General features: G+C 42.4%; 1 protein-coding gene and 1 long non-coding RNA gene across 2 annotated transcripts; one reads left to right on the top strand and one right to left on the bottom strand.

Moving 5' to 3' along the window:
- Positions 1–2821: 2821 nt before the first annotated feature.
- LOC121066304 lies at positions 2822–4112 on the bottom strand. Its single transcript, XR_005817656.1, has 2 exons — positions 4000–4112; positions 2822–3423 (listed from the first exon to the last, which is right to left on the bottom strand). It is a non-coding gene; the product is annotated as an uncharacterized LOC121066304 (long non-coding RNA).
- An 18470-nt stretch (positions 4113–22582) lies between these two features.
- Positions 22583–88322, top strand: FER1L6 (fer-1 like family member 6). The gene is given in 41 exon segments (XM_040547780.1): positions 22583–22587; positions 22694–22836; positions 26906–27032; positions 28069–28123; positions 28219–28350; positions 29045–29107; positions 32623–32701; positions 33779–33935; positions 35084–35270; positions 36849–37041; positions 38069–38418; positions 41662–41770; positions 43547–43727; positions 47097–47217; positions 47777–47877; positions 48541–48631; positions 49873–49989; positions 51091–51243; positions 52576–52762; positions 53271–53395; positions 55294–55428; positions 55903–56052; positions 59795–59905; positions 60419–60580; positions 61744–61927; positions 62147–62331; positions 63853–63975; positions 64118–64157; positions 65995–66110; positions 67543–67674; positions 68888–69013; positions 70447–70574; positions 72422–72592; positions 73584–73744; positions 76552–76694; positions 77270–77358; positions 79379–79477; positions 81205–81446; positions 81790–81953; positions 83170–83270; positions 87327–88322. Coding segments are annotated over 41 exon segments (5619 nt in total). The 3' UTR covers positions 87508–88322.
- The last annotated feature ends 55857 nt before the right edge of the window (positions 88323–144179 follow it).

Consider the following 144179-nt stretch of genomic DNA (forward strand, 5'->3'; position numbering starts at 1 on the left):
GACTCAGAATTTTAACATTCAGCTGCTTGTGTGAGGGTTTTGTTTATGTCAGCAAGTTTTGTATTGGTACAGGTTTATCCTTTAAAAGTCTTTAAAGAAATAACATTAATTCCACTGAACTGCAAATGGGAGGAGATGAATGTCTCTGGCAAGCATATTTTATTGTGCCTTTGTTTTTTAAAATTATTGTTTAGTTTAGTTTAGTTTTGTTTCCTGTCCACTGTTTTTCAGAAGTGCAATATCTTTGGGATTGCCCTGGCTCACATTTGGTGTGTATCAGCCCAGCAGTGCCAGTTAGAGAACAGAAATCAGTTAGACTGCTCTGGTTTGGGACTTATTCGATAGGATAATTATATTTCTGTTGAATAAAGGCAAAATTTCAACAGGATATTTTCAAAAATTTTCAATAAGATAATATATCCTATTGAATAAGGGCAAAATTTGACACTTTAATCTTTTAGTGCTTAGGTCAGCTGCTAGAAATAGCCTTGGATTCCTGAAATTAATACAATTTATGAGCTGAGGATTTGCCCTAAATTGTGAAGTGCTTGTTTGTCATAAGCAAAGGATAATGGCTTTTTTGCTGAAAGAAAAGAGAGAAATATATCAGTGTCTGTGCCTATGAGCGTATAAGTGTGCATATATATGCAAGTTTATTTGCATTTTTCTGTATTTCTGTTCACAGTTAGCTGATTTACATAGGATGTCCTGTTTATGGAGTATTTTCTTGTTTCTACCTTCTTTTGCAGTATGTCTGAATAGGACACTAGCAATCAAATTCTGCCCTGGCTGTAGCAGGCCAAACCCAGAACTTCTTCATGGATTTTGTAGTCACTAGGGACTCAGAGATGTGGAACTGAGATCAAAGCTTGGCCAATGTGCTTAGATGATTTGCTTGAGAACTTACCATAAATTAAATTATATAAATAGCAAATGAAAGTTAGAGATTAAATTAATTTAGCCTAGTGACAAAATCTATTTTGTGCCTGCCCTAAACTTTGGGACAACTGTACAAGGTTTTGTGTGTGAAGAGAAATTTATGTTTTATTTCCCTATTTTGCTTCCTTCCTTGAAACAGCCAAAAAAATTACTGAAATAGCTCAGATTACATTTAGATCAACTTTCCTATTCCTACTGTTGAAAAAGATTTTTTTTTTCTGCTGAGGGAGTTACATAGTCCTAGAGCCTGAGTCATTTACTGCTCTGTGGGTCTGATCCTGCAGACAACAGAAGTCTTTTCCACAAGTAGCTTGGGGTTTTGGATTAGGCTCTGCACCAGAGTTCCCAGGTTCAGGGATTTAATAATTGACTCTAAACAGCTTATTAACTTTTTTTTTCTTTTTTCTTTTCATGGATACAGTATATAATTTCAGTGTTGTAGCTATTTTTTTTTTTTAAAAAAACCACAGTTGCAACAGTGAAAAGAATTGTAAACAAGCAATGCTAATGCACTTGGACATTTGAATTGTTCACAGGAAAATGTGAAATTGCATAGTGACGTGAATCCAATCCAAAAATATCAATACCAATTTCTTGCTTGCTGCAAGACAGTGGGCCCTGTGCTTAGGTTGCTCTGTCTGACATCAAGAGATGTTTACTTTGAGGATGCTGAAGTATCTGGTATTTTACTCTGCTCATGGTCTTGCTTTCTTATGCACTGCTATTGTAACTACTGAAGTGAAAGCAGTTTCTATGGGAAGTAGGTAAAGTGGATAATAGCTGGCTTTCTACATAGTGATATCGCAGATGCAGTTCTGGTATCGCTCTAGAGAAATAAATAATTGTTTCAGGGTTTGCACTGGCATACCAGACAGCAGAATGTGATCCAGTAAGAATAAAAAAAACCCACAACTTCAGCTACCTGTGATGGCGTAAATGACTGATTTTAATTTGTTTATTTTTTTAATTGAACAATTATTACAAAGAAGACTCCAAATCCTTTTACAATGGAAAACAAAGCAGTCATTCCCGGTTGGGTGTATCTCTTTGCCACGCCATAGTCAGACTGCTGTGAGGCTGCTGGCATGCAGCTGCGTTGTGTACAGCACTGGAAATGAAATTAAGAGGGCAGTTTTGGATTGAGGCAGGCATCGGGAGTTTTTCAGAGAAACCACACCAAACAGAGCAAGCAAGAAGCCGCACCTCCCTTGGCAAGTTCTGCATGGCTGCAAGAAGCATCTGACTATGCTGACACCCACCAGGCTGGGTTTCTCTGTAAGCACTCAGGGAATTGCCATCCCTCTGAGCTATGGATTGTCATTTGCACTGCTGCTGAGGCAAAGGGAGGGGAGAGTCCCCTAGAAATGCAGTCATGCTGTGCACACGTAAGGGAAGTTTTGCTGAATCTGTTCTCATGCAGTTTTTCCCATTGTTCCTTTCTGTTATATTTTGTGCTATTTCCGTGGATGTTTACTCCTGCCTGAAACTCCCTATTAAGAGCCCATCAAATTAATATGTTCAATAGATAGCAGGACTACAGACATCTCCATTCCTGCAAAAACTTTCCTACTTAAAGGGCACAACACGGCCCTTTTTACCCTCCAAGGCCGCCCGTAATGACCCATCAGGATTTCGAAGAAGGGCCACCAGGTGGCATTTGAGGACCAAAGCACTGGTGGCACAGGCAGGCTTTGTAATGTCACTTTCTCCTCTGTCAGGACAGAGTGATGGATAATCTCACGCTGGGTGTGGAGATTTGTCCTCTGTCTCTAACAAAGTTTGATGTAGTTTGTTGTTGCCGTTATACACTGTTGCTTAGGCTGTGCTTGCCACACAGGGGTGGTATTCATAGGGACAAATGTAGATGTCTCAAGTGTCTAGACTCCCTTTCCAGTTAATGAGGAGAAATGGATTCTTCTGGTGCCTGATGCATTTGGAAACATTTCTGACATCTGCTTGATGCTGATTGGGGTGACTTCTTCTGGCTTGACTCGCTGGGATGTAGCAGCCTACCTGTAGAAGTCAGGTGAGATGAATCTGTCATTGGTGTCTAGATACGTGGCAACAGATCACACTCAAATAAACCCCATACTATGACTTTATGGGGCCTTTACAACTTTGTCTTCTCTGCTTTGTGATGAAATTGCTGGCCATGTGGCTGAGCTGCGTCTGCCTGGTGTAAGTGGGCAGGCTGTCAGAGGGATTGTGCTGGCTGACACCAGCTGAACATCTGGCCTAATTTTTTTCTCAGTATTAATCCGTATTTCCTAAGTTATTTTCATATGAAAGTCACCTGGAAGTCTTGTTTCCTGGGGTGAATTGGATATTTGTTTGTTTGCTCGATTTTTTTTGTTTGTTTTGTTTTCTAAGCTGCACCTTTGCAAATGTCAACACGAAAGCCAGGTGTAGTTTTCTTCTAAGGTCTTGACTCTTGCTGCTTTCAGAGAAGATGAGGTGGGTTTTCTGGGCATCTTGCTAGAATTTCTGAAACATATAATACCCAGTTACAATGAGTATCTTTAACATTTGGTGTTTCTGGTTGTTCAGGCTGGAGCCATGCAAAAAGCCTGCAAATAAGCTATCCTTTTATCCAATCTGCACTTGCAGCCTGAGGCTGATGCACACGCTCTGCCTGATCGGCTCTAACTCCGGGCTTGCACGCTCTTAGAAAATAGGAGGTAATTTGATTGCATTTAGCCTGCAATGACAGACATTTATGTTAAGTGAAATTACTTGGTGTTTCCTGCAGGTAATGGTCTGTTCTCATACAAAGCAACTCAGTTGTGTCTGATCCCTGTCCTCATGGACTGTATCTCTTCCAAGCCGTAGCTCAAGGCTTTGGCTAGCATTAAAATGATGGCTTTCTAATTTTAGCCAACACCATCAGAAATGCTGCCCTCATAGAAGTGAGTTGAAAAAGGCACAGCTCTTACAATGGACTCCAAATATGAAAAACCATGAGGCTTTCTTTGGTGTATCCCTGAGGAAAATAAAGGGGTCAAAAATTCTGCTGTGCACTTTGGTTTCCTCGAGGACAGAGATGTTGGAGGATGGTCTCACCACCAAGATCAAATGGCTATGATGTCTCTCTGCATCTCACATTGATCCAGCTGACGTTCATTCAGACTGGGGATTTGTTGGTGGCACAGAATTCGAGGAGATAAAAAAGAGACTTGCTATAATGAACTGATTGTGACAAAAATCATAGAATCACAGAATCACTAAGGTTGGGAAGGACCTTCAAGATCATCAGGCCCAACCATCCCCCTACCACCAATGTCACCCACTAAACCATGTCCCTAAGCACCACGTCCAACCTCTCCTTGAACACCCCCAGGGACGGTGACTCCACCACCTCCCTGGGCAACCCGTCCCAATGCCTGACTGCTCTATCTGAGAAGAAATGTCTCCTCATTTCCAACCTGAAGCTCCCCTGGCTCAACTTGAGGCCATTCCCTCTAGTCCTGTCGCTAGTTCCCTGTGAGAAAAGGCCGACCCCCAGCTCCCCACACCTTCCTTTCAGGGAGTTGTAGGGAGCAATAAGGTCTCCCCTGAGCCTTCTCTTCTCCAGACTAAACAACCCCAGTGCCCTCAGCCGCTCCTCACAGGACTTGTGCTCCAGACGCCAGCATGGGTTCATGAAAAGCAAGTCCTGCCTGACCAACCTCATCTCCTTCTGTGATCGGGTGACCTGCCTGGTGGATGAGGTGAAGTCTGTTGATTTAGTTTACTGAGACTTCAGCAAGGCCTTTGACATGGTCTCCCTCAGTATTCTCCTGGAGAAGCTGGCAGCCCATGGCTTGGACACGTACACTCTCTGCTGAGTTAAAAACTGGCTGGATGGCTGGGCCCAGAGAGTGGTGGTGAATGGAGTGAAATCCAGCTGGTGACCGGTCACCAGTGGCATTCCCCAGCCGTTGGTGTTGGGGCCCATCTTCTTTGATATCTTTATTGATAACTTGGATGAGGGAATTGAGTGCATCCTCACTAAGTTTGCAGATGACACCAGGCTGGGGGGAAGTGTCGATCTGCTGGAGGGTAGGGAGGCCTTGCAGAGGGGCCTGGACAGGTTGGGTTGATGGGCAGAGGCCAATGGGATGAGGTTCAACATGGCTAAGTGCCGGGACCTGCACTTTGGCCACAACAACCCCATGCAATGCTGCAGGCTTGGGGGAGAGTGGCTGGAAAGCTGTGCAGAGGAAAAGGATTTGTGGGTGTTGGTTGACGCTTGCCTTGTGAGTGGTCAACCAGTGATGTATTGTTTCCTTCCATGAGTAACATCAATAGGAGATTACTTATTTCTCTGTGTGCTTATACAGAAGGGAGTGTATTAGTCATTCCTCCAACAATCTTTCTTCATATAATCCATACCTTATATCATGTTTGTTTGCTTTTCTTCTTTATTAAATAATCCCAGTAGAATATTAGTGTAATCTGAAGCACAGGGGCTACAGACCCAATCCTTTGCAAAGGGCTTCATTTCAAATCTTTTCAAGACAGGCACCTCGCCGGACTACACGGACAGCTATTTGTGACCAGCCATTTCCACCTCGGATACTGCCAATGCTAGCGGCAACTGCTGGAGCTTGGCTGCTTCCAAACACCTAGAGAAATACCGCAGGAACCCAAAGGGCTCCATTCAACCAAATGTGCTCCTTGTTGGCAAAGGGCGACTCACATCCCAGAACAGCAAGCTCCTTTGAGTTGCACCTTGTGAAGGCATGGTGCTTTCAGGGATGTTGATGGGAAGCAAATACTGAGATATAAAGTGTTTATTTGAGGCACTAGTCCTCTAGAGATTTTATACAGCCTTTCTTTGAACAGCTTCCCTCCAACTCCAGTGAAATAAAAGAGCAATACTGATGAATGATGTTATGTTGTTGGCTATGGTAAAAGTGGAGAGAGGAGATATTTGTCTGAGAAACCTTCAGGTTCTCTTATCTGCAAGATACAGTTGGCTTTGGATGAAAGGGTATTTTTTTTGAAAGTCCGGTTTCTTCTTGAACACTTTCTGTTTATAAGCTTGGATTTTCTGGCAGCAAATGGAAACTGAATTGCTGCAATACAAATGGAGACTGACTTTCTGGATTAAAGGGGTTTGAGAGCATCAGCATGAAGGACACGTACTTGTGGCTGACCATTGCCATCTCCCAGAAGGCCACCTGGGGCTGGGTGGCAGCTGTCCCGTGGCAGCTGTCCCATGTCCCCTTTGGAATTTCCCACGGATTTGGGTTTGGCAGTGCTCTACAAATAACTGCTCAAGGTGATGTTAGTTTTCTTTCTCTCTTGATTAGTTCAGGACTAGATGAATAAGGAGTTTTTTTCAGCCTGTCATGGTACAAAGCTATCTAGAATGGAACTCAAATCACCCTGTGATGATTGTTGTCTGAACCTGGACAGAATTACTGTACCAGCCATTTCATAAAGTGCTCAGTTTAAACTTGGTGTCTGTAGCATGGCTGAAGGCAGCAGCTGCTCTCTGACTTTCAAAAGATATAAATCTGTTAGGAAGATAACCCCCTAAAATCATACTGATTATTAAAGCAGTGCAAAACAAGAGGTTATTCTGGCATAACTGTTAAGCTCTAGCATTTCACAGCCCCACTGAACCAGAAATAAATGAATTCTTAGTGCTTTAAGAGAAGTGGGATATTTGTTCCACTTCAAGAAATGTCAGAAACACCTGCTACTAGCCTCTTATCTAGGAGCATCTATTTTGTTATTATTCAGACTAGGACTGAAGTAGGCACCATAAATAGGTTTATGATGGAAAAATAGATTTAAAAAGGAAAGAGATTCGATGTCGGTGATGTAGGATTGCAGGGACATAGGAAATCAGGGAGTGTTGTGAGCATATTGGCAGTGCAAAAATTACAATGTCATACACATGCAGCTGCAATTGCAGAATTATGTGCTCCAGAATTGGCAGTTGCTTTTGGTAAAACTCTGGGAGGGTAACCTGCATCCCTAATCCTCCTTGCATGTGCCCAACACAGGGTCCTTCCGTGTGCCCAACAGGATCTTTTTGATTTTGGATGATTTTTGATTTTTGATTTGATGTTGGACCTTTATACGTGTTGTGGACTTGGTAAGGTGAACTACAACTTTTCTGCAGCTGAGAAAAGATGAAAACAAAAACAAAAACCCAACCTAACACAAAAAAACAGGCTGTCTGCCAGACAGGCTGACTTCTGAGCTGCTTTGTGCTCAGACATGTTTTTGTTTGAAACCAGCCTTCTCAGCCTCCTGAACGGTGTTTAAATTTCATGCCTACTTGGTAGAGAATCTCTTCATGTATGTAGTGAGTTCAGATGCTGAGCACTTCCCGCAGCAAACATTCTGGTTTTGTCCCTATGCCAGAAAGGATTTGTTTGGGATTAAGTCTTTGCTGCTGAACAGCCAATGATTGTGTTCCAGTGCTAACAATGTGCTGATGAAACAGAAGCATTTTTGCAAATGTCATTGCTTAACTGGCATTCCCAGGATATTTTGCAACATCACTGGAGAGGGACGAACCAGCCAGCAGTTTGTGGGTTGCAGTTTTGGGCAATGAGTCCTAACAGCTGGATGCAGGGCCCTGTGCTGAGCAGAAGGCAGAGCTCACAGCTCTGCCTTTGGGTCCGACAGCATTTGGTACAAAACAGGCCAGCCCTAAGGATGTTTTGTATCCATGTCCCAGGCAGCCTTCAACAACTGGGACCATGTGTGTGGGGAAAGGAGGGAGAGGAGTTAAATAGCCATGGCTTAGTCCTCACCTTGTCAAGAGTCTGATTTCTACCATGGGGCAGACTCTACAGCCATGCCCAAAGCTTACATCTTACTGTGCACTAAGTCCTCCCAGATGGGACTTATTATTCCTTTTCCCTTCTAGCTCCACAGTAATTTGCTGACAAATCTTGCCAACAGTCTTTGGAAAGTTGAAGATTAAATACATTTGGAGTACTGTAAAATAACAAGTCCCTAGGGGAGAGGTAGGATGTGCAGCTGAGCTGCAGAACACAAGCTTGAACGCTGAGACCCAGCACTGTCTGTGAGAAACAGCTTGATAAGGGATGTTTGTATTGCCTGGCCTCACGTGAGCAAAGGCTTGATTAGTTCCTGCCCAGGACTGAGACCCAGGCTAGGTTTTACATCCACAGGGTGCTAAGTGAGGTACCAGCGCTAATTATAGGCTGCTTGTAGACCCCTCCAGGCTGACCTGGCATAAAACTGCTCTGCGCTTTGCCAGCTGAAGGAGTTTCTTGCAGCGCAGCCCCAAGCCTGTCACCGATGCTTCCTTACTTTTATAGATACAGGAAATTTTTATGGCATGACAAGAGTGGAACGAAAGGCATTAGCAGGGGTCTGAGCTGTGCAGTTAGACCAAAACGTAGGAGCAGCTTTTGTACAAACAGGTAGGTGGGAGGGGAAAAAGGGTTGCAGGGACATGGAATCACGTGCCAGCAGCTGCTCACCTGCTCACTTTAACAAGGCTTTTGTTTTATTGTTCAAACCTGAAATCTTTTCCTTTACATGAGTTCAATATTCAGTAAGAAATGCACTCACTGAGGGTAACCCAACAACATTGCCCCACACCAGCCAGGACTTGCGGTGGTCAGCAGGCTCTCCAAACCTGGCCACCTGCACTGCAACACCAAAGCTGCCCCAAAGCTCCTGCTCTGGTCCCGTATAGATGCTTCTGTATCTGTACTTCTCTTGGCCAGTGATCAGCTCTGCAGCATCACTTACAAAAGTCAAATTCTGCTTTTTATACTAGGCACCATCAAACCACTTTACTTACTTTCAGCTGGACCATGAGCTAGATGCTTCTGCCTAGATTTCAGCATATGGATTCCTCCATCGAAAATTGTAGTAATCTCAGCTTTGGGGCCACACAGTCACTGAGATAACACGCCTGATTAATACCTGCTGAGGAGATGGCCTATTTAAGCTTCTCAGTTTTTCTAACAAAGTATCACTTTCTCTCAAATAATGTTGTTCCAATACTTAGAGGACTCCCCAGAAGCAGATGATTTATGATTCAGGCACAACAGGAGTCAAATCCTGTTCTTAGCTCCTTGCATCTGGCAGCTATGTGCCCAGTTTGGGACCGCTTGGCTCAGTCCAGGTCCCACAGAGCAAGAGGCACCGAGTCCCTCAGAGTTTCAAAGACAACTGAGAACAATGTTCCGTACCCATTAGAGCAACCCAAACCAAAACATATTAATGGCTAAGTGCCTCCAGCAGTTGTGAGGAACCACTTTGTTCAGTGGGGTCTTTCTTTGGATGCACCAGCCCTTGCTATAAACGCTGTGGTTCAGATCACCCCGCTTCTCAAGCGACATGGAAGCCTCCTGGTGCTCTTCCCATGGGACAAGTAAGTTTTTTACATCCATTAGCTGAACGGAGCACCCAAAGCTGCATAACTTAATGCATGTAGCAGGAGTGAGGCTGGAAATAGTCTGCACATCTTGACTTTCTTCACTTCCGCTTCACTTCCACTGGAGGCCTGGCTTAGCCCAGGACTGCACTGCTTGTTTATGAGAAGAGAGGTTGAGATGCTTTTAAAAACATATTGACTATTGAAAACCTGCCCTTACGTAAGCTTTCTGTTTACACTTCTAAATTTCCTGTGGCCTGGTGCTGGGCACAGCTCCCACCTTGATTTGTCAGGCAGCTCAGATAAACACCTCCTTTGTAAGTAAAAGCGAGTTTTCTGTTCAGCCTTAGATTCAGAAAATAATAAAAAAACCCAGCATTTTCTACAGCTTGCTGTGGTGGCAATCACGACGTGGAACAGATCAGGGTTTTGGGGTAGGAGTGTTTGGTGAAGGCAAGGTGCCTTTGGGGCTGTTTTCTACCACTTCCCTGTGCTAACACCAGGGCTAGATCCAGGCCCCTTTATTTGGTACCAGTTCCAGCGTGACGATGCCAACCTCTGCTGAAGAAAACTCCAGGTTTGGCTGTCATCTGCCTGAAGGCTGTTATCCCTTCACTGGACGCAGTGCTTCTCAGGGAACATTTACTCTGTGACACAGCAATAGCTAGATTTATTCTGGTGACATTTTTCACTGCTCTTGATAGGATGGCAGGTAGGGGCTAGGAACCTACTGAGCTGGAAGAAAGGCAAATGGTGAAGGGAGAGGAATTATCAGTACAGTGGTCATGCAGGAAGGAAACATCATGTAGAGTGATTTAAATAATTCAGCATTTACCTTCTGGATAGCAGCTATCACTCTTTTAATCATCAATAATAAAAGAAAAGGATAGTTCCTAGGGTAGGCCTCCCAGTTGCACTATGTGCTCTGCAAATATAGGTTGATTTCAACATGTGTGCATGTATGGAGTCTGCTTCTGCCCTACTTGTTGCACGGTAGCTCTGGAAATGTAAATTTTGGGAAACATGAGCAGGAGTTGCAGCTGGAAGCATAACGATGTGGTCATTCCTGGCAGGGAGAACAGGAGATAACACCCTCGCAGCCTTTCCTTGATATTGCTGTGCTTAGATATCAAGCAGCCAGTGGTCCTCCTGCCCTGTGCCAGCTTGTGCTTGATGTGCAGGTTGGGCCTCACAGCCCAAAAGGGGGGCTGCTGCGGTCAAGGTTGGACGGGGCTCTGGGTAACATGGTCTAGTGGAAGGTGTCCCTGCCCAGGGCGGGGGGGTTGGAAGTAGATGATCTTTAAGGTCCCTTCCAACTCAAAAAAATAAATAATGATAATAATAATAATAAAAAAGGGCAGGTTAGTGAAACCATCCTATTGATAATAGATCATTTCTAAATTCATCCCTCCAAGGGAAATGCAGTTGGAAGCTATGCAATGAAAAGTCTGTCTGGACTAGAGGAGCTACCAAACATTGTTGTACCCTTCATTAGTGCAGCTGATGGTTTATTTACCTATTTATTTATTTGTTTGTTTGGTTGGTTATTTTCAGAAAAAAGTTATTAATTCTCTAGATTTAGAATTAGGGACAGCTAAAGCAACAGTGGCCACCCAGGACATAGACATGCCATCACCCAAACTTAAGACATATGCTGCTGGTGATCTTTGTTATCATGCTTATTCTTGATGGTGGCTTGTTTGTGGTATAAACAGAAAGAATATGGGAGAAAGTGAGAAAATGAACTGATGTAAAATAACCTGATAAAAAGACAGAATAAGAACTTTAGCCTAAATGTAAACTTCAGAAGGAAGAATGAAAAAAAAAAATCATTTTCTGCTCCACTGAGGAAAAAGGGATTTTGTGTGTGCTTTTTAGAGATACATGATTGTATGAGATATCTGATTTAATTAGCATTTCTCCTCCTAGCAGAGCTTTGCCCATCTGCTCAAGTCAAATGAGTGTGACTGGGGCACTGTAGGGCAGGGCAGCTTCCTGGCTGCAACCTTGTGCCCCATTGAAGCAAACACAGCAAGTAGCAGGCCTGCAGAGGCAGCCATCTCCCAGAAGTCATCCAAGAGAAACAAAAGAATACAGAAATCTGAATCTGGCCAATCACTTGGGTTAAACTGCACAAAGCTCTGTCATTTCTCTGCTGCACTTCTCACTCCAGTAAAACTGCTGGTGCTTGACATGCTACGGGTACTTCATCATAGCAGGAAACTTAAGTATGTATCTTGGGAAGAACGAATTTGCCCCAAAATTCAAATACATAGTTTCAAAGATGTCCTTGGAGAGAATTTCAGCCTCATGCCTGTAGTCCTTCACCTCTATGGGTCAGCTCCCTCTTATTTGCATCAGGAAAGGTTAAGAACAGTGTGAAAAAGGTCTTATGGGAAGTGCAGAACAAAAGAGGTCCTGTGCATCCATAACCTGTTCTCAGCGAGGACTGGAGTATGTCCAAGAGGAAATGTCAAGAAGTAGCTGTATATACAAGACAGGAGGCACGAGTTGTGAATAATTTGCAAGCTTAGTGGCTAAAAATGGCATGCTGTATTAACTGGGATGATGGAAGGAGAAGAAGGGGGAGACACAACCCAGAGCCCTGGGCTGCAATAAAGAGTCAGACAATCTATGGGTGGAAATAGAAAGAAAGTAGAGAAAATGAAACAAAATTCTAACTTAATAATAACTGAGCACAAGTACACAAATACTTAAAATAGGTGAAATGTCCCAGAGAGGGGTTGCTCACTCTGGAAGCCAACCCCCTCTAAGACGTCTTGGTGGCGTGAAGATCTCGGTGTCCTTCTGGCTTGGTGCTGTTGGAGGAGAGCAGCGTGTGGCTCCTGCAGATCTCCCCAGAGCAAGAGGAGTTAATGTTGGCACAGGGAGAAGTCTGTTCCGGTTCAGTGTTTACCAGCTGGACTAACCAGGCACCAGGTTTGCTACCTCCTACCTGCATATGGAAATATGAGCTTGGAGAGCCTGCTCGCAATGTAAAAGGCAGCGACTGGAAGGAAAACAGCAGGATGGAGCCATCAGCAGTGGCACCTCAGGCCCACAGGTATGGCTGATGCCCTCAGGGAACTCTTCCAAGGGTTGATTTAAATTCAGCTGGTCATATTTGAAGACTTCTTCCTGAAGGAAAATACACAAATCCTCTACTGCATGTTTACTTGCTCATGGCAGGAGTGATTATTACCGCTTCTGTTTATCTCTTCCGTGCTGCCTTGTGCTTTCTGCAGTCACTTCTACCTGCATGAAGTCAAGGTAAGATATTCTTAGGCTGGATGGTGATGGCTCAAGCTCCCTGTGAAAGGGGAAATGACTCTAAGTGGTGCAGGAACAAGAGAAATAACCCCCCTGGGTGTATTACCTGCATTCTTTATTTTGTGGGTGTGTGATTGTGTTTAGTAGGTCTGTTAGCCAGTTTTTGCGCATTGACATAAGAACAGCTACTGAGTGTGACTCTTAATTTGCATACGTTCAAGATGTGGTTTCATTGCCGTTGTGACTCACCATGTACAAGAATGCTGAACGTGTCAGTCGCAAGTCATTGCTCTCCTGCAGAAGGGGAAGGGTTGGGAAGAACAAGGGCTTTGTGTGCCTGGCAAATGGCCGGCATTTGCAGAGGGCCTGTGCTGCGGTGCTGCCATCTCTGAAGCCTCCTCAGAGCTCTGGAGTTTAAATTGTGGTGACATTGTGTTCACAGTTCAAAAGTTTGAATTATACTTGTCCAGAGTGTGCTTGAATATACCTGGTATTTCCCCTGCTGGAACATCTTTCAGTCATTCTGTGTATAACAGCATCTAGGTAACTACTTTTTAATTAAAGCACCAAGAACATGGGAGCAATTGGATCAGATTGTAAGGTCTCCTTCGCTCCAGTCTTTGTCTCCCAAGAAGGGCTGAGGGTGAATACTTGGGAAATGAGTCTGGGAAACAGGTATGAGCCAGTGACCAGCCCTCAGCAGTTCATGCAGTTTGAGCTGGATGGTCATTAGACCCCCCACCAGCAAACTCCATAAATGTGTGAAACCTCTTAAATTCTTTGGTCTCAACAGTGTTCCTTGCAACGAGTTGTATGATTTACGTGTCTTGCCGAGGAACACTTTTGCTCATTTGTTTTTAAACTTGTCACCTGATTGAGTGGTTTGAGGACTGAGAAACTCCTTTGCTCACTTCCTCCATGTCATTCCCTATTTTACAGCTCTCTTTGAAACACCCCTTCATCCGCAGTACAGTAGGTCCACGTACCTGATCAAGAGCACAGTAGTCACAGGAGGCAGCACTAATTGGGGATAAACTCACGTTGCTGTTCAAATGTGCTCCAAGAATGGATTAGTTTTTCACTATCAGGCTTTCTGCCCGATTAGGCATAATTCTGGCAAAAGCTCGTATGGCATGCTTTGATCATTTTGACAGAAGTGCTATAATGAACCTATTCATGATTCAAATCCAGCGTGACTTCTGGTGTTTATGATTCCGTGTGGGTCCACCAGTGCTTTAGAGGCAAAATGACACCTGACGGCTTGTTCCTAATGCCTGTCCTGATGACACCCAGTGTGGTGTTGGCTTTTCTGCCTGACGCTGAGCTGCTGCTTCCAGAGACTCCAGGACCACCTCCGTGAAGTCAACTGCCAGTTCTGTGTTCAGTGCCATACAGGATTATTTTTTACCTTGGTGCACTACCTTAAAAACACAGCCTACCATCTCTTTTCCCAGCTGAACAGACTCTTCCAGGAGTCGTTGCCACCCTCTGATCACACTTAGCAGTGTTTTCTGCCCACTGCTGAGTTTTGTATCCCTTTTGAGAGGAGACATTTGGAGCAGCAAGCAGTAGCCAAAATACAATTATTTAGTGGTATATGTTGTTTTATCATATTTTTTATCTAATTTCCTACAGTTCCTAATGACCAATTTCACTTTTTGACTGCTGCAGTGCACTAAACCAAAGTTTTATATGGATTTATGGACATATAAAACAGCAGAACATAAACGACACATAAAGACAGCAGAATTTCCTTCCTGAATAGTAACAGCTAATGTAGAGCCTATTATTGTTTAGTTAAGAGTTAGTGTATAAATAACACAGACCGTGGTATTGTCGCCTTGCAATTTTGTTTCTGAATTGCTAATGATATATCATTAGTTCAGACAAGACATATAATGCCATAGTGTCACATCAATGTGAATCAGACTTTTCAGAACTGATACCAGTATGTGTGCCACAGCTGATTCTTAAATAGCAGCTGGTCATGCAGGATTGTGTATCCACCTTCATGAAGCTGAAGTTTTTCATTTGCAAATCCTTGGACCTGTCAAGTGGGAAATCAGGACGAATGGAAACAAGTTAAGACAGCTAGGGCGCTGGGCTGTGAAAGAGCAACAGCAGAAATAATGGATTTTGGTATAAAGGGAGTCTCATTACTGAATCAGGATAAAGTATCTGACAATATATTGTATGAAGCAATCCTGCACTGGCAAAAGAGATAAGGGAAGATATTTCCTGTTTGTTCATTTAATTTAACTTCTCTGTAATCCTGAGAAAAGAAGGCATGAAATGAATACACCATTAACTGTTCATTAAGGTGTTTCTTTCTGTTTGACCAAGTATATAAACGTTATTTTATTCATCCCTTTGTGACAATTAAATGCAATGCAATTAATTTCTTCCCATAAACTTAATTTATTATCAGAAATCAGATACTACCTTAATAGAAGTTGTTGTTGATTTAACTAATTATGCTTGCATTATAGTTTTAGATTGATTAGCATTCTTATTCTGAGGCCCCATCCTTGTGTTGTAATTATGTTTTATTCTTTGAAATGAATGGTTTAAATGATGAGATAATGTACTTTTCCTATCAATTTCCTTGACTAGTACATATTGTGGAAGTGATAAAATGGGCTAAGAGCCTCTTATATTTTGGCATTTATGAAGGAAAAAGAAAATATATGACCTAGACAATTATTTGAGGAAAATAGAAACTACTTGTGTGGAGATGAATATTCCCCTAATGTGATACTGTTTGTATCTACTGCAAAATTCTTTGGAAAACTAAGTTTTGTTGAAAGAGACAGAGTTTTAAGGAGATACAAAAAAAATAAACAAAAAAACCAACAACAACAAAAAAAGGAAACTACCTAACAATATGCAACATGCAAATAACAAAATGCAAAGATGCAGACCTACCTAAGAAGCTTTATATTCATATGTGAGAAGACTAGAGGTGTTTTTTTCCTCTTTCTTCAGTTTCTAACACTTTCCCAGTCCAGGCAGTTACTGTATCCACAGCTCTGAAGTCCTTAGGCACTGTAGCTGGCTCAGATCTGAGCTGCATGAACCTTTGATCATTTCTAACTAAATAATTTTGATGATGCCAAAAAATTGTGCTGAGGCTGCTGCTTCCAAAGGGGAAAAGGCTCTGGGGAAGAAGCAAGGCAGCTGCCCCACTCAGGATTTTCTGCTGCCAGAAGTGTGCTGGCAGCTCATTCACCCTGTCCCTGTGGGAACTTCTGGATGGTCTCTGGGGACGTAACAGATAAAATTGGGTTTGTTTCTGTGCCTGCCCTCTGTGTCTCCAAGGATCCCCCACTGTCATCTCCTTGGTTCTGTTCCTCTGTGTCCACCAGGAGCACAGTTCATGTGTCAGCATGACAGAAAGCCATCCCAGGGCTCAGGGCTATGTATATTGGTCTTGACAAGCATCTCTGTCTGATGCAGTTTAAGTCCAGGACTGGGTTTTGCCTGGACAGCAGGTAGAAACCTGCACAGAGAGGGAGGCCTTTTGGAAGGGACAGAAGGTTCCTCCTCAAGCTATGCACCCCTGCATTTAGACAGCTCACGTTGGTTGTTCTCCTGACTGTAATGGAGGAAAAAAGTGATTTCTTCAATCCTATACCAAGTGTCTTGAGTGAGTTAGGTAACCTGCACCCTAGAAGTGCCCATTTGTTTCTGCTTATGACAAAACCACCTAAGATGTCGGAGGCCAACACCAGATTTTGGTGAGATGAGTGCCTCCCCTGCTGCCGGGGATGGAGTCTGTTGCCCATATCCTGACGTGAAGATTGAATGCATGATATGTGACCATTCATGCAGAAAGAAGGTATTCTCCCCAAATGTTAACTCTCTAAGAGTATGGACTTCTGGAAGTCTTTTGACTGAGAGGAAACTAAGTTTAAACTTAATGTTGAAAAACCCCAAGGAGATTCAGCATGTACTAAGGTCACTTGTACTCTCATGCTGACAAGTCTGAAGTGCTTTCTTGTCAGCTTGCCCTTAAATTAGCCTGCAAATTGCAATTATTGGATATCTGAGAGAACATTATGCAGTGTAAGATGTCATCACGAAGCCTCTGTGATGACAGGACAGCTTAAACGAAAAAGAAAGGGCATCAAAGGATGTTTTGGAGAATTGACAAGTTGGAAATCTGGAAGCTGTCCGGGATAAATCTTGATGAGAGGAGAGTACAGTTAGTAAGTCTTTTTCAGGAAGGATGGTAATGAATTCAGAGACCTGTGGTACTGATAACTGGAAATGAAGCCTTGTGCTTATAGATTTCTGGCGCAATTCCAACACAGTCCAAGTATAACCAAATGTTGCTGCGTGGTTGGTATCCCGCTCTTATTCACTACTTCTGGGAAACCTCAATGGATCGCAGTCAAATTAGGATTCACATCGTCACTGTACACATGCAGAAGAAAAAAGGTTGTCCTTACTCCAGACTTTTTACAATTCTCATGCAGACAGAGCTGACAGATTTGGTCCTGTTTGTGTTTGGCAATTCTCATGATAAACTGAGATGGCCGATTGCTATTTCCTTCTAATCAAAGCAATTGCAATGGGAAACCTCTAAGGTAAGGATGTCCATGGTCTGTAGGGGATTTTTTCTCTACCTCCTCTTTGGATGTGAATTTGTTTCAGTGTCTCTTAAATGACCTTGTTGGCTCCAGGAAGGAACAAAATCCTCGTCTGTCTTAGTGAATCATCACAGAATCATTAAGGTTGGAAAAGACCTCGAAGATTATCTGGTCCAACCATCCCACATGTAGTATATGGGGACTGAATCTCCACCGAAGTTCATGAATACTACTACCAGCCTCACCACAGGTCAAAGATAGATGAAAGACTTTTCCTGCACCTCAATCTGCATTCCAAATACCTCCTGATCTGCCAGATTCTTGCAGTTCCATACCTGTTCAACATACCTGGCAACATAATGGTGAAACTGCATGGAAGCCTGGAACTTTCCCTTCTTGGCAATATTTTCCTGTGAACGTTTCCACAATCTTGGGGAGAGGGGAAGGAGTAATTTTCCATTTTTCAGCAGCAGATTAGATTTGTGGCTTGAAGTTGAGTTAAACAGCATTACTTTTTGTGGAAATTTGAGGAGAGCTAACTTTTTCTTCTTTCCAGAAGAACAAATCATCTAAAGAGAGTAATCACAGAATATATTTAAGGAGCCTAAATGATTTTGTTAAACAGCATGAATGCAACCCATGTGCACAAGCTTTGGAGCTTGTACACTGTCACTGGATGATGAACAATTTGTATATTAAAGTGATGGAGTCTCTTTATTTTGAGGGATTTATACCTTCAATTTCTTTACAGTTTCATTTATTTGGCTTAGACCTTTACAGAGGGGATTCTCTGGCAAATGCCATGCATAATGAATGCTACCCTGCCATCTTGGGAAATGGCCCTGTGCTCTCCTCCTTCCCCATAGCTGAGCCCTGCAAAGGCCTTGTGCTGGCTGCCTCTCTGATATTTTTGAAGGATGTTTCTTTTGGACATGCTTTTGGAGAAGGTAACCAGTGGGGCCACACTGGGACTGAAATCTTGTTTGCTTCAAAGGCAAATCTTTCCATTTTCCAATTTCCATCTTTTCTCAAGCTTGGCTCTTTCTGTTGCTCTTTGAGACTAAGGGATATGGTGTAGCAGTAGGTGAGGTTAGCAGTTGGACTTGATGATCTTGAAGGTCTTTTCCAACCTAAATGATTCTATGATTCCATAATCATACTGTCTTTAATCTGTCTTCGTGTTACACAAAAATAAAAATCATAGAAGATGTCCCAGTTTCCACATCAGGCCTTATTAATGGACATTGCCTACAGTTGCCCTCTAACTCCTGCTTTCCTTGGGTCATTAAAAAAAAACAAAACAAAACAACTTTCTAAATGTATTCCTGTGGTGTTTTTACTCGGGTGGGCGGCCAAGCTCCACCACAACCGCTCTCTCACTCCCCCTCCTGAAAGAGGTACGGGGAGAAAATACGATGAAAAGGGCTCAAGGGTTGAGATAAGGACGAGGAGATCGCGCAGTAATTATTGTGACAGGCAAAACAGACTCAGCATAGGGAGATAGTAAGATTTATTGCCTATTACTAACAAGCTAGAGAAACGAGAAACAAAGGAAAAAAATCAAAAGCACCTTCCCCCCCATCCACCCTTTTCCACCTCCTTCCCCCAAGCGGCGCAGGGGAACGGGGGAACGGGGGTTATGGTCAGTCTATAGCGCTGCTTCTCCGCCGCTCCTTCTCGGTCACTCTCATCCCCTGTGCTGTGGGGTCCCTCCCACGGGATGCAGTCCTTGCTGAACTGATCCGGTGTGGGCTGCTCACAGGCAGCAGCTCTTCAAGAACTGCTCCAGATATGGGTCTGTACCACGGGGTCCGTCCCTCAGGAGCAAACTGCTCCAACCTGGATCCCCCACGGGCAGCAGCTCCTGCCAGGTCACCTGCTCCTGCGTGGGCTCCTCTCCATGGGCTGCAGCTCCGGCCCGGAATCTGCTCCGGCAGGGGTCTTCCACAGGCCGCAGCCTCCGTCGGTGCAGGTCCACCTGCTCCACCATGGTCTCCTCCATGGGCTGCAGGGTGGAACCGTGCTCCACTGTGGTACTCCATGGGCTGCAGGGGGACAGCCTGCTTCACCATGGTCCTCACCACAGGCCGCAGGGGACTTCTGCTCCGGCGTCTGGAGCACCTCTCCCCCTCCTTCTTCACTGACCTTGGTGCCTGCAAGGCTGTTCCTCACTTCTCTCGCTCTCCCAGCTGCTGTGTGTGGCGCAGCATTTTTTTTTCTCCTGTCTTAAATATGCTCTCACACAGAGGCGCAAAACAACATCACTTATTGGCTCGGCTCTGGTCAGCAGTGGGGCCCTTACCTAACATGGGGCAGCTTCTAGATCCTTCTCACAGAAGCCACCCCTATGGCCCCCTGCTACCAAAACTTTGCCATGTAAACCCACTACAATTACACCAATACTGGTTGGATTTTGGCATTGTTTGGGACATGGAAGTTGTGAATTTTCTGTGATTGCGCTCAGAATTGCTGATGTTCCTCTTGGGCCCGGCCAGTAAGCTTAACGTGCTTGCTCTGAATATGAATTTTAAATATCAGCTTCCCTTTCTGGTTTGCAGTAACTTTTCCTTCACAAGTAAATGTACCTTGAGTTTGCAGTTGATTTCAGGTGTTTGAGCATTGATTGCTATCAGGTTTACTCAGTGGATGCATGCTTGATTGGCTAGCTGGACCGTGCACTTTCCCAGAAAACTTATTTTCATTGCTACACCAATACAGGCGAACAATTTCTCTGATGACAAAGGGGAAAAATGTGCTGACTATTTACCACTGCATGCTTGTGGCCAACGGAAATCCTGAAAAAATATTGTCATTATCCTAAATGTTTTGTGTTTTCACTTTCCCCACCTGTATTTTTTGTCACTGGAGTTACTAGCACAACATTCTCAAGCACTACAGATTGTTTCCCCCTCTGAAATGCGAGGTATATTTGTTTCCTTGGAAAAAACATAGTATTAAATCCTGCCCACAGAGACCTCCTCTTGAATTAATGCTACCAACAATTGGGAAAATGATAGAGAGCAGTACCCTAATACAAGGGAAGTTCTAGGTGGGTTGAAATCCACCACTACTCACAAATTTGTGTGGGTTTCAGTGAATGTCTCAGCTTTAAAAATAAGTTGTAAAGAAGTCTGTTTTCAAAATATAAAAGTATGTAATTTCAACATTTCAAAATGAAATGTTTCAGCTATGCTGATGTACGTTTTTGTGACATTTCAAATTGAAGAGGATGAAATTGCCTGCAAACAGAACCATTTATTTCACTGCTGTGTATACAGAATGTGAAATTTGAACTATGCTGACAACAATCAGGCAATATCTGCAACAATGTGAATTTTTCACATGAAGTAAAGCAAAATGAATCCTTTGCAATGACTTTGGATTTCTGAGTATAAGTCAGGGTGATCTGGTTAATTCAAAATAAGTTCACGAGTTTTTATCTAATGAAAATATTTTCCAAAATAGTTTCTCTACTATTTTTTTCTCAATTTTTTTTCTTTTTTTTTGGTCTTAGCTCAGGCATTCAAGGCCAAGAGACCATTAATGCCCACCCCTGTTCCAAGTACTGCCCGGTTTATCATTAAGGAGAAACTTCTGCGTGTCTCCTATGTTATTGTAATTGTTTTGCCAAACCTACTTTGGCAGCAAGAAATGACACATGCAGACTTTAAGGATCATTATTAACCACTGGTTCAATCCTTCAGAAACCTGGAAAAATTAAACTACACGCTCCAGTGCTCAGTGATTCGATTTCCACTCCCCAGTCTCCTCTCAAATGATGAATCATGCAGCTTAAATCACACTTTGTTAAAGGAAGAAGAGATAAGAAAACTATGAAGATAAACAAAAACCAGCCAGTCCTTCCCCAAAGTACAGCTGTGCTAAATTTCCTCACTTTAATCTCTCAGGGATGCAATTGCAGGACAGCAGCTGCTCCCCAACCTCTGTTCAAAATCTTGAGTTGAAAGGGGAAATCTGGGCGCAGCCTTAATGCAAAAATGGTGTTTCTCTTCCTTGTTGCTGAGAAGAGATGCTATGCTGAGCCCTCCTCAAGGACAGCGGGGAGAAGTCCCATCTTCCCCCCCATGGCTTTTCCTTGCAGGGCATCAACTCCTGCCTTGGTTCTGGGACATGGAGGAGCAGAGTTTGGAGCAGCAGGTCATATCTGAACTGAAGACTGATAAATTTATTACTCTTGTAGTCATACTTTTGTTCTGCTCTTGTGAAATGTCAGAACAGCATCAGTGTCCTATTCCAGGACTGCTGCTGCTGGACCCCATCAGAAGGCAAAGAAAGAGGGTTTGGTGGGATGATGCTGGCTGGTAGCCAAGGAGGAGGGACTCATGGCCCTTCTTTTGCCTTCTTTGGATGGGCTATGGAAAGAAAAAGAAGACTCTCCGTTGAGGGCAAAATACTGTATGACGTTTATAGAGATGTTTCCTTTTCCCCCTCTCTGTAAAACCAGCTCTACAAAATACAACTGCTCTTTCTCTCTACTCACAAAAGAGCTGAAGGACCAATGGGAGAGTAAAATAGGAAAAGGCAAAACGGCACAAAGCTCTGAATAGCCAGTCTGGCTCTGTGCTGTCGCTGGGAGAGATGCTTTAGCTTATCTCAGCATTGAACTGCCTGCTGCTGCAGGGAGTTTTGCCATTGGTTTCTCAGGAAGCAGGACTGTGTAGGTCCTTGATGAGTGTCTTGTCATGTTTTATATGTGATGGCAGCCAGCCCAGGGCCATGCCGGACCTCACCCCATGAACACCTGCTGCTCCTGAATGACGGTGGTAGGCTCCTGGCAAGGGGCTGTGGCTAAAACAGAATGAATGCAAGAAGTAAGAAAGCCTTACTGGGGCCATAGAGTGACTTTAACCGGGCATGATCTGAGAAATGATGTGCCTAAAACCCCACTGAGCTCTAGTAGGCTTAGTTTTAAACCAGATTAATCCCCTAGTTCAGAATAGGAAGGAGTGGGAGCAGAAAAGCCACATGCAGTGGTAGCTGGGGTTGATGCTGGTCTGAAGCATCCCTGCGACACAGCTTGAGGAGAAACTCTTGTCCAGCTCTGCTTGTGGCTTTGCTGCTGGAAGGGAGTGAGAACTAAATAAATAAATGGCAAAAGCTGTTGTGGTGGATGTGCCACCAGCACAGTGCACATCCTTACCGATAAAGCTTAAACAAATGCTTTTATGTTTACCTTATTCACTGCAAAACTGCTTTTGACCTGGAACCTATAATTTGTCAGAACTTTTTATCTCTGGTCTCATCACAGGCATAAGAATTATGTGTGGAGAAATTAGTAGAACTGGAAACTTGGATTTCCTTTTTTATCTCTTCCTGCTGTCTTGGTTTGAAATGAAGCTCTGGCTCTTCTCTCGTCATGTTTGTCTGTACACTGCCAAATTTTAAAAATAAACAAAATTAGATGAAGTAAGAATCCAGAGCATTCCCTTGTATTCTTTCAATAGAAGGGAAATCGTAATATAATGATCTCACATGGAAATCAGATCTCTCTCTCAACAGGTCCTTAAATCAGAGTCCAGCACAGAGAAGGGCTGGAAGCTATTACAATGATTGCTTTTCCTTAATTTTTCAGAAAGGGGCTGTTTGCTGGCATGAAGCTGAAGAAGAAGAAAAAAGGCGAGAAAGGGTTGACTATTGCAAACAAAGACGCACTAGGTAAGGCCCTGTAAATAAATACTGCAACAGACGAGAGCAAGTTGGGGATTATACTATACCTAATTTCATGTGAACTCATTTGAATTGTGTCTTAATATTGATAAAATGGGCAGTAAACTCTTTATAGCTCTTAAGTAAACAGAGAGATTATTCTTTTTATATTAACTGTTTTGTTAAATCCACCTTCAGATCCTGCAAGTTCAGACTGTTGTATCTGATAGAGTAAAACAAAAATGTTAGCCTGATTCTTTCCATAGACAGATGGCATGTTTTTAAAAGTTTTTTTTTTTAATTTATTATTATTTCTTTATTTAGAGATAGATACATCATCGTATAATTCTTTCAGAAGCTATGCTTGTTATAAAAACTGCAGAACATAACTTTAGTAGTCTGTTATGGCTGGATAGGCTGGCTAAATAAAGCTGGGAGCTTTATATAGTAACAGTTCTCCTCTTAAATGTATGGCAGAGTGGTTTTTTTAATTTTGACAGATGTAGGTACATCTGTAAGACATGCAGAGTCTTTTATTTCTTACCCCCTAACACTCTGTTGGTTCTCAAGCTAAGGAAACATTCTCTAGAACACCCTACCACTGCCATTTTCCTCCTACCCCAAAGACCTCCCATTCACCTTCACCAAAACTCATATTTCAGCCACAACAAATTGTTTGCTTTTTTGTGCTTTTTTGCAATCTCATGCTTGAAATTTAATGGGATCTTTAAAACATGGACTCCTAAGGGTTTAATGCAGCCTGTGAATTACAGTGCTGCAATAAACCAGCCATGTGTATCTTGACTCACCGTTGGGTAGAAACAGGAATACTTATTTTGTGTCATAAACACTACTTAGCTAAAGGGCACTACCTTAAGCAAAAAGATTTTCCTCTGGTCCTTACAGCAAGGGATCTTGGCTTTTAGAGAAAGAGAAAACCAAACTCTATTGAGCTTCTTAGTAATTACAGTTATGTTTGAGTTTATTTATCTTATTTATCTTTATTTATCTTATGCTTTATAAATATACCATGCTCTACAAGAAATACCACGCTATAATTTGCTTCTGTTTTCCATGTAAGCATTCAGTTCTCTGTAACTGATTTTTCAAATACTGCCTTTGAGTCTTTGCATGGATTGGAGTCCTTATGCTGCATCTTATGCTTGCGGCTGTTGACTCCGTCGAGGGTGGTGAGGCCTTGCAGAGAGATCTGGACAAATCAGAGAGCAGGGCAATCACCAACAATATGAAGTTTAACAAGAGCGAGTGTTGGATTCTGCACCTGGGAAGGGGCAAACCTGGCTGTACGTACAGACTGGGGGATGCGATGCTGGAGAGCAGCCCCACAGAGAGGGATCTGGGGGTTTTGGTCAACAGCAAGTTGAATATGAGCCAGCAGTGTGCCCTGGCAGCCAGGAGGGCCAACCGTACCCTGGGGTGCATCAAGCACGGCATTGCTAGTTGGTCGAGGGAAGTGACTGTCCTGCACTGCTCTGCGCTGTGCGGCCTTACCTCGAGCACTATGTGCAGTTTGGGGCACTACAGTATAAGAAAGTCATAAAGCTGTTAGAGAAAGTCCAAAGCGGGGATACAAGGATGGTGAAAGGCCGAGAGAGAAAGACTTAAAAGGAGAAGTTGAGGTCCTTTGGTTTGCTCAGCCCAGAGCAGAGCAGGCTGAGGGGAGGCCTCATGGCGGCCTGCGGCTCCCTCACGAGGGGAGCGGAGGGGCAGGCACTGAGCTCTGCTCTCTGGGGACAGCGACAGGACCCGAGGGAACGGCATGGGGCTGGGACAGGGGAGGGTCAGGCTGGGGGTTAGGGGAAGGTTCTGCACCCAGAGGCGGTCAGGCACTGGGACAGGCTCCCCAGGGCAGTGGTCACGGCACTGAGCCTGCCGGAGTTCACGAAGTGTTTGGACACCACTCTCAGACATGTGGTCCGTTTTATTTATTTACTTATTTATTGGGTGGTCCTTTGGGGACCCAGGAGTTGGACTCAATGATCCTTGTGGGTCCCTTCCAACTTGGATATTCTATGATTCTATGATCTTCACACATTTCATCAGTGCCATCTTGCTGAGGGATCTGAACTCGTAAAGATACAGAAATTACCTGCTCTCTCTCAGTTGACTGGGGATTTGGGTTTAGGAGACTTATCAAGGAAGTGTGCAGTGAGGGGGTGTGGTCACTCTTTGAACCATTTGATGGATCCCCATAATGGAATAATTCCTGATGATCGGTTATGTGCAGCATACACATGGTTATCGAGTAAAAAAAGGATATTGATTCAGATATTAAAATGTCAGGAGAATGGATCTGTAAAACAAAAGAAGCATTGCAAAGAGTTTACATCACAACAGAAACAACACGTAAAAACCTTGTAAAGAGTGGTCCAGGCAGGACGTCACACTAGCACATGCCTGTTCCCAGCTGAGGAGAGGGAAGTTTTATCTGTTTTAGCTCACATGGCAAACAGTACAGAGTACTACAAGCCCATAATCAAACAGCATGCTCTAGAGTAAATAGGATATGGGGGTTGTCATGGGAGCTTAGTGCTACAGGTGCAAAACTGTTAACAGGCGCCTTTTCCTCAAGGGGTGCAAATCAAGCCATGTCTACACAGAGATAATTCCCCCTCCCTGTGTTCTGGGGACATCAGACAAGAGCCAGAGGAGCAGACAGAGAGCATATATGGTATATGAGACTTATAGTGGAGGAACCTTCATTAAGAGGTATGTCAGCTTGAACACAGAGCTGCCCTAACAGGGCAGTAGGGCACCCAGGCTGGAGCTGGCTCATGCCTGGCTGCTTTGCAGCAATAGCAAAAGTCCCATCTGTATGTACTTGTCTGGTGGTTTGCTTGGAGTAGGGGCTTGTGGAATCCAGCTGCCAATGGCGCAGATGCATTCAAACCTGATGAGTGCTAAAATTAGAAATGCAAGTAAGATTTACTAGATGGTGAATGGTCCTTTGCTACCATCAGTATTCTGTAAGTACTCCTCAAGGAACCATACCATTGCAAAGTGACAGGGAAGCACTATTAAAACCCTTTGTCTAGTTTTGTAGTTGGAATACAGTGCCATAGAGCACTTGCAAAAAATACACTTGAATGTATTTTCTTTCATTTGATGTAGAGCTGTCTCCATAAAGTCATGTAAGCCACTGAGTGTTGCTGAGCAACTCATCAATAGTTTTGTGGGTGCCACTTGGCAGCTTCTAGACCAGAAATAGCTCAAGTCCAGAGTCAATGAACATTTTGTGCTTATATGTATGTATCAGAATTAATTACAGGCAACCAATTTCTAAACTTTCACTCCAAACACACAAGTCCCTTCCCAAGGCAGGCGTTGAACATAAACACACTCAACAAGGGGCAGGGATGCTGGCAGGGCTTCCTTTGGACTAGGAAGACTAAGCAGAGCAGTGTGGGAAGGGCTTCTCTGTTCAAATGTAGATGTGTACCTCTGAGCTACTGGCTGAGACTCTCTTTGGTGAGGAACTAAAATAGGCACTGCTGGAAGCAATTTGTCTCATCTGAGCATAGCTGTCTACAAGAGATCCCATGAATCGTGTTCTTCAACTCTCTTTTTCTGTTCTTGATCTCCAGTTCATCATCTCTGCATTGTGGAACTGATTTGAAATTTTGAGAAATGATTTCAAATTTAGGCTCCACTTCGGTCACTTGGAAGGAACCGGAGGGTGCCACACTATTAAAACAAACCATGAATGGCAGACTCGCTGCTGCAAATACATGCAAAAAACTCACAATCTGTCCCACCATCTTTCTAGCAGATGAGAGATAAGGCAATCAGATGCCACTGGTGCGTATGTGCCTGTTGCAAATGCACATGGGGTGAAGAGAGGGGCATTTACATGCAGCATATGGTTTTGCACAGAAGGGGAGCTGCTGCTCATCTGTGCTGCTCCATACAAGTCCTAATTGTGATCTTTAAGTGTGATACATAAATAAACAAAATAGTCAGCTCATGTTGATGAAATAATTGCTGCTAACTGCTCCAAGTTATCTTTTCCTCGCAAATATCAGAGGCATAAAGATTTCTTATTTGTTTTACTCACCAGGTGATCATGACGGAAGTGAGAATCTTCACCATGACACTTTTGGAAGACAAGAAGAGGAAGAGGAAGACCTGATGAACAGCAGTGCATTGTCCAGTGTTTTTGCATCCTTAAGCCCAAAGAGGAAAAGGTTGTCCTTGGCATATCTTACCTAACATCCCCCAAAATACTTTTTCCATCCTTCTGGGGAATGGCATTGCCATACGGCAGTACGCCTGCTGACAGAAAATCCATTTGCTGACAGCAGTGATCCCTTCACTCCTTCCACATGACAGAGTGGGATGTACTTCCTGGCAAAATATTATCAGCTCAAGACAGATTGTCACCAGGTGCTATCCAGTGCAGGGAGAGACTGAAATTGGTGCCGAGAGGGCCTGAACTCTGCTGCTAATGAAAATGAGCCAAAGGGGACAGCAACATCTATAACCAAGTGTTTGTGTAGTTGTTTTTTCATGTGGGGGAGGAACGGAGTCAGGTTTGACAGGATCAATGGGTGAAATCATTCCCATACATGGCAGGTAGCTGCTCTGGGTTGTGCAGATGCAAAGCATTTCCCTATTGGCAAATACATGACAGCCAGAGACATGCCATACATATCCAGGTATGAAATTCTATAGTACCCAAGGAATGATTACACTGAATTCTGCCATGTATGAAAACCTGTCATCCTCTTCACGTTTCATGAGAAGCAATAGGAAAGGGTAGAAGAATAACTGGGCACCGTTCTGCATGGGAGGTGGAATTGCTCAGGTACAAACTGTGGCACTTACCAAATTGCCAGTTACAAAGCTGAGCAACTGTCCTTGAGTGTGCTCTGAGCTCCTGAGAGATACAAGCAGACCAGTGCTTGTAGCCAAATTCCAACAGAAGAGGAGGGAGATATTTTGCTTTCTGTGTGCATGGGCTTTGCCCAAGGAGAGCTACTGTGGTTCACCTCGCTACGCAGTCCTCATCTGATCACAGGTCTGAGCCCTTGAGCTACTCCTGTCTACCACACATGTCCCTCTGATGGTGTTTGAGTGACTGCTGGGGAAAGCAAGCCTAACAGCTCGTGACAAAGCCACCTGCCACAAACAATGCCAGCTTAGTGACAGTCTTTCCAAATCATGTCCAAGTAGTAGTGCTTGCCTAGAGATGCCTAATGAACTATTTTGTGATTGACACAGGGCAAAGCTGGTGCCCAGGATTCATGAAGAGGAGATGAAATCCCAGAACTACCAGGTGAGCAGGGGGTGAGAGCCCTTACGTGCCTGTGAAATCCCATGGTGGGCTGGAGGTGAGCCTGGGAGAGTACATGGTGTCCTTGCACCCTGCAGATTGCCATCACCATCATCGAGGCCAGGCAGCTGGTGGGTGAGAACATTGACCCGGTGGTGATCATCGAGATTGGTGATGAGAAGAAGCAAACAACAGTGAAGGAAGGCACGAATGCCCCCTTCTACAATGAGGTTGGTGCTTTCTCCTGGGGAAGGCACTTTCTTCAGTTGTTCTGGGTGTTCTCCACTGGCTGGTAGCTTGAACAGGGACGGGCAAAGTTGGTAGCATCTGCCTGTTTGTGTAGGGATGTCTGCCCAGGAGCTGTTTGAGTTTCAAGCTTGGAAAAGCAATGGCAATGGCCCTCTTGAGTTTGGCTCTCTTTGCTCTTTTTCTTCTGAAGCTCTGTCCATCCTGATCTCCCTATCACATCCTGCCTCACCCCACTACTGCTGCCTCATCATTTTTCCATATGATCCATTTGGGAGATTTGTCTAAACTACCCCATCCACCCTTGTCTACCATTTCCCTGCTTTAACCCTTCCTTGATGTATGTTTTTCCCAGCTGGTGACAAATCACATGAAAACAACTCCCAGAACAAATGCTCCTTTGGGTTTCCTCATGCCTGTTGTCCCTTTTGACAATAACCTCTGATGCAGAGTGAGTGCCATGGTCCGTGCTATGCAGCCATGCAAGGAGAGAGGGCCAACTGGAGAGAGGGCAAATGGGTCTGGGTTACAGAAATGGTGATCCAGGGAGCAGAGGAAGGGCTTTGCTGTGCCCACCACCATCTCCCCACACCCCCAGTTTCTCACCAGGACACGTTGCTGACAGTGCTGCTACCATCACAAGGTTGATTCTGATCTGCTGTCCTTTTTTTTCCACAGTACTTTGTGTTTGATTTCGTTGGACCACAGGTGTTTCTGTTCGACAAAATAATCAACATCTCTGTAAGTACCTAGGAAAGCCCAGTACAGTAAGTAAAGGTCATTGTTGTTTATGTCATTTTGGCTCTAAATGTTTCTTTCTTCTTAGTGCAATTAAAAGGAGAAATAATTTTAGGTACCAAGAGTGCTATGAAGGCAGCGTGAAGAGTAGGAAGGAGGAAGGAGAGGGAGAGGAAAAGGAAGAAAGGCAGCTGACAATGATTTGAAGGAATGTAAAGCTCAATGTAACGGAAGATTAGGTGTGTATTTTCAGGGACACGTGTTGCTGTCTTGGCAGTCTGTGAGGTAGAAGGAGAAACTTCACCTTAGTTACCAGTTGTCAGCATTGTCTTTGTCGTTTTAGTTTTCAAGCTTCACCTTGTATCAAATGGCTAATGAAACTTCTGGCTTATCTCAGTTCCTCAGATACAGCTGTTTTTAACTAAGATATCCAGGTACCTTATCCACAGCAGCAGCTCTTGGGCTGTCCACAGCTCAAATACCTGAAATTTGTACTTCTGCAGGGTATCTGCACACCTGACCGTCATGTATCCATGAGTACAGAGTTTACTACAGGCTGACACTGGCTCATTTTCTGAATGGGAATAGATACTGTCTCACTGTTATGACTTACATCACAATGTATGGCCCCCATACGTTCCTCTGACATGGTTAGTATCAGGATAATACTGACAGATCAACTTCTGTGAACTATTGCTGCTTAGGGATGTATAGTTATTTTTCTCCAAGGTATGACCAGTCTTTTGGATCTGGCATTCTTTAGATAATGCTTCCGTACATCCAGTGGAGCAGGGGAAATTGCCAGCTTTCTGAGGGTGTTGGGGTGTGTGGGAGAATGTGCCAGCATTTACTGGTATCAATCTGCATAGTTTTGTCAGCCTCAGAGAACATTTTGATTTACACCTGCTGAAGGTGCAAGACCAAGAAATTAAAGAAGGCCTTTTAGATAAAAATGACATTTTAAAAGAAAATACTAACCTAGTGCAATGCTCATGTATGCTGCTGAAAACAGAAAATCACTGCCTTGCAATACAGTTTTGGAGAAGGCAACGTATCAGAGGAATAGAAATAAATAAGAGAGGAAACACACTTTGGGAGAGGAGGAAACCCTGGGGTATGGAAATCTTCCCAGCACTTGCTTAGCATGAAACTCACCTGAGGAAAAGCAAAGATTGGCAGCCTCCATTATTAGCAATCACTCATGCACTGAATTCATTTAATCTGTGAAAATGAACTCATCTGCATCTGGAAGCTCAAGGAAATCAAAAAAGATTAGTGCTATTGCGCATCAGTTCAGCAGTTATTCTAGCTGCATTAAAACTCTACATTTGAGGAGAAAATGAGATTAGCTGGTTCTTAGCACCTGCTAAGGAATAGATATTTTTCTTAGTTAATATCTCCCAGTGCATTCCAGCAACCTTGTAGTAGATGCCCCTTCCATGCTAAGCCTATATCTTCAGTAGTGAAATGCTCCCGACGTGAACACTGCTCATACTTGTCCGCACTCAGAAAATCCAAAGAAAAACATTCAGTCATCTATAGAGTCAATCAAGTTTGGAAAGCCACAAACCCTTAATGAGGTACAATGTAGATTAGGTACAATGCTCCCTCTCAGAGAATATGAAGGCATTCACTATAAACTTCACGTTCACCTTATTTGCTGCTTTAGAAAAAATATGCTTGAAAAAGTACTGGGAAAGATGCAGAGCACTTAATAGAAGCAGTGAGGTATTTCCTCAGCAGTTATAAGTGCCATGTGTTCTACAAGGAGTGGAAACCCTCATTGTTTCAGTAGGAATAGAAGGCATTTCCAAGGACATCACAGTTCACACAGCAAATCTCCTAAAGCTTAGAGTAGTGAGGGTTACACATCTAACAGTCTGAACATCTTATCATTCCCTGGAGAGAAAATAAAAGAGCATTGAGACAAGACCATATGAATTTACCACATCCCCTCCTCTTGTTTCTGCATCATAAAAGAACTCCTTTTTTTTTTTTTGGCCACAGAAAGCCTACAGCCAGCTTCCCCCTTCCATCCATCCTGTGGTGAAAACAGTCAATTTGGACAAGCTCTTGTTTCCATGTAGTTCCTCCAAAAGTGTAATTTTGAAACTCTTCAGCTTTCATGGCTTCTTCCCCCATTGGTGCCCCAGTCCAGCTTCATCAGAGTAAGGCTCCAGTGCTATGATGGGACCTGGTGTCAGCAGGGACTGAGAGAAAGCAGCACTAGTGCATGAAGCCATGGCTTCACTCTGGCTTCTCTTCCACACAAAGGTCACTTAATTTTTAAGCTTTAATCACAATGTTGAATTAGAAGTGCTTCTTTGTCCACACTACTTCAACACCTTCCATGTTGAAGTGAGGTTTTTCCAAGGATAAGTGAGTATGATCCCTCAATCACAGTGGCACAGTGGAGAATAATGCACAAAATGAAGTCACATGAAATATCCAATGAAAAATTACAACAGACATGTATCTCTACCAAGGATGTACAGGTCGAAATCCAGGGTAGGAAGTCTTCTACATCCCTAAAATGCTCTCAGATGCGTGGATATTTAGCCCCAACATTTAGATTTAGCTTCTGTGGACCCAGGGTTTTAGTTTCTTTTTGGAGTTCGGCCAAGGTTTCCCAGATAAATCAGGCTGCCTTCAGAAACTTTTTCCCAAGCAAGGAATGGGTTTCATTCAAACTTTTAAACTATTCAGAACCAAGGTGAGAGTCTTATTGTTTCACAAATGCAGTTCCAGAGCCAATCTTCCTTTGGAATATGTTGCTAGCATCTGCCTTGTCTAAAAGATGGAGCACACACACATTTGAAAACCAGACACACAAGTACATAGATTCAGAAATTATCTGACAAAGGAATATTATTAATTAAATTTGAATTAAATTGAATTAAATTAAGTTCATTACTTGGCAGGAAGGATAAGGAGACAGACTCACTGGGGCCTGCCTGCCATCCCATTTACATCTATATCACTTCTCTGACTTCATTAATATTGTGGGGGGTGAAGCAGAATTGAGTCTCTTGGTTTTGTTCACATTGACATGTTGCAAAGAAACACTTTAATTCTTTCTCCTGTGGGTGTACTCAGTTCATATGGCAAATCGTCTCTTTCACAGAAAGTGATAAAATTTCTGCAGCCTAATGTGGAACCAGCTGTGCCCCATGTGTTTATATTTATTATGATTTATTTTAAACTGACCGGATAAGTAACATAAATGCATCTGCTGTGAAGACGCATCCATCTGATTCCTGACCTATTTAATCCTGGGAGCTGGGATGAACCTCTGTGATTCCACCTGGATGTGACTGCATTGGTTTCTAAATTGGCACAAGGCACAGGGGAAGAAGAGATTTCAAATGCTCACTGTATCTGCAGCTATGTGCAGCCATCTTCGGGTGGTGCTGAACATCACTTCTTATTACCTCTGAACCAAATGTGATCTTTGGATTGCTCTTTCTTATGCTGAGAAGAGAGATAATGACATTCTTTAATCTGTCTTTTTCTAACAGGTTATGCACCATAAACTGATTGGGAGTGTGCTGATAGGCTCCTTTAAAGTAGATCTGGGGACAGTGTATGGTCAGCCAGGTAAGTGGTACATTTTCGGTCCTTTTTTGTCTGTTAAATAAGATGAGAAGAGGGAAGAGGGAGGTGCACTGCTTTTCTACTTAGGTGTTTGAGGTATATGCCAAGGGATAAATTTAGCATTTTTTTTTCATTGTTTTCCTATATGGGTACCAGAGAACCAGCTGAAGTTTTGGGAAAAAAAGTTCAACCTTGAAAACATCTTGACAATCTGCTCATTGGTGGATGCACTTATTGGAGCCAGCTTTTCTTTAGTGAGTCAGAGTGGGCACCTGAATGCTTACAAAACCTGAATCCACCTGCTTGTTGCAGAGCAGCTGAAGGTCCACCACATGTGTTGGGGTAGAATGGGTGGAGGTAGGGAGAGAGAAGGGAGCATAGAAGAAATTGTGAGGAGAGCTCAAGGTGAGAATAGAGGCTCACCAGAAAGGGGGAGAGAATGAAGGAAGTGATGAAGAGGTCACCATGGCTCCACCTGACCTGCCGTCTTCAGAGATGTCCAGTTTTTTCTGAAATTTGAAGCTAAGAGAAGATTACCTATCTCCCCCCCCACCCCCTTTTTTTTTTTTTGTTGGTCTGTTTTTACAACCATCCACAGAACACATCTTTTTTTCCTCCACAATTACTCAAGGACCAGGTCTTGTCTCAGTCTTTAGGAATGGATATGTTTATGGCATCTATGGCATCAGCTATGGCATCTAAAGACAAAACAGCAGAATCATTCAGGCCATCCTCTCTTCAGGGCTCCTGAATTAATGAATGAAGAAAAATAGCCTGACTGAATAGTCACACAGGCTGCTCTAGTGCCTGAATTTCTTACTCAGCTTTATGGGACAGCTGTGTCTGAGGGTTGATCATAGCCCTGCGATCCCAGAGCATCCTAGCAGACTCTGGTCTCCCCCTCTCACTCCTTTACATACCCAAGGTGATGGTCAATGACTTAATGTAAAGTTTTAGGACCTTGCATGAAGAGGGTTGATCAAGCAGGGCTGAAACAAGGGCTGTTGTGGGTGAATTTGCATGAACATTTGCATGTTTCACACCCACCTCTAGCTGCGTGTTTGCTTGTCTATCTTACAGGTCATCATTTTTGTGACAAGTGGGCTCTTCTCACAGACCCTGCTGACATTAGGACGGGAGCCAAGGGATACCTGAAGTGTGACATCAGTGTGACTGGCAAAGGCGACACAATACAAGCCACACAGAAAACAGCTGATACTGAGGAGCAGATTGAAAAGTATTGCTATAGATTTTTTGTTTTGTTTTGTTTTGTTTTACCGCATTCTTCTTTACTAAGTACCTCAAAAGCCCTCTGCTCTATTTTCAGTCCTGGCCTTGCTAACACAGGGTTAATAGCAGAAGTCACCATATACCTGGCTGTTCTGATGTACTCAAAGAGAGTTTTTTTTATAATCCTCTCATCTAAATTGAAAGGCACATTAGGGTCACTTCTCTGTAGCTGATAGAGTTGACCATGCCCTGTGGCTAAGTGCCAGATTATCCCTGACAGAAGGTTCATTGATCTGAAACCAGTTGAAATATTTCTGAAAAGCAGTGAAGTAAGAAGAAAAAGCACGAGGAGATGCTATTCCTTCTCATCTATCAGATGTGTGTACATAGATGTTTTCTATATTCTTAGGTAAACTCAAGTGCATTCTCCATATAAAATACAGAAATTCAAGTTGGTAATGAGCTGCCAGCATACTTCACATTTTACAAGAGCAATGTTTCTGGTCAGTACTGACATGCGGGACAAAGTCCAAGGAGGGCCACCAAGATGACGGGGCTGGAACCCATGGCCTACAAGAGGGGGAGTGGGTTGGTTACTTGAGCCTTAAGAAATGCAGGTTAAGGAGTGTCTTACTGTTGTCTTCAACTGTCTAATGAAGAGGACAGAGCTGGACTCTTTTCAAAGTAGAAGGATGAGAGGCTTTGGATGCACATTAAAATATGGGAATTTCAGAGAATATATAAGGAAAAATGTTGTACCATAAAGGTGATCAAACGTAGCAGGGACAAAGAGAGAGCAGGAAATCTCCATCCTTGGAGATATTCAGAATTTACTGGACAAGGTCTTGAACAACCTGATCCAGCTGAACCTGTATTGAGCAGGGGGTTGGACCAGATGACATCCAGAGGTCACCTCCAAACTATGTTTTCCGTACTTTTGTAGTTAGTTCTCTATCACATAGACGTGTTTCCTGAATAATGCTGTACCACTTTCTCATGGTAACCAGAAAACATTTTGGTTTAGATGCAGAAACAAATTCATACCCGTTTTTGTGCCTACTCAGAACACAAGCTAACTTGAGATGACAATTTTGGAGAAAAACATCACTTCATTGAGTTTTCTGTTTTAAGGATTTGGCTTCTTTCTGCTTTCAGGAACCTCTTGATCCCCAAAGGATTTCCATCTGAAAGACCATGGGCCAGATTTTATGTGAGAATTTACAAAGCAGAAGGGCTTCCGAAGATGAACTCTAGCATCATGGCCAATGTCACCAAAGCATTCATAGGTGACAGTAAGGACCTTGTGGATCCCTATGTGGTGGTCATGTTTGCAGGTCAAATGGTAATTGGGATCCTCTTGATCACAAATGTAGGCCTTCTTTCCTGCTAGCTATGTTATAGGCGGGCAATAGAGATGATGTCCTTCATATTGTTGTTATGTAAATCAGGGAAGGCATATTTCTTTCATCAGAAGGAAAATTTTAAATTCTTAAATTGTGCAGGAACAAAGTGAAGGAAATACTTAATGCCAGTGGAAGAACTGGTATCAGCCTCACAGCTGTAGGTTAGAGTTGTGCAGCAGGAGGGGAAAGTGAATTCTGCAGAAGTTATTGAAACATCCAGTTACAAGACAGTGAATCACCCAGTGTAGTATTACGTCAGTCCTATATTCTGGTCTCCTTAAAGTGAAGAAAGAAAACAGGATTGAAATCAGTAAGGTAGGTGCAATCTGGATTTTAGGGATGTGTATTCACTGGGGAATTATTCTGCTGTAATTCAGCAGAAAACCTTGCAAGTTTTCTGGGGGTAGCAAGAGAAGAAGCATTCAAGTAGACTGTCAGTGATGCCTGGCTTCATTACTTCTGCAGCTCCTGCAATATTTAACACAGTGCTACAGAGAGCTGCCTTCTGACTTGATGGTGGAAGAGGACCCAGGGATCTGGTTCCTCTGTTAAGTCCATGAAGCACTGTGTCAGGGAGCTTGTCTTGATTATTGACCTATCAAGGAAAGAATCTGACTGGAAAAGGTTTTAAACCAGTAATGCTTTCTGTGTGCATGGAAGCCCTGGGGTGAACTCTAGTTCATCCTTTACAGGTGTTTTGGGCATAAGAATGATGCCTGTGGTGCTGATTTCATCTTTTATTGTGAACCCAAATTGCAAAGTGTTACATCTGAAACTAGTATGGTTTAAAATGATTCGTCAAATGTGTGCAGCTTCTTCAGGCTTAATAGAGATCTGAAGAAGACACAAGAATGGGTGACCGATGTGAGTTTGCAGGCTGGCATGGAAAATATGGGTTTAGAGGTATTGTTGGTGGGCTTTTTTACTTGTTTGTCTTCACCAAATGTGAAAGTAGAAGGCCCGCAGCTGCACTGACTGTGTTGTGGTCCTGCCCTCTCCCCCAGGCTAGGAGGAGCTCCAGTCAACCTCCCTAGCACACAGGCGTATGCCCAGAACACGAGCCACAGTAATCATATTTTATACTAGATAAATTGCCTCGATTAAGGTAATTCCATTGGTACCTACAGCCTGGCAGCTATAATGAATTTCATCTTACGAGACAAATTGCACTGCATTACTACTACCAAGGTATTTCAAAAGCCATTTAAAGATGTGCAGTTTGTAGCAGAAACACCAAAGTCTGGCTTCCTAGACATGTTTTGTGCATAAAGGCCCTGAAGAATTAAATTTTATTCCAAGCTCCACTATATGCAGGTGAGAATTCTTAAGTCATAATGTGTTCTTTTATTAGATACAGAGGGGAAAATAAACAATCTAATAGATAAACTTTCAGGATAGGATATTTGTGCTTAAAAATTGACTGGAGAGATGTTGCTGAGTGCAATTTCTGCTATACTCACTGCTGTTCTCCAGAGTCTGATCCCTCTAGGGTTAAATATGCTGGACTTTTATTTCAGGGTCGGACAACAGTGCAAAAGAACTGTGCAGATCCTGTATGGCACGAACAGATTATCTTCAAGGAAATGTTCCCTCCACTCTGCCGAAGAGTCAAAATCCAGGTCTGGGATGAAGGCAGCATGAATGACGTGGCCTTAGCCACCCATTTCATCGATTTGAAGAAAATATCAAATGAACAAGATGGTGACAAAGGTAAAAGGAAAAATGCAGTTTCCAAAATATGTCCCTACAGTAAAATCTACTTGCTTGAGATCTGGGCATTGACTAATCCCATTTCAGGGATTCCCAGAGCTCAAGTAAATCCAAGTTTTTTGTTGGTTCTGAAAGCTATTCTCTTGCTTAATCTGAAGTTGTATCTCGTTGTGCTTGTTGTATAGTGGTGTGCCACTGATTTTCTTGTTACGGGGCTGCTACGTAATTTGGTGCCTTCTTTGTGACTGTGGCAATAACTTGCTCTAGCTCATTAGGAATGACTGATGTAAGTTTGTAGTTTGTGCTAGTTTCTGTCTGCCAATGAAAGCACAAAGTGCAAATTACAGGCATCCTGGGCTTGTGTTTCTGATCTATCCAGGAAGAGCAAAGTGCTATCACGGCTCAAGGAGGTAACACAGAATAGTGTGTAAACCCTCATGTATGTGAAGTTCACTACCTGGAATCTTTTCACTGATGTTTGAGCATACATCTATAGCCTTATTTATGCTGTGTTATCCTAGTGTGGAACATGGTCAGTTATCACAGCTCAGCAAAGCCCTGGTACCTCCTTAAACTTGGCAATTTAAATCTGTAGCTGAGGCCTTAAACAACAACAACAACAACAACAACAACAAAAAGATAAATCATATAAGGCGGACAGTGGCATGGGCTTGTGAACAGTCTTGACAAGGCAAGAAAGCCTCTCCCACTGTGTCCCAGTCCTCAGTCTGTAGTAGCAAGCTCTGTTTTTTTCCAAGAGGTGCAATAGGATCCACGCACCCAGCACATGTAGTATGAATAGCTTCTGAGAAAGAGCTTCAGGTTGGCAGAGTCCCTGGCTGGGTATTGACAGAGGCTCCTTGGTGCCTAAGAATTGCCCTGAAAAATAGTGAATTGGTCTCCACTGGTATAAAAATGGGTCCAGGTTTGGCTTTTGGTGCACAAGAGGCAAGCTTTCTTTGAGCAGACTGTCAGGAGAGCGCGCTAATGCCAAACGGAAATGCCGTTAAATGTGCTTTATCTCCAGGGTTCTTGCCTACCTTTGGGCCTGCCTGGATCAATCTCTATGGCTCAGCCAGGAATCACAGCCTCATGGATGACCACCAGGAGCTTAATGAAGGTTTTGGAGAAGGGGCCTCCTTCAGGGGACGTCTCTTCATAGAGATTGCTGTGGAGATCCTTTCAGGAGGAGCCCGTGAGTCGAAGTTTTCAAGGGTTATCAAGGATATCAAATTGCCATCTAAAGACAAAGACTCCAAAGCAGCCAAAGGAAAAGACAAAACTGACAAAGCAGGAGAGGATGGAAAGTCAGCTTCTCCTTCAGATAAGACAAACTCAACTGAAGTGGAAGTCGAGCCATTTGATGTGCCTTCAGAGGTCAGTATGATATTAAGAGACTGATTAACATGTGTCCCTGTACCTCTGAGGACGGCTCTGACTTGTGTATTTGGCTTCTGGTCATGCAATACTGCTTTTACGTCTTGGTTCCATAGTCTTGGTATCTTCCCATAATCAAGCAACACATTAATATTAGCATTTAAAAAAAAACATTAATATAAAATAAAGCATTAATATGTATCTGTAACTGACAGGAAGTATCGCTTAGGACTCAGTTTCCATAAAACTTATTCTTCTGCCCTATTGCCCTTTCTGCACTAGCTGCATCCATGTGTTCCTACTACAACCTTACAGGATGTAATACCTGCTAAATGGTAGAGAGCTAAGGGAATAAATTGTAATAATTAAGTCTGATTTCCTGCACTCATTTGAGAAAATTGGTAGTTGTTGATTGAAGTCAGTAGGGAAACACTGATGTAAAATTTCTGCAAGTGCAGAGAAATTCAAGTGCAGCCTAGATGGCTGCGTCTAACTTTCTTCCTTTAGTCCTGCATTTTCAGTGCAGATTTAGATTGGCTTAGCCTCAGCTGAAGTTAACCGATGTAAATTTACTACCTTCACCTGCTGTAAGGATTTGCAACCTTGGAGGATCTGTGCTATGATGCTTTAACGAGGTTGTGTAGTTGTGGCAAACGTGGGCTCAGATGCTGAACCACTCTCTGATTCCTTGCTCCATCACATCACAGTCTGGGAGCAACAGCACATGGGTACATATAAAAGCTCTATTTTTTTTAATTGGGAAGAAAAAATATTTTTTAACCAGTTTTCTTCCCCCTTCAGTACAGCATGCCACTGATCAAAATTTTGGCTTTTGTATTGGGAGTCTCACCTTAGTGCCTAAGGTAATTGTGTCCCTTAGTAGATCTGATTCTTGGTCTTCTGACTCCATCTCTACAAGTAAATAAAACACGAGAAATGGTTCTCTGATCTTGAGGTCTAGTCTTGTCAAGTGCTTTTTCTTAGACTGTGCCCCATCATTGCCTGCATGAGTGCTAGCTGGAACAGGTCAAGGAGTGTGTTAGCAGAGAAATGGTATGGGTAATTGTAAGCCAGTGTGCAAGCCTGTGCCCTGGTCTTGCTTTATATGCTTAAATAGCTGTAAATTGCCTTCGTCCCTCAGGTCTTCTCTGAAGATCGTAATAGACGTGACATGAAAAGAAATTTATTTTCATATAGATTTTCCTTTATATAGAGGAGATCCATTTTTATGAGGCCTTCAGACAATATGGTTTTAGATACTAGCTAAATACTCTGGGCAGGGGAACAAACCCTGCTGAAACACCAATAAATATTAATAATAGTAATAAGGATTCATTTTTGATAACTTCGCCTCAGTTTCAAATACAGAATGAGAAAAAGGCAACAACATAATGCAATGCTGCTTGATATTCTTTTGTTTTTGACATTCAGCAATATTTCTTGCTACAGTAGACACAGTAATTGTATTACGACTCTCTGAAAAGAAAAGCAGGAACGGGAGCCATTACAAATAAGGCAAAAAAAGTTGCATAGTGCCTCTGAGACTGCAGAGGTAAATTACCTGGCCCCAAAGCTCAACTTTATTGACTGAGTCATTAAACATTTGTAATTTGCTTTCTTTATAATGTGTGGTGGATGTGTTGGTCATAAGCTCTGAGCCTCAGCTTTACTAGGCACACCACGCTCTAGGTTCGTGCTGAAAATAATTAAGGTGCAGAGAAGCTAACGCTACTCTGGAGCTGCAGTCTGCTTGTGGTGTTAACTTTGATTTGAGATGCTGCTAATCCTTTCAGTGAAGACCTATGCTCCTTTGCTGTGTATAGCAAAGGGTTTTGTTTTTTTATTTAAAATGAAGAGGTCATGGGCTATGTCAAAAGCGGTTTCTGCTTTGCAAAAGGCAGGGAAACAAATATTCATGTACAGCTGATGTTTTATTCATTGCCTCACTGTTGCAAAAGACACTAGTTCTGATCTTGCCTAATGGGCTTCAGGAGATGAGTATTCGTGCTGTGAAATCAGTAGTATTTGCATCAGGTAGATTGTGGCAGTCAGGATGTGAATTTGAGGAGAACTCAAATGAAAAAATTCAGCTCGCTTGAGCTTAGTCTTGTCTTGGGACTAATAGCTTGTTTTGTTAATAACCCGAGAGCACTGGAGGTCTCAGCTAGCTTTCCTTGGATGGGTCTCCAATAGGTTTATAAAGAGCCAAACTGAGTCTCAAAACTCCACAGAAGGTCGTTACCCTTTTCAGGGTGTGCTTCTGTGTTGAGACTGTTTAGTTCCTGTGCTTCCACGTTCTGTGAAAAGCTGCAAACAGGGTTACCGGTTTCTGTGCTGTGATGCCAGGGAAGGTAAACAGCAAAGGACTGCTCCCCACACACGGAGAGCCCGCCTTTGTGCCTGTGGTTTAAAGCACAGAAGAATAAAACAAAATCAATGGCTGCTTGGTTTCAGTAGGATTTTGCACAGGGCTGGCATCTAATAAAATGTGAATGCCAGAAATCTTAGTGTCTTACTGGTCTCACTGAGCATCCCTGAGGAAGGCCAATGTCTTGACAGTACAAACACAAGGGCAGTAGGTTACAGTCGTCCCTGGGGAAGTAGAGCTGGACAAGCACTCCCTTGCCTGGATGCATTAGCATGGTAGCATTTACTATCACAATGCAAATGCTACACTTACTGCAAAATAACTTATCTCAGGATAGTGACATGTTGTTGCTGTTGCACTCAAAGAGAGCCCTTGAACTGCCGTAGGTTGAATGATGGTATAAGAATATGGGGATATACTGAAACCATTTAATATAGACTACTGGTGAGGTGGAGTATGAAGCGAGAGGTAATGACTTTTATGTGACCATCTGACAGAGCTGGACACTATTGATAAGACCAAAGTCATACAGCTATTTTTTTCTTTTTCTTTTTCTTTTTCTTTTTCTTTTTCTTTTTCTTTTTCTTTTTCTTTTTCTTTTTCTTTTTCTTTTTCTTTTTCTTTTTCTTTTTCTTTTTCTTTTTCTTTTTCTTTCTTTTTCTTTTTCTTTTTCTTTTTCTTTTTCTTTTTCCAATCAGAGCAGATTGTTAGAGTGATATTACTTCTCCCTACATATTGTGTCACTGAGCACCTCAGACTGATAGATATACAACAGTAACACAGCTGCTAGAGACTTGTAAAGGCTCTGTGCTATAAAAAAGAGGAGAAGATAAAATAAATGTCTTTTTTTTTCCTGCCTCCTTCTTCTCCAATAGATCTATGAAGAGAAAATGGAGGATTTCCTGCTCTTTGGGACATTTTTTGAAGCCACAATGATTGATAGGAAGGTTGGGGACAAGCCAATAACCTTTGAGGTTTCCATTGGTAAGTGTGTTAAGCTCATCCCCAAAGCAGAGAGGAGGTCTTGACTGCAAGTGGACACTATGTGCTATTGACAGCTCTGTCTCAGGGTTCAGGCATCACCTTCAGAGCAGGGATTATAGGTTTGTATTAAACTCTGATCATCATTTCCCTGGGTAGCATCATGCTTACTCTAGTCACTTAGCTGTCTCTACTCCCAGGTGCTCTGTATTAATACAAATTCTCCCACTCAATACACAGCGACTCACCCAGTATTTAGCCTCCAAATCTCCTGGGAGATCCAACTGAAAAGGTTTATCTCAGGATGGCACTCATTCTGCAGTGCTCGTTGCAACTTGTCCCTGGCTGTGATGGAGCCTCTTTGCAGGGAGGGTCTGTGTGGACCCTCTTGGCCAACCCTGCTGACCTACATGTGGGTTTGTGAGTGTGGCACAGGTGTTATTGTATAGCCAAGCCTTAAAATGAATGCACCAGCTCGCCCTGTGAGATCCTCCTGATAAGTCCTGTTCGCTTTCTGGGTAAAGCAGGGCAGTACTGCATGAGCAGCATCCTCATGTTGGAGCTGAATTGTCCCCAGGAGCAGAGTAAAGAAAAAAATAAGACGTTTTCATGAATGTTGACTGGATATTTTCAAACCAGAAGAAATTTCCCCTGAGAGAGAAGCCAGAAATGGTCTTATTTCCCTTGCAGGGGTACGCTTATCTCTGTGTTAGAGTCCAAAAGCAGAGTAACACCCTGACACTTGCCATCTTAGTGCTTACATAAGTTGGTACACTCAATTGTAAGGGTATGTGTGCAGGGAGTTACTCTGACAAACAGAGAAATCAATGAGTGATATTGATTCATGCTGAAACTCAGCAGGAAGCAGAGCTAGGAATAACAAGAAACTCATGTACATAGTTGGGCAAGAAATGATACTGAGTCTTGTTGGAGTTAATACTAAAGATGAGTCTGGCTCTGAACTCCGGACCTGAACATCTGTCAGTTATCTGTGCAGTTGAAATTCAGATCCACATTTGGCAAATATCCATTATTTACGTGATGAGATGAACCTAAAATCCAGATTGTGATGTTGTATGGGGTGACTCAGCACACCCCTTTCCTGCAGTGAATGTTTTCTGCCTGTCTCTTATAAAATCTGTAATTACCACTCTGATGGATGCACCTCTTCTCCAGTGTTGATAACTGCCCTTTAAGGCAAAATCGTATCAGAGAAGATGGCTGTATTGTTAGCAGAGTTGTGTGGATTCAGGCATGAAGTTGGGGCCTCCAAGTATTGTTATTGCTGAAGGTCCCTCTGCAACCCTACTTTGCAAAATTTTCTTGGCTGAAAATGAGCTTTAGCACTTCTGAGATCAGACTTTGTGATGATCATACACATGTTGTAAAGAAGAAATACAGTTGCTATTTAAATCAAACACACATAGAGGCTCCAGGATATAGAAATATCAACAACAGTATTGGTTTTGCTTCTGAATTTCTTTATCAAAAGCAGAAGTTCCTTTTGTTTTCCTAGGGTCCAGCAAACAGAAAATCACACCACTCTGTGATACCCTAGGTACCTATTAGGTAGGGCTGGCAAAAAAGCCCTGTCCTGGAGTCTGAAAAGACATTGTGATAGACTTAAATTATTAGGACCTTTATATGCTGGGGAATGGCCAGAACAACTAATGAACATGGAGGGACAAAGATTTTTCACTTTGAATATTCTTCCTCTTTTAAAACCTCATTACCAACTCCAAGGCAGCCATCTCTTCACTTGTAATCCTGTGTCTCTAGGTAACTTTGGTAGAGTTACTGATGGAGTATCAGTGGGAGCTGGAGGGAAAAAGAAGGCACGTGGTGGAGAAGTGGAAGAAAGTCTGCTGCATGAGAAGGAGGATGAAATTTCTCATGACCTCGGAGTACCCTTGATATCCACCACACACCCTGAGAAGCCACTAATCACAGGTGGGAACAGGTGAGGATCTATGTTTTAAAGCCTCATCATGCACAACTCTGGTTACTATTTTATAATCCTGTGGGACTCATTAATTAACCCTGGCAGCATTAAACCAATTGTGTGGATTTAAGGCTTTCAAAAGTGGATGTTGTGCATCTTCAATCACATCTTTCATAACAGTAAATTTTCCAGCCTCCACTGAAGTGGACGGGCTACATGCCATTTTTCACTATATTCTGATTTTGGCGTTATGGGCTCTTGAACTTCTTGTTCTGATGTTTTTAAAAGGGCTGTGTTATGCTGTTTATCATTTGGAAAGCTGTAAGAAAGAGTAAAACTCCTTCAGTGCTGTCCCTGGTTGAGGGTCCTATACCCTGATCACAAGTAGCATCCGTCCAGTGATCAGCTCCAGAAGCAGAATAACACATCAAAAAAATTGACATCTGGCCAAGACAGAGACGGTTTCCCTGAACACTTTCCAGAGCTAATAATTATAGATGTAGACTTGAAAAGCAAGTAGTAACAAAAGTAGGAGGAAATAGTCCTCTTAAAATAAAGGATGGAGCAATGAATGAATACATGCAGAAGGCTTCTAAATGGCCTTGCTTATAAACAAAGTGTAAAGGTTTATTTCATTTCAAAGATACCAATAAAAATAAATATTTTCTTTGTTGCTTTGTTAGGTAGAACAATCCCTAATATAGCCAAGTGCCAAGACTAGATGGTATCTCTTTTTGTAGAAGGCCAGGCACTGCCAAGCATTTTACAGATATAAGGGCCAGGTGGGAAATTTGAACCTGTATCTGTTTGGTTTCTGGGCCTCCCTAAAGTTAAGAAGTACTTTCATCCTTTCCTGCAATTGGAGGTTCAGCCAGATTAAATAGGAGGCAGTGGAAAAAAAAATGAAAATACCATAGTAGATTTCTTTTTTCTATAGCTAATAAATAAGTAAAAGGGGAAAAACAATGTTTATCAGAAAGATAGTTGCCTCTCCTCATTACCAGGATTGCATATTTGGGTACATGCTAGGTTATTATCCTCCATGAGAGATTTTGAGATTTTTAGTTTTTCCCTTAACAGAAATTCAGATTTAAAGAACTGTTGTAAAAGAATGAATCATTCTTCAAATCTACTATTTGCTTCTTGACTCTCTCCAATATTAGCCAAGTTTGCTCTCATTATGTGTCCCTGTTCCTCAAATTTATGTAAAATGCTGCATCTTTTTTTTTCCCTCCTGTGCTATCTAAAACAGTTTGGCCAGCCACAGATACCAAATAGAGTAGACTTTATGACTGTCACCTCATATTGGAATCTTACCGGTCTCATTGCTGGTTATTTTCAGTATTAATCAGTACTTAATGGCATACCAATATTTTAAATAAACTAGCTAATTAAAAGAGCGTGCAGACCAATGAGACCTCTAATGTGGACACCATGAAATTGCCAGGAATTCTCCACATTTATATCAAAATGTATGGCATGGATACGCTAACATGGAAAAAGTGGTTCCCCAAAATTCTCATAGAAGGAGTAATAAACTTCAGAGCTCAGTCTTCCATTTGAGTTATTTCGTGGCCATATAATTTTCTTAGTAAATCCCATGAAAGAACTCATGAGCTCTGTGAATTTCAGGTCAAGAAGTTCTGGCATTGAGAGATAGTTGAATTGTTCCTCCCTCTTATGAAAGCACCAAATTTTTGACTGTCCAAGACCTGTACAGCTCTACTGCTCACCAAATTTGATGTGTAATGCTCAACTTGCTGTAGGTTATTGAGGAGCAAGTATATTGGAAATTCTGTATGTCTTTTGATATTCCATAGGACAATCAAATGATCTTAATCTATTTTTGAACAGAAAAACTCTTATAAAAACCTATTAGGGTGTACTGAGTTTATGTGACAAGGACTTGGTAGTGGGTGGCTGCAGGAGGAGCCCAGCAGCTGCCCCATGTCATATCAGAGACAGCTCCAGCTGCTCCAAAAGGGATCTGCTGCTGGCTAGTGCTGAGCCAGTAAGTGATGCCGTTTGCATCTCTGTGAGAGCAGATTCAAAAAACTGAAAAAACAAAACAATAACAACAACAACAAAAAACTGCTGCACAACAGCAGCTGGGAGAATGAGGAGTGAGAAGCAGCCCTGCAGCCCCCAAGGTGAGTGCAGAAGGAGGGCAGGAGGTGCTCCAGGTGCTGGAGCTTAAGTACCACAGCCTCTCCCAGAGGAGAGGAAATGGAAAATGCAACCATTTTTTCTTCCAGTTGTGGGACACTGCGAAGAGTAGGAGGCTCAAGAGCTTTTATTCTTTATTATCTGGAGAATCAGTTTCAGTGGAGAAGTACTGAACAGTCACAAGATGAGTACACACCAGAAAAGAGCTCTGAGCTGCAGAGCATGTATTTGTGGCATTGGGTTGGAGCCATTCCCAGAAGAATGTAAAGCAGTTTATAGAGCTTGGTTTCCATTAAAAAGCTCTCCACTGTCCTGCTGTTACTAGCTGAAATGATGCAGCTTCTAGTGTTAAATCCAGTATGGCTAAGTGCGGTGTATCATAGCACTGTAGTATCATATAAAGGGAGGACATCAGGTGCTCATCAGATACATGCTTTTGATGTCGTGGCTGCCACAACTCTAATGAAAACACCAGGCTCTGTGCCAAGTGTGCATTAAAGTTTGCAGAGCCTCTGGTTGTGCTGGTGTCTTGCTCATTTTTTCGGTACAAGACCCTCTTTAAGTAAACACCAGAAGAAAGTAGCTCTGCAAAAAAAGTCAATATGACAACTTGGCCCTGAGATAGAAATTGGGAAATGAGAGAGCAGCAGACGCATTTTATTGCTGAGTTGTTATGAGTTAGGTGTCACTTTTACTAAGCAGGGTCCTGTAGATCAGCTTCTGCCAAGACATGTCAATGTCTACTAGCCACTGTTTTCGAAAAAATGTCCCATGAAATGAAAGTGTCAGTGAGACTCTGTCCTGCCAGGCAGTGCAGTGCACAAAGCCCTTGCTCTTAAAGAGGTGGTCAGGTTTTAATCTTTGCTCATTTTTCTGCTATACGTTGTACTCCTATTGCTTCCCATCATTAACACGATATTTCAGAGCTTCTCTGCGTGCCTCTTTGTGTAGCTTTTCTTCTACCCTGAAAAACACTGGAATTAGATCCACTGGCTTTAAGACTTTTCTTTTCAGGGTTCTCATAGAAAGCATGTGATCTTGTAAGTAAGTGATGCTTCTGTTTTTTCTTCCCATGTATTCACTGGATAGCACATATGAACACATCCTGTGGTGTCCTTGGTTTCTGTACTGTGAGAGAGCACCAAACATCTTTTCTTTCCATTGCCTCCCCCTGAACTCCTTTCTTACTTTTACAATCTGCTCTGCACTTTGTTTTCCTAGGAACTATCAGTACCTGCCGTACGATGAGAGAAAGCCCTGCATCTGTGTCAAGAGCTACTGGGGCAACCAGACCTTTCGTTTGTACTCCTCCAACACTCTTGAGAAGATGGCAGACCACCTGGTAAGTGGCAACCATACTCCCAGGCTCCGGCATTCAGCAGATCATGGCAGTGAGAGGTAAGGTTCCCCAAAACAGGTCCCCACAGTTTCACCCAGATTTATTTCTTACCATTCAGCCCTTTATCTTAGCTTGTGAGGACAGACTCCAGTTCTCAATGGTGACTGTAGGTGTTGGGCTAGGCCTCCTGTGCCCGCTGAAGTTTGAGAAGTTAACTCCAGCAGCTTGCTAAATGTAAGCAGTGGGGCTGCAAACAGAACCAAGGAGAATTATATAGCTTTTCCTCCCAGCTAGTGGAGAACGTTTCCTCTGACTGGTCTTCACCAAATTGAGGAAACAAAGCAGCTCCAAGCAATAGAAACGTGTTGGAAAGACGTTCATGCTGCCGGGGTCTTCTCTGCACACATAAAGCTTAGTGGTGTATCAAAGGTCCTGTTTTGTCACGTTGCAAACTCACCTGCCTCATTCTTGCTAGTCATATGGTGAATAATGGCATTACAGCACCAGCAGTATGACAAAGAACCCTTCTTTGCATAATAGCTTTTTCATGTGTTTTTCTTAGGAGGAATCATTAGAGCAAGTAAAGGATTTGATCAAGGTTTCAGAAATTGAATCTGAGGAGAAAATGAGGACGACCCTAAGTGATTTTATCAATCAGAGCAGGTAACTACGTTTACTAAAGGAATACAGAAAATCAACTTTATATGTTGGCCACAAATTCAAGACTAGACAAGGAAACTGGTGATAAAAAAAATAATAAAATGTACAGTAAGCTTACTGGGATGTATTTATTTTGCTATAAAAACAAAGGGCTTCCCAAATTGCAGTTTCTATTTACACAAAGAAAATATTTTATTGCTACTTTCAACATTCAATATTGACAGGAGACTACTGCCAATCATTTCCATATTGTTTTGGCTTTCTGGACTCTAAGAATAGAACATGTAATAAATAGGGTTTAATACAGTGTGTGATAGGCATACTGTAAAAATATGCAAGGTTAACATAAAGCAAAGGATTCCACATACTGGGATAAGTGCTCCAATGGGCTCCATGTCAGACACATGATTTGGCTCAGAATAGATATAAACCCTAACTTATTAATCCTGTTTTTATGAAGTACGGTCCAGAGATTCTGGACTCTATTCTTTGACTCCTATGGGTGCTCAGTATTTATTTTAGACAGAGAATTTCAGCCTGTCTTCTGGTTCATGTACTATAGCAGGCAGGGAGCATTTCATTTCAATGTATTTTAGCAACTCGCATAAAAACCAAACCATACCAAACAAACACACATTCAAAAAAACTGTTATTGTTGTGTCCTAGGGCCTTCATTACCGTTGCTGAAAAGAAGCCCAAAGGGTTGAACTACACTACTTTGGACAAAAAAAGACTCCTGCTGTTCAGGCAAGAACTGGTATGCGTATTTTTTCTTTAAGCATTGATGCAATGATCTTAACTGAAAGCAAACGGGTTGTATACATGTTAATTTATATTTGATTTCAACCGCAGTGGAATGCTTTATAATTAATATGAATATATTATCCATGAGCACTTTTTTTTGATAAAGCCTGCTGTGCTTAATAAAGAGTTGTAAAATATCCTGAAATCATTCAGAACATACTGTTTTTAAATAAAAATAAGACATAATAATAATGAGCATAATAATAATTTTTCTTTTCCATGCGTCTTAAAATGGGATGATGCTGAGTACTGTAGAATAATACCCAGTTAACATTGCTGTTCAGTAGAATAATACACAATTAACATTGCAATTTAATTATTGTGGTGGGGCTGAACTTCGACACTAGTAGGGTCTGGCGTTTGATATTCCTGGACACTTAGAAGCAGACACCAGAATCAGTGTGGTCTCATGTATTCTAGTTTGTGTTTATTCTTCATTTCTGCATTTTAAAGTTTCCTTTGCATTTACCCTCCCTCAAGTGCTAGAGGGCTGTTAGTATAAGAGAGCATCTGGATTAGGCTGAACAGAGCACAAGAATCACTTGCACTTTTTTTTTTTTTTAAAGATTGTCTGTCTATTATCTATGAGGAGGTGTTTATGACCATCTTTTGGCAAAGTAGATATATAAAATAGGCCAGATGAGTCACTCCTTAAAAACATTTTTTTCTTCCTATTGTATATAAAGCAAGCTTTGAAATCCTACATTGCTGGGGTTTAAAAGTAGACAGGAGACCTGTTCCCAGTGAGGAAAGCCAGGATAGAGGATGCACCGTAGGATTCAGTGGGGTTTAAGCACCTAACTCCTCAGTGGGCAGTGAGGCCTTATTCACCTCCTAACGGGAAGCAGTGAGAAAAAATAAAAAAAGGGTGCAGCTCATCGAAATGTTCGTTAGCTTTATTTATGGTTTGTAGCACAGAATTAGGTGGTACCTTCTTTCAGGATCAAAGCATTATATTTCCAGGTGGCAATCATGTGTTTCCTGAGACTTCCATAAATACAGTACACATACAGATAAGAGAGAAGGTGGGGTACATTCACAATTCTGTTTTTCAGCTCAAAAGAGTTAATCTCTTTCTGTTGTTTCTCTCTTTTTTTTTTTTTTTTAACTTGCATGTAAGACTCTTACTGTCTTCTGTGTCCAGTTCAAGCTACTTGATAATGCATACGAAATATACGTCTTTCCTGATTGCAGGAAGCATTGTCCAATGATGCCAAGGGAATTGTTCAGCAGCAGAAAAAGATGTCACTGGATGAAATGATACGTGAGACTCAGACATTTATAGATAAAATTCGATTCTTGGTTGATGAGGTAATCCATACAGAAATTCAGATAAATTCGCAATTTGATTTTCATAATGCAGTGTGAATAATAAGTCCTGACTTGGTTATCCAGAGTTCTCCTTTGGATATCTGGCCCCAATTGTTTTGCAATTCATGGAGCTGTTAACACACTAGGGTAGGAAACAGTGGGCTTAGTGGTATGGAGTGGATGTGGTACAGAGTGTTGGTAGTTGTTTAAAAAAAAAGTCATGCCCTGGTGGTTTGGAGACAGCCTGCTTTCTGATCTGAATTCATGTCCTTGCTTGTATGGGCATAGTGATTTGGACTAGTATGAACTCAGGGATCTCTTTATTATACTTGACTGTGCAGACACTGTTTAGACATACTATTAAGCCTGATAATAACAGAAGAACAACTGTATTTGGTCAGGCCAAAATCCAGCCAGTCAAGTGTTCTCTTTCTGCAAACTGTCTGTGCTAGCAAACCAAACAGGGCTATGGATTTTCCTGGGCTCAGGGAGTGAGTGCCACAGACTGGCATGGTTTGCATCTTACAGCCAAATTGTCTTCCTTCCCAAAACCTAGTGCCTTCTGGACTCCTAGTGCCACCTGAGAACAGTCTCTGGGCTGTTCTTTGCTTTGAACCATACTTAGGCTTTGCTTGGGGAAATGCTCTTCAGGGCAGGGCAAGGCTCCATGGAGCATCATCACAAGCAGAATAGATGATGGGATACCAGCGCTTGAGTTTGGCCCTGGTCCTTTTTGTTTTTCTTGTAAAGGTGAAGTTGGTAACATTTCCATGGTGGATACTTTCAGCTTACACAGTTCGTGGGTAAGTGGCTTCCTGAGACGGTCATACCTGGATTTTTAGCTGTAATTTCCCCTGAAATGATCTGCAGAGTGGGTGCTCCTTAATCACAGCACGAAGCTCTTTACTTTCAGCTGTGCTTGGGAATGGAAGTTTGGATTGCAAAGCACGAAGTGACAGCCTCTTTTATTCAGGATATATATCTGCCATTTCACAAGAGAGGTGGGGAATCAGCTCTTGGTAGGCTGTTTTAACAAAAAAGATATGGTGGTGGCTTACAGAAAGAATGCAGTTTTAGTTCAGAATTCCTTGTTGTTTAAAGCCGCAGAATACAGTGCCCGATGTGTTCATCTGGATGCTCAGCAACAACAAGAGAGTTGCATATGCAAGAGTCCCGGCAAAACACATACTCTATTCCCCAGAGGAAGAGCAGAGAGGCAAGGACTGTGGGAAGATTAAAACCCATTTCCTGAAAGTAAGTTTGGGGCATTCTGTGAACACAGGTAATGACTGAGGAGCCCTTGGTATTCAAGTTTCACACAGGGATTGTATTTTACAAATTTATCTTTGTAATGTACTAAAAATGTGTACATGTTTATATATGCCATCTGGTAATACTTACTTCTCCTATTTATGCTTGTCCTTATTGAAGTACTGTATTATTGCCCTGCTTTTGGTGCCTGAGTGATTCATTCCTCTATGACTTGTTAGAGCAAGTTTATAGCATTGTTTATCTATAGCTATATAACTAAACAGATAGCAGAGGTGCAGCCTCTTTGCTGGCAAAGACGTCAGAGTGCAGCACATGGAAGACTGGGAGGAGACTGGTAAGAGCTCAGCATGCATGCAACTCAGATAGCAAAGGAACATAGATATTCAGAGCTAACATAGCAACTGACTATGTTTGCTATTTAAAATGTGCCTAGGTTTGTGAAATATTTATCTAAAATATTGTTCTGGGGTTATTCATCTTGAAGGAACATCTTAGTGAATATTATATGCCTACGAAGGCAGAGTGACCAGCGGTGGAATATTATGCAGTGGAATTATTACTATGGCCAGAAAGAAAAGTCTGAACACACCAGGCAATAGCAATGTCATTTAATGACTTTTTAGTGGTTTTTCACCTGGAGCAGCTGGGAGCACTCCCATAAAGCATAGCTAAAGAGAGGACAGAAATATCTAAGCCTCTGATAATTGCCATAGGTATCTGTTAAGCACGGTGCTATCTGCCTGCATAAACAAACAAATCAACTAAACAAACATAATTCATCCTGCAGGCCCTACAATATCAAGAATTACCTTGTGAACAGGTAACTAAACACTGAGCTAAGTGGAACTAGATGTAGTGGGAGAGGAGAGTAAGGAAATATTTGTATTGTTTGTCAAGACCAGTAACGTTTTATACTGGAATATGTTTTCTGACCTACCTGATGAGGTAATATTTTTAGGAGTACATGGGACTAGCTATTGGAGACCAGCAAAACTGCATGAAATGTGAAGTGGGTTGAAGTCTAGGAAAAGTAGGATATCAGCTAGCACTGGCATGCTTACAGCTATCAGTTAGTCTGCACAAACACTATGCCATTTATGCAGACTTTCAACCAACTACTTGTCTCCTCCCTAAGAATCACAGAATTTTCTTGTGCTGAATGAGTCTCAGGGCCACTCACTGTGGAGATATTGGTGTATCAGTTCAGTGAATGCTCCTTTATTTTTGTAGTTTACTCTGCTTTCACAGGACTCAGCATCCAGCCAGCCCTCTTTCTAGAGCTTGTTGGTAATGGGTGGATTTTTTTTTCTTCAGCTACCAGGCAAGCGCCCATTGGGCTGGACTGTGCAGGCAAAGGTGGACATTTACCTATGGCTTGGACCTGCCAGCTATGCCCGCAGCATCATGGAGAATTTGCCTGTAGGGTATGAAACTGAAATACCATCCAACACCAGCTCAGAGCACAGCATGGTGCCCTCACCTGCCTGCCTGCGGTATAAAAGTAAGGCACTGTTTCTTCTCCATAGTAGCAATGTAAGAGGGCTTGTAAGAGCCAGGTAGCCCCAAAAGCTCTAATTCAGAGGGTTGCAAGACCTCTGTTTAAAGTAGTTGCTATAAGAGAATCACAACTCAGCAAATTTTAATTAGCAAAAGTTCATTTTGTTGTCAAGTCCTCAATCCTGCTGCTGCCACTTTGCAGGTGCCAGGGACAGGAAGCACCTGTTTTCTTACACTTTCACTTCCCTGTGCCATGGGTCTGTCTCCTTGTGATGAGGAGAGAGAAAAACTGCCAGTTAACAACCTTACAGTAAGGACATCGATTTTAAGTGAATCCAGAAATCTTACACAAACTTCTGAGTGTTTCAGGTGTTTCGTTAGTGAGACAGCACTAGCAACAGTTCCCTTTGTCAGATCTCAGTTGGATGGCAGGTGGTGGATCTTCCCCTCCTGTCCATGTGCTGCTTCATTTCTGTGAGTCTGACATTACTGTTTTCTTTGCAATGATGTAGCCACGCACCTCTTCCAGCTGAGAGCCCACATGTATCAGGCAAGGGGGCTCATTGCAGCTGACAGCACTGGACTTTCCGATCCTTTTGCAAAAGTTACTTTCACATCATACTGCCAGACCACAAAGGTAAGTTGCAAAATCCCTTGCAGTAAATGGAAACACAGTTTGGTTGGTTGTTTTTTGTTGAATTAAGCTATGAAAAGGAAAAATATTGTTTTTGCAAGGAGGTGCCTAGCACAAAAAGTTGGCCACCTGCTGTTAAAAGGCAACCCCTGACAGTCCACTGCAAGCAAAGCAAAAGTGTTGGTGTAGCCTACTACTCAACATGAGGTGCAGTAATACTTGTTTATTCTAGCTCTTTCAGACATTATATTCTCTGGGGCTTCTGGGCCTTTGCAGCAAGTGAATTACCTTTCTCTACTTATTTTTCTATATATTTTCAGTTTGGGCCATTTTCATCGCTTGTTGTGAGGGTGAACCCTACGGTTCTCTTTCCTTATAGGCTGAGTGCAATGACTGAGCAAAGAGTGAAGACCACCTTTATATAACTTCTGTAGCTGTGCAAGTCAGCATGGCTCTTTGCAGCGGAATTCAGTTCTCAAGGATCACTTTAGAATGGCAAAGCTGAAATAAGCAGAAAGCAGAGGTGTGAGACCTTCTGCACCCCTTCGCACACTGCAAAAATGTGCCCATAGCAAGTGGTCCCACATCTTGTGGTGGTTTTACCCAGCTGGGCAGCTGAGCTCCACCACAACCGCTCTCTCACTCCCCCTCCTGAAAGGGAAAGGGGGAGAAAATATGATGGAAAGGGCTCAAGCGTTGATGTAAGGACAAGGAGATCACTCAACAATTATCGTCACAGGCAAAACAGACTCAACATAGGGAGATTAATAAAATTTGTTACCTATTACTAACAGACTAGAACAGCGAGAAACCAAAAAAACTCAAAACACCTTCCCCCCAACTCACCCTCTTCCACCTCCTCCCCCCCCGAGCGGCGCAGGGGAACGGGGAATGGGGGCTGCAGTCAGTTTATAGCACTTTGTCTCTGCCACTCCTTCATGGTCACTCTGCCCCTGCCAAACTGATTCTGCGGGGGCTGCCCACAGGCAGCAGCTCTTCAACAACTGCTCCCACATGGCTCCGTACCACGGGGTCCATCCCCCAGGAGCAAACTGCTCCAGCACGGGTCCCCCACGGGCGGCAGCTCCCCCCAGACCCCCTGCTCCTGCGTGGACTCCTCTCCACGGGCTGCAGCTCCGGCCCGGGGCCTGCTCCTGCGGGGGCTCTCCATGGGCCGCAGCCTCCTCCAGGCCACATCCCCCTGCTCCACCGGGGGCTCCTCCACGGGCTGCAGCGTGGAGATCTGCTCCGTGTGGGACCCATGGGCTGCAGGGGGACAGCCTGCTCCACCAGGGGCCTCTCCACAGGCCGCAGGGGAACTGCTGCTGCATGCCTGGAGCACCTCCTGCCCTCCTGCTGCACTCACCTTGGGGGCTGCAGGGCTGGTTCTCACTCTTCTCTCTCTCAGATGCTGTTGTGCAGCAGTTTTTTTTTTTTTTTTTTTTTTTTGCATTTCTTAAGTCTGCTCTCCCAGAGGCACAAACATCACTTATTGGCTCAGCTCTGGCCAGCAGCGGGTCCCTTTTGGAGCTGGCCAGAGCTGGCTCTTATCTAACATGGGGCAGCTGCTGGGCTCTGCTCACAGAGGCCACCCCTGCAGCCCACTGGTACCAAAACCTTGCCACGTAAACCCAATACACATCTCCCTCAGATATTTTTGGAGGCAAATGGTTGTCTGTGGGCATTGATGGGGCCTATAAAGAGAAAGGGGAACTTTTACCCATAACATGAAAACTGATTTTCGGAGGTTTTGAGCCTTCTAAAACTATCTTAGTGGGGCTTAGAGTTCTAAAACCTTGGACACAAGCAAACCATCATTTGGGATGTCACCAGCACATCCTGATGAAGCACTCCCAATCAAGCAATTTATAGTATATTAAACATTTCCTTTCTTTCATTAGATCATTTCTCAGACGTTGTCCCCCACCTGGAACCAGATGCTGCTCTTCAACGGCATTGTGCTTCATGGGGATGGACAGGAAATCGCTCAGTTTCCCCCAGAGATTGTCATCGAGCTGTATGATGATGATGCAGTGGTAAATTTGAAATCCTTCTTAGTAAAGGCTGTTGCATCTTTCTGTCAGTGTAAAGGCAAAGCTGTGTCACTGAGTAGGCATTAAAAGGAAAATGGTCAAGCAACATGGATAACCTTGATGAATGGAGCTCAGTGCTACAACGATTTGCAGTTTAATGTCTGAAATCAGCCCTGAGACTTAACCTTTTGTCCTTGCAAAGCTGTGGCCCTGTTTTTCCCAAGTGAATACTGTCCCCAAAGACTGACTTAGAAGCATCTTCTCCCCCACTTTCCTTGCACACGACTGTCAATATTGTATCTCTGTGGAGACATGGATTTATCTCTGGCCTTGCATTTTTCTTTGCTGTTTACTTCAGGAAAAGGGTGGGCTTTTTGTTTATTTGTTTGTTTGTTTGTTTGTTTTTCCACAAATATTCTAGGCTTTGCATCATCTTGGCTTCATATGCATTCCACACCTGTGTTCTCCTTTATTTAGGGTAAAGCAGAATATATTGGGTCTACAGTGGCTGCCCCTGTGGTGAGGCTTGCTGACCAAAAATATGAACCACCTAAACTCTCTTACCACCCAGTGTATTGTGGAAATCTTTCTGGAGGAGATCTTCTTGCTGCATTTGAGCTTTTGGAGGTAAACTAGACCTTCTGGACCATTAGTCTTTTACACCATGGGAATTAGTGTGAACTGCAACTGGAGCAGGATCATTCTGCTGTTGTACCTCTTAGTCCCCATGCAGTCTGCGTCATTCCTAGTTGCCATCGTGCCAGGGGAAGAGGGGACACTGCTGATGTGCAAACAACAGCAAACCTCTCACATGCTGTGTGTGTCATTTACCCTTTACTTACCCTGCTCTAAATTGGGCTCCGGTTTAAGAAACAGTGATGAAACTACCATTGCCGTTGCAATGCCCTACTCTTTGGACTTAAACAACTTCAAAAATCTCTATTTCTCTGTCCCTTAGAAGAAGAGAGCTGTGAATAACATTAATTGGATAAGGAAAACCCAGTTTTTAGATACCCGTAACGTATTAGGAGAAATATTACACTGGTTTCCCACTGTGAGACAAAAGGCAAATTTGGCATACCTCTGGGGCTAGCCGAGCAGATGCACGAGTAGAATGTAAGGTGTCTGGGCTTTCAGGCCCCAGCAGTATTTGCAGAGCCACCACTTCTCTGCACTAAAAAACTGACAATTTATTCTGAAATCAGAACTGGTAAAAATGTTGCACTCTGTGACACATTTTACAGTTATTCCCAGGATAAAATGGGCTTTTAAGCATGATAGGCTAATTATGTTCTTGATGAAACCCTGCAATATGACACCATGGGGACACATAGGGGACCTCATTAGGGTGGATACCTAGGGGTACAGTCTACTACCTTAACCATAATTTTCCCTCTTTTTTATTGAAATCTTTGTGAACAAAGGGAGCAGTGTATTTTGTTTTGCTGTCTTACGGGACTAGGGAAGCAGCACTACTTTTGGGATATATCCAAATATACCCCTAAGACTTCTCCAGAGAGTTGAAAAGAATTGTAAGTAAAGACCCTGTAGTCCTCCTGTTCATCCTGTTCATACTGTATGTTATTCTTTACAGTGACAACACTCTAGAGCATCTCACATGGCAGATATTAGCAATGTGGACATGAAAGAAATTTTCAGAAAAAATGCATATAAACATCTGCAAGGTTTCAAAGCACTTCTGGAGCTGTTGTGCCAGTGGTTCCTTCCAATAATAGGGAATTTCTGAGGGTGGAAATGAATACCTCTAACGACTAATTCATTCTCTTCTTCCAAGCCCATAACCCTTCCTGTGACAAACCGTGCTCAATAACTCTGAGCTGCAGGTACCATTTGGTTCAGTTGAAGAAGCAGGGTGTGAAAAGTCAGCACTCGTTTCTCAAAATGAATGCTGTTATGCTGGGTCAGTGCTAGAGATCTAACCCAGTTCTTATAATGCAGTATCCTGGAATTTAGAAAAATATTAGACTAAAATAGTATAGATTAATGGATACTAGAAGTCTTGATTTTGCTCAAGGTGGGCTCAAGATTTACTTTTTTTTTTTTTTTTTTAAATCAAAAGAAAAAAGTCCCTTTGAAAATATACCTTGTAGGTATTCTCCTGTGCTTTCGTTTTAATTGTGTTAGATCATTCTTCACCTCTTTTTCTGTGTAGTTTCACTGTGGCCACGAAGCAAAATCCTTGCTGAGTTACACCAGGCTGAATACCACCACTGAAATGAGTGGAATTTCATGGTGTAATACAGAAACACTCAATTTCACTAGAAGTTGTTAAATCTTGGAAAACTCCAGTACATTGCAAGATACCTGTAACGTTTCCTGTGTAACATGTTCCAGGTGACCCTACTTGAGCAGGGGGGTTGGACTAGATGATCTCTGGTGTCTTCCTCTCCTGAGTTGTGTCTTTGGGCAACAAAGTTTTTCTCATAGCTAGTGGAGCAGTTTAGAAATTATTTTCAAAAGTCACTGTAGCCTGCAGATGAACATACTTTTCTTGGTCATCTGTCATCAGTCCCCAAGTCAGATAGCACAATAAAATTGGGTACCATGAGAGTCAAATTATACGTGGGGATGTGATATCTTGTATGTGATCTGGTTCAGATGGTCTTTGCCTCTTATCCATTTACTCTTTTATATTACTAGTTAAAGTTCTTTCATAGTACTAGTTAATCTATTATGGGGGTACATTTTTGGAGTGTCTAATGTCAATTAATACAGAGGGAGAAAATGTGAAGTGAATATAATTAAATCCAAACAGCTGGCTTTTTAGACAGGCTGGTATCTTTCACAAAGTTATGTGTTTCTGTTTGGCTTTTTAAACAGCATCACAGAGGTGGCTGATAGAAACCAGATACACTGAGGAACAACAAAACTAGACCTAAATTTCTGGCCTTAAGTTCCACGAAGTCTATTCAAAGAATTGCTTCAGATTCTTACTTATATGGGGCCATAAACATGTTCCTGTGATTTATTGCTGTTAATTATGTTATTACTAGCATATGCTGCAGGTGCTATGCTGGAAGACACGTTTTCCACCCATCTCCTCATACACCTACAAAATCCTCGGAACAAATCCCTTCTCCCTAATGCTAATGAAACTCCCACACAACAGTACACAGCTGTATAGGCAGATGGCCTAGCTAAAAGAAGTGGAAGAGTTCAAGTTTACAGGTCCGTTGAGAGCTGTCTCTCAATGCTTCACCTTTCAGCAGTGACAAGTTAGCTCAGGAACGATGAAGCTCTCCAGAAGGTGTGTTTCTTTTTCCCAGAACTGTATGTGCAGTGCACTTTAGGTGCTGTGTTTTGTGAGAAAGCCAAGGGGAGCTTTGCCTGCAGGTTGTTAGTTTACCTGTGAAGCCAATGTTCCTACTGCTGTCTGCTAGCACAGCCCGAGCTTCTGGTAGGAGTGGTCATCAGGCCCCGACTTTAACTGCTGTATGTAGGAATGTACTAAATCAGGTCAGGCTTCAGATCTGCCCTGCATGGGATGAGAAGGTCATAAATGTACTGCAGAGAATTAGGAAGGGGTTGGGAAATATAAGCAGGGAGCTTTCCAACAGAAGGTGAACCAAACCAGCAGCAGAGCCTGGAGTGCGACAAGAGGTGAAGAGCAGTGAGATGGTGAAGCCTCAGAGCTGTGGTGGAGCATGTTCTGCTCCCACCCACCTGGCACGGGGAGCTTGTGTATACCCGAGTAAGCTCCTGAACGTGGGGCAGACTTATATGCCATCACACGTGAAGAGCATAAGTGCCGCCTGCAGCAAGATTTTAGTAGCTGCACTGAGAAGATCTATCCCTGATGCTGGAGATATGATTCACAAGTTCTCAAATGCTGACAGCATCCAGTGGTGCAGGACTGCTATTCCCAAATATAATGCAGCTGAAGAGCTCTGGCATGTCTGGCTGGCAACTGTACTATTTAACTCGTGTACTGTCTGTTCACCAGTCTTATTTAACTAGGATCAGATCTAGAATTTGTCTGTGAAAGTCTTCTAAGCAGTTTTGTTCAGGATTTTTATTAAATAGAATTACCGTGCTTTCTGTTCTTCGTAAATTAAATTACCATGCTTCAATACGTGCCTGTCTGTAGGGCAGACTACATCCTGCTGGGGCAACAGGGACTATTTTTTCAGCAAGGTACATAACCCCAATCTATTGAACACACTTCCTGCCAAGTGTATTAACATCACAGCAGGACAGGCCACGGTCCAAGTCACATTACACCTGTCTGCTCCGTAATGTGTCTTGCGAAACTGCATTAAATTGGTGTTCAATACACCGTTCACAGATACTTCTGATAGTTTTTATTCTTCCAAAAACTGTCCTGATCCTTGACTGCTAAATTTTTCAGATTCCTGATTCTGATCCAGACAGACTTCCCCCAGTGGATCCACCAGATGTTTCCCAGATTTACCCGGTCCCAGCCAACATCCGACCTGTTTTAAGCAAGTACAGAGTGGAGGTGAGCTACATAGAGTATTTCCATTTCCAAATCTCTGCTTCTTTTACTCTGTTACTGGACTATAAAGTTTTAATTATGTGTGATGATAATCTTAAAATTCTAATCCATAGGAATGATGTAAAAATAACATTTGGATCCCAAAATATACTGATAAGCTCAGATCAAAGTGATTCTCTAAGGCTGGGCAAGTGAGGCAGTGCTTCCACCTGAGACCAGCAGAGGCTGCTTGTCAGTCCTGGCCTGCTAGGAAGGGACTGCTCCCATGGCAGAGTGAGGCTGAGGGACCTGCTTCCCCTCACTTGTTCTCAGTGCAGTCCAGGAAGATGGCTGCAGGAGATGGAGGCCTTCCCCTTGTAACTGACCTCACTGGAGGTGATGTTCAGCATTGGCCATCTCCCAGGCTTTTTTTGGGGGGGTCCCAAATTTCATCCAACCAATGTCTCCTGCCTGTTTGCAAACGATCGCACTTTCTCTGCCCACTTTGTGCAACTGGTGTTTCTCTGCCCACCACAGGTCCTGTTCTGGGGTGTTCGAGAGCTGAAGAAAGTCCAGCTTCTTTCTGTAGATCGCCCCCAGGTTTTCATCGAGTGTGCAGGGAAAGGAGTGAAATCCTCTGTCATCCAGAGCTACAAGAAAAATCCCAATTTCAATGTCCTTGCAGATTGGTTTGAAGTGGTATGTACAGTATACTACTTCTTGCCTATCCATTCTCTGTTTCGGCTAGGCAAGGTGTTAATTACTATTTTCCCTCTTTTTCTGTCAAATCATTTCCTCCGTGTCTTGTGTAAATGCTATGGGACATCAGTTCTTATGTGAAAAGCTCATGGTTTGAAGATGTTCTAAAAGAATTCTACTACAAATGCATGATAAAAGGAGGTGATGTTCCTCATGCTATGTCCCAAATAGGCAAAGAAATATGTTGCAACCAGGTTTTTACTGATAGGTTGGAACTTGTTGCTAAATAACAGGGCTGTTTTTAGTATTCTTTTTTTCCTCATCTCCCATTTTGCAAGGTAAAGCTCAGTTTCCTTTATTTTCTTTCAATTCTCTGAATTTCCCCTAGAGTGTTACTGTTCTATTAAGAAGATCGATCATTTCTGGCTCATGAGCTCTGGACCTTTTCACATTGTAACCCTTACTGTTACGGACTGGTAATTTAATTATTACCCGTTTCTTGGGTTATGAGAGCTATTAGTTTCACTGGACAAAGGCCAACATCAGAAAAAAATATCCATCTGATTTGCTCTACTTGGCAACATTAACAGAGGTGAAATTTCATTTTTAAGTCAAAAGAATATCAAAGCCTTAACCTGGATACTGAGGCACAACAACTAGAGCATTTTAAAGTTGCATTGTACGTTACATGTCCAAAGGGCAGTTTTACGCTTTAAAGTCATTCTATAAACATGAAACCACCCAGTATTCACATCTCATGGTTGGGCAAACTAAGGCAGGTAGGATTAATAGCCTTGGGTAAAGCAGCGGTGGCATTAATACTCACAGCCTCCAACACTGTGTTCATTCCCTCTAAATGTTCCTGATTCTCCCAGTTTGTCCTAATAAGATGGGCTTGCCTATGTCAGCATGGGACTCAACTCAGTTACACTGTCCTTATGGTCCATTCTGTATTCTTAAGGAAAAGGCTTTCTCAAGACTTTTCAGAAAACTGTGGCCAGAACTGTGTTGACTGTGTATTCATTTTGCATTTGAGTCTGTAAATAGCTGGGGAGGAGAAGGGAGGGAAAATTATCAGTCTTATTGCTGTGCATGACAAAAATTAAAAATGTGATCTAAATTCTCTAGCAATTCTCATGCTGCTGTCTGTCCTCCTCCACTAGGAACTGCCTGAAAATGAACTCTTGCATCCACCACTAAGCATCTGCGTAGTCGACTGGAGAGCATTTGGGAGGAGCACTCTTGTTGGAACACACACCATCAATTGCCTTAAGCAATTCCTATGTAAGGAACAGTTGGGTCCTCAAGCTACACCAAGAAGACTAGATATTATAGAAACAGAGAAAGGTAATTGGGGAATCCTGACCCCAAATAGAAAGACAAAGCATTGTTTTCTGAAAACAGTGAAGCAACTGCTCAGAGGCTTCACACTAGGTACATGATTAGAAGATTTGTTTAAAAGTGTTGAGCATAGGGTCAAACCCTTAATGATATGATTGTCACCAAATATGATGGATGACAGCATTTCTGGTAAAATCTACCTAAGTTGCAAAGTTTTTATTTCAGCTTCGCCTGAGTCATCCCAGCCTGCAGACTTATCCCAAGAAGAACCTATTTTAGTTGATCATGTCTACGCTGAGGTGGAACAGGGTAAATGTACCGTGATAGAGCCAGAACCACTTCCCACAACACTTCCTGCTGCTGAACCAGAGCACTCCACCTCTGAACCAGCGAAAGACAGAAAACAGAAGGTGGGCATAGCTGAAACTGCCAGCTAACTGTCTGTTGCAGTCTTGTAGACTCTAGCCCTTCCTTATAAAATGGTAATCTCTTATTTGCATGTTAGATGTTGTAGCAGTAAGAGGGCTATTTTCCAGATAACGACTTACTGAAGGTTCTGGGTACTGGTGGTAATACTCACGCTCTCGCTGGCCCTTTAGAGGGCTTGTTAGCAATACTGCTTTGATCCCACATAATTTCATTAATTCCATTAATAAATACTGCTGTTTTTTCCTTCTGTGCTCAATGTTCATCCCATGGACAAGCACTACTGATGTAGTAGACTTTTTGCTCTTCTTGGCTTTGAATGATCTACTTAATTACAAAACTGTCACTATGTATGACTGCTTCAAAGTTCATGGCATTTAGGCATGGATGAAAGTCACATTGTGTTAGATGCTCTATAAACATAGAGCAGAAAGTCTGTTTTCAAAAGATCTTACAGTTGAAGCATTAAACTGGTGTCAATGTGTGGGTATAAAGAGACAGAAAAGCACAAGTAAACAAGGCAATCCTGGTCAGCATGGCACTTACTGTACAGTATCTGCTCTAGAATGTGCACATTATTTTTTTGGGGGTGCACACATTCTTCCTTTCTCTGTGGTTTCTGCCATCACAATCACTGTTTTATTAACAACAGTAAACACAAAGGAGGACACAGCACTGAATTTCATTTCAGAAGTTCTTTCTGTAATTGCATAAAGCAGGTTTCTTTAACCCTTGATGTTTCAACAATTAGATGTTTCCAGCATCCTTCTTAATCGGGGGGTCAAGGAAAATGCAGGGATGTCTTATGCCTAGATGTACGCAGCCATTTGGATCTTTGATCTGTTATGGAACAATTTAAATATACGACTGCAAAGGATAGTAAGAAAAGATACCTACAGAGAACCTTATAATTTAACTTTCTGTGTCATATTAATTATCATCCCCACTCACTATTTCTCTCTGTGTTCCTATCTCCCCACCAAACAGACAACTCTATGAGGGTGTAGGATGAAACATATTTAACAAGGGCCCAGACTTCTTAAACAAGAATAAAGCTAGTAACATTTGCTGCATGAGCAGGTCATTTTCTGGTTCAGATTTTAGTTCATGTTTTTGGCTTTTTTTTTGCTTGATTGTTTAATGAAGAAAACTGCTGAATTGCAGCAACTCTTTCTTTTTCCAAAAGGCAATAAGTAATAATGGGAGTTATAAAAAAAATACCTCTGAACTTGAATGGGAGAAATCAATTTGTACCTGGATGCTTATATCCCTTAAATCTACACAGAGAAATAGGTAATAATATTTTACCTATTGTATAGGTTGCTTCATGGTTGATGAAGTGTCTTGGAATAAAAGACAGAGACAGTAATTTGTCTTGCAATTTATTTATCTTGTGGAGGTTGAGATTTTCTTCATATACATCTGGTCATGCTTGATGTCATGAGTAAGGTGATTAATTTGAATCAGTTCTAGAGTTCAAAAGTGTTTCCTTTATGCTTTGGTAGGATAGGAAAAAATCCATCCAACGGTCAACAAAGAGGAGAAAAAGAACGATTGCAGATGAATCAGCTGAAAATGTTATTGACTGGTGGTCAAAATACTATGCTTCTGTGCTCAAAATGCAAAAAGTAAGTCACCCGGTAGCCCAAACTCACACTGATAAGAAATGTTGTAAATCTATATGTACTTCTGAATGATTCTTTTTTGGTATTACATTCATATCATACTGAAGAGTTTGTCAATTACCTCCCCCCCCTTTTTTTTTGAAAGGTGAAAGATTTTTTTCCCAGTGATGGAAAAGCTGAAGACTGTAAGTAAATTATTTGCATTTTTTATTATTTTGTATTACTAATACTTTTATTCTCTACTATTTTACTTTTAAACATTAATGTCTGAACAGAATTCTGCTGGCACAGGGAGTTCTTACCTCTACAACTGTTCAGATGTTGGGTAGATTAAAATTTCACAGGCACTTTTGGGTTAGCATGAGTTTTTTGTCATTCCAGTCTCATGCACAAAGATTTTTAATGTCAAAATAATAATGATAGAAAGTGAAGATTATCCTCATCTCATGTTACATTTGTACAGAAAATGGAGCAGAAATTTGTCCAGAAAAAGGAGCTTTTCTCAATTTTGAATCCAATTCAGAATCAATGACGTAGGAACAGATTCTGCTGGAAGACTTCATGATCATGTGTCTTATTTCCATAGCTGTTAAGCTTTGGTCCTTGATTAGGTTCAAGAGGAAAATATTTTGCAAAAAAAATCCTAAAAGAATTGGACAGAAACAGGCAGTGTGTATTTATGTGTGTGTGTATATATATATATATATATATATAAAAAACAGAAAGAAAACAATCCATGGCTTAACAAGTTCCCCCTTAGTCAAACAGCTCTAGAAATTATTTTTGACAAATGTGGCCGCTTGAGTGGGCTGACAAAGAAAACAAATGCTCACTGTTTGCACAAAGCTGTTGTTCAAAATTAAAGTACAGCATCTTCCCATGCCAGGGCTGACTGCACTTCACCAGTGATTGAAGTGATTTCTGTTTTTAAGAGGGTGTTTTTTTTACAGCAATCCAGATTGCTCGAGATTGATGACATGGCCTAAATGTCAGATGTTATCATTCTCGAAATAGCAGCTGACAGTGTTTCAGTGATCATCAGTGCTGCTGAGAGATGAGGCAGAGATCAGTCTCTAAGTGGAATTCACTTTTCCAGATGGAAAAAATATTTGGATAGAAAACATTCCACAAAGATGTGATGTTCACTTACAATTAGATTTTTACTTGCTATGTTGACATGCATCTGTCTGCTATCCAGGCAGTTGTGTGGCACATTGTTTTTTGACTGATGGCTCAAGACCTTATAAATTCTCTTCTGATAGTTCTTGTTACATATTTTAACCTATGATGAAAAGCATTATACATATAGGATAGCACTGATATAATATGTACATATACATGTAGTTCTAACTATTGAGTAGCAGTGCTATCAGACACATATGAATGTCTCAGAAACTGAAATTAAAGTGAACTCAAAATCCAGACTTCAGCCCAAGAACTGAACCATCTCAGTGCCGTTTTTGAGGGCTCATCCTCTTTTTGTTCAGAAATCCCCTCTCATTATTTGGAGCCCTGCTCAAGGTTGGGCAGATGCCTCCTGTCATTTTTCATACTTCTGGTCTTTCCCAAGGTGAGATATACTCTATTTTGTGATGCCTTTAAGCAGAGAAAAGATTGGAATACTCATTATATGAAGTACCAGTCAGCCGAAATAGCAACTTCCAGTTTTAAATGTTACGTGAAAGGTATTAAGATCTGTTGGTTCACATCTGGGAGGAGTGAGAGAGAAAGCAAAAGGACATTCTGGGAGGTGACAAGCAGGGAAAGAGTGATACAGGATGCCATCACACTTGATCCACCAAGATCATCATGAAGACTATCAATCACCCACAGACAGGATGAAATGCCACCTCTCTGTCTGGGAGGAATGATGGGAAAAGAGGGGACCCTATGCTTGGTAGCAGAAGAATGAATGGAGAAAGAGCAAGGGGTAATCTTTACAACGTATTTTGCATCCTTATCTGAAACACTTGAGATGCATTGCTGACCAAAAACCTACGTGATGTTGTGAAATCTCTGCAGATAAGCAGACTTCTGACCATATTGCATTGATCATAGAAGAGGAGTCAGACAAAAGGAAGGATAAGACATTTAAAAGGAAACTGCAGGAAACGACTCCAAACCTAGCAACACTGCAGGTAAGAAAGAAGTAAGTCTAAGAGGTAAGTCTGTTATTCAGTCTACTCAGAGCTTAACCTCAGGGGCTGAGTTTAGCAATACCCTCCTTCTATTTATTTTAAACACTTTGAAATTGATAATACACACACGATAATAGTGATTCTGCACATAAGCACATAGGGCCCAGAGAACACCCAGGGTCTTGTAGGATGGATGTGGCCCACTTGCCCTTAGACCTTCAGTTACCAATATAAATGCACATAGAGAGCCTTAAGTGAAAATTCAGTTTTGGTGCTCACCTGTAAATCATTGTATTGCTACCCTGAATTAATTTATTGTGACTATCAACCTCCTTTCTTTCCCTTTCTTCTCTGTTTTAGTGTTTTGTTTTTTTTTGTTGTTTTGTTTTGTGTTTTTTTCTTGGAGTTTAGCTAATCAAATGTATCTCTACAACATGAGGACACTTTGACTAGCCAATTCAGTTAACTCTGTTAATAGTTTAGCTTAAGAATATCTTTTTTGAAACGATATGATGCTCTGTCTATTAATGATGCTCTATTTATGCTCTTTTTTGAAATGATACCAGCACAAAAATGTGAATGATAAGGGGCGGGGGGGGGCGGGAATTAATGTCATGTTGGTAATGTTAAATCCTATTAAAAATGACTAAAAAGAGTATGGAAAACATTACTGTAATTGTCAGTGCATCCTACCTGCTAGGGAGGTAATATTCAGCTTGTGTTAGATTTGGTTGGGATAGAAGGAATTCAGAGAAAACATAATGGGTCATGCCAGAAGACTGGAGAGATGAGGAAGTCTGGAAAGATTAGGACTATTTGGGTTAGGTAGTAGCTGAATAAAGGGGAATTTGAAACTGCTATTTCCAATTTTTAAGAGATGGCATTAAACTAGACCCTTTTCTTTCACGCTGAATAACACTTCATAAATTACAGGTGGAGAGTTCAGGGGGAAAAATGTCCTTTTAAAAACGATTTGGTCTTTTTACCTGTCCTAGAGCTCTGTCCCAAAAGCAGTTTACTGTTGTCTGCTTTGCTGTCATGCCTTGATAGATTAACATAGCTGTTAAAATGCATCAATACATCAAAGGCATGTTGCAGAGAGGAAGCAGTTGTAAAGAGCAGCACATCCACACTGTTTTTCTCCCACACCAGTGCTTATAAATGTTCATTCTGGATCTTCAAGAGCCTCTTTTACCTATTGCATTAACAAGCTGTTCCAGTCCTTGGGAAAGACTTTTGTTAAGAACAAAGCTGTTCCTGTTTTGAGTTGGGAATTAACTTTTTTTCCCCCTCAAGGAGTTTTGCAAAACCTTGGTTTTATTAAAATCTGTATTTTGAGTCAAAATGGATTTCAAGTCATCCTGTAATAAAAAAGTTGCTATAAATATATTCACTGCACTACAGAAAAATAAGCATTCTCCTATTTTCAAAGATTTATGAAGGAGACTTGGAGAGTGAATTTAATAACTTTGAGGACTGGGTGAAAACTTTCCATCTCTTAAGAGGAAAATCTAATGATGAAGTTCATGGTGACTCTGAAGACAGAATAATAGGAAAATTTAAGGTGAGCTCTAATGTTTACTTACAGTCTCTAAATCGTTACCCACTTTTCATGCATATTTCAAGTATACCAAAGATGAAAGAAAAGGACATTAACAGTTTGTTGTAAATAGAATTATCTCTTTTATTGGATCCAGTCATTTTTCTTTTCCCATTACCCAATAGATGAAAGCAGCATCCAGCACGAGCTGTTCGCTGTTGATTTGAAACAAGGAATTGAAAAAAAAAAAAAATTAAATCACAGAAGGGGAAGAAGAGTTATATTATGTTGTTCAGATTCCACTAATGCAACTTCCATTGCTACGCTATCAGTTAGACCAACGTATATGTAATTTTGAGTAGTTTAACTGGAGGCCTTTATAGCTGCTCCATTTGGAAAAAAATGCACCATTAGGCAATCTGAAAATGCAGTTCAAAGCCTGAATAATATTAGTAAGATTTCAAGCACTTTGTACTTCAGAGAAACTGATTAAACTCATTGATACTTCTGTTAGTTTGCAATGCAAATTTCTGTTCAAATGACTTGCCGATTGCTTTCAGGCAGCATGAGCTACTCAGCAGCATGAATCAATATTGGTTTATATGAATTGTGCAGCGGCTTCAAAAACATACAACAAGCTGGGTTCCAGTCACACTGCTGTGAAACTGGCTCACTGAAATTATAATTTTACAAATATGTAGTTAAGAGCAAAATACTATTTTCAGAATATTAATACCAAGAAAAGTAGATATATTAATACCAAGATATTAATAATAATAATTAATACCAAGAAAAGCAGAGTACCTGCAGGTGTTTGTCTTTAAATAATAAAATGGATAGCCGAGAGCATGTGAATATTTCTTGCAATCATCTAGATGCTGTCCCTGGAGGTATTTAAGAGACACGTGGATGTGGCACTAAGGGACATGGCCTAGTCATGGGACTCAGTAGGTCAGGTTGATGGTTGGACGTGATGATCTTGAAGGTCTTTTCCAACCTAGAAGGTTCTGTGATTTTGTGGTTGTATGGTACCATGTTATAGACCAAAAACATTTAACAGATGATGTTTAACATGCTGAATCCTGTGTTCCCTTTGAGTGGTACCACAAAATGTGTTGTGTATATGTATGTGCTGCAGTGCAGGCTGTATGAATGATGTTTTGCTTGCATTCAGAGGTTTGTTTCTGTATTGTACTTGATCTATTTTTGAGGGAAATAAAAGACAGTATATTACCAGGGCTCCTTCTGCATATACCCATGTCCTGAGGATGGCAGCTTGCTAGATGGAGGGCAGCCCCGCATCCTGCAAGGGATACCACCAAACCACTCTGTCAATGTCCTCATCAGGGTTTATATCGTGGCAGTAAGTACAAAGCTGCTTTTTTAACCTTGAGATAAGTGGGACACTGCTTTTCAACTTGGTTTACCTCCAGTATCTTTGCAGCGAAGCTTCTGAAAATCTTCATCCATGTAGTAGATTTTTTATTGTATTTCAGTTAGTGTTTCATGTTGTATAAAAGTGTGCTCTGAATAGAAAACATTACACATTCCTGATGATAAGCTACAAGACAGGATAATCACTTTACTTGTTAGGACTAAAGGGGCTAGAAATATAACTAACACATCATGGACAACCTCTTCCAGTCATATTATGCAAATGCAGTAAGTTTTAATCAGTAGAGTTGTATCAAAATTACACATCAACACAGACTTCACACTGAGGGAGAAATGGGAGAATATTTTGTGAGGGCTGTGAATTGGGTGTGATGAAAGCAGTAGATGTTGTGGATAAGTTATGGGGTTGACAAAGAGAGAGAAATACAGAGGACAAGATAATGAGGGAATGCAATGTGAGAAGTGAAGGAGATACATGAAGCAGGTATTTCAGAGTTGCAGGAGATCTAAGAAGGAAAGAATGTCATACAAAGAGATAATGACAAACAAAACTGAAGAGAAGAGTAGGAGGAGGTTACTTTATTTCCTGACTATAAAAGCTTCCAAGCTGTTTCTTCTAAATATAATCTGGGGACCTGGTTTTCATTGTCCAAGGACCTGGTCCACTTTTTTAGGGAAACCTTTCCTGAATCCAGCATGTACTAGTGCAGGCAGCTTCTTCCTCAGCATTGAACAGGCTGAGAGAGTTGGGGTTGTTCAGCCTGGAGAAGAGAAGGCTCTGGGGAGACCTTATGGCAGCCTTCCAGTACCTGAAAGGGCCTGCAGGAAAGCTGGGGAGGGACTCATTGTCATGGACTGAAGTGATAGGGCAAGGGGTAATGGCTTTAAACTAAAAAAAGGTAGATCTAGATTCGATATAAGGAAGAAATTCTTTACTCTGAGGGTGGTGAGGCCCTGGCACAGGTTGCCCAGAGAAGCTGTGGATGCCCCATCCCTGGAGGTATTTAAGGCCAGGCTGGATGGGTCTTTGGGCAACCTGGTCTGGTGGGAGGTGTCCCTGCCCACGGCATGGGGGTTGGAACTGGGTGATTTTTAAGGTCCCTTCCAACCCAAACCGTGCTATGATTCCATGATTGCCTCTTCTGCTTGTCTCTTTTCCCATCTTAGCAGTGGTGGGATGGTGCTTCCATCTGCTTCACCTTTGGAAATCCTCCTCTCCTCCAGACTGTCTTTTCCCAACAGCCTGTGAAGCCAAATGGGAAGTTTTGTTTTACTCAAGGCAAGCAAAGCCCCTCACTTCCAGAACACCCAGAACCAGGCAGGGAACCCACAGACCTGTGCTGTGACCATACTATATTTAAGCAAGCTTCCTGAGGACACAGAAATCTTTCTTCCTAACAGGCATTTAACCTCAGCCCAGCTGATCCAGATGGCAAGTCAGATCCCTACATTGTACTGAGACTGGGCAACACAGAAATTAAAGACAGGGAAAACTACATTCCCAAGCAGCTAAACCCAGTATTTGGAAGGTCAGTAATGTCTTCTTTTTGTTTTCAGTGTTTTTTTTTGTTTGTTTTGTTTTTTCCTGTTTTTTCCCTTGCCACCACTTTTGCTGTTACTATTACAAAGTGTTTGTTATATAGGCTGATGTCTGCCTACCCGGATGTTGTATGATTCTGTTGATTAAAATGTTAAAAATTGTTATCACCCTGTATGATTACAAATTATTTAATTTTCATACCAGTCAAAACACATCCTGAAATGCAATCTGTGAGAGGTTTTATGGAATGATGCATGAGAGGAAATGAAGCAATAAATGATCTTGTCTGCGCAAATTAGTACAACTGTCAAGTTTAAAGTGAAATAAACATTAGCACAGGAAAGTGCGATTTCAAAATCTGTTTCCATTTCAGGTTGAACAGAATGCCAAATAAATCTCATGGTTATAGGATTAAGCCAAAAAATTTTTAATAGCCCCCCAGTCTTTTGAATGTGAGAGACAGATGCAAGCTCTCAGAAAACATCAATGTTGTGTTGTTAAGGTGTTAAATTTATTTAATGTTGTTAATTCTAATAACCATGTTTTTTTTTTCCAGTAACTTTCCCTGTTTTAAGATGCGTGAAAATGTTTTGAATTGGGATGGAATTGATCTAGCAGAACAGTAAGACAGAGAAAGTATACTATATTGGATTGAAAACCCATTAGGAAAGAGTCTTGTCTGCAACAGCAGAGACTTAAAAGAAAATAGTGTGAGGAGAAAAGACAGAGTAGAGTGGTCCCTCCATAGCATACCATCTCAATTTCTGTGATTGAAGCTCTTCTTTAGTAGAGGTTGCAACTGAGCTATCATTGTGATAAGCCCTGAAGATTACAGATGCATATAGATGGAATGGGAAATTGCTGCTATATTTGATTTAGACAAGATAGGAATTGGCTGTTCATTTGGATAGTCCCTGCAGCTGCTGCCAATGGCAACAGTGGGGTGACTGGCCCAGCAACTCTTTTCCAGCTTAGCATCAGTCATGGTAACCAACTTTCACCATCCTTGCAGCCCTGGTCAGCACAGTACCACCAACACCACAGCAATGCCAGAGCTTTCCTAAATTTCTCTCTCCTCCAAAACTTGCTCTGCTCTTGCTACAAAATAAGGCTTTGGACATTTTGAGAAGGATAAAACTCTTTCAGAAGATGAAGATCAGTTTTGCCTGTGCTTTGGAAAAACCTGGAGCCAGTGACGTGCTGATGAGGATGTTCTGTCTTCCATCAATTTATCAAATCCCTTTTAAGGATTTAAGATTTTAAATCACTTTTAGATTTTCAACTTCCCTAAACATCTCATGACAATGATTTTTATCCCTGAAAATATGTACTACATGTACTGAGTGAAAAAGGAGTTCTATTCTGTGGTGGTTTTTTTTGAAACTTGTTTTAAAGCTTTTGCCTGATGATTTTACTGGGTGCCTCTGAATTCCTATATTCAACATGTGATCTAGAACCTTTGGAAGAAAACAGAAAAGTCTGTTTTGGAGGTTCTGAAAAGTGCACAAGAACTCTCATACATACAATTTGATTAGCCTCATAATTTCTATATGTTCACCTCTGGTGGGTTCAGGATAAAACATTGCAGCTGATCTACTCCTTCCCATTGCTCTGTCTACTATAGGTAGGAACAGCCTTAGAACTGTAGAGGAGGTGATATGGAAGCAGGAGGAGGAAATTATTTTTGAACTATGTGTTTCTAGTATGTTCAGGCATTTTATTAAAACAAAAAACGCAAGCAAAAGTCCCACACATCGTCTGCATGGTATTCATTAACTTAATCTTTTAGGCTTCAAAACTGATTTGACTGCGCATACTTCCCAATTTTTGCTGTAGATCATTTGAAATCCAGGCTACATTTCCCAAGGATTCCTTGCTCACAGTCCTGATCTATGACCATGACTTCGTGGGAACTGATGATCTGATCGGGGAAACTAAAATTGATTTGGAAAACCGTTTCTACAGCAGGCATCGAGCTACCTGTGGGTTACAAAGTCAATACGAAATGTAAGTACCTCTTCAGACAGCCACAAAGAGCAGCACACTGTGAGTGAAGGTTTTGAAGGAGAAATTCCAGATGTGGCCAAATATTAAGCTTTCTGCAGCACAAAAGTCACAGGAGGTATTTTAATTAAATTTACCACAGAGCTTAGCAGTAGCTTTGGGTAGCTGCCAAATAGGAAGTGGATGTTTTAAAATTAACAACATTGTTTGTTCACCAAGTGTTCTAAATAGTAAACAGCTTATAACATATCTGCTTGATAAACTGTCTTTGGACAGACATAAAGGGCAGATGGAAAATGGTCTGTCAGGGCACTTACAATGGGGCTCAGCCCTTCTCCCCATTATTGAACTGGAGAAAGTATGGAGAAAGCCAAACTAAAATAACTTTGCCCTGGGGTGGAGAATTTACCTGGCAGGTGAGGATTTGGGGTTCTTGTCCTACACTTGTTTTGCTATTTTGTCTACAAACAAAGGATAGATAAAGTTAAAAAGTGATCCAATAGTGTGGACTGAAACCCAAGACTCTTCACTTACCAGCTCCAGTATGAAGTATTTCTTTATGTCCTTGTTCCAGGTCCTGGACAATCTCAGCTTCTCCTCTGCATGTGGGAGCAGCAGAGTACTTCTTCCTTAAACATCATTCTGGAGGTAGAATGTGTAGACTTGAATCCTTAAGTTAGAACAGGGAATGAGCTCTGGTCCTTCTCCTCTTGGGGAGCATGCCAATGCCTGGGCCACTTTATCTAAGCTGTGGGTTAGGCTGCATCAACTTCTGTTGTGTTTTAAGAGAAAAGAGTGATTGGCCCTAGGGTCTGAGCACCTGAGAGGAGGTGTCTCCTCTCAGGGCTGGACAATTCAAAGGAATAATTGAGCTGAGCAGACACTGGGGCCACTGGCCATGATGTGAATCTCTGCGTATGAAATCCTGTTTGACAGCACACTTTGCTGGAGGAAAACTTCACCCATTTCTCTCCACTCTGTTCCCTCCTTGCAGAGAAGGGTACAACGCGTGGCGAGATGCAACAAAGCCAAGTGAGATCCTCACTAAGCTGTGTAAGGACTACAGAATAAATGGGCCCTTCATGCGGCCAGGGGAGATACAAGTAGGAACGAAAGTCTTTAAGGGACAGACGGTCTTCATTGAAGATGAGAACGGTAATGCAGTAGTTCCTCATTCTTTGACTGTGTTATAGCAATACCAAGAGGATGCCCCACCTGCAGCTGGGGTCCTGTTGTGCAGTGTACTCTAGGATCAGATTACTGGAACCTGTCTCTGCTATGAAATACTCATGGAACTGTGGTGATGAAGGCTGTAGCTGTATTACCTAGTAGTGTCTGTATTACCTAGTACTGTATCTTAATTGGAGAGAATCTGTAGGGCAAAACAGCCATTGATGAAGACCTAACATCCCTGTGGTAGGTCTTAGGGCATACTTTGGGCTAGCTCCTGCCTGATCCCAAGGATGGGGTGCCCAGGAGCAGTTAGAGTGCAGGTGATGCTCTTTGAACATGTCTTCTGGCTTAGTTTCACCTGAAAGTAGTGCAGCTTGCATGCTCTGAGACCCCTCCACACAGCAAACCAAGACATGAGAAGTCAGGATAACCATTAGTCTTTAAAAAATGTATTCCCTGTCTAAAGGAAGACACATAGCGTAGACAAAACCAAGCAGGGAGAAAAGGAAAGACAAGTACATATGTACATATGTGAAGTGAGTTATTCAAGGTCAGGCAAGTCCTTGTTCAACCCCAGTTAGGTTCCAGGCCACTTACCTGCCAGACCTACCTGACCTGCTTGGCTTTCCTCCTCTCCATTGTTTTGTTGTTTTTTTCTCCCCACCTCTTGATTATTACTACTCTGACTGCTCTTCTGAAGCGCTAACACAATGCTGTGTAAATCCAGATATCTGGGAAGTTCATGAATCCAGAGGGCAGGACAGAACTTGTTTTCAGGGCTCCCAGATTAAAAAGAGGGCAAAACTACCAGGCAGCTGAGTGTCCATATCGTATAAGGGGAGTGGGAGAGGGCTATCAGTGATTCACTACTATCATTTGAGTAAGGAAAAGAGATGTGAGGATGGAGACAAGGAGGAACAAAAGGAGCTGGTTTTGGAGGTAATGGACACTGTGGAGTAGGGAAACCTCTGTTCACCTCTTTGTGTTTCAGAACATTCATCTTTGAGCAAATTCCCTTTGGCAGCTACAAAATATAGGTCATCCCTCCAGTGGAAGGCTGCTCAGGTAGCGTTGTTGGAGGGAGAAGAGTTGATCCATTTTTGGTTTGTTGGCCTGAGAGAGATTTATGTTTTCAGTATTGCTGCTTGTTTTCTTCACCAGCACACAAGCAAATGTGACTGCCAGATGTAGATCAAAATTCTGGTCCAGTAAAATGAGCTTCAGACCAACCAATGTCAGACGAGATGATGAAAACTAAAAGCAAGGAAATACAGAACCAGATGGCAAAGTCCATCTCCTGAAAAGCTTACTCACACAAATTTTTTTGGCACGTTATAGAGAAAGTTTACAGCATGCAGTCTTTTGCATGCTCCTTATCCAGACTGCTGTTCTGACAAGGCAATCTGGTCCTTATTTCCTGCTGAGTTCCTGTGCTGTTCATCATTTGGGTCTGTAAAACTAGCAAGGGCCACAGATTTGAGCTCCAACGGAGTACTGAAAATGGGCAACAGTAATATTTTTACTTTACAGGTGATGAAACTGGTACTTGAAGGCCGTACATACAGCTTTAAATAGCAAGGAAAAGAATAGTTTAACTTTGCTCTAGGAGTATGGAAGTTATATATCTACTCCAAGGTAGTCTAGGACTGCAGCCAGTAGGAACAAACGGGCATCTTCAGAAGGTGTGCAAAATGTCTTTAGAAAGGTGCCTGAGACAGAGGGGATGGATTATCAAGGGACAATCTGTCCTGCTTACCATTGAGGCTACTGGACTGAGTAGTTCAGGTGAAAAACCTTGCCTTTAGCTGGATAAAATTAGATGAAATGTATTGCATCTCAAACACACGGCAGCACACAAAAGAGAGCCAGGACTCAGAACCACAGGGTCATTCTTTCTTCCGATCTGTGCCATTAGGAAGTGCTCAATACCTACTGATTAAATCCAAATAAAACCTTTTGTAATTTACCAGCAACTCTGAGATAGCAGCATTCTAGGAAAAGTTATAACTGCTGACAAAAATAGTTTTAACTTTCTTTTCACTTGGGTACTTCTCTCCTAATCTAGGAGACATCCGTCTTCAAATCTCTACGTTCCTTTTGTGTGGAACCCACACGAAAAGGGAGGAAAGAGAGACTCAGGTGCTCAAAAGGCTTTCTCTGCTTTTTAATATCCACACCACCTGCACTATTAGCACTGTTTCTTCCTTAAAATGCCCTCCTCCAGGGTCTCCCTTACTTTTTCCTCCAATGGCAAAGCAGAGCTGTTCAGAAGACATGTTCTTGCCCATAGACTTCAGCCCTCACATTACTGTTCTTCCCTTGAGGTGTGATTTTCTTCTCCAGGGTGATCTTTGCTGTTGCCATCACAAGGCAAAACAAGGCTGTAGGTGTAATTTCTAGTGCCTATTTGCTGGTAGCTCCATCAAAATCTTGTCTCCTTGTCTTTCATAGGCCACAAAAACCTCACATTTGCAATTTTCTATAACAAGTGTAGTTCACACATTGCTTCCATCTTCCTGTTAGAAACAGCTGCTGTAATAATAAAATGATTCACTGTATATATAGATGAACTGCTGTGTAAGTTCTACTTTTCTATTTATCCCAGTGGGTACCCTTATTTACAATGCACTTTAAGACCCTTCTCTTCTTAGCTGGGGTACATAAAATCATTCCTTTTAACTCAAGCAGGTTTTTAATGACCATTTTTTATATTTAATGGAACATGTTACCAAGGGGGTTAGCATTCTAATTTATCTCTGTTTGTTCTTTTGTTTTACTCTTTCCTATAGAGGAGCCAGTTGAGTCGTATGAACATCTCTCCTTAAAGGTTTTACGTGCTTGGGAAGAAATCCCTGGGGTTGGATACAAGCTGGTCCCAGAGCACATTGAGACTCGGCCTCTCTACCATAAGGATAAGCCAGGCATGGAACAGGTAAGGCAGCTCAGTGATGGTATAGTGATGGTAGACCCAAGAGAAGTTTTCCTTTCCTCCAGTTACAGTGCTTTCTAATTGTGTCTGCAAACTTATAGAGACAGCATCCAGGTGGTGTACCATACACAAGACTTTGTACAGTATCAACCTGCAAATTGTCATGCATGTGTGTATACAGTGAGTTACCTAAACACACAGTAGCCACTTAAGCTATAACTGCATATTTTCATTCTTTTAAATGCTCTCATATATTAAGCTAACACAAACCCTATTTGTATGTGGACTTTGGCTCTTCTCAGTTTTCATCATATACTATTTTTATATGGACTTTCACTTGGAAGTTGCCAATGTTTGAGCTCAATTCCAGCTTCACCAAACTACTGAGAGATTGATAGAATATGTGTATGAAAAAAATATATATTGTGTAGTTTGCTTATAGATTAACTTGTTACAGACTAATGAACTGCTTGGTGCTCAGAGGGGAAGCTGTGGTTTTGGAAGACAGAACTACATTTAAAACCTTTTTAAGTCTCACTAAAATAAGGTTACAGTGATGTTTATTTCTTTTTTTCAAGGGTCGTGTACAGATGTGGGTTGACATATTTCCTAAAGATATGCCCCTGCCAGGACCCCCAGTGGACATTTCACCAAGAAAACCCAAAGGGTAATAATACTGTATGCTTCCTCCCAGCACACTGGTGTAAATCTTCCAGACTGAGTCTTAAGTGTCTGGAAAGAACTATTAAAAGAAGTATCACAACAAACTTCTGTGATTCTGATACACATAAACTTAAGTCAAAGGAGAGCATCTGGTTTGGTTTCTTTCATTAAACAAGTCAAAGAACCGCTAGTGATTTTTGCATCAAGAGCTACCACACATCTTCTAGAAAGATATTCCTTTTTCAGAAAGAGATTTCAGTTGGCTAGATACAAGAGTCCCATAACAGTTCTGATATTATCATCCATTTGTTGAGCTGAAAGAAATAATTCTGGTTTCAATCCCTTTTTCAGCTGCATAATGCGCTTAACTCCTGGGTGAGATCTTTAATCTGATGCAGTGGTGTACCTATTGGATTTCCCGTACTTGGCTCAAAGACAAGATCAGAAACACACAAAGTAGCAGCAGAAAGAGACATGTTTGGAATAGCAGTCTCTCAAATTTCAGATGGCTCCTTCTGCTTTATATGCAATGTTAGCCATAGCTATTCAAGTTTATTTTATGTTTGTAAATAAAAAAGTCAAACAAGACAAACACAGTTCTCAGGTTATCCTTTATCTGCTTTATTCCAATATTTTAGCAAGGCCTTTCTTTGGAATTTTATGTCTGAAGCAGCATCAGATACTATTCCTGCTTTATTTACATTTGAACAAGAAGCGATGTAATGCAGACTTGTTTATTTTCCTTTCTTTTTATAAAAGCCAAGATTTGACAAAAATAAGAGTCCATGTAACAAATACTTTCCCCAGACGAGAACTTGCTGTAATTTTCCTTAACAACAAATATTTTCCAAGCAAAAATATTTAAAACTAATAATATACACAAAAGCAAAATGTTGTTGCCATTTTGTAGTCTACAAAACCAGGGAAAAATATTTACAAGTCATTAATTATGAAAAAGAAAGTCAACATACAAACTGAGTTAAACATTTTGCCTAGAAACACCTATTTGCTGCAGCAAAAGAGACTCCAGGCTCCATATAACCTCAAACACTTTGTGAAAACTTTTCTTGTTGGTGATCTTTGAGTGAACCAGGGTTTGATGGAGATTTGTAGAGGAAAGTTTCTTTGTCTAGTGCAGAGGCTTGGTTTTCAGGGTCCACGTGTCCTGAAGAGCTCCATGACCTAAGATATCTGGTAACTTCAGGGTCAAAGAATTACACACATGAAATTGATATTATTTCCAAGACAGCATGTCGTAATAGAAAAATCATTTGTTGGATTTCCCAAATATACTTTTTTTTAAATTTTTGCAGTTAATACAATGACTCATTTTTTTTAATATCAAGTGTTTACGTCACCTACAATATCTGTATTTCAGTTCAAACTTCTAGTAAATATTTGTATATAGAGAGTCGAAAGGATGGGAAAGATTTATTTCTCTTTACTGTTGTTTCTGAAGATGATGATTGCACTTGCTTCAATGAAAATATCTCTAAACAGTATTTTTTTTCCCTTTTAATCCATTGGATTGCACCAAAGAAAATGGTTTTAAGCATTTCTTCAGAAAAGCACCTCCCAGGGAGCTCTGATTTTTATTAGCAAGCTGCTTTCTTTCAGCTTTGGAGGCTGCTCTGATGATGTTGCTCATATCAACGTCGCCTTGTTACACTGCAGCATTTTTGTGAAGTGAACTGAAAAGGAACAAGCACATAAAAAGCAAGGAATTTTCCATCTCTCTGAAGTTGGCCATGACCCTGCTGTCATTCGGCATGCTCCAAGAGCACAGAGGAGCCACCATCCCCATTCTATTGCTACATGCTCTTGTAAACAGAAGTGGCCTGAGGCTGATGCTATTTTAAGAGTTTTGCACAAATACAACATTTCTTACTTTACAAAAGCATGATTTGGAAGAGATTTACATTAGCTAGCATCTGACCTGAGCCTGAGTATATACACACCTACTAAAAAAATGACCATTTGTTAGCATGATCTTAACTACGGAAAATGTTTCTTTTCTTTTTCAGCTACGAATTGAGGGTAATTATCTGGAATACAGAGGATGTAATTCTAGAAGATGAAAATATCTTTACAGGGCAAAAATCAAGTGATATTTATGTAAAAGGGTAAGTTCTTCAGGACTTGTCTTCAAGAGGACAAATAATATTCAGTCACAAAAATTATTTTGTGGGAATATCTGAGGAGGTATTTCTGTGACCTTGGTACTTTACTGTAAATGTCTGTCCTAATTAGTCATGTGTATTGAATACTGCTTCACCATTTTTCTCACTTAAAATCAAGTAACTAAAAAATGACTGAGGCAGAGATGGCATAAGAAGAGAATCAAACTCACAGTTCAGCAAACAGAGACAAAACACAAAATTTGAACTGTAAGGGCTCACATGGAAATAGAGAGGTATGAAATAACTACAGAAAAAGGAATTATGAGCACAATAGAGACAAAAAGCTGGTGTATGCCAGACAATTTCAATGGGAAATATTTTCTAACCTCATGTGGGAGTATGCGTGTGTGAATGAAGTCCTGGAAAAATCTGAGTATCTAGGACACTAAGGATATAGATTTAGATTTAGGTTAGATATAAGGAAGAAATTCTTGACTATGAGGGTGGTGAGGCACTGGCACAGGTTGCCCAGAGAAGCTGTGGATGCCCCATCCCTGGAGGTGTTCAAGGCCAGGCTGGATGGGGCTTTGAGCAACCTGGTCTGGTGGGAGGTGTCCCTGCCCATGGAAGGGGTGTGAGGGGGTGGAACTCAATGATCTTTAAGGTCCTGTCCAACCCAAACCATTCTATGATTCTCTGATTTTACCAAGGAAACTTGAGTTAGTTCTGACCATTCTGTGTGGTAGCAATCCCTTGGAGAATGTGACATTAGCCTAGATAAGTGTACACCAACACAGCCACATGGTCCCCAGTGAGCAGAAGTGCAGTTATTGCACACGCTGGCTGAATAAACCTTCCCTTGCAGTTCCATGAGAGGAGCTGCTCTGAAATCTCTGGTGTTCACACATAGCATCTTAGCAACAAACTTAACATGTTCAGAGGAGTAGCAGAGTAACTCTGAGAGCATAAAATTCAGTGCAAACTAGAAACCAAGGGAATAACTAGGGAGCCAGCCTTTGTGCTGAGCTGTGTGATAATGTGAGGACATCGCTATCACTGCCAGAACTGCCTGACAGAGAAAGACAGGAGTAGATATCTGTTTGTTTCTGTGCCTTAATGACAAAGGCACATATCTCGTTATGTTCAGATAGTGCACTCGGCACTGAATGTGTCACCAGGATTTGCACTGGAATTGTTGCTAGTTTTCCCCATTCCTTGTTGAATTAATGAAACTTGCAGGGAAAACACCACTCCTTGGGTGCAGTGCAAAAATGATAACCTTTACTCAACCTGTGATCATCTTCAGAACTAAAATGCATAATGGTGGATCATTACCTTGGTGGAGCTCTTCAGAAGAGAAGATTATGTTTAGGAAAGCACAGTCCTCCTGTAACATAGCATTGCACTTCAGATGATATGCACACTATAGCAGAAACCAAGAAAAAAAGACAAGAAAAGCTGGGGAGACTTCTCCAGCCGTATTTGTGCCATGTTTATACCCCCAGACTGCAACTGCAAACACTACAGACTCTAGGACTAACCCCTTAAGCCAGTTTTGGGACATTGACGTGGAATCTGTTGGCATGGCACAACATGACTACAGGATGATTAGTAAATTTTAAAGGAATGATGCTCTGTGTGCTTATCCAAAACGTTGTTACTGAATGACAACACCTTCAATTCAAGCTCCCCTGGTGATGGCAGTGTGTTCCACTATGTGCTTGCCATAGGTGGATAAAGGGCCTGGAAGAGGACAAACAGGAGACAGATGTACACTACAACTCCTTGACAGGGGAGGGCAACTTCAACTGGCGCTTTGTGTTCCCATTCCACTACCTCCCAGCTGAGAAACAAATGGTGGTTAGTAAAAGAGAAAACATATTTTCCTTGGAAAAGACAGAGCGCAAAATACCCGCTGAGCTGGTGCTTCAGGTGTGGGACTTTGAAAGACTCTCTTCAGATGATTTTTTGGGTAAGTATGCAGTGAAACTGTCTGAGCTTCATGTGAGGTCTCTCTATACCTGTATTTTATAAAGGTGTGTACAAGGAAGTGTCTGAGACCATAGTCTTTCACATCTTTCTCCGAGGCACCACATTGCCACCTTATCCATTTCTTGCAGAGTGAATAATTAGGGACTTGGATGCGGCAATGCCAAGGCAATATAAATGAACCGCTGAAGGTACAGGGAGATTCTCAGCTATGAGGCTTGGGCTAAAATGCTGCATTGCTCCATGTGTCTTACCTGAAAACTGCTGTATGAATGCCTTTGTGTCTTTCTGGTTTCTGAGTGCTATCACATCACTTCTCTCTCCAGGCACTCTCGAATTGAACCTGAACGGCTTCCATCGAGCAGCAAAGTCAGCCAAGAGCTGTGACCTAGGCATGGCTGTGGCAATGAGTGAAGAAAACAAGATCTCCATATTTCAGCAGAAGCGTGTCAGAGGCTGGTGGCCTTTCATCAAGGCTGGGGAGCTCACGGTGGGTAGCTCACTATAGATGAACAGATTTTCTCTGCGGCCAATAGACTCTGCTGCAATCCTGACAGAGACAGATGCTAATTTTAAATATGTTACCTGAAGAATAGCCACCACTGGCAATCCACATAACTTCTGCATGTGCTTCAGTGGTACCCCCATAATTTTTGTTCAGATAATCCCAGACAGACCGAGTTTTACTTTTTTTCTGATTCTCTGCCCCACCCCCAGGGGCAGGCAGTGAGCGAAGGGCTGTGTGGGACTTAGCTGCATGCTGGATTAAACTACTACAACTTTGTATTTTTTCTTTGCTTTCTTCCATTGCTTATCTTCCATCACACTGGATGGGCAGAGTGGAAAATCAAGTGCTTCCATGAGTGCAAGGGGAAAAGTGTTAACTCTTATTTAGGAAGCTCTAACTTCTGTAGCCCAAGTTATGGCTGATAATAAGGATACAAGTTAACTCAACTTACCTATTTCTACTGCATGGTGTAGCAAACATGATCTTTTACTGGTGCTAATGTTTTGTGGGTCACTTAACAAATTTTAATGGCTTGTTTCAATGGAAACAAGCAGTAGAACAGCAGAATTCTGAAAATTATTGGTAAATTGGTTCTGAACAAAGCTATCCTTTTGTCATACATCTGAGTATCATCTTCTGGCCATACATGAAGAAAATTGACTTTAAATTCACCTGCTGGGTTCTTTTAGCTTTTCTATCACCTGAACAGAGCTCTAGGACTTCATGACATTTTCTGCACACAGATCTCATTTCTAGCCATCTGCTTTTGTGATGTATGACCCTAGTGAACAATCACTTGTGACGGGCTGAATTTCCCCCTGTTGCTAGATTGCACCTTGTCCAGCCCAGACACCCATCTCCCAGCTCAGCCATTCAGCTCTGCAGGGACACATGATAGTTGGAGTGAACAGGAAAAGATTTTGCAATGGGCCTTAACTGCACTATGATTTAGGAAGCAGAAAAGATATTTCTGGAGGAAAACCTCTCTTTAATTATGGTCTTTGGGTGTAAGTCAGGGATTTGGTGCCTAGGTTTTTCTTTGTGCTTTTTCTGTAACTGCAAAGACTTTCTCTTATTTTCTTTAATCAATTTCATTTGCCCTCAGATGGTTCCATAATTTCTCCACAAGCCAATTCCTGCTGTGATTTAATTATAATAACCAAGTAATGGATGCTTACGTATGATCTCTCTGATCCAGGGCAAAGTGGAAGCTGAATTTCACTTAGTCACAGCAGAAGAAGCTGAGAAGAATCCAGTAGGCAAAGCTCGAAAGGAGCCAGAGCCCTTGGAAAAACCCAAGTGAGTAGGAGCATATTCATTAAAAAGCTGGGGCAGGGGTGTTCAGCAGCAGTCAGGGAAGAGCAGCTCTCCTTGCTCTTCTCATTCCTGCTATAAGCTTGAGCGAGCTGTTTGGCCATCTTGGCAATGCCAGGCTTCCTTGTGACAGGGCTGATTGATGGCACTCTTAGCTGGCAGCACCTTCCAGGTAAGCTGAAACGTCTTCCTGTGGAAGGCAAAACAAATCACATTGCTGCCCGTCTGACCTCAGCTAGACTTCACACACACGCTCATTCCATAGCTGACTTGGTCCGTGATAACCTCTTCAACCACTGCGATTTATGCACATACCCAACACTTTATTTTGGCCACCAGTAAATATCAGAGGGATGATATTTACTATATTAAGAGGCTATATGTAAGCCATTAACATTTAAGTGCTTTAAAATTATTGTATGCCATGGTTTTTTTTTTGTGTTTTTTTTTTTTTTTTTTTTTTTTTTTTATGGAGTGTTGTTGTTAATCTGACCATTAGGAGGCAGAGTTTTAGTATTAGGCAACAGGAATTACCCACACAAATCTGAAGGTATCTTAACTGCTACACACCAGTGAAAAGCTGACCTCTGCATGCATGTGGTTCTTCTTGCATAAATTAATCACATGCGGATAAAGGCACATAAAACACGAAAATCATGCCATACAGGAACCATATGACTTTAACATATGTCTCTAATTTCTTTATATTTCATAATCAAAGAATGAAGATGCTTGTTTTTCATCATAATACTCTTTAAACAGGACATTTTAAGTGGTTTAACAAAGGCAGATGATCTAAAAGGAGCATTTTATCTTTCAGTATTTACCACATTATAAAAATATATTATCAATTGAGATTTTTGCATTCAGAAAAAAATGTACTTCTAATCTATTTTGGCTCAAGTACTTTGTTCTACTAAAGTAAGGAGTTAGACTGAAAAAAAAAAAGGAAATTGGTATTTTATTTCCTGCTACCAAAGCTTCTAAAAATAAATTGCAAATCCTAAAGGTAATCATTGCACATTGTTTATTCTTCATTTGTATGATATACAAACAAATGTCTCAGAATAAATATGAAAGAGGAGAAAACAGCATAAAGGTGGAATTGCCAATAGTTCTAAAAAGGTTACGAATTTTGTCTGAAAATTAGAGTTAACAGAGACTTATTGAGAATTAGCCTTAGAAAAACTTTAATCAATCATATCATTGAACATCTTTCTTTACCCAAGGGCAGGATGAGCTATACCTGACAGATGTCTAAAAGATGCCCAGCAATGGGAACTGCAGCACTTTTATTACATAGCAGAGAGGACTGAGACAGCTCTGAAATATGTGTGGTGGGAAGCAACCAACCTAGGCAGTTTTAAGAGGGATCATAGTGTGTAATAACAGAAAGATTACTTGTTCAAAGGCTGTCAAAAGGATGCACAAAGCCACGCTCATTTTCAAGCTCAAATCATCAAGCCCAGCCCATGCACCCCAGGCAGCCTGGGGCTCCAGGGCACCTTGAATTTTCACCTCAAGGACATTTTTGCTGGTAATGTGCTGTTGTGCTAAAATGTGGTCACTAGCCTGGTGGCCCCTTCTCTGGTGCACAACCAGCCTGGAGGTGTTTTGACCCAGATGCAGCAAAACTAGAGTCTTCAGATCTTTTGCTGAGTAACCAGAGAGGCTCCACATCTAGGTTTTTATGATGAAGTACACAGGCAACACATGGCTTGACCCAGATCTACGCTTAATTGAGATGTATACCTCAATTAAATTCAGGGTGGGACTAGTCCTACCTGACACTATCCATCTCAGAAGCAAGTCATTCGGGCTCCTGTTGTAGCTACTCATGTACAGATGGAGGCGTCATCCTATTTACGCAACACACATCTTAGTATGGGAGCAGTGACCATCAGGAAATTGGGGAGAGAGGTCCTCTGCAAGGTCCTTCCTCTCCACGCTGACTGCACAATAACCCTACGTGACTGACCAGGCTGGACACCTGACTTTGAATGTTAGGCAGAACAAATCCTAAGGTAAAAAAGGTGGTATCAGCATGCAGATGGTAAATACATCAAGACCAGTTACTGGAAAGAAAATAAAATAATAGCTGAAGACATTGTATGCCTCAGTTCCATAAAGCTGGCATTAAAGTTTACCAACTCAGTGCCACATGTGTAGTATGGACTAAGTGGTTCACATATACACAATAGTCAAAATCAATGGAGAGATGGCAGATAACTGTTTCTGCACTTCAAATAAGCTCTCTTCAGGAAGAGGTGGGTCTTCATATCTCTGTGCCAGTACTCTAGGTTTGCACATTTGTTGACAATCATGTAGGTTCATACAGAGAGAAGCAGATACATTTTCAGATTGTTCATTTTAAAACTTAATCATGCAAAACAAAATATTTTTAAAAACTAAATTATATTCCAGGAGCTACTAGGCAGTGGCAGACTCCTTAAAGTACCAAAGAAAAGGTTGACAAAGATTAAATGTCTGAGGACTAAAACAAATGAGAAAGGTGCATGGTTTTTAGCAGAGTGTAATTTCATACTGGTAAAACCACCGTGAGGTTATCCATCTCTTCATCTCTGCCAAACAAAACAGGACGCTTTTCTAGTAGATGCTCTCTGTTGTAACAAATATACTGTTATAGCTGGTACTGAATTCTGTTGCCTATGTTGCACAGAAAACAAATTAAATGAGCCAGAGTCTGGCTTTTTTTCCCCTGTCCTTAAAGTTATGAAAAGCCCTTTAGGTGGAACATACAGAATAATGTTTTTGTTACTCAAGTCTGTGATTCAGTCAGCTTCACTCTTTATCACATCCACTTTTTTACAATTCCTTTCAACCTGGAGGGCTTATTATTTATTTATTTCCTAGCCATTTCTACCCTTACTATAATAAGGTCTTTAATTAAAAAAATAGTCGTTTGACCTTTAGATTTCCTGAGTGTCTGTCAGATTGGCACTCCCTGTCATGTGCTGAATACTGAATTCTCCAGATAACTAACCCACAATTTAAATTACTTAAAGAGCTTTCTGACATTAAACATGTCCATTACTTTTTGTCCCCCTCAGTCTTAATTTCATTCTCCTTACCGCTGTACCATCTGCACAATTACAGTGATATTTGATAACAAAGAAAGCCTGCACCCAATTGTGCTGGTGTTAACGTTGCTTGGCATCGTTGCACTCTGCAGGTCATCCCATCACACACTGCTGACAGATGTTGGCTCAGCTCATTGCAGAGGTAGGGCTGTTGAAGTCAGAGGCATAATGACCTCCCAAGCTGCTTGGCATGCCAGAGGAGAGATTACCCCTACATTTTTCCTAAGGGGAATGTTGCTTTCCTCTCTGTGTGCAGCTTTGCTGTACAGTGTGAAGAAACTGGTTATGCAGAAGAATATGACATGGGACAACATTTGGAAGAAATACAGGATTGTGGAGTGCAGATATGCCCCACCAGAAGGTGGCCCTTCTTCCTTTTATGTACCCAGGCAATCTACCTAGATTTTGAGGTTCCTCTCATCTCCGGTTTTCAGGAGGCCCATTTTAAAACCCCTTCTGACAATATCTCATTTTGGGCTGTATGCTAGTCCTGAGCTGACTGCCTGTTATGGCACAGTGACTATCACCAAGCAATCACATTTTGTAGTGACTCAATTGCTCCTTTTGCAATGCTAAATTCTTTGCAATGAATAGAAAGCTTTTGTACTCTAATTTAAGATGTCTGCATTTCTTCTTTAGGATTTATCACAATCTTTTCTATATTTTTGAACCCCTCATCTTGCCCTAAATTGGAGTAGTTATGAAATGTGAACTGGAATTTCATTCCTAGCTGTGTGTGGAGCTAGGGCTTGGGGACAAGATGGATGACCTGAGAGTAGGTAAAACTCACAGAAGTTGTCTCTAAACATTTTAGTGGGCTCCCAGGAGTTAAAGGTCATTTTTAGACTCAATTATATATTTTGCAGTGGGGTAGCTTTGGAAATAGATGGATCTACCTTTACAAAAATGTTTATTTCTTTTTTTCTTTCCTCCTCCTTAGCCGACCAGACACATCCTTCTCTTGGTTTGTAAATCCTTTCAAGTGTTTGTATCACCTGATCTGGAGAAATTACAAGAAGTATATCATCATTGGCATAATTCTGCTTATTCTTGTTGTCTTCCTGGTGCTCTTCATCTACACAATGCCAGGTGCAATCAGTCATAAAATAGTTGTAGGATGAGCATAAGATCATGGCTCTCATTGTAACCAATCATACACAAACAATTCAGTTAAAAATAAAAGTCAGGCATACAGAATTAATGAACCTGAAACACATCTCTTTTGTTGTAAAGAGAAAGCACAACTATTCCTATGAGAAATAGGAGCTGTCTTAGAATATTTTAATGTCTTACTTCTTTGGCTGCTCATTCAGACCCTGCCTTACTGTGCATTATCGGTAACATCCTGATGTAGCTTTAGTGGCAATGACAGCCTGATTCTACACCTAAAACTGAGTTTAAAAGTAAATTTCTTAATGCGATGCAGAAACTGATTTGTCAATCAAGTATGTATTATTATAAAAAGTAATTAAATTTTGAGAGCAAAATCTGTATACAAGCAAATGTACAGTCCAGTTGCTGCATAGTTTTGCAATTATTTGATTTCATTTTCAATGATTTTATAATGTTATTATTATTTTGAGATAAAAGGTTTATTAAAAAATCAGAAGTTAAATTGCCTTGTTTGATGTCATAAGCAGAATTCATCCTGTGCCTCCCAGTAGGTGCTCTGGGCTCTGTAAACACTTGTGAGGTAAGTGGTGATGGGAGGAGGTAGAAGCACAGATAGAAAGAACTTTTTTCAGCTGCAATTTGAAAGTGCTGGAGGTTGCTGGAGGGGAGGGATCGGGAAGATGAAGACTCAGCTGCAGGTACTGCGGTAGCAAATGATCCTTGTAAAGGAGAGGGAACAGGGAGGATCCTGCTGCCTGAACAGAGGGAACAAAGAATGGAAAAGGCAAAGGGGGCAGCGTGGAACACGTTGTGAGGGATTAAAGAAAACAAGAAATAAAACCATACACAATAGTCAGCCATTGTGAAGATCTTCATCCTGCTTAGAAATACAGAAAATGCTGCAGCCTGTCATGCACAAGGAAAGGCCTGATAACTTAAGGTCTGTGTGGCCTTAAATAAGCAAATATGATTTCGAAGTAGGTACAAAAATCCCCTCTTGTCTCATCCATGGTCAGAGACGTTGTACTGATGGCCTTTGAGAAAATGCCTTCCATTGCTCTGCTCATACAAAGTGTGAGCGCTTTGGAAGGACTTCACCTTTAGTAAATTTTAAAGTATCAAAAGAGAAGAAAAAGAAATCCCAGAAATGCTGATCATTCTGCCAAACTGAGGGTGCGGAAATAAAAATGCAACATTCATCATCGTTCTCAAAAGCCACTTCTGTGGGAAGTTTGTGTGGCATTGTTTGCACCTAGGCTGGCTTAAGGCTGTGCAAAGAGCCTCTGTGTTCTCCTCTGGCCAACAACACAGGTAGTAACTGCATTATTCAGAGAAACAGATGTCTAAGAAACTTCCACAGAGAAAATATTTTACATTTAAAGTGCATTTTAGTGGCTTATTTTGGATGGATTGAATTGCTCTAAAAGTGCCTCCTCCTCTTTCCACTGATGACAGAGGCAGATGGCTAAATGCAGGCTGAAAGCATCCCACCCCACCCCATCCAGTAGATTGTGGCTCTCAGTGTTCCTTCTAAATCTCATGCTTATGTATACAGTAAATATAACTGAATTATTTAGGTGAGTAATTACATTGCAATTAGACATGTGGGAAAGGACGACACTGGATGGGTTTTACCATTGGGCTATTTTGCTGTAGGTGTGTATTTAATATGACCAACAAATTAAAATGCAATTAGTTGAGTCTGTACTAGTTAAACGTAACAATGCAAGACGGTGATGGTGAAATGTGCTGGGCACCCTTGAGTCTTTCTTCACCTCATATCTCTCTGCACTTGCCCCTTATCTGGTACAGTCTCCAGTTCCCCTGTGTATGTGACACATTCCTCTGAAACCACTTGTTTTTCCTTTTTGCGCTATTTTGCACTTGACTTTGTATGAATCAGAAAAGGAAATCTTTTTTCTCCCAGTACGTCTCACCATGCTATGAATTTTGGAATTGCAATTTGAAAGCTCCAATAAGAGCAAATAAAATTACTTTGATGCAAAATGTGGAAGATGAATCACAACAACTGGAATATATCGTGACAGTCATAAGGCAGTGCTGCTGATCTTTTTCTAGTGTAAAAGGAGGCCTGATCCTGCACGGCAGCTGCTGGGTCCAGCTGTCCTTACTCTGCTTGTTTGCCCTGACTGCCATGGACTGGGTGAAGTGCTGGGCTGTGGCTGGAATGCCCTGTCCTTGGCAGAGGGTCCTGCTGCGTGGCTCCAGGACCAAGCCTCGGTTCTGGACCCCAGCAGCAAGCACACTGGCAGCGCTGTTATAAGATGGCTGAAGTGACATCTCCCTCCAAGTCCTAGTGTGATTCTGGACGAGCAGTGACTGTGCACATACCCTCTGCCCCTCATCCCTCGCATCCCCTGGCTAGCAGCCACCTGCTTCACCCATGCAGCCCCTTGGGTCTTCAGACCCGTGCAGCGTGGCCATTCCTGACCCCTCGTACTGCTGAACGCCAACATCCCCATACCCCTGCAGAGCCCTGCAGTCTGGGCTAAAAGCAGCATCACTCACCCAAAATGCAAGCAAGCCAACTCCTCCACAACTCTTAAGCTGCTCAGGCCTATCATTACACTCAGCACATGTAGGCTGAGCTAGAAAATGTTGTCCCAGGGGACAAAGCAAAATCAACTACCTTTTCATGATCTTCCAGATGGCTGCGAAGTAGCTGGAGAAGCAGGGCTGTCAGTAAGTATTAAAGAAACAAAATCCAGCAATGCTCATCACTGGACTGCTCGTACAGAAGCCAGATGTTAACAGTTTTGCATCTTAAATGACTTTACGGTGACATGGCTTTGTGGTTAACAGGCTGTGAGGTTCGTACTGAGGATTGCCATTATTGTCAAGGGCTCCTATCTGTTTCATACGGAAAGAAGAGATCCTTGTCCCAAGCAGTTACTTCAGTGTTGGTCTGCAGTTATGCTGGCTTAATTTTGAGGCCAGCTGGTATGACTTGGAGCTTTATCAACCGGTTTCTGACCAGAAATAGCTCATTAAATAGCTGAGTGCTACTGTTGGCAAGTACAAGATCTGTGAATATAAGATCGTGCTCTTAGACCGAATCCTAAAATTATTTGGAAATAATAGCCTAGCATTGCTGGTCTAAAAATGTACATCTTGCTTGGAGACATTTGGCTTGCAGCAATAAACACTGCTTTTTGCCTCCAGAAATTTTCTCAGGTAGGAGCAGATGTTGCCTTTCTGGCAGGCAAATCTGAAAGATGGAGAGACCTGTGCCTGTACTGTTGAAGACAGATTCAAGTTTGCGTGTAATCATTTTTGAGCGCCCAATTTCAGGTACTTGAGTCTGATTTTTAGACACAAACTCACTTCCTGCTGGCATTTGAGAAGCGGAGTAGGAGCAGAGTCCCACGATTAAGTATTTGGGGAGCAAGCTGGCTACTGGTTCAACTCCTTTGGCTCTAGGCTCCAGTCTATAAGTAATCAAACCTTTGCATCAAAAGAAACTGTACAGGTTTATAAACGGTACCATCGGGTGTCCAACAGCACAGCGACAGAAACAGAGCAAGAGAGGAAGACAGACCTCTGGATGGATCACTTGTGCTGGAATACAGCTGAAAGCATCCAAGGAAAGGAAATGGAAAGTCTAATTTTAAGGAGGAAAAACAAAGCAGAACCTAATCAGGATATAATGCAAACCACTAAAAGATGAATGGTTCTCTGTGGGGAAAAGAAAAAGAAAGGAAAAAAAAAAAAAAGCAGCTCAGCTCCAGGCGTACACAGGCACACACTAAAATGAAATCTTTATAAAACATCATTATCACCTGAGTCAGAAGGAAGATGCATTGTTGCCATTGCAGAGCAGAGACGTGGAACCACTCACTTTAGCAGAGCAGGAGGAAAGTGATAGAAAATCGCTATCAGATCTTTGCCATCAGGGCCTCGCATAAGAGGGCGCAATGCTGGACAAGAAACCTCAACTGCTCGCTGAATTGTGAGGCCTCAAGGGAAATACCTATTCATTTACACCTCTGTCATTCCTATTGCCTCAGTTTGGGAACAGACGGTGGCACGGTGATGCTACAGGCAAACGAGCGCCTGAAACACTTAAGAAGCAGTAGAAGTTTTGAGCTTAGCCACCAAAAACAGAGGGTTACCAGCAGTACCACCATGGTGGGGTTTGCCACAATCTTGCCCGATTTCTAACTGTAAGAGGGAAGAAGAGCAGCTAGCACTGATGTACAGGCTGGGACGTACATTGTCCACACGGGCTAAACTCACCCCTGCAGCTTAGCGTTCTCTCAGGTGCTCTGCTCTGGAGATCTTTTTTCCTTTCTTTGTCCTGCTGGCCCCTTGGCAGCACGTATGTCCCTGTGCCATCTCTGTGTGACCTTGGCCAAGGGCTGATTTGCTTCTGCTTGTGAATGGGGCAGCACATCTGCCTGCCTTCCCAAATAAACGGAATCTGGGGGGACTCCTCTGACAACCCAGCTGCTGGAGAGGCGTCTCCAGGTCCTGTGCTGGGACCCATTGAGCTCTGAGCAAGGTGTCTACTCATCTCTTCCCCCACATCAACACCAGGCATCTCAAAAGTCTCCCTGCAGCTACAGAAATGCATGCATTTGCTGGCTGCCCCAACCTATTAGCCTATTAGCACCTAGCATTAATTTGCTGCTGGTGCTGCAGTTGCTCATGTTGAACTCTCCAGTGCACCACTCAGCGGCTGTGGTTGCACAGCCATGGCTGAGGGTAGCACCTGGCACCTCCAAAGTGCTCCAAAAAGCTAGAAATGTGGCAAAACAGTCGGTTCGGCAGTATATGATATAGCCATGTCTCAGGCCAGTCACTGGAGTTTGAATTCTCTGTGCATAAAAGCAGCACAAACAGATCTGCCACCAGTTCCTGGCTCTGCCGTGGGCTCCCTCTCTGCCTTTTGAGAGGGCAGAGTCAGGTTTTCATGCAAGCCATGAAAAGAATCAAGAACTGATTAAATCTGTAAAATTCCCATGTTAGAGACACCTAACTATTGACGAAATTATGAGAAAGGTAAAAAGATAACTTCTGAAAATGCCTCCACCAATTTTCCTACATATTTCAGTCTATAAGGAAGAGTTTTTTCTGAAAGCCTGGTCTTTTTATTTTCTGCTTGCAATCATTTTAAAAAGACCAGATCACAATGTAACTGGCAAAAATATGAATAGCTAACTTGATTAATTTTGGTAGGATTACCATGCTGAGAGTGGCCATTCATAGCTAGGCTTTATTAATGTAATAAATATTGAATTCGTGGTTTGGCAGAACAATTTATCCTACAAAGTAAAGCAAGGGGTAAAAACTAAGCTCCCAAACAGACCATATACATCTTTATCCTGCAGTTATCATTCTTCTGAGACAAATTCAAAAACTCTTGTTCCTCTTGGCAGGGCTGATGTTTCACGGTTTTTAAGTCCAATAAGAAATAGCCTGAGAACTCAAGACCTCCTGAATTTGGGGGGCAGGTTTTTTTCTTTACTTTTTGGATTTTTTTTTTTTGCCTGAACTGCCCTGAAAGTTGAAATTCTGAACAAATTGAACAGAATTTTCTCCTGTAAAGAAATTTCTTTCCTAGTCAAAAGAGGTTTAAAGGCACTATGATTGGTGCTCATGTGGCCATAGCTCCAGAGGCCAGTTTATCTGCAGGCTCAACACGTGGGCATCGCCCTAGCATTACACCTGCTCCCTGGAGGTCTCACACCATTTTACACTCCCTGTATTGCATTGGCTCAGGACAGCCCTGACACCTTGCAGCAAGTGCAAAATGTCTTCCACTTCCACTCATTTTTCACTAAAGATGGTCACCACCTCCCAGTACATTAAGGACATATGGAAAACGGTGTTACCCAGACCTTCAAATCTCATCCCACACCAAAAGGTACCCTACAAGCCTTTCAAGTTTAACTATCACCACTCTTCCTTCCGTTTAGATAAGAGACAGCTGGATCCATCCTGCAAGGAACATTTTAAATCCAATCTCAATCCCATGGTTTGTAGCCACATTTTTTTTCCATAAAGCCCAGAAATATCTTTGCAATATTGCAGTTGTGGCTGTTTCTGTGGTGTGCCAGCAAGAGGCTGTTGGAAGGGTGGTTCATTTGGGGTCATGAAGCCAACGGGATCAGAAGGAGCTTGCAGAGGGTTTCTCCTGCTCTGCATTCTGCAGAATACTCTGTTTCCACCAGTGCACTGCACCAGGCACATCTCTGTAGTGACTAATGACTACATTAAAATGACTTTTACATTTGGAAGAAACAAATCCCTTGATGAGATGGTATAAAAATTTGTTTCCTCCACATGTTAGTCACAGAAACAACTCTCAGTTGGCAGGAGAAGCTGCTCATTGTGCTGTGCGCTAGCTCTGAGCTCCAAAAGGGATATTTATGACCTTGGCTGAGCAGCCTATTTTGCCTTCAGCTCCAAAGTGCGGGGTGCTGTCTCCTTCCAGACAAATTTATACATTTTCTATCAGTTATTTTTGACTGGGGAAAAGCTCAACCCAAGATCTGGTTCCAGACTCCCAGAAAGTTGGTATATGACAACCACCTCTCCCTTCCACTTTCTAATTAAGTCCCCACCTCGAAAGCAAGCAAGCAACAACTTTTCACATCTTTCTGCTAGAGAAAACACGATCTATAATAGTCTTCCAGGCTGTGTCTTTTTCAAGGACTTCTGCAAGCAGTTACGGAGGCCTATCAGCGCTACAGTAATTAGTGGGACTGTGCATGTACTTCCTGAGTGCCCCTCTGCTGTGGCCCCAAGACTCTGCAGCAGCAACAGCGGCCACCTTCATTAAGAGCAAGCTGGAAAGCTCTCAGACTATTCCCCTTCCTCCCGCTGTTCAGCCAGCCCTGGCTGAGCTCTCTGTGATGGCACTGACAGCCAATTAACGAGCTAATTCCAGCACCTGCTCTTTCGGAGTCACCTGCTCATCGCGGCACAGACCTTTTCCATATTGCAGCTCCTTGAAAGGGCTGTGCTTGACCTGTTGGCACAGAAAGACGCCACTACCACCTGTTTCCATGTTTGCCCCCAGCCTGCATTTTGCCTTCATAACTGGGCACTGCAAGCATGGCAGATTTGCAGGGCTATCTGCAGTGTTAGGACACCTTCCCTAAATGGCTTTTGGGAAAGGCACATACAGAAATTTCACATCCATGTATAGGCAAAACTGAGCGATATTGGGGATTGGGAACCACAATAATAAGGAAAATATGAAAACTAAAGACGAAGAACACTTCAGATATCTACATTACTGTGTGGGATGGTTGAACGACACAGTTACACTGCCACCACCTTCCACCAGTTGTTTCCTTTTTGCCCCAGTTCTTTACCATTTAGAATCACAGAATCATTGAGGTTGGAAAAAACCTCCAAGATCATCAGGCCCAACCACCCCCCTACCACCAATGTCACCCACTAAACCATGTCCCTAAGCACCACGTCCAACCTCTCCTTGAACACCCCCAGGGACGGTGACTCCACCACCTCCCTGGGCAACCCGTCCCAGTGCCTGACTGCTCTTTCTGAGAAGAAATGTCTCCTCATTTCCTACCTGAACCTCCCCTGGCACAACTTGAGGCCATTCCCTCTGGTCCTATCACTAGTTATCTGTGGGAAGAGGCCGACCCCCAGCTCCCCACAGCTTCCTTTCAGGCAGTTGTAGAGAGCAATGAGGTCTCCCTGAGCCTCCTCTTCTCCAGACCAAACACCCCCAGTTCCCTCAGCCGCTCCTCACAGGACTTGTGCTCCAGGCCCTTCACCAGCTTCGTAGCCCTGCTCTGGGAACGCTCCAGGGCCTCCATGTCCTTCTGGTACTGAGGGGCCCAAAGCTGAACACAGAACTCAAGGTGCGGCCTCACCATTCACTGCAATTTGTGTTAAATCCTCATCCTGCAGGCTCTCTGTGTGCCCTCGTTCCCTGAACCTGGGCGCTCGGCCCCCTGGGGTATCACACCTCAGGCAGGATTTCTTCACCTGCTTTTGCTACCCGTGGCTGAAGTGGCTTCGGCCAGTTCAGCTGCCTCCACAGGAGGCCCTGCCTCTCCAACCTTCCTCCCTTGCCAAAGCACTCACACAGCAGTGGTTCTCCGGCCCAAGGAAGCCCATGGAGGTTCGCTGTGCCCACAGCACGCTGCTCCTGGCTGCTGCAGCTTTGCACTTAGGTGCCAGATTTCAGGAAAAAGTGATTTCAGATTTCAGCTGAAGTGCCCGATGCAAGAGGAACTCTAAAGATTGTTGGCACATTGTGAGAGACAGGGATTTTTTTGGCTGTTTACATATTTGTTAGTGATGTTTCTTTTTCCTGACAGATAAGCAATAGTTAATCTACTCCAGAAACAAGCACGCAGCTCTAATATACTGACAAAGCGTTTGCCTGTCAATATTACTGTAAGAAAGCAAAGAAATGCTGGCTGCGTTTGGTGCACATGATGAACTTTTAATTAGCCATTGCAATAAAACCTCCCCAAAACACTACGCAAAGCACTTTTCAAAAGCTTGAAGCTTGTTGACACCATCACTATGCTCCTGGCTCGTGGTGTGTCCATAGGTCCACCCAAGAGAGCAGCGCTGCCGTTATCTGATGGCTCTCCGGAGCTGACACCCTCACTGCAGCTGGCTGCACACAGCTCCTGCACAAGAGCAGCTTTGAAGGCTGTTTTGGAGCTGTGGAGCGTAACTGCAGCACCTCTCATAGGTGGTGCTCACTGCCCACCTGGAGCGACCTTTGCAGGGTGAGGCCAACTCAAGAAATAGGAATTTGTTGGTCCCTCCTCTTGCTTGAGCTTTGGACATGCCTGAAAAAATCCCACCCTGAAAAGTGGGATGCTTTGTCGGCACTGTATTTTCATTTCTGCAATGCCTGTGATGGAGAGAGGAAAGGTAGAAAGACTGAACCCCTACTCCACAGGTTTTGATCATGACCTTTGGGGTTTGTAAGAACAAAGATTGTGCAGACAACTAAAAGGGTTATGTCCCATGAAGTTTGGGACTAACTATGTTTGTGGTCCAAATCCCATTACAGCCCCTAAAATTCCAGTGACTGCAGAGCCCAGGTCCTCAGGCATGTCCCCAAACTTCTTTATTTCCAAGTACATGGCTTTCCCCCAAATTACCTCTGATTTGGGCACTGAAACTTTACTACACCAAGCAAATAATTTCCCAGTAAGTGTTTGGTTATCCAAGGGTCTCTTCCTATTAAGCTAAAGGGGTAGGTGGCACCTATAAACCACCTGCACCTGTAATCACCGGCTGCAGACTGAATTTGCTGGGACTTCAGGCATACGCCAGACCCCAGACACTCAATTGCTTCTGCCAGGGACAAAACCTTTTTTAGGTTATGGAGAATAAAAAAGGTCTGAGATCTGCTTTAAAGATTGTTCCACTTGGTTAGCATTCAACTATGCTAATTTATTCAGTGCAGGAAAACGATCTTGCTGCACAAAAAGCCCTGATGCTGCCATCACTTGCATTGCAGCAGCTTTGCACAAAGAGATACTTTTGATTCTGAATTTATTCCCATGCATAATGGGGGACCAACATGTGGGGTGAGAAATACTGGTGTGCTGATTGAGTCTGGTCTCGGAAAAGCCTTAGTATTTAACAAGCCCTGCTGATTATGCCTTGCTTTGAGAATTACCCCTAAAAGCAGAGCTGAAGGATGAATCGATCGTGCAATATGAATCTCACCCACTGATTGCTTTTGGGTCACTCCCTGCTCTCTGCCTTCCCCTCTGTGAGTGCACAAGAGCTTCCCGTGAGTCCCTTACCACAGGACAACAAGGTTTCTAAATCAGCTTCCACTTGCTGCTAAAATTAAACATTCACTACTGCCAAGCGATCTGTTAAAAACCCCGTCTCTCTTCCCCTGTGCAACCATTTCCCTATGCTGCAAAAGCACACAGAGAATTTCCTCCTCTTTGGAAGAAAGCAGCCTTGCATGTTACTTCATTTTAAATACTGATGCAGCATGCTTATCTTACACCAGCAACGAAAAGCAGACGCACACCTGGCTCATCGTTGCTTTGTGTGGTGTAAAGTGCCAGCAGCATGCTCCTTAGTGAGCCTGTATTATTGACTTTGGCTCAATTATTGGCTATAAATTAGAGGATAAATGCAGGTGGATCACATCTTTGCAGTCACTGGGACTGGGAAACATGCAGCCTGCTTGGAAATAAATGAAAAGGAGCTACATAAAAGTGCATTTTATGAGATAGTTTGGAAGCACAGATGAGAACCAGAATGTGAACCCAGTTCCTGCACATCCCAACCCACAGCAGGAGCTTGCAGTAGGATCCACTTCCAGATCACACAGAGGTCCTGCTGCCTCTGAGTTTCGGAGCATCTTGGGCATGGCAGGAGTGGATGTAGCAGCTCGACCGAGGTGTCCTGTGGGATGTGTGGTGGAGGACGGGACCCAATGCTGCTGAGACCCCTCAGCACTGATCAACACCAGTGTCTGGTGGCACAAGCCCCCCCCCCCCCCCCCCCCCCCCCAAGCAATCTGGCCTCACCTCAGCTCTATGGGTGTAATGACATTTTGGCACTTTTAGCAGCTCTTTTGTGCAAGTTTCTCACAGGTGATGGTTGAGTCAAACCCAAGAGAAGCCACGTTTCCCTTGGAACTGAGTTAAATAAATCATAAAAACAGGCAGTATCATTTTGTCAGCGCTTTTGAGGAGGCGAGGCAAATTTGTCAGTAAAAAATGCTATTTTAACCGGTGGCAGTCTGCGAGTGCTTTATACATGAGAGCTCTTTGATTGCATTGCTCATAATTTCATAAACTTGGAGCTTTAACCAGGCTCTTGACTTATCAATATGCACGACTGTGATCTCTTTCATAATCTATCAACATGTCTTTCATTGCAGTGTCTTAGGAGTCCTCACAGGGTGGTTTTCCTTGCTGCCCCATCCATACCTTCTGGATGGAGGCACACTGAGCGTGGCTCCCAATACCGTGTGCGTAGCTGCCAGGCACCTGCTGGGCTGCCAGCAGCTGGCACGCATCCTGCTTGCACCTTGCAGTGCTCTCCCAGTGAGACCTGCTGTTGGAGCAGAGCTCTTGAAGCATTGGTATGCCAGAGCATCCACGCTGCACTAATTACCGAGCAGGCGATACAGTTTGTGTGGTCGTCATCCCTGGCAGAGCTTAAATATTAATTGGAGACGATGCTCTGCCCGTGCTCAGCCCGTGATGTAGCAGAGCGCTACATGGGGAAGCAATTCTGCTCTCACTCAATGCGCTGGGAGTTTTGTTTCTCATGTGTGCCAGGCCTGAGATTGACCGACTTCAAACTGCAGGTTGAGAGTAAGTAACTTTGCTGCTGGAGGCTTTGGAAAAAATCCCCCTGTTGCCCCTTATAAAAAAAATATGAGCTTCTGGTAGTTGTGTATGTTGAAGGACACTTCACACACTGTGAAAATGAGCCACTGTGATTGAATGTTCCATTATAAGAAAGGTGCTAGTAGCTCCAAGGTTTCTGTTTTGTTGCTTAGGGCTCAAGATGAGGACTGGGAAAAAAAAAAGAAAAGAAAAAAAAAACAAACAACACAACACTTTCCACAAATATTAGCCGCTCTCAACTCTCAACTCTAAACTGCTAGATCGCAGCCCCAGAGACCAATTCCCCTCCTCCGGGATCACCGAGCACAGCTCCAAAGCAGTGGGTGGCACGTGGGGGCATCGCCCTGGGGGACACTGAGGCAGGGCCACCCCCTGTGCCCTGATGTGAGGATCTGATGAGCCCGTCCACACCAAAGGCTCTGCAGATGATGCTCCAAACCTATTGCTTGGAATGATGCCTATTGCTTCAAATAAATAATAAAGCCTATTGCTTCAAATAAAGCCTTAAGTAATTTGTTGAGATGGGGCTGGTGAGGCCAAGAAGATTTTTTAGCCATCAGGGGATGCAGAATTGGCCCCTCCTAGCAAAGAACAACTCAACACTGGGAAGAAAAAAAAAAAAAAAAAAAAAGGGTTTCCTGAGTTCAGATTGCTTTGCAGCAGAGACCCAGAACAAATTACAAGAACAGGTATCAGGAACAAGTTACCCAGAACAAGAACATCACGGTTATGAGACAGTGCTGGGTTAACAATTGGAGTGTTCAGCAGAGTAACGCTGGGCCAGTCGGGAAACCTATTGGCTTCCTACCTTGCTGATTTCAATCCTTTTATTGCAAAAGCTTGAAAGGAGCCTGTGGAAATTCTAATTAAATCATATCTCAGCAATGGCCAAAGAATGAGTAACATTTCAGTTTGAAAAAGAGCGATATTGGAGAATATGACCAAATGAATAGTGTGGTGAAGTTTCTAGCACACCATTTGACACTTTCAACCGCATCTACCTTTTTCATTATATTTTTATGGGAACGACAAATTTTAACCATAATATATGCTGTGCTTTCACCTCCTGTTGTTGACTGCAGTGGAGCAACAATGCCAGAAGTCTCTTATCACTTCTCTGAAAGTTTATATATGGCTTGCTATGACCCAAAGGGGAAAGCATGAAGTGACTGCTTCATTAAATAGCAAAATTTGACTCATCTACCCATACTATTACCATCTGTTCCTTTTTCTTCATTTCCTGTTTGTAAAACAAGTAATTCATAATTATCTGCAGTTATATTTTTTTGGGTAAGCCCTTTAGAATCAGAGCTGTTATGCCAGTGTACTTACCAGGCTGCAGGGGCCTCTAAATGCACCCAGCCTAATGAGGATGTTGGTAATGCAAATGCATCACTCCGTACACCGTAGAAAAAAATGCTGCAGTGAGCTCAGTCGTTCTGGTATCCTAAAATGCCTATGCAAACATTTCTTTAAAAAATAAATACTATTAAAATTACTAATTCAAGACAAGGTGTATAAGTAAAGGCATCATCTTGTTTTTTAGGACAATTGTCACGAAAGGTAAAAATAAAGCAAGTTTATGGACACACGAGCTTCTTCAGCTCTGCGATAGAAGCAGGAACTTTCAAAGGCAGATAATGGGAGAGAAAAGCTGTCGGTTTGATGTCTGTGCATCAGACCATCTCTGAAGGAAGGGAGGCTGGTACCTATCAAGTGGAAAGATATTAATAGGATGGAGAGAAAGGTGCCGAGGTTATCTCCTGAGGAGAGAGAAGGCAATATAGCGTAGAAAAAGGGGGACGTGGAGAGTTTATCAGGGTGAAGGGAAATGACGTTCCATAAAAGCAATGCTACAGAGCCACTGTGTTTTGGTATGCAGTAACTTTATGAATTTTAATTCCCGGGCTCATATTTGGCAGAAGCCTTGTAACGTTCCTTAATTCACTTTCTGAATGAAAAAAATAGGAAGAATTTGTGTTTTAGGAGGAAGATTTTAAAAAGCCTTTCCATAGCGTACCTTAGCAGGAATGGGAGGGAGAATGCAGCACACCTTCCTCCTGCTTGAATATCAAGCACGTACGTTCAAACAACGCCTCCTGTAACTCATCATGTTCCTTCAGAGAAGGCTTACATCCGCCTTGAGGAGCTGAAGGGGATGCAGACAGGACCTTGTCTTGTGCCCAGTGCCACTGCACGGCTGCTCTGCCCTTGGTGGAACCAAATTTAGTAATACATCAGTTCTGCATGGTCACACTTGTACCTGCAAGATTGTTTAAGGGCTGACGATTTATTCAGGTGGGAAAGGCTCTTCCCAGTGAGCTGCTGCCTAAAGTGGGCATAGGAGATAGAGGTGGGATGTCTGGGTGGCTGGTAATTTCACAGAGTATACTTGATGTACGGAAATCCACTTTTTGTAAACTAATTTTTCAGGAAAAAGAGAAATGTGATGGTGGGACATAGATTTTCCAAGGACAAGTGTTCTGTAACTCCTGCATAGGAATGGGTTGCTCCTAGGCACGGGAGGAAATGCCACATGTGGAGGGAGTTCGATGTCCCGTGTTTTGTGAGCACTTGCATGAAGACAACCACGACTGCAGTTCAGCTGGAAGTTGCACTGAGAGCAAGGAAAAGCAGGGGAAGGTCAGTGCAGTTTACTCTTAGAGCCTACAACAGGGGAAAATAAAGCGTTTACTGGTTGAGGGAGACTCAGGAAGCCTGGAGGACACTCAGCCACCCCTAGTACAGCTGAAGGGCTATAGCTCTCCTTTGTGCTAACGCTGACACTTTCCTTTCTCACAGTGTAAAAAAATAAAACCAAATGATGGCTGTCAGAGAGCCTCATGGACACTGGTATGAGCAGAGTTCAGCATCTGGAACCTCCACCTGAGCCAGGGGGCAGAGCTTCCCAACGGCTCTGAAGCTGCTCTCTTCACCTCCCCTCTCAGCTTCCCCATTTATTCTGCGTACTCACTGTAATCAGTGTTAGACGGGGTGGAAATCGGGTTTTAGAACAGGTCTTCATTCAATATGACATTGCTGCTGCTGCCTTCTCTATTAAACATAGACAGGTTGGAAGCTTGCTGAGAGAATGAATCCGAACTCTTGCAAACTGCCATCACGGCACGCTGCTTCCCATCAATGAAGGCCTCTCCTGACTGTTTGCATGGCAATGGGCTCATTCGGGGGCATGCTGCCTCCCATTTAGGTCTCTAATGAAAGTAAGCCTGAGATAAACCTATTTTTACAGCATTTAAAGTAGCCTGAGATGGCGAAGAGGACTAAGGGGAGCTGTGAGAGCCACTGAGCCCCACTCCTGACAGCAGGAGGAGAGGGGAAGCATGAACAGACACATCTGACTCCTTGGGGCAGTGAAGATGCACTGAGTCCCATTCAGAGCAAGCTTGTCTCCTAAACACCAGCAAGGATAAAGCCTCTGATAGCCCACAAATGTTTATTTTTCCTTTCCTTTCCTTTCCTTTCCTTTCCTTTCCTTTTCCTTTCCTTTCCTTTCCTTTCCTTTCCTTTCCTTTCCTTTCCTTTCCTTTCCTTTCCTTTCCTTTCCTTTCCTTTCCTTTCCTTTCCTTTCCTTTCCTTTCCTTTCCTTTCCTTTTTTTTTTTTTTTTTCCAAGTTGCAAGAACCATGCTGCTAAATAGGGTTTAACTTCCTCTTCACAGCCGCCTTCTTGAAGGAAAACATTTGTGAAGCCTTTCAGCATCCTGAAGAGAGGTTGAATGCTGTGAAATTGGGCACTCAGATAGGACTTGCAGCTGAGCACAAAGGCAGCTCTGAGAGAGCTGTAGTAGCTGTGGCAGGGGGTACCCAGTCCCTTCTGTTGCTGGCTGGCAGAAGGTTGCCTCTTGAGAAAGAGTAAATCGCAACCTGCATAAACAAATTTACTGTCTTTAGCAGCCCTGATGCTTTCATTTGAATTGCAACCATTTTCATCTGTACCAGGGAAACGTGCTGGAGGTGGAAGCTCAGCAAACGTGCTGTCAGAAAGAAAACGAGTTGTGAAATCTGATGCACTTTTAAATGATATGTAAAAGCTGAATTTTTCTGAAAGTTTTCCGGTAACTCTTCTGACCCTTCCAAGTTGCAAGTTTGTTTCTCAGGTCCCCACTACGGAGGAGCTGCTAGACCTCACTTAGTATGGAGAGGAGTAGGGGCTGTGTAAAAGCCAGCCCTCTCCTTTTTGCAGGGGCTGGGACCTGGCAGTGCAGGGCAGTGGGGTTCCAAATTGAGCATCCTTATTTTTAGTGCAAATGTGGTAATCAACCAAAAGTCAGTGTGTGTCTGGTCATCCCTAGATGATGTGCCTGAAAATGGGCGTGTGGGGTTCCAAATTGAGCATCCTTATTTTTAGTGCAAATGTGGTAATCAACCAAAAGTCAGTGTGTGTCTGGTCATCCCTAGATGACGTGCCTGAAAATGGGCGTGTACTGGATTGCCCCTGTTACAGACAAGTGAGCTCTGTGGCTTTGAGACTACCCTGCTGCTTAAATGCTCTTGATTTGCTCTCTGAATATCATCCTCAGGACCTCTTAAGCTTTTTTGCCCTGCACTGATCAGCCTGCAAAGTGATGCAGCTTGATTTTCCTCCCTCATTCATGTCAGAGATTTCTGCAGGGCCACCAAGCCCTGTAGTCTTTCCCAGCTCAGAAATCCCACATCTGATCCATCAGCAGCAATCATGAGGCCCCTTCTGTGCTGGGTCCACCCAAAGTCCAGTGAAGCAATAGGAGGTCTGAAGCAGCCCACTATATTGTGCTGGTCTTGGGAATCACTTTACTATTTTCAAAATATACAATTAGAGCTAAAAGTTCCTTGTACTTCCCCCTGATGTGTCTGCAAATGAGCACTTTTAAATAACAAATTTTTGCAGCCAAAGTACCGCAGCTGCGAACCTCTCCAAAGACTACAATATTTCTGAAAAATGTTAAGATTTCTTTTGTATCGTGGAAAAAACGCAGTATGTTCATCTCCTGAACAGATGCTCAGCATGGCTGGATCTACAACCCTATCTGAGAGTTGTTCTTTGACTTTGACCCCCATGGGCTTTTCCAAACTCCCACAGCATCCTCCTTCACACAAGTGTCAGGTAATTAGTGCAGGAGACCTGATTCACGTGCTCTATTAAGACAAAATAATGAAGATGTTCCCTTTTGCAATGGAAAAAGATCTTGCAAAATGAGAAATCTTATAAAATGAAGAAACAGTTCCTGTATTTCGAATTGTGCCCTTTGCCTCTTGTCCTGTTACTAAGTGCCAACTGAAAACAGACTGGCTCCATTTTCTTTATTCCCTCCCCACCAGGTGCTTATAGACTTGGATAAGATCCTCTCGAACCCTGTCTTCTCCAGGTGGGACACTCCCAACTCCAGAGAGTCGCTCCAGTCCCTTACTTGTCTTTGTGGCCCTTTACTGGACCTGCTCCAGTCTGCCCATGTCTTTCTTGCACTGGGACCTCGCACTGGGTATAGCACTCAGGTGGGTCTGACAGCAGAGGGGAAGGATCAGCTCCCTCCAACAGCTGGCAGAGCCTCTCCCAGCACAGCTCAGGATGCTGGTGGCCTTCCTAACACTTGTGCTGAGTACTTCTGTTTCCATCCTGTAAAATCTGACAGTGCATCAGGGAGGTACAGAAACTTTAAAAAGTTTGAGGCACTCAGAAATTGTGACTATGAAGTCCTACATTGGTATTTACATCAAGGAAAAAGTTCTGTTCCCAGGGAGTGACCGAAGTAATGAAAACCCATTTGGCTGCTTCCCCACTGGACAATAAATAACTACCACCAGCGAGCCCCCTGTGAGACGAGTGTGGGCAGGTGTGGGAGCGCACAGCTTGGACAGCTCCATCTTCTGCGTTAGTCATGTAGCTCTTTGTCTCTGCGGAGGGATAAAGCTCTGTAGGACTGTGGGTTGTACAACCCATGTGCAATAAATGAACCTTACAAGGCGTGATTTAGTAAAGCTGAAGGAATTTTTTGGCCCATGCAAAAAAGGCACTAGGACCACAGGGCCCCCTGGGTGGACAAGGGAGCTCCTGTTAGATTTGTATGTTATATATCCAAGCCTACCTCCAAAAGACACACAGTGGAAGATGTTAGAGCAGATGGCCCTGTATAATAACAGTCTGATTCACTGTATTTCCCATCTTATTTACAGGGAAGGACCAGCAAGTGGAATTCAAATACAGCTGGGAAAGAAGGTCCATCGCTGATAAAAGGAACAAGAGTTTAGCCCCAGCTGCCTTGGGAGACGTGGGAACAAGGCTGGCCAAGGTGCTGGAGGAGAAACTACCAGGGAGGAACATTTCTAGGCAGGTAGGGTCTGTGGTTGGGTTCTTTTATTCTGCCTTTCTCTTCTGCAATCATTTCCCCTACTTGAAGTACAGCTTCCTGCCCCTTGGCTTGGTTTAAACAAATCTGTCCCGTTGCCATCCCTGCTGTTAAAATCCCAGGGAAGCTGGGAAGCCTCTTCAACAGTAATAAAGTGAATTAGCGATGTGCATAGGCAGCACTGCTGGAACCTGTCACCCAGGATGAGTTTGGAGAATCTGAAGTGCTGGCATGCCTCCTGCAGAGCTTCAAAGGTGGTTCATGAGGTGGCTTTCCCTGGTGCCAACAGAAGTGCCTCTCCAGAAGCTGAGGCATGATGTTGCCTGAGATAACCATGAAGAAAGGTGGCATTGTCTCATCTCCACATCTGACCAAGTGAAAATACTGCTATCTTTCTATCATCACAACCTTTACTCATCAATATTTTTTTTGGAAAATATAAGATGTCTGCTAATTTTTCTTCAAATCATGACATCATTGCTACTCCGAAACTCCTGCCTGGAGTTCAGGGCATTGCTGTTCTTCAAGTAATCATCAGGAAAATCACAGCAGAGACTTCAGAAATCAAGTATGCTCTTCCAATCTGCTAATTACTATTATTAAAGCTAACTAGCTGAGGAATTAAATTGTGCTGCAAATAGGTTTCTGACTGAAATGAAGCCCATTTCATCATGAAACCAGCCCAGAAGCTGGATGCTGGTTCCATGAACAACAGCACGGAGCAGATCCTGTTCAGAAATCCTATTAGTGTCTGAATGGCCCTATCCCCTGGTAGTATCAGCAAGGTACAGAGGGAGGTGCAGGAGCTTTGTATTGCACTATGGCAACAGAAGCAGCTGATCTAGTGACACTGACGTAGATATCAAAGGCTTGTGCTTCATCAGTCTCCAAATTCAAGGAGAGTTTTTAAAGTTAGCGGAGATAAGGGGCTGAGATTGATCCCGTACCAGTTCTTGGAGAGGGAATAACACTTTCATCAATTTTCACTTATTTGGGGGAAGGGGTGGAGGGTGGTGGTGGTGGGGAGCTGCATGCAAACCATTAGTGGCATCTTGTGAGACTTTCACATCCACCAAACAGTAACAATAAAAGGAACATTTCCAATGGTTGATCAATCATCACCTATTTTAAGAGCCATTAGGGGCTAAGGTTCATTCCGAGTGCAGAGTTTGACACACACAAAATGCAAGTGTCTCCATTGGGTTTGTACAGAGGTGGGTTTTTGTTTGTTTGTTTTATTTTTATTTTTATTTTTATTTTTATTTTTTTTTAAGTAGCTTCTCCAGTTTGGGTCAGAGGATCAGGAACAGCAAAGTTTTCCCAAACTCAATCCTTCCAGTCCAAGTCAGCAATGGAGAAAAGAGAAGTGGTGGAAGCTGAAACTTTGTCACTGCTTGGGCTGGAAGTTTTGCTGTACCTCAGATCCAGGGAGATTCTCCAGGCTGAGAAATTTCAGCTCAAACAGTTACAGCTGAGCAAAATTACAAGTGAGAGGAGCCATGCTTATAAGGGGTGGAAGGGATCTTGCCTTTAGAGCAGGTAGGTGGTCATTCCACAGGTGTTGAACTGTTGAAAGTCTTTCCAGCTCTTCAGTCTGTACCTTCTTCAAAATTTCTTTGATTGCTTCTTATCTTGTTCTTCATGGTACGGAAATGAGGACTATTCCCTTCTCTCTCAAAAGAACCTGCCATGTATTTGAAGACTTTTTGCATGTTTCTGCTTCACTGCCTCTGAACAGACTCAAGTGCTCCAGCCAAGACCTCATCCATGCTGAACAGAGCAGCAGGGAAACCTCAAGAACTTTGTAGGCTAATCACAAAAGTCACCTTAGTAATTAGCCTGGTGTGATCAGCCAAGCTGTACCGCTTGGGTAAGGGTGAGGGAGTCAGGCAGATCCAGTCACTTTTTTCTGTGTTTCTCAGGCATATACTGCAGTCAGCCTTGGAGAAAGAAGTAAAGGGTCAAAGAAAAATTTCCCCGTCATTAATCTCAGTGGATTTATAAAGCTCTTCTTAAAACCTGTCCACTGAATGGTGCTCGGGAGTATAAAAGCATAAGACAGATGTGCATAACACATTGAATCAGGGCACTTCTAAATCTTTTTAACTCCACTACACCATTATAAAGAATAATATATAGAAAGGTTTGGGTTGGAAGGGACCTTAAAGCCCGTCTGGTTCCAACCCCCCTGCCATGGGCAGGGACACCTCCCACCAGCCCAGGCTGCCCAAAGCCCCATCCAGCCTGGCCCTGAACACCTCCAGGGATGGGGCACCCACAGCTTCTCTGGGCAGCCTGTGCCAGGGCCTCACCGCCCTCAGAGTCAATAATTTCTTCCTTATATCGAATCTAAATCTACCCTTTTTTCCTTTAAAGCCTTTATTCCTTGTCTTATTGCTACATATTCTGACAAAGAGCTTTCCTGTAGGCCCTTTTAGGTACTGGAAGGCCACTGTAAGGCCTCCCCGGAGCCTTCTCTTCTACAGGCCGAACAACCCCAAGTCTCTCAGCCTGTCTTCATAGTGGGCGCCAGCCCACTGATCATCTTCATGGCCCTCCTCTGGACCCACTCTAACAGCTGAATGTCCTTCTTGTGCTGGTGGCCCAGAGCTGAACACAATGCTACGTTACACCCAGAGCAGACTTAGGGACTACTATATGCTGAATCCAAGCAGAAGAGATGGCGAGAGAAAAGGTCCTGCAAGGATTCAGAGACATGGACACATTGAAAACTAAGCGAAGGGCAGACGTGTGACTTACCTGCATGTCATCTAAATTCTGTGTCTTATACTGACCTCAGATCAGACCGCAATAATCAAGTAAATAAGATTGTAGATAAGACACAAAATGTACCATGTAACAGTATGCCCCAAAGTTCCTGAAGCAAACTCAGCCTCCCACTTCTGTCAATAGAGGATTAGCTGCGACAGAATAGGCAGCAGACTGATTATTCCTATCCACTATTTTATGATCCCTCTTCTGGTGCAATGAAAGGCAGTGATTCAGCTATCCAAAGAGCAGCGAATGAGAAGAAATGAAGGACTTAGTTAAGAGCAATTCTAGCTCAAAAATTGCTGGATAGAAGATTGCTGAATACATTTAAAATTCCACTTGGTTATTTTTATTTTTGTAATATCACAATCCAAGGTAAATCAGCTATAGAGACAGGAGAACCATACTGGTATTCCACTGTGGGGTTATACCTTGACATAGTGAATCTTTTTGAACAATATACTTCCATTTTAATGTATTCTTTTTTTTAATAAGATTAGTCCTTTGCCATGTTTTCTACAGAGTACTGCAGTTTCTTTGTTTTTGTCAATGCAGCACAAAATATTCCAGGGGCTAGAAGAGAGGAAATGTGCAACAGGAGCTGTTTTCTGCTAGCTGAAAGACAGGAACTTTCTGGATGTAAAATGGATAGTATGTTTTCTAGAAGGAAATTTAAAGTGGATATTAAAAGGATATAGCTGCATAGCAAATGGTTAGAAACAGAGGATTTTTAAGGAAAACATAGGATATTGCATCAAGCAGATGCTGGGAGTGACCCAGCATGGAAGTGTCTTAAAGATGAGTGAGTGAGGTCCATGAAGGGGACCATCAACTTGCAGCATCCCAGCACCATGCGTCAAGATGCCTACCCCATCACCAAATCCCTAGTCCTGAGCTCAACACCCCAATTCTTAGCATGATGCGTGAATCATATTACAGAAATGCCAGAGTGGTACATTAGAGTGGTGCAGACCCTAAGCCACTGCAGGGCATGCGACAGGGGGAGAAGACAAGTTAAAGGCACTTTTCTCTTTCCTAGAGTTAATGCTTCAGTCTGGACTGTCATTTCTCGTTGTCTTCTCTAAACAGTGAAAGGAGTTGTTTGTGTCCCATTACTCACTAAATGGAGCAATAATCCTGTGACGGCACCACTTCAGCTGGGGAAAGCTGAGGTATAAATCCTGTTTCTTTCCTTTCTGCAGTCAGAAGTCAAATCTGAGTTTTTGCTTTTGCCCAACTTCTCAGTTATAAAGCAATCTCTCATTTGGCTCATAAGAAAAAGCTGCTTCTGTAGGCTTGAGTGCAGCTTTAAAATGCCATTTTGCATATGCAGACTCCATTATGTTTAAATGAGCAGGCAACATATTATGTTGTCTCACTGTCTTTCTAGCTCTCCTCATGACAATATAAAATGATGGAAATTCAGTCAGACCCCGATTGCTGTTTCTGGAATACTGTAAGCAAATAAGTGTGAGATAAGGCAAAATAAAAGATGTGTTACTGCAACTAACAAGAGACAGTGCATCACAGATGTAAAATTTGGGATCCAAAGACTGAAGGACCATCGGCCATGTTACAGCATTTCCATGAAAATTTCTTCAGACAGCAGAGAAGTGCATCTCCATATATCTGTATTTCAGGTACTGGGTACCAGCTCTCAGATATCTTTAGCTGCCATAAATCAGCTTCCAAGACCGTTGCCTCTGGGTCTGTCTGCCAGGGACTGTGGCGGTGTCAATCTCTTTAAGCTGCTTTTGTCAAACTGGCCAAGAATAAGCTGATGCTGTCTCTAGGAGAGGACTCATAATTAATTGGATTTAGGGCATTATATCAGTCAGAGGGTGGCTCAAAATTGCAATGTGGACTTGAGTGTAATTACTATAGATTCAGAGTTGAGAATTCAATAATCAGACAAGCCAGATAGTCCTGAAGGCTAGGTAGGTTTGTACCTGCACACTTACTCCAAAAGGTGAGGTAAGGAGATGTGACGGTGGCTTTTTCGAGGTCCTTCATTCAGAACAGTGTGAAAACGTGATGTCCAGGAAAGGGAGCAGCCTGCCAGCCTTGGAAGCTGTTCTCCTTCACTAATCAATCATGGGTCATTACACAGCTAATGATGCAGCAGAGACTTCCATCTACCCATCCATCACTGGACTGCAACCCTGACTTCGAAGGCTCATTCCTAGAGTGAAGAGACCATCACTTCACTCAGACTGTGCTGTTGGCTTCACAGATCAACGCTGCAAACCCTTGGCAATTAGCACAAGGACTGGAGCTGCCATTTGATGTTCACTGCTGGAGAAGGATCAGATCCCACTGGTGGAGTTGTCTCGTGCTCAGGGAACACTGCATGGGACATATTATTAGATGCAAAGGGCTTCCCAGCTGAATATGATTTTATGTATAAAACAGATTATATGGGAAGAAACAGAATGTAGCCAAGGGACTCTCAGACACCATCATTTTCTCACCTGTGACTTCAGCCATTGTGAATGTCCTGCAAAGCTGCAAAGGCAGCCTGAGAAAATAGTTTCAACAGCACTGACACATGTCAAGAAAAGCCACAGAGTCGCTGCGACTTTCCCAAATCATCCCAGCACAGAACTTTTTCAGGCCTTATTTAGATTCCAATTCTGAGCATATAAAGACGATTTCTCTCTCAGCAGCACCTTGCTGAACACCAGCAACTGCTCACACCTGGTTTTCGTCCCTAATTGCAGTGCCTTGTTGTAACAAGCCCAGTGACCAATGCACACTTCCTCGAAATTGTAGGCTATCAAGCATATCATGATTCACACTGAGTTACATTCACATCAGTATGAGAAAAGAGGAGAGTCCCCAGTATAAATCTTCCTCACTGACTTGCAAATGCTTCTGGCACATCAGGGAGTCACAGTCTGACAAGTCTGACACCACTTGTGTTTCCCTGGGGACTTGCCCCCACCAAACCTTTCACTTCACTTTAAAATCTTTTTATCCTTCTTATTAGCTTGAAGTGCTTAATTAATGTATGAAGTTCAGTTAAAACATCTAATGTAAAATGGTGGGACAAAAATCAGGAGAAGAAAAGGAAGCTGTAATATGAAAAAAAAAAAAAAGAAAAAAAAAAACCTACCCAGCCCTAGTAGTAGGACAAAATATGAGAAGAAAAGATGACTGATTTTTTCAGTTAGTATTATGGACTTAGATACCGTAGCAGTTAAATAGTTTGCAAGAAGACTGTGGGTTTGTAGCTGTAGGGTCATTTTGTTGTTGGTGGTGGTTGTTTGTTTTTGTTTTTGTTTTTCCCTTTCCTCTCTCTGTTTCTTCTCAGACCACCAGGTAGGTTTCTTCTGCTCTTCCTGGAATTTCCAAAATCTCAGCAGCTTCATCTAGTCTTCTGCTCTGGCTACTTTTAGGTTGGAAGGGACCTTTGGAGGTCATTCAGTCCAGCCTCCTGCTCAGAGAATGATTAGCTTCAGAATTAGATCGGGAGGCTCAGGGCCTTGTGCAGCTGAGTTTTGGAAATCTCAAGGATGGAGATTCTTCCATCTCTGTGTGCTCCTGCTCCAACACTGAACCAACCAACATGGTCCCACACACTGCTTTGTTTCGGTGCTCTCCCCTCTCCACAGAGGCACAGGGACTGGGGGTACCAGCACAGAACAGCCCTCCTTTTCTTCATATTCTCATCATGCTCATTTTAAAATGGTAACAGACCTGAAAGAAGACGTCACATATGTAAGTAAATGAACACCATAAAGAAATCTTGTCCTGTCTCTTTTTGCTCTCAGCACTGGCTGTTTCTAGATATTTTGGAAGCAGATATGGCTTAATGCTTCATATCTAATGAAGTTCAAAGAATATTTCAAAGGCACTGTCAAACATAACAACAGCTTGAGGAAAACATACAGTTTTCCCTTATAAATTACACTATTGTTTAGTGCACTGGAGGACTATACCTAGGTATATTTTACATTACAGTTTGAATCCTCCTTCAGAATTCTGTGGGGAAAAGAGGCACAATTCCGCTGCTACTGAAGCCAACACGTCTCCACAAGGACTCCTCAATGGGATTGGAGAGGCTCTAAGTCCATCTTTTCAGGAACCTGTTTCTGAAAATAGCCAGTGCAGAAATTTCAGCTACTTCCAGACACAACATGGCCCATCTTTCCTTCCAGTTGTGGTCAGCAAGTAAGGTCTAGAGAAGTCCACTTTCTCTGGATAACAAAGGAATCCATTAAATCAACAAACTAGATGACATTTGGACAAGAATATCTTGAAATCTAAAATTTCTTGTTCTGCTCATGCCTGTAGGTAGAGTGAACATGGTTCAGTACTAAGACAGCTATGTCAGTTAATGAGCTCTGTGAAATGAGAGAGCTAGCAGTGTGTCAGTTTTGAGCTACTCCTACTAAACAAGGTCCATGTGACTTGTTAGGATATGTCAGTCCACCGGGACACTTGACACAAAGATTTCGACAAGGACTTTCAGGCTTGGTGGCACAGAAAACTTAAAAACTCTTTTTTTTTTTTTTTTTTCTGGGCTTCTTATTTATTCTCACTTTTTTGTTGTTGTTGTTTGTTGTTGTTGTTCAACTATGAATTCAATCAGCTTAATTTAAGAATAAGAGATAGAAATAACAAGAAAGTATGCTCATATAAAAAATCCCTTGGAAATGGATATGATTTCACACCCATCATGGCTCAGGTAGAGCTGATTCTTCCCTGCTGTCCTGGTTTCAGTTAGGACAGAGTTAATTTTCCTCCTAGTAGCTGGCAGGGTGCTATGTTTTGGATTAGAATGAGAAGAGCGCTGATAACATGCTGATGTTTTAATTGTTGTAGAGCAGTGCTTACACCAAGCCAAGGACTTTTCAGCCTCTCTCTGTCCTGCTAGCGAGCAGGCTAGGGATGCAGCAGGAGCTGGGAGGGGACAGACCCAGGACAGCTGACCCAAACTGGCCAAAGGGGTATTCCATACCATCTGACGTCATGCTGAACAATATATAGGGGTGGCTAGCCGGGGTGGAGGGGGGGCCGGCTGCTCGGGGATAGGCTGGGCATCGGTCAACGGGTGGTGAGCAATTGCATTGTGCATCACTTATTTCGTACACGTTATTACTATTAATACTATTATTATTATTATTATTGTTGTTATTCTTTTCCCTGTCTTAATAAACTGTCTTTATCTCAACTTACAGACTTCACTTTCCCGTTTCTCTCCCCCATCCCGGAGAGGGAGGGGGGAGGGTGAGCGAACGGCTGTGTGGTGTTTGACTGCCAGCCGGGCTAAACCACAACACCTGCACAAGAGGAGAAGTGATGGAGCAGACAACCTTTTGAGCTCTGCTCTAAGCCTACTTGAATTGGTTCTGTACTGGATACTCTTAATTTTCTGTGGATGTTTTTCTCCTTCCATGGACAATGAAACAACCACATTTGTTCTGATCCCTGTGGTGTGCTCATGTTGTAGAAGAGAGTGATACTTTTGAAATGTGGGATGTTTCTTCTGCTGGCAGGAAGCACAGGGATCTTTGAGACCCTCTAGAGTGATACCGTGTTAGAGGCCTGGCTGTAGCGTTGTAGATTCACGGCAGAAAACAGCCACGTGATGGAGAACAGCCCTGGGGCAGTCTCCTAACTATGGAGAAGTAGCAGAGTAGCTTTCTGTACTGTTTTCCCACTGCAGGACCAAAAGACTAAGGCCTCATCCAAGTTAATCAAATCCAGTGAGTATCTTGTCACAGATTGAAGAGACTTTGGATTTTGGCTTATAGAAAAAATGTGAGAAACGTATATTGTCCTTGTGCAAAAGGCACCAAAGGATGAAAATCTAATGAAATCACTGGCAAACCTCCACAGATCTTATCGGAGCCAATAACTCACCTACTTTTCCATAAGGAGAAGCCAGTAAGGAAAGAATACTTCCTAAACGATAGCCAAAAGGCAATGATTTTGAAAAGAAGTATATAAGACAGACATAAGAATGCTGTAAACAACAAATATATTCCTACTTCACATTTCAGTTTACTGCTTTATTTTTGCTGTGCTGGCCTTTAAAGCTGACATTTATGTAAGACAACCCAGAAGAAATGGAGTCCTTATAATTTGAAAGACAGAGACAAAAACTGAAACAATGATCAAAAAGCCGTCTGCCCTTTGTCTTCCTCTCATAGCTTGTACACAATTTAATGTCTTGGTTTCTGAATACAGTATTTGCCCTTTGATACGATTTCATCTTTCCTGGCTGATTATATAAGGTCTTTTTATCTCAATAATTAATTCAGCCAAATGGATATTATTCTTCAAAAATACCCATTCTCCATTAAATACCCACTCCATTAAAAATTACGTCTGAGGGGTCTTTTTATTTTTTTCCCCTTTAATCAGGAAGAAATTATAATATTTCATCTCCCTGTTTCCTCTAGTTAAATCAAAATGGCCCTCTGAGGCATGACTAAATGATGTTTTCAGTGGTACTAGGACTATCAGGAAGGGCTTAAATGGGATTTGAGGTTAACTGCCATAAGATGATGTGTATCCCAGTGTTGGCATGGACAAGGATGGGATTGCTGTAATTCATCCCAGCCCAAGACAGCTGGCTGTGCTGAAATGAGGTGTCTCACAGGGTCACAAGCCACTTTCTGCACTGCTTACTCAGGAGACATGACTTGGGTCTTATTTACTGAAAAATATAATAAGCGAAAAGTACTCAATTTTATCACACAAAATTATAAAATATAAAATACATAAAGAATACATCAAGGTCATACTACTAGAGAACTTGGCTCTGCATAGTGCTATTCCTACAAATGCCGTTTTCCAAAGCAGGCAGCAGGACTGAAGGCAGGTTCTGGTGATGCGCTAATACTGAATAAATGTCATAGTCTGAAATAGTGCACAACAGGACATTTCTTATTTGAGATTGGTGATGGCCCAAGCTTGGAAAAGCCTGTGTCTCTTCAGAGATGCACACCGTAATGTGGTGGGTGGGAAGACGTGGCTTTCAGTACTCACAACAGTCTACAAGGCAATTTCTTGTCCACTTGTTTGTTTTTCCTATTATTTTTCCTTCTTAGCCAAGGCTAATAGGTTCTAAAACTCACAATAAAGCTGAAGGATGTCAGGACCACAAAAATGGTCCTTTCATCTTGCTTTCTCATCCTCTTACACAAGTTCTGGATGACAAATAGACTGTGTAGTCAACTCCTTTGTAGAACTTTTTAGTTACAAAGTTAGCTGAACATATGAGATAAGAACTATAAGTTACACCCAAGACCAAGCAATATCAGACAGTCTCATTTGTACCTTGGAGCTAAGTCAGAACATGATGTACATCACAGGGCAGCAAGCAGACTCGGTGATATACCAAAACTAATTTCAGAGAACAGTGACATTCATCACAATGGATGAAATTCAACTCAATGAACATCAGCTTTTAAAATATAGACATCAGTTGCCAAGCCAGTTGTCACTAAATTATCTTTATGATCTCAGGAGAGGAATAGGTGCAGTTTATCTCATCCTACAGTAGCCGTGATGAATTGTATCCTACTTCTCTCTGCTGACTCAAAAGAAACATGGGGTTATTAGTTCAAATGGAGGTGTGTGAATTTCAGTGAAATGATTCCTATCTGGGTCTTTGATAAGAATTGCTCTCTCTGGTGACCCGTAGCTACAGAGGAGGAACATGCAACCAGTTAAGGCTAAATGTAAACTTTTAGATGTCAAAAGCCTAGAACAGATACTGCCCTACAGTCCTTATTTTCCCCTCCTTCCTCAAAGACATCTGCATCAGATAAATGAGATGCCTACTTACAGACATCGTTGAAGTGTTTTGAGAAACTTGAAAGATATGAGCTATACGGTCTTATAATTCATTTCACTTATGGACGTCATAACGACTTTCTCCCCTGAGGACTGAAGGTACAGAGAACAGACTAGGAAAGAAAGGAAGGGAGGAGAAGGAGAGGTTGGAGGTGTTTTGTCAGTGAGGTCCCTCAATAGGGTGCTGTGGGAAGAGGATGCCAGTCGAGCCTTGGCATGGGCAGAGTTTGCTCTGACATGCAGCTGTTGCTCACTCAGGAAACATTAGAAGGCCAGGACAGAGGTGAAGTGAGGTGATGGTTGTACGGTCCCCATGGGGCTGGCTCACTCAGAGCCCCAAAGCAGCACTCAGCTCATGGTAGCTAGGACTCAGAAAGTACTGAATAAGTTCACACTCAATTGCCCACAATATACAATCCCCTCCCTCTCGTTTTCTGAGCATACAGAAATATGCACTCATACTGCTTTCTTTAGCATATGCACAGAACTAAATCCCTTTCTGTTCCATTGTGCTGCTTCATCTCCATATTTTCTATTAGCTGTTGAAAAGCTCTTCAAATTTATCCCTTATTTACATAAATTTGTTTACGCCAGAGATGCATCTTGCATTCCTTACCTTTGCCACAGAAAAGGCAGTAACAAGAACAAAAACACTTAATTAGAGTAAGGAGAAACACAGGGAAAATACTCATCACCTGAATATGCACATAAGGTCATTACTGGCATTACAACATGACTTTTTAAGACTTATCATTACTTTTTAATTGCACAAAAAGAGAAGGCAATTCCATCTTTTACTGCATAGCTTATGACCAGGAACCATTTGCCAAACAGACATCATAACAGCAAATAAACTTGAACTTGCTTTGAAATTGAAAGGATAGTCACAGTATATATGCTACTGTTTATACCAGCTACCCATGGGCGATCTGGGAGAGAGCTATTTGGGTAAAATTAGCAAATGGTACAGAACAGGTTGCTGTCAAAACAATATCTCTTAACCCAGTATCCCCTCAAGCAAGTTCAGTGAAGAAAGACAGAACTGAACAAGATAGACAATTTTAATTAAGTTTTGGCTGAAAATTTCTAGACTAGGAGCTTTCTTTTGAAAAATATTTGTTTTGTGGAATTCAAATGCTCCTTCCTAATTTGTTGACATACAGCTACAAATGAAAACATCTGTACTGGCAGAAAATTTCAGATTTACAATTTTTCTTTCCAGTTTGGAATGAAAAGTCAAAAATGCTAGATTTTCCCAGTAAGGGAAACTGCATGAGGAGCTCAAATGATAGAAATGAATTGGGAACATCGTGCTGGGTTTTCATGGCAAAGATTTGGTAGCGGGGGCTGCAGCGGTGGCCTCTGACCCGCTGCTGGCCAGAGCCGAGGTGTTTTTAGTTTGCTTTAGTTTCTCATTCCTCTAGTCTGTTAATAATAGGCAATAAATTATATGAATCTCCCTACGCTGTGTCTGTTTTGCCCATGACAATAATTGTTGAGTGATCTCCCTGTCCTTATCTCAACCCTTGAGCCCTTTCCATTGTATTTTCTCCCCCTTTCCCTTTGAGGAGGGGGAGTGAGAGAGTGGTTGTGGTGGAGCTCAGCTGCCCAGCTGGGTAAAACCACCACAGTCCCTTCTGGTGCCCAACATGGGGCTCAAGGAATTTGAGATAAGAATGATGAGAGAGAGAAGTAACTGGAAAAAACATGGACTGGACATTGTCTAACAATGTAACAGTTGTGAAGAATTTACAATATGATTGAGAAGAATATGTGTTGTCTTAATGTGGTAAAGGGACATAAGGTGGATTGTGTGCAAATTGTCCACTTTGTTGGTGTAGTGATGATGTTATGTTGACTTTGGTTTAGGGAATTATTATTTTTTTTTTTTTAATACACTTTTTTTTGCATACTAGGAGTCCCCACAGGCCAAGCTCTCTTAGGATGAATGACTCCTTTGGTGGGATTCATGTGGTCAAAGGTAGAGAAGAGAACATCAGAGACATTCATCTGGCTGAGCTTAATAGTGGTGACAGTGAGGCATATCAGGGTGTCCATATCTCACTCCAAGGTCTGTATCTAAAATACACTACATAAATCACATTTTAAATTGTTTATTTTTTGTTTCCGTTGTCAGAGACAGGAGCTTAGGATGAGAAGATCGGGTGGAGATACATGCACTACAGCCTCCTTTTGCTAAATCTTTTCCTGTCTTTCCCTATCAAACCACAGCAGAGGTACTTTTGACACAAAAGTCTATGCCCACTTTGTTTAAAATTAATTATCTACAAAAGCATATACTGTGATGACTTGCTTATTGGTTTGCATGTAGCATATAATCAATGACATGCTTTGTTCCTCTTGCAATGCCCTGAGCTTTATTTGGTAACACTGACAGTTAATTTCAGCACTGGGGGCGCATCAAGGCTGTTTGCTAAGGACCCCTTGAGAATGACTGATCATTTTGGCTGTGGTTTGTTCGCTTCTGCCTCTTCCCATCTCTGACATAACCTGGTTACTTTAGGAATGCATCCCTTTCTTCCCTGCCAGAGGCAACTGGCTGCAAGCATTACTAGGGGTGCAGATGGAGTATTTCAGAACTCTGGAGAAACTAAAAAGAAAAGGCCTGCTTTGACATAGGCAGCATATGGTATTTATATATGTATCTGGCCTCTAAGTAACCTCGTGAACTGTGGGAGCAAGGAGAGCATCCACACACTACTCAGAGAAGAGGCAATAGCTCATCATCTAGTTTCCCATGGAAGGGGATGCTCCGTAGGAAGATGAGGTTTCCATATGCTTTCCTGGCTTCTTCTGAGTCTCGAGAAAGAGAAAGGCTGGAAGGAGATGGTAATTCCCCTCCACCTTAGCATTTCAAACAAAAATCTGCTGCAGCCACCTGCTTGTCTCCAGGACTTTCTGTTTTGCCTGACAACTTCTATTTTTAAACTGGCTGAATTGCTCTGTCAGGAATTACCACAGCTACCATCACCCCTCCGGTCCCACCCTCCTCTGGATTACGTTTCCTCCTATGCTGTGGTCTTGGCGCTATTTTATAACTTTTGGTGGGGTGTTCCTCCAGTTCCTTGGCTGTGTGGAAGTGACTGGCATGAGGAAGTGAAAGGAGAAACGTGTCCTCATCTTCCTGCATGTCTCTAGGCTACAGAGCACACTGCATTTTGCTGCTTGCTATTTTTTTTCCCCTCACTTCTTACCTCTGTTATTTTAAATATAATCTTCATATTTGATCATCATGGAAAGTAAAATCCAAAGCGTAATTGCCCTTTACTTAACGGGGGGAAAAGCATAACTGTTTGGTGTGTTAACTTGTAAATTCTGGTAGCTTTTGAAGTGATTTATTCCTTAAGCAATGCTTCCCTAGCACACTGGGAAAAGGTCATTTGAGTGTTATCACTCATTCACTTACAGGACACTAGGCCGTGTGCCACAGGTGTGACCCAGCATCTCATGGTGCTGCAGGTTAATCATGAAAGCATACAAGTATTTCTAGCACGCGTCAACAGCTGATTTGCTTCTCAGAACATTTTTAGTCATTTTCTTTTCCTCTAATTACTCTCCATATGGTTTTCCTCTGAATGACTGAGGGAACAAGCAGGACTGGTCCCAGGACACAAGACCATGCTCTGCTGTGGATCTCCTCTGTCATGCTCTCCATCACACAGCACTCAAACCAGCTCAAGGAGCTTCATGAGCTTTGGAAGCATTGTGTACAGTGTCCTGTTACAAGTGTATATATCTCCCATGAAAAACTACTTCCTTTGTTTTTCTGAGGCATTTAAAACCCGGCTTTGTAGTACTTCTACATTTTCTAATGCATCCTCCACAGCTGCACATTTGTGGCCCAGTTTACAGAATCAAGCCACAAAATGGGGTGAGAGAAAATTGCTTTTGAAATCCAAACCAAAACCTGAATGCAGATAGGTCAGGAACAAAATCTCAGTTCTGAACACAGGCATGAGGCTGCCTGCATGTGACCTGTGCTCTGTCTTACTTATCTCCAGATGGTAAACTCAAACAGGGAGGGATTTTGTTTATTTCCTTCTTCCAGTGCTTCACACAGTCTAATCTTGGTGTTCCAAGACAAGCAATAAATGTTGAAAATGAGTTTTTCATGTGAGTTCAGGTCAAACCAATCCCTAATCATTCATTTCCCCAAACTCTGAGGTTTCTTTATCCTTGTGCCTGATTACTTGCATACCTATAATCTGTAATAAAGAACAGAAGAAAGAAATTAATGTTCACTACAGCGTTCAAATCTTTTTAAGTCCTTCATTACTGCTCAATCCCTGTTAAAAGCAAAACGTCTTCCACCGTACTAATAGTCTTTTAAGCAGGCATTAATTGGGAAATAAAGAATCCCTTATTATAAAACCTGTCCAGCACAATTCCATATTTTAGATACAGAAGCCCTGCAAGCCATTAAAAGGAATACCTATGCCTACAGATAGGAATGTAATTGGTACTTGCAAGTGGTACTTGCTGTCCCAGTCCAACACTGACATCCTCAAGGACTGGTCCTGCAGGGTTTGAATGCTGGGGTAGGCCCACAGCCACCCCATAGCACCAGCAGTTTCGGCACCAAACCACCCAGAATTTCCAACAGTAAAATGAGGCCCCAAGTCCCCTTCGTACAGCAGGTGGGCAGTGCTGGTGTCCTGAAGCATGGTCCAGAAAGCCAGCAGATGTAGCAAAATCAGGCAGTAGATGAACAGGGGCTCATAAAAAAGCTTCTTAATCTCATAACAGCTTTTTTGGCTCCAGCCATGAGCTTTTGTTGGCCTTTACTCAAAGGCCTTTATGCCATTTAAATGCTATTCCTTAAATAGTCCTTGAGAATGGGCTTCCTTACAGGCTGTTTAACCCATCACATCATTTGTGATGTGGCATATGTTTTGCATATTAGAAAACAAAGACTTATCACATCTTGAAAAAAAGATATAATACAGCCACTTGGCATACAGAGGTCTTGGCTTCACAGAGGCATTGGGCATCCTTGTCCCAATGGCAGGCCAAGCCCAGCCACAGAGACTCTGTCAATATCACTCCAACTGGGTCAGTCCAGAGCAGACAACATGCATTTACTGTACAATCCTCTGATTTAGATTTTCTTAGTCCGAAGAGGCCTTCTTTGGCTCGAGGGACTTGCTCCTCTTCTGGGGCTTTCCTGTAGGCTACCACATGCCAGCTAATTCCCTCCAGACTGAACCAAGGTGCGTGCAGAAGGCTTGAAAAGCAGAACAGTCCCCTCCTCAGCACTCCACTTCACTGCACTGCTCCCTTGTGAAGACTGGAAGTGCTCTTGGACTGCGCATCGGCAGCGCTACACGTGCCAGTGAGGGTATGTGGGCAGTATCAAATGTTTCCCCAAGACATGCAGAGGTCACGTACCTCCTGGCTCGCAGCAACGTGATGGCTGTGCAATGCATTGGGAGACAGTTCAAGGACAATCAGACATATAGTGCTTTCTGCTAGCACAGCACGGAGAGAAATGGCAGATCCTGTGGTAGTGACAGGAGGGACACACATAGAATTAGTTGGTCAAGGTCTATGGCACTTCATCCTGCACCGATGTGAGGTGCTCAGGTCCTTTCCTCCCACGGCATGTGCAACCTCCTTAAGTGTGCCGACACCAGGAGCCCTTCTGAAATGGAGAAAGGGAGGACAGGGCAATCCTCTCTACTGAATTATTTGATTATAACAGTTTCCCTGAATCTTTAAATTGTTAGCTATTCTGTACAGAGATCGTAAGTGGAAGGTAATGATTTTTTACCGAGGTGTTCCCAATCTACATGAATTCTCCTGACATAACTTCAAAACCTGAAACCCAACCTGTAGTCTCTTTGCTTGCCACTTTACTTCTTTTAATGAATGGTGAGGTCACATGGAGCAGCCATTTAAAATAATACAATAGAAATAGCTCTGACTCTTAGAGTAAGCAGAGGACATAATGAGCTGCAGCAAGAGAGAGGGCAACAATGGTATTAGATCTATTTGTTGAAAAAGGCCTTTTTTTTTTTAACATATTAACTTTCATGCTTCAGAAAACTCTGGAGATTCAAACACAAACTGAAGGGAAGACGACAGTCTTGGGCTGAATTAGAGAGTGGTTGTTAATTCAGGAGCTGGAAGGGTGGCGCAGCTCAATGTTGATCATGTTTGGTGGTGGGTGATATCAAACACCTTGGGGTCAGCAATGCGCAAGAGGACAGACCCTAAGGACATATTGACCATAAGGTGAGACTTGACTGATTGAGTTAAGCTCCTAGTATGGAAAAAAAATGGTGTAGCCATATCCTGCAAGGTGACAGCGGCTGGCAGAAAATCAGAAATGACACAACCCACGTTCACGGACACTTGTGAATGTGAACTTGAACCTCCAGAAGTAATAGCTCCCTTTATTCACATTCAGTGGTTGCAAGACCAGGCCTCACAAGCACAAAAAACACGTCCTGTGTGTGTGCATTGGCTGTGCAGTTGGATCAGGGCTAAGTTGCACATATTTTGTGCTTGCAGTGTTTATGAGTTTCTGAAAATAAAACTAATGTGCATTGTCTGGAAGAAGAATCCAACTTAAAGAAAAGCTCATAAAGTCCTTGAGTAATTGAATTCTGTTTCAGAGCATGATTACTGTTAAATGACTTTTATCCTCTGGGTACCTTTCAACCTAATAAAGAGTATAAAGAGTACTGCTGAAAATCAGCATGAACTTGTGTGAATAGTTTTATAGATTTTACCTCTAGCATTTTGGAGGGTGTGTGAGTTATGGTGTGTATCTGCGTTCAGCTCTCCAGTCTGTGCACAGGTCTTTAAAAATATCCATTTTTTTGTTTGTTTGTTTGTTCTGTTTTGCAGATGAGCTGATCTGAAATGAAGCAGATACTCCAAAGCAACTGAGGATTCAGGTATGTATGGAGTTAAGGAGCCTTAACAAGCTAGCGTGGCCAGAATTCATCTGAGTAAATAGTGGCACCTGCACTACCCATGTCTTCACCTGAACTGCTCATCTAGAGCACTGACCCATTGGAGTCAGCAGAGAGGACTGGGCAGATTTAATATGCCTGACTTTTGTGTCATATGATGACAAAATGAGAATTCATTTCCCAATGAGAATATGCCTTCAGCCCGTTCCTTCACACTATAGATCAGCAGAAGGTGGTTAGGGAGAAATTTTGTGGCATTGGAAAATCATTTTACAATGGTGTTTAAAATAGGCAGGATAAATCACTCCCTACAAGCCCATGTCTTCACTGACTACCAAGAGAGATTGAGATGCGAGGATGCTCTGTGGGCACTCAAAGTTAAACAGTTTTAATAACCATTCATAACACTTGGCTATTAATTACTGACTATGGGCAAGCTATTATCTCTTCTCTGTTGGAAGGTTATGTGACTTAACCTGTTATATCTCATGATTAAAATTGGTCTGTATAGCCTTTCACTGAATTTTGATCTACTACCACCTCTCTGGGGCATTGCCTCTTACTGCACTGACTCAGGCAGGTAGTGAACAGTGCTCAGCTGAACAGAGCTGCCTTGATATGTCTCAGCTGTTTGGTTGTTGTCTGAGCTGAAGGTGCTTCTGACGAGTCCAGCCCTTTTCTGCAACAGCCATTTGATCATATGGTAAATTTTTTCTGTATCTATGGACAGAAATGATTTACTCCGCATTCAGAAAATGTGGCAGTCTGTAATGAAGATAGATCTCTAAACAGGCTTACGCTCATTTTTCCTTTTTCCCCCCCTCAGCATTGCAAGCCTGTTATTAATTATGCAACTTCACATAAAAGACCCATTTAAAATTCTGCTTCTAGCATGGGTTTTGATTGATTGCACTGCTACGTGGAGCCCTAAGGGGTGGCTTGGCCAGAGACAAATATGCATATTTAAAAAACCATGCCATTCCTGACCTTGCAAGATGTGGAAGACTGCTTGAAAATCTACTTGAATAACGAGAGAAGAATTTATTTCCCAATGAAAATATGCCTTCAGCCTGTTCCTCCGCACTATAGATCAGAAGAAGGTGGTTAGGGAGAGAGTTTGTGGGGTTGGTAAACCAAAGATCAATCAGCAGCAGCAGCCATGTGGCACACTGCACTTCGTAACCTGTGTGTGGTCCAAGCCAGACCACTAAATACCAAGGTAACAACTAAATGTGGTTTCAGTACTGGCTGAATTGAGTTCCTCACACGGACATGATTGCACTCTGCAACGCTGACAGTATTTACAATGCACTAGTTGCACACCGCTATATTTTCAGTCTCTTTGCATGGGACCTGTCTGTCACACAGCATATCAGTCTGTGGCCAAGATTAGGCACTGCAGTCATGCCAGTCCAGAGGGAAAAGTGTGTAGGTACGTCTCATTTGCCACTCTCAAGTGCTGGGGGAGAGCCAACCATGCAATAATAGCTCAAGGTGTCCTGTTCACAAAGCCAAGTTCAGCCAGCTGCATTGACCAATGAAGTTGGGTAAGTCGAAAAATATACGGGTACACTGATCTGTTAGTACAGAACACTAATTTCTGTCAGGATATAGCAGTAATTTTTGTTCCCAAGGCCTATTTTAATAAACTCCTCACAGAATCACAGAATCACAGAGTCATCTAGGTTGGAAGAGACCTCCAAGATCACCCAGTCCAACCTCTGACCTAACACTAACAAGCCCTCCACTAAACCATATCACTAAGCTCAACATCTAAATGTCTCTTAAAGACCTCCAGGGATGGTGACTCAACCACTTCCCCGGGCAGCCCATTCCAATGCCTAACAACCCTTTTGGTAAAGAAGTTTTTCCTAATATCCAACCTAAACCTCTTTTATCCACACCCCACTTTTATCCACACCACACGTTGAGGATAGAAGTTTTTGCAATGGAAGAGGGAAAAAATAAAAGCAACATGGTTTTAAACAGGACTAGAGAGTGCTGAGGGTTGAGTTCGTGGTGTTGCTCCAAGCATGCTGTCTCGCAGGCCTGTCTCTGTGTTGAGCACTCCCAGTCAGCGAGAGCACGCAGGTGAAAAGTATGGAGCAAAACTGAAAAGCTTGAATAAAACTAGAGGCGCAAACATCTGCTTAATGAGTCACAAGCAACCTAGAAGTGACTAGCAGTCATTTAAAATTCATGTAGCCACCAGCTCTCATGGCTTTATAATGTGTTTCTGAAAGCCCCTAATGCTGAGGTAGGTCATATTTGGCAATGAAAGCATCTCAATTTTTTTCTCCAAAGTATTTCCATTCTAACCCTTAGTGTGGAGCTGATTTTCTCTTGAAATCTTAACAGAACCAGATGCACTTCTGGAAGCCTTGTTTTACTCAAACACATGCTGTTAGGCTTAGTCCAAGTACCCCAAGGTGAAAGTCTAAGCTTCCACCACTCAGAATGCCACAACAAATTATTTAATAGCCTTTAACCACCAGCTTTGCTGGCTTTAATATTTATGAATTTAAATTACAAAAAACAGATGGCAAATGAAAATAATTCCACTGGCTTTTGTTGGTTATTTTATAGTCTTGAGGGTTTTTATCACTTCCCTGGTTATGGAATGCTTGGCAACATTAAGCTGCCTTCACTCCTCAACCTGAAATATTTTTTCATTTCTTTTATATCTAAACCCTAGAACTAATACAATGGAAAGAGATCAGATAAAGCAGTAAATGGAATAGATCCAGTGATGAGGGTAAGAGTAGCATCCTCAAAGACCACAGCTCTAAGCCGTATCTTTGCTGAGAGGCAAGCCTTAGAAATTCACTTATCCTCACATCATCTGTGGTTAGGTTCAGTGTTACTATTTCGGGTTTACAGATGATAAAAAAAAAAAAAAAAGATACTAACAGGTTACACATCATCACTGCGATCATTCCGTCTTTTCTAGAGTTGGAATTTGATGTTGTTTTAAAAACAGAGGCCTTTGCAGTCATTTCAGCCCATGTTAGCAACGTCTGTGCTAGCAAGGAATTTGGTACATCACAGCATGTGGTGCCGAGGGCTTTTCCTCTGCATTGTCTGTGGCTGGCAGGGGGGGACAAATTTATGAGTTTCTATCTGGTCCAAAGTCCCATTGGATGGGACTTTGAGTAACCTGATCTATTGGAAAGTGTCCCTGCCCATGGCAGGAGGGTTGGGACTAGATGATCTTTAGATTTCCCATCCAACCCAAGCCATTCCATGATTCTATGGTCCCCTGGACCTCATGACTCCCTTGCCTGTGTTTCTCCAAGCTGCTGAAGGAGAGCTATCCTACAAACCTTTGCCCTCCCGTGAGTGTGTGTTGTGCTGATGTTGGGAGCAAGTCACTTCCTTGCTGCCTCCACCCGTGTAGGGCTTTGCATGTGGAAGCAAACTGTTAATGCTGGTGCTCCTGCCTTGCTTCATTAAGAAGTTACCCTTTACACAAAAATATCCCATACAGCCTTTGCACAAACAGCTTGTGTCTTTGCTTTGGAGGGGGTTCGGTTTCACTGTGGAAACAAGCCAGGCTGTAAACTGAGACAAAGCTCTTCCTTTGCCAGAAGTTGAGTTACAAAAGTAGCACAAGTGTCTTCCCAGGCCCTGATGCATCGCTGTCATCTCCCTGTTTATGTGTCCTCGTCCAGCAGGATGCAGCAGAACACAGGATCACTGTGCAGTGCATCACAGCACTAATAACTCAGTCCTATCCTTGGGGATGCCTGCAGGAGCACCTTGGAGCTGCCAGAAGACGGGAAATGAAAGCATGAAACCAATCCTGCACGGACAGGATTGGGCCTTACCATTAGAACTGTGCAGCTGTGCTCTGCAGTTCTGCGATTTTCTAGGCAGCGTGAGGAATTCTCCATGGAATGAAATTTTCTTGGAATTGATAAGTACAAGATACGCCAGTCTCTGGGTGAAGGGCTGCCAGCTGAACTGTTTCCATATTAACTCTTCTGAAGCATCTTTCTGAACTGCTAAACCTAGAAGTTCAAAAAACAAAAATCAGTGATTTTTCAATTCCTGTGTCTTTAAAGATACTAGATCTATCTATCTATCTATAAAAAAAAAAAAAAAAAAAAAACTTTTAGTTTGCTTTCTGTTTGTTTTTTGAGTTCATTTATTTTTCAATTTTTCTGCGAGGACTAGGAGATAGGAGCTCTGAGTGTGTCGAATAAGAGCATCCAAGTCAGATACTAGAAGTATGTGAAAATAGCCAGCAGAAGATGAGTTAGAAATAGTTTAATAGTTTTTTTTTTTTTTTTCAGACATCTTTCCAAATAAGAACAGAAACTAAACAGACTAATTTGCAATGCTGAAGATACAGTTATCCTTCAACTTCTTCTTCTGTCTTCAACCTCTTTGTTGGATGAGCTGAAGGAAAAAAACCCAACCCTTCCTGAGGTTAAAGCACTGGAATAGGTGCTCTGCTTACAGACTTTCTGGGTAGAGCTGGAGAGTCCTCTGGGGACAGATTCTGTGAGTTGAATGGCTTTAGATATTGCTGTTTTGCAGTTGTGGCCAGCCCAATGAGTGACAGCTCTCAGCTGTGACTGTATCTGACCAGTACCTGACACTCTTCTCCTGGTGTTACCTTAAACCAGGTGCGATTAGTTAGACCTCATTGCAAGGAGGTTCTGGGTGATTACTGCTATGGTCTAAAGTGCCTGCTAACACAACCACTTGCAGTCATGTAAAGATAACTCCAATATCAACAATCTACTATGATACAGTCATTGTGCATCTGTAAATGTGGAAACAATATTCCTTTTATCTGTTTTATTTGTTAGGTCTTAAGTTTCTGCAGAGATTTGCAATGTATCTGTTCAGAACTCTGCACAACAGGGTGAGAACTTTCTTTTGGGCTATGAAAAAACATTAATTAGAGATAAAAATGACTGAAAACAGAAGGTAGATGAATTTAAATAAGTTAATATTTGGTTCCCTTATTTCTGCATTTTAACCATATTGCCTAAATCTTGTTAACAACCAATGGTAGACTGCCAGCAAATGAAAAGTTTAATAGCACACAACCTAAAAAGGGCAAGAATTTGAACTTTATCATCCTGGGAAGTGATGATTTGCATTTCCCAAGAAATGTGAAAGTCTAACAAGTTCTAAATTATCAGATCTGTAAACTTTAGCTCTATGTTTTATAACTGCTATGAAATAGCATATGTAATGGTGGTTTTAATGATGTTATCACTTCATTCAAACACAATTTATTGGGTTCAATTCAGGAGTAACTTATGAAAATTAATGTCCTCTTGTAGGCATGCTGAGTTTCAAGCTGGCCTGTGCTAGCAAGAGTGAGAGACTTATAGGCATTAAGGTGTGCAGGAATCTTTGCTGAGAGAGACAAAACTGTCCCAGGAACCTCCGAAGTCAGTCCCTGTAGTGTTTCTAGAAACTACATTTCAGAATCAGATCAGAAAAAAGTTTATGAGAACTCAAAAATATGTCTGTGCTTCAGGTGAGAGGTGCAGGGTTGGGGAGGAAGGTTTTGTTGATCTCTGACACTTAGCAAGTTTTTACATTGCACTCAGTCCAGATTTTGAAGATTGGTGGTTTTTATAATTTTTGCTGTTTTTTACAGTCACTTTTTTGCATTAAAAATGTTAATTCCTTTTCATGTAATTTTACTATGGATCTTCAAAAACCTTTGCTTGAGCTACTCAGCTAATAAGTCTTCCTTTACAGTCTGCCTGGCAAGCTAAAACACTTTTTCAGTAACCATGGGAATGGATGCTAGATAACATTTCAGAATCCTTTGACCTTGGTAAAAATGATTTTCCTTGGCTCCTTATTAGAAGCACTGAATATCCAGCAGAGGATGTATTTATGCAGACAATGAATTACAATAGCATGCCAATAGGCTGGAAAAGGGCCTTTTCTTTTACATGAAGTCAAAACAGTAGAAAGACAGGATCGTGCTGCATGCTTCCTCCTATACGGATGAGCTTTGTGTATTTGTAGGGCTTCACATACTCACAATTGAAAAAAGAGCAATATTGTCAAAGCCAGAGAGATTTCACTGATCTGACATGAAATCAAATGACTGAAATTTCTGTCTAGTGTTAATATAAAAGCCATTCACATCTTTCTTTCAAACACATGTGCCAGCAGAGGACATACTGCTCCTCTTACTATTTTCTTTTAGCTGTCTGTCTTGTAAAGGCTTCAGTTATCAAGTTGGTTGATTCTTTAGAAATTAATAGTTTGAAGTTCTTGATATATCTCAGCAGACATCATGACTCAGAAAACAACCCACTTTGAATAGACTGTTGAGACAAAGCAGTTCCATCAAACATTCAATGAGCCTTTGAAATATTTTCTGCTTTTCGTAACCATTTTTCTCATTTGAACTTCAGGGCATGATTGCATGATGAGAAGGGAGGATGGATGAGCAGCTGAGGGGCAGAACATAGGCCAGAAGGGTCAGCTGAGATCCATCCATCCACTTCTTCAAAGGTGAAGTCACTCTGCTTGGCTTAGACAGAATACTCAGTATGACATGTCTCAGCCTCTGGATTTCCTTTCTGTCTCCTTTGAGCATAGAAGGAACTATATGATTGCCTTAGAGAAGCAACTGAAGTTCTGGAGACTGAAGTTAGATGAATCCCTCCCTTAACTTTTGAAAATAATGCATAAATAAACTTATGGAAAGCAGTGAAGGATTCTTTTATATTCAGTTTTGCCCTGTGCATCACATGAACTCTGGTTCACAACCCAACAAGGCATTACAATATGTATAAGGCAAATGGGAGAAGAGACAGAGAAAGGGCAGGATTGAATTAGATGTACTTTTTTTATTCAACTCTCACTGCCGGAAAAAGTCAGGACCCACATTTTCCAGGATCTGAGGCATGTAACTCTCACTGACGGCTAAAAGGCCCCCAGGGCCAATTCGGTTTGCAGAGAAACTCTTGTAAGGCTGAGCTGTCACCCCTGGCCTTTCATACTGGGAGTGGTTCTCAGCCACCAGTAACTCAGTGCACTGGAAGTAATGTTTCCCTCTCCAGATACTGTCCAGTTGATTTGGCTAAGGCAATTCTGAATTTAATGGAAGAATTTTAGCTTTATTTCACTGCTGAACTATTTTGTCTTGGTTTCTTTATGTGTAATAATCTAACTTTGCAAGATACTTATTCCAGTGAAGCAGCTCAAATCAGGTTAGTATCTCAGTTAGGATCAAAGGAAAACAAACTGCATCATGTTTACCACAGGTGCCAGGTATGAAAAAGGAGCATGGTTCTGCTAAAACAGTAATCACTTGTGTGGTTAAGTCCTTCATCTGCCTATGCCATCGATACCCCCTACAAAATGGCAATAATAATAGTTCTTTCCCTGGTAAGGGCTTGTAAAAACAAATTCATACGAACCTCAAAACGTACCTGATGCTTTGAAGGAGTTATTACAGAATTCAGTCAGGATGTGTGCTGAGCTTGGTATCAGTCTCTCTCTGGTAAAGAGCTGTAAAATGAATGGACATTGCTGGCTTCTAGAGGTTGACATGAACTTGGAATGACCTGTGGATCTGAACATCTCTACCCCAGTGAAATTAATGCTGATGTGCTTCCTTGTATACCACAATAAGATTTGTGGCTAGTTTTGACATAAGACTGAAATCTGTTTTTGGAACAGAGCTCTTTTGTTTTGTTTTGTTTTTTTTTCTTTTTTTCTTTTTTTTTTCTGAATACTGCATCTCATAAACAATCTCACTTTTTCTTTGTTGACTGTGTGGTGGTTTTACCCTGCTGGGTGGCTAAACTCCACCACAAGTGCTCTGTTACTCCCCCTCCTCAAAAGAAGAGGGGATGGGGGAGTGAAGAAAGTATGCTGGAAAGGAAAAAAATAGGCTCATGTGTTGAGATAAGGGCAGGGATATCACTCAACAATTATCATCATGGGCAAAACAGATTCATCATAGTGAGATTAATATAATTTATTGCCTATCACTAGTGGACTAGAACAGTGAGAAACTAAAAGCAAACTAAAAACACTCTGGCCAGCAGCGGGTCCCTTTTGGAGCAGCTGGAGCTGGCTCTGATCTGACATGGGGCAGCTGCTGGGCTCTGCTCGAGCCACCCCTTGAGCTCCCTGCTACCAAACCCTTGCCACATAAACCCAATACAGACTGATTGCCTACTGAGAAGCAGCTAGGAGTCTAGGTCTGCCTTGTGGTCTCTTTCTCCTTTGCTATTCTTTACCTTTCTATTACCCCAAAGTAGCTTCTTAAATTATAATTCTGATTGCTTTGTTGTTGTTGCTTTTCAATATGTTGCTTGTACATTGTACCTGTGTCCTAGTATTTCTCTAGGAAAATCATCAACGTAACGCAAAATTATGTGTAGTACTCAACTGAATAATACTATCATGCTATTAGCATATGATTTCCATGTTAAGTGATCAGTTAATTAACAGCTAATTCAATAAGATGCCAATGAGAATTCGTGTTTTGTAGAAATGCATGATGCCACAAAGCATTCCCAGGTGAGATGGAAATGAGCAACTGCAGTTAAAAATCCTTGCTCATGCCAAAAAATTCAGTCACTGATGTAATCCTGTTAAGGCTTTAATAAATATTTTAACATATTTTTCTTTCAGCTTTCTGCTGCTTGAGCCTGTACAGCTTGTTCAGATGTGTTTCCAATTTGTCATGCAATAATGGAAGAGAGAGACTTTTAAAAACAGAAAGGATGAAATTATTATAAATATTAAAGTGTCTGGAAATAAAATTTCCTAAATAACACCACCTGGGAACCAGGATGAACACCATGAGAATCGGCAAATTCTCTGCATCTTAAACCATGAGCTTTACCCTTTCCAGACCAGAGGCTGGTAGCTGAAGAGAAATAAATGTTCATCAGCTAACACATCACTGCAACATGCAGCTGAAAAGCCAAACTCACAAAGTATGAAAAATGTCTAGCTTTGGTCCTACACTGTCACTGTAGCATTTGGAGACAATTAGTGGAGGAAAGCACAATTTCCTACATATATTCTGAATTTAAAAACTCAAAACATTTTTTATATGCTCCTAGGACACGAAGGGTAAGACAATCGTGAAAACAACAGTATACTTTTACATCGAAAAGGATCAAACCTCATAATTTCCACATTCCTCTGTTTTATTTCCCCTTTTTTGGTATATCAAAGCAAGGCCGCTTTTATGTGCTGCATTGCTTGAAAGCAAGGAAATGCAGACCTCGAGTCTAATCTTCAGTCAATGTGAACCGGTGAACACTCATATACGAGCCTTAAGATTGCTGCTGTTGGATCAAGAGGCATGTAATGTGAAAACAGGTCCCTGCAGCAGCAAAATTTCAAACCATTGTGTTAGCCATGAGAAGCAAACCCATTTCCTACCCCTGAGAGCCAAACCTACTTTCCACCCAAAGCCCATTTCCCACGTGGTCACCTTTAGCTCACCTCTATGGATGCTTCATGATGTCACTGTATGTTTTGGCCATTTCCTATATTTAGATCACCAAACAGATTTCATGCCTCTACCCCATCTGCATAGTAATGAGAAGAGGATAATCTAGCTCCCACCTTCCCCCTCAAAAGAAAAATAATCCACTGAAGTCAAGGAAGTCTTTTGTCCCTAACAGTGCAGTAATGAACCTTCACGTGCATTGCAGCTCAGATCAGGAGTGCACTTTACAAACAAATCTCTCAACCCTCTTGGCGTACAGTGCTTCAGTCTGTGTCTCAGAGCGTTGCTGGACAGGACCTGGGCTTCCTTCAGCTGAAACAAAATGAGGGTTGTTCTCCAGGAGCATCTCCTGGTGCTGATGGGTGTTCAGTCCTCAGAACCAGACTGCCCAGTCCACAGTAACCCCCTGAAATAATTGTAATCTGTTTTAATTAGTGTTTTCATCATCTCTTTGACAAAAACTTCCTCCAGATGACTGTGATTAATAGTTACTGATAGCCCACTACTACCTGAATTTATCTGTTCCCTTTTGGAGCCTGTTTTTAACATTTGACCTCCTCTAAGAAGCCCAACTGCGGAGTTGTACTTGCTCTTAACCAGTACATCCCTTCCTTTGTTTTAAACACATTACTTAACAAATTATTTGGATTCTCCCTATGTGTAATGAAAAGTAATGAATTGCTTGTACTACGAAAAGTAATGAATACTCTTTCCTTTCCACCTTCTCCTATATATTCATACTTTTATAGACCTCTGTCACGTCCCCTCTCTGTTGTTTTAATTCCAGACCGAGGTCCCTGTTAAAGCCTATCCTCATACCAGAGCTGTGAAATCATGCTTGTGGCCTTCCTCAGTTCTGTATCCTTTTGTAGACTGGGTGACCTGACCTGCATACACTAACCCACATATTGATGTATTGCAGGTGAGTATGATTAACCAGTCAGTCCTTTTGGAGAAAACCTTGCCCAGTGTTTATTTGCTGCACTGATAACTCTGGCAGCACCTTGGCACTTTGAAATTGGATTTCAAGATAATTTTGGGGAAAAAGGACTCAAAATTTGAAGTGGTAAAGAGGTAGAGGCAGAAAAGGACTGTCTGTATCATCTGATGATAGATTAAATGAGTTAGGCTGAAAGCCACAAAAGGGTTGGAAGATAAAGTGTTGAATTTGCAGTCCTTGAGAAATCATCCCAATTTGAGTGACAACTGAAGGCCAAAGTTGCAAGCAACTGACTTTGTTTATCTATTAGAAAAAAATGGGAGAACAAGCTTTCCACGTCACATAAAATAACGTGTAATTAGGGCAAATCTCTCTTCGGAAATGTTCAATTCTCTGTTGGAGAAAGAAACAAGCAGTAAACCTGCCATTCAATGCTACTGACATGATTTACAGCAACATACTGCATCAGCAAGAATATTGTACTGGTGGCCAGACCAGAGAAATGATCTTTTCCAAACTGGTGTATTTTCATGAAGTGCACGATTCTACCCCTTTATAGGGAACTTTGTCATTACATTCAAGAGAAAAAAGTAGTTTCCTGAGCATGCTTTCAAATCCCAGTTCCTTATGGAATAGGAGTTAATAATTCAGCCATAAGAAATGGCCAAAATGGATTTCCATGCTTTCTCCTGCTCTGTCCCAAGTAACTCGCCCTTCTTGCTTTACAATGGAGAAAATCGTTTTCAAGCATTATCAAGAGCACCCTGAAGCTGCTTCAGAAGTTTCTACATGAGGCTGACTATAAAGAAAAGTCTATGTGCACCTTTTAATTAAGATTAAGATTAAAATTACAGCCATTGCAGTTCTAATACTGAAGTGCCATTTCACAGCTAAAAATAATTATCATTCATCAAAACTTCCTGAGGGACTTTGTATCGCCTGCTGAACATTTCCCAGATTCTGCAGACTTTCCAAACTCCTGCAGATGAATCTCTTTCTTTCCAAATTCTCACCTACATTTGCAATTCTTGCCACTGCTCCGTAGTCTGTGTATGAAGCAATGGGTATAGGCAATAAGGTCAGAGGGGGATAACAATAAAGGCAAAGACAAAAATTAAAGATGAACCTGGGTCTGGAGATCATCAGCCAGTGCATGCTCTAGAGCAAAGCTGGGATGTGGTATGTCCCCACCTATGTTTAACTTGGTCATCGGATCACAGGAGAGTGCAGAGCTCCAAAATGGGGCCGCTTGAGGCCATCCTCAGTAGTTACAAACACCCACTGCTTTCACTATACGCTCCGTGGGAGGAACGTAGGAGTAGACGGTAGCAGTATAAGTACGCTTGTTCTCTTTAAGGCTGGCTGCAATTTTTCTGTTAATTGTTTTTCCAAGTGGAGACTGAGTTTCTGAGACAACTCATTAAGCCTACTTTCCCCAGCTGTGTGCCAGGACACTGGCTCAGCACTCACTCAACACGGAAAGCCTCTCTTCTTTCATTTCCATGCCGCAGCCCCACGAGAAGCCTGTTTCCTGTGCCACATCCAGCTGAGACTAACGTCAGGATGCTATGCCTGTGCGTAAGTGACCGAAATCTGTCATGTCACAGCTCAGCCCCAAAAGCCCTTGGGCTTATCTCCCTTCTCCTGCCTCTTTCTTGTGTAAGTGGCTGGATAACCAAACACCAGCTGAAAATCAATGATTTTCATGATGCTTCAAACATTGAAATAATACAGCTGATGGAGGGGATCACAGGCTAGGAAGGGTCACAGTGGGAAGAAAGCCTACAGAGGCACTGAAATCTTATCAACAACCTCAATAAGAGGCTCAGGGGTGACCTCATTTTAGCTTTTTAAAGGGGGGCTATAAAAAAGAGAGTGACTTTTAACTCGGACAGACAATGACAGGGCAAAGGGGAATGGTTCTAAACTAAGAGGGGAGATTTAGATTAGAGATTAGAAGGAAATTCTCCATTCAGAGGGTGGTGAGGCACTGGCACAGGTTACCCAGAGAAGCTGTGGATGCCCCATCCCTGGAGGTGTTCAAGGCCAGGCTGGATGAGGCCCTGAGCAACCTGATCTAGTGGGAGGTGTCCCTGCCCATGGCAGGGGGGTTGGAACCAGCTCATCTTTAGGGTCCCTTCCAACCCGAGCCATTCTGTGGTTCTATATATTGCCCTAATGCTGAAACATTAGATGATTTAAATGAGGGAAGTCAACCTCTTACAATTAATTAAGGCTTCAGATGGCAACTTCTGGCACTAGTTTAATATCTTTTGTTGGAAGAGAATGGAAAATAAGGAGCATTATCAGCTCATTTCCTTTTTTTCCGCTGCAGCACAATCTCAGACCAGCAGCCCTCTCAGGAGGCTGCAAAGAATGAGGGAAAATGAGAGAATTTCTCTCAGCAAGAACAACTGTAACCACAGTGCAAAGGCAGCCTCATCCCCAGCTGAGAAGCCCTGGGTTTGATGGTGGTGCTGATGCCTTGAGGGATCTCTCATTTTTTCACCTGTGCTTTGTTTCATCCCCCTCCATCCAAATGCAAGAGGTCAGAAGCTGTATGAATTTCACCTTTTTATTCTTAATCAAAGCAAGTCCAGACCAGATCCTACATGGCTACAGAGAACAACGAAAGAAAAGGGGGGCAGAATTATTTTAAAAGTAAACACCCTCCCCCGCAATAATTCATTGATGATGGTTTCCTACATAACATCTTGAGCATATTCATTTTTATAAAATCTGGGGCCTAGGGCATTGTGTGAAAAAATAATACTTTATTCTTTATGCCTTTTTATGCCTGCAATCCCAAGACACTCCCTCCCCTGCAAGCAGTGATATATTCCCAATACCCTCATTAGCAAGCTCTGGGAGAGAGAAAGTAAAAAGCCTCAGGATTTACAAGGGGAAGAAGACAGGAGAGTGGAGAAGAGGCTCCAGTCAAGCAGCTAAGAATAGCAGCAGTGCAGCTCAGGCTAAAAATATCTCCGTTCCTGATGACGGAATCCAGACGCGGAATGAACTCCCGTTCATGCTGCCCAGCTCTGACCCAAGCACATGCAGCGAGAAAATAAGCAAAGAAATGACGATTAAACAGAGTTATAAAACAGTGAGTCATGGCATCAGAAAGCAACAGCATTCCAGTTCCCACGATGAAGAAACCCAGCTCGCTGGGCTCACCCACAAAATAACCAAACAACCCGGTGCTTTTTATATCCGACAGATTTAATAGCACTGGAACGTCAAGCACGCCTTTGCCAGGGATTAATCTCTGCTTTCCAAGCTCCTTTCAGCTCTGCGTGTCAGCTGTGAGCTCCTGAACTTAGGGCAGGTTTCCTGCTATGCCTGGAGTGGGGAGCAAAGCTGCAGAGCTGACAGCGGTGCTGGCTGCCTGCCTGGGTGCCCTGCGGTCCCAACCGGGACCTGAGTCTGAGGGCAGAAAGGCAAGGGGAAATTTCTGTTCCCTGAAATATTTCTGCTGACTTCAGCTTTCCTGCGCTGGTGTTATTATTTCCAGCTCTGCTCTGCGCATGATGAATAGGGCCAGGAGCGATTGTGGCGGGTCCTAATTGCAGGGTGCACATCATGATAGACAATGTTAGAAGAGGAGGGCAGGGAGTTAATTTAGCCTTGTTAATATCACCCTTGGAAAGATGTATAAGTGAATCACAAATGCCTCAGCTGTGTAAGACACCTGAATCCACTCTAGGGGACCCCTTGCCTGGGCACGATGCCCTGGCAAGGAAAAACACCACCACTGTAGCAGAGCATTGCTTTAGCAACTCTGCCAGGTGACACTGGGGCAGAAAATGTGGAGAGCAGCAGACTTGGACTACAGCAGAAGGGAGAGAGCCCAGTGGCACAGAAGAGCTCTGCTTGCTCCTGTTTTCCTCTTCTCATATGGAAAAAGGAGTAGCTCCCACTTCTGAGCTGTGGCTCTGAACCCATAAGGTTGAGAATAAGCAGGGAGAAAAAGGCTGCCTAACTGATCCAGACCTGGGAAAGGAGACAGAACCTTCCTGTGACTCCCCTTCATCCTTGGAGAAAAACAAGTGACTCCTGGTACCCTCATCCAGGTTGCCAAAACTGGACTCAGTTGAATTACACGGTGACAGCTGTGGCCGTGGGACACAAACTCCTTTGCACAGACATATCGTGGAGACTTGCAACACTGCAGATAACTCAGCTTGAAAACATTATGGACTGAGAAATTGGCAAAAGAGCTACTCGGTACCTCTTGGTACCAGGTTGGAGATACTTAAGTACCACATCATGGTCTTTTTGGTGTGCTTTTTGTTGTTAGCAAGCTCCTGGGGTTTACAGCACCCTGGGGCAAAGGGAGGCCCTTGTACTTCTTGAAGGAGGACCTGGGAAAGTGAGCAGGGAGCTGACGGAGTGCTCGGTGTAGTCCAGTGTCGCCCAGACTACGGATGATGAACCCAAAGGCGGCAGCACTGCCGCAGATGTGGCCATGAGCCTGGCTCAGTTGTGTTGCTGTTTGAGTCATGTTAAATTGTTGGTCTGTCAGCAGAATGATGGCAATAAAAGCCTGGGAGCAGTCAGCATTGCGGGTAACAACGAATTAACCTTATGCACCATTTCTCGCTTGTGGAACAAGAAGTCACCTCTCTAGGCGCAGTAAAAGCCTGAAATACCCTTCTTTTACGGTGTCTTGAATGCACAAGGAACTGCTCCTCAGAACTTGATGATTCCTTTCTAGAACATAAGACATAAATGTCATTTTTAGTTTCCTTGAGTCTTGAAGGAAACCAGGACTGTGAGAAGTGATGAAGCCCCAAGCAGTATACCTGTGCTGCCCACACCCATGCCCTTGGTCAAACTGAGCAGGTAACCAAGGAACTCGCACTGGCATCTGTATCGAGGTGGTGAGATGGACTGGCCTCCCTCTGCTTGTCTGAAACTTACTGACACTTACCAGACTCCCCATCTTTGTCAAGACTCATCAAAAAGATGAATCTGAGAAGTACCAGGAGGAAACGACTGACAATGAGAGGAAATACAATCGCATAAGCTTTGTCTCTGGGGAAATAAAGGCTTAAAAATCCTCTCTACTACTCTGTTATATCAAAGATCATTTCAAAGCAATCTAAAAATTAAAGATAAACCCAAAATGGCTGCTGCTTCAAAGAAGTTGAAATGTGTGTTTACCCCTGTATTTCAAATAACCCAAAGTCTGTCCAGTTTGCATGAAAAATTATTTGTCAGGAGGTCTAGGCTCCACTCCCAAGAGCTGGCAGACTGCAACTCTGCCTGGTGCTAAACAGTGGGAGTGACATTCCAAGGTCCATCACTTCTTCTTCCAAAGTGTCAAAATTGAACTGCTGTAAACTGTAACAGCCAGCCGTGGATTTTGATAATGGCAATGTATTCATAGAAGGCCTATCTCTAAGCTCTTATTTTAAACTTTTATTTTTGACCTCATGGTAAATCATCTTCACATTTACAAGCATTTGAGTGGTTACCTCTGGAGTTCATTGTGTGCCAGAGCAGTCCTGGATGATGTACTTCAACCTTTCCAACATATCTGAACAATGTCCCTGGTAATAGGAGTGGGAGTGCTGGAAAGCACCTCCTGCCTCATAAAACCTGATCATCTTGTGGGATCACATGGACTGTATTTAATTGTACATTCCTTTACAGCACAAGAACAGGGAGTGTAAATCTCTTCCAAAGTGAGCAACCCAACAAAGAAACAAATTCTCCTCCTGCTAAAACCTCCAATATTTCCCAAATATCCCACTTCATCTTCTCCCCAACCACTACTGAAAACTTAGTGTTCCCTGTAGGCTCTTCAGAAGGAAAAGAAAGGTCAGAGTCAAGGAGCCATGGAAATTTGTCCCATGCCTTCCCCACCTTTTGAAGCTGCAGTGTGTGAAAAGGTGAATTATCATGAAGATCAGCACTGAGTAAGCTGGCTCCTCTCTTTTTCTGTTTCTAAATGGCACATGCACAGTTTGGCCCATTTTTTTTTCCTCCAGTGCATGGGGTGTTACATATGCTATGAAAGTGGAAGTTCACTAGTAGGTGTGAGGCTATTTTGCAGACCTGGTTCCATCTCAGGAAATCCTCTATTCCATCTCATTTCCCCTCTGGGAAGAAATCCATGTAGCTGTTTGAAACGCTGGTATGACATATGCCCACGTCCTGGACCGCTCTGACAACTGCTATGATAAATAGCAGCGCCAACAGGCTTAGAACCATGCCAGTCCCTAGGAGTGCAAACCTATAGGGCGGGTTAAAGCTGCCATCCAGCTTTTCATGCCCTGATCACTCTGCCTGTCTCTTAAAAGCCTGCAATGGGTACAGGATGCTTTGGTGCCTATTGGGCTAGAAAGGTTTAGAGGAAACAGGCAGTGACCTCTGTGTTGAGCCCAGGCACTTTCATTCTCTGTTTGAAGTATGACGACTCAGTCTGTGATCCAGCTCTGCCTGAAAATGAAAGCATCTTTCATCAGGCTGAAAGTGAAGAAGATATAGTTTTACAGAATATACATAGACAGCTAAGCATGAATGTAGGCCAAGAGTACTAATAATTACTGACTAATGGTATTTGATACAGCATTGTTGGGGAAGAGGTAAAGACTCAGTGTAGTCCATTAATCCACCTTAGTAAAATACCCATGGCTGCAATGTTGAATTAACCTTTTCTGCACAGGGAAGACTTCAGGTCAGAACACCTGTCAGTTGGATTTTGCACTACCAGACCATTCAACAACTTCTTAATTTTCCTGTTAACAAAAAAAAAAAAAGAAATGTGTGTTGCTCCCCATTCATCACTTTTCACCCTTTTGCTTTCAAAGTATGTTGCAAACCTCAGCAACTGCTAGGCAAATTCTGGCTCAGGCAAGACTTCAGTCACCACTGAAAGCAGGCAGCGTGTTATATAGAGATGTAAAAAACACAGCCAGAAAAGATGCTCTCCCTCTCTCTTCCTACCCAGAAGAGCAAAGGGGTGTTACACAGGTGGGATGTAGCCGCTTGAGCTAGATGCCAACCACAATATATTCTCCTGATGAGCAGACCACAGTTTTTACTTTTTTTTTTTTTTTTTTTTTTGGAGCCATTATTTATGCAGGTCATACAGGAATCAAGGGACTACCATGCCAGTTCCACCCCATACAGCCCTCACTGTCCAGTCCTCCATCTCTGAGAAAGGCCATCTTTGGAGGAGACAGATAGTTGAAGAACTGTCCCCCAGGGTAGTCATGCAATGATTTGCCCAGAAAGAAGGCTTCCCTCCACCCCGTCAGCTATTAATTAGCTTGTGACCCAAAACTATAAGACTAGAAATTCCTTTATGTATGCACAAATGTTTTTATTCTGTCTATGCTGATTTCAGGTATTCCTGTTATCAAGGCAGGTGCCTAATCTTGTCCTAGCTTCACGAGGGAACAGGTAGAATTTGGATTTCTCTGTGGTCCCTCTACATATGCTGACAATATTTCTTTCTCACAGGGGAAACAAGAAGTTCAAGCTATAGAAATCTTGCTGAAGTATTTCTATTCATAGAAATAAGAATTTCAGTCTTCAGGCTGTATACTTTTATGTCTGTTCCTACGTGTTTAAGGGTCGCTTGAGTCTGGTTGCTTTGGCATCTGTAATGAATGTTGACTTAGGGCTTTGCAGAATGCACTGAATTTCCTACAGTTGTGCAATAATTTGCTGTTCATTTCATGTCAGCCATCTGCTCAGACCTTACTTTACTCCCATGTGCAGCCTGGTTGAAACGAGAATTGACAGAATCAATATCTGCTGGAGAAGCAGAAAAGTTAATAAAAGAGTTAAAAGCGCAGGGATTTTGAAGGCAACACAGAGTTGCTCTGTTTTCCAGCCAGTTGCCTTAAGTTTCCACAGCATTTGAGTTACACTCTTCAAAAATATATCTACAAAAACACCTAAGCACATTTTGTTCCTGATTTTTTTTTATCTGTGCAAGGAAAAGTGACCAACTGGCTTTAAAATAATAGCTCTATATATCTCTTCCGAGGTGTGTGCCTAGCTTAAGCAGAGAGCAAACCTTCGAGTATTGACTGAAAGGTGATTAAACTGCATCTGCTCTGGAAATAATGCTAAAGCCACAGCTCAGACCACGGGGGTGTGCCTGGAGCCTCACTGCACTCAATCATGCTCAGGACGGATTCCTGCTCCTTCAGGCCAGGAGGTGAGCCCTAGGTAAAGAGCGGGCAGCTGCAAGTGGAGATAGAATAGAGGTAGAATAGAGGTGAATGTTTAATATCTTGGTGTCCTAACTGGGAGAAATCAGAGCGCTCATGTGTGAGAAAAAGAAAATAAACCTTTCATTTTAATATTTATTTAAATATTAAAATTAGTTTAAATAACGTATGTATATAAAGGCTTTGCAAAAGTGTATCTTCAAATATGCACACGTGCACACATACATAGACATATATACACATAAATAGATGTGAATAATCTCATGGTTCCTACATTGATGTTAAGAAAATGTTACTATTACAGATCAAAGAAAACTGATTGCAAAAACAGTTACAGTGGACTAACACTATCTTATTAGTAAGCAGCTGAGATTCAGGTTGCTGGCTCAGACTCATGTAGTCTAAGATATTTATTGTATATGGAAGGAAAACCTTCCCAACTGCTTTATCTCCTAAGGCCACCATATTCTTGCAAACAGCAGGAGGCTCATTTTTCTTCCTAAGAAGCAGTACATTTAAAGAAAAGCTGAGCCAAATGTACAGGGAAGATCCTTTAGGAAGTTTATATGATTCTTTGATTCCTAGATGTCCCAGTCTGTATTACCCCTGAATCTCAGAGGGAGTCCTTACCTCTAAATAACTCTTGTCCTTTCTAGCCAAAAGAAGTGGAGCTCTACTGCCAGCATGCTCACAGTCTGCTTGTTCACCAGCTCATCGTGCCTCCCATGGAAAATGCCTCTCCAAAGGTATCAGGAGAGGCAAATGCATCAGGACTTTCCCCTACAGCTGGCAGATTGCTAAGCCAGCAGATGACGTGTGCTGTGAGGAGCATTTTAAGAAGTGAACATAACTTTTCTGTAATTATACAGTCAGAATCTAACCTGTAGGTCAGTGCACCAAGACTGCTTCTTGTGCTGGTTTTTAACTGTGATTCCTCTTCAGTTGTTCCCTGTATCAAAAGCTTTGTCTTAAATGAATTTGTCTTAAAGTGCAACGGGTTCAATCAGCCTTTACAAACAGGAATGCTGGGGTTTTTCTTATTGTTGTTTCTTTTGTTTTTGTTTTACCATATGAAATGCACAGAATTTAAGAGCTGAACCAAGAGGTTCTGCCCCTCTTTATGGGGACACTGTGTCTGTCCATATGTTTGTTATGCAACACCATGAACTTACGCCACAGGATCTGGAAGGGAAGAGGGAACTGTTGAATGGAGACCTCTTCTCATCAGTGATATATATCTGGAGATGCAGAAAGCAGTGCCTTAGATGTCCATTGCCTGTCTCACCCTGCATAAACATAAAAAATTGTTAATAATTTTGAATGTTTTACTGCAAGTTTAAACAGTTCATTTCATCAGTCAGCCCTATGGTCAGTGCTGCACGCCTGGCTGCCCCAGTATAAATGTGCCGTTTGCAATGATTTCATACAAAAGTTTTGCCCCAGCAGTGATACGGAAGTAAGAGGTGGGATCAACATATGCAAAATATGCAGGAATTTCATCAAGTGCAAAGGAAGCACAAATCATTTTTGTGAGTTTTCAGTATTTGCAAGGACGAGTCACAGCTTACCAAAAATGGACAGTGAAGTGTTCACTCCAAGGGGAGCTGCCTACACACACATAAAACAGGCAAGTGCTGAGTACTGAGGGGAGCATATTTGTTTTGTCAAGTGACAAAAGAAGAGAAATGTTCCCAGCTGAACAGAAAGCAGAAAATAAAACAGTAGACATCAGTCTCCAGGTTTCTTAAGCCATCTACTTTTGCTGTTGAATCAGGAGACAGAAGGGATTTTTCATCATTTTGAAAGTCATTGCTTAATCTATTTGCTATGTAAAAGGGATGGCAAAAATGTCGTATGATTAGACCAAGCCAGAACGATATATCAAGCCTAGCTAAAGAAACACCCTTGACTAGCAAGAAACCTCTAGGGCTTTTATGGGTGGAAGGGCCATGGTTTGCACATAGGAAGTTCCAAATCAAAGTATAGACTTGCCTGAGCAGATGGGTAAAAAAACTATCAAGTATTCTGGGGACACTATCTAATAATTGTACAACAAGCTCATTTACAGAAATCATTAGTAGCTATTTGTAATTTAGACAGAAATTGCATGTTTGATGGGCTATGACTAGTTTAATTTGTGATGAATACAGCAAGTATTGAGCTATAGTTACTTGGATCTGAGTAAACTCCGAAAGGTTGCCAGCATGTGATTACTAAGGGCTTTTAAAATCTCTTTTCTGAAAGTTTCATGCTCCTTCCTAGTTTATGAGCAGATACTCACAAAAGCATAATTCTGTGACCTCATTGGTGTTTTCAGTTGTTGGTGCTGAAGTTTAATGCCACTGGGACAGGATACTTCCAGCAACCAGAAAAACTCCAAAACATCTCTCATAGTGGAAGTAGAAACACAAACTTTCTTTAAAGCATATCTATAGCGCCTTTGCTCTTTATAGCATAGTTAATGTCTCACCCCACCCAGAAACCAGCTCTTCTCTACAGGTTTCATTTGTCTCTACATAGGGATTTGGTATCACCTTTATTACCCCTCTGCTCAAGTTGTTTTATAGCAATTCATGTCCCTGTTGATCCATGAAGAAAATATTGAACGAGACTTACTTCAGAGTTCAATAAATAATTTTCCCCTATTTTTTTCTAGCTTTCCTCATGTTATAATAAATATCTTAAATATTAGGTGTTTTACCTAAAACCCGAACTTCTGAAATCACTTGGTGATCTAAACATGCTTCAAAGAAAAGCTTCCCCCACATGATTGTAGAAGAGAACATTGTAAACGTTAATAAGATGGGGTTTGGAAAATGAATTACATCCAAAATTTTAAAGAGGGGATCCTTTCCCCAGCTGGG

This window comes from Cygnus olor, chromosome 2 (assembly GCF_009769625.2).
Source record: "Cygnus olor isolate bCygOlo1 chromosome 2, bCygOlo1.pri.v2, whole genome shotgun sequence".
In the NCBI taxonomy this organism is placed as follows: Eukaryota; Metazoa; Chordata; class Aves; order Anseriformes; family Anatidae; genus Cygnus; species Cygnus olor.